The sequence below is a fragment of the Malaya genurostris genome, chromosome 3, assembly GCF_030247185.1.
Source record: "Malaya genurostris strain Urasoe2022 chromosome 3, Malgen_1.1, whole genome shotgun sequence".
Lineage (NCBI taxonomy): Eukaryota > Metazoa > Arthropoda > Insecta > Diptera > Culicidae > Malaya > Malaya genurostris.
The window spans coordinates 178,059,003-178,198,334 of record NC_080572.1 but is presented as its reverse complement, the minus strand read 5'-3'; the positions used below and the strand labels follow the sequence as shown (position 1 = coordinate 178,198,334).

At 36.3% G+C, this 139,332-nt stretch overlaps 4 protein-coding genes across 4 annotated transcripts; 2 read left to right on the top strand and 2 right to left on the bottom strand.

The window, feature by feature from the left end:
* Positions 1–613: 613 nt before the first annotated feature.
* Positions 614–8,679, bottom strand: LOC131438066 (uncharacterized). The gene is made up of 5 exons (XM_058607860.1): positions 8,521–8,679; positions 2,010–2,212; positions 1,710–1,944; positions 1,172–1,645; positions 614–1,112 (listed from the first exon to the last, which is right to left on the bottom strand). The coding sequence occupies exons 1-5, from the start codon at positions 8,588–8,590 to the stop codon at positions 688–690; spliced, it is 1,407 nt and encodes a 468-aa protein (XP_058463843.1). The 5' UTR covers positions 8,591–8,679; the 3' UTR covers positions 614–687.
* Positions 8,680–20,864: 12,185 nt separating this feature from the next.
* Positions 20,865–22,350, top strand: LOC131437786 (uncharacterized). The gene is made up of 4 exons (XM_058607359.1): positions 20,865–20,979; positions 21,216–21,415; positions 21,538–21,772; positions 21,843–22,350. Exons 1-4 carry the CDS (start codon positions 20,970–20,972, stop codon positions 22,268–22,270), a joined length of 873 nt encoding a protein of 290 aa, XP_058463342.1. The 5' UTR covers positions 20,865–20,969; the 3' UTR covers positions 22,271–22,350.
* On the bottom strand, positions 22,333–32,489 carry LOC131434118 (gustatory receptor for sugar taste 64a-like). The gene is made up of 4 exons (XM_058600762.1): positions 32,183–32,489; positions 31,497–32,133; positions 22,482–22,734; positions 22,333–22,419 (listed from the first exon to the last, which is right to left on the bottom strand). The coding sequence occupies exons 1-4, from the start codon at positions 32,487–32,489 to the stop codon at positions 22,333–22,335; spliced, it is 1,284 nt and encodes a 427-aa protein (XP_058456745.1).
* Positions 32,490–60,007: 27,518 nt separating this feature from the next.
* Positions 60,008–115,156, top strand: LOC131437655 (membrane-bound alkaline phosphatase-like). The gene is made up of 7 exons (XM_058607143.1): positions 60,008–60,223; positions 69,170–69,304; positions 70,397–70,589; positions 89,775–89,947; positions 90,073–90,219; positions 103,332–103,697; positions 114,599–115,156. Exons 1-7 carry the CDS (start codon positions 60,071–60,073, stop codon positions 114,998–115,000), a joined length of 1,569 nt encoding a protein of 522 aa, XP_058463126.1. The 5' UTR covers positions 60,008–60,070; the 3' UTR covers positions 115,001–115,156.
* Positions 115,157–139,332: the final 24,176 nt, after the last annotated feature.

Sequence of the window (139,332 nt, the reverse complement as noted above, 5' to 3'; positions counted from 1 at the left end):
TAAAAAATCTAAGTAATGATAAACTTGCTTACCATCAGAAAGTTGCCAAAATTGGATAAAATTAACCCTTTCACGTACAATTTTCTAGATGCAAGATAAATTTATTACTTTATTACTTTCGAAAATAAATCAATTAGACAGATATGATTCTCACCGAAGATATCAGTAATGTTTACCGAAGTTCTTGATTATAATTACTAGATTCACTGAAAATTTACCAATCTTTTACTGAATTGGGAAAAGCAAATCATGCCGGTAAAATAAAGCGAATGTTCCGTAATATTTTATGGTGTTTACCGAAATCAGGTAATATATTGACAAATCACTGTGAACTGGATCGATTTTACATTTCATCTAGGGAAAATAATGTTGAACAATTCATAACCCTTAAAAATAATTACTGCACATCGAAAGAGAAATTTGGTGTGTAGGTGGATTAAAACAGGTTTTCTAGAGAAACTAACTGTGAACCGAAAGATAACCTTCCTAAATTGTTGTCCAGGATTCTCTTCGGAATCATTATTGTAACTAAGAACTTCTTTAGAGTGTCTAGATTTTCAATCTCGCCCACATACTTAGAGACTGGTAAAAGTTAATAACAAAATGGAACAACTTTCAACGACGAATCAAATAAGTGTTTTTATTGTTCTACACAAACCTTGAAAACAACGACAGTAAAAACTATGTTCAAATTTCCACCAAGATCTCCGCATCTCTGATGGCAATCTCGTTCCACTCGTATGGGATCTTCAGTACCTTTTCGTTTTCCAATATCCTACCGGGAGTCAAGCTGCCTTTGTATGATCCTCGTCCTACGTAGACCGTTTCGCCCCACTGGGTACGACCGCAAACGATTGCCCTGGACGGTATGACGCCTCGGAAGGGTACCCAGGTGACTCTGGCGTTGCATAAAGCTTCGTAAGATGTCATGTCATATTCTTTGCCCCGGTAACCGGTACGGCATAGACCTTTGCGAGGAATCACTTTCGCCGGTAGCTGGTTTCCTTCGAACTTCACTCGTCCCAAGTAAATCGGAGACTGATCGCTGTCATAGCCAACGAGCAAAGCTTTTCCCGCAATCGGTGATTTGTTAGTACAGGGCTGCCAATTCACTGTTGAGATGAATAAATGATTACTGTCATGAGTAAAAGTGTTATCCAGTTAATTTTACGTGTTTGACTGCATTGATTCTTCGGATCACTGTTGTCTACTAGGATGTCGAATTCCCGAAGTGGAATTTCCTTAAAATTGAACGGAATTTTCAAGATTTTACTGCATTCTAGAATCTTTCCCGGTGTTAAACTTCCATTGTAGTGACCACGACCGAAGTATAACTTTTCTCCGTTTCGATCCAGACCGCACTCGATGGCGTTTATCGGGTATACACCCCGGAACGGTACCCAGGCAACATTGGCATGACAGAGGGCTTCGTATTCGGTCATTTCGAACTCCAGTCCTTCGTCACCGACGTGACACATTTGTTTGCGTGGAATCACCTTAGCCGGCAGTACCAAACCATGACGATAGACTCGTCCTAGATAGATTTGGGTACCGTCACTGTCGTTTCCTGCCACGAGCGCTCCTATCGGAACGGGACCTTTGCTTTCAGCGGAAACCCATTTACCTCCAACGCTTTGTTTCTGAGCTATTGAAAATTTTTATTGATTAATTACTTTGCGATTATTTGATGTATCATTATATTTACTTACATTTCCTAGCATCAACTAGCACATCGTACTCTGGGTGGGCATGCTCGTAGCCACCGTATGGAATATACACGGAACCATGTTTCGGTATAATTTTTCCTGGTGTTACACTGCCATCGTGATGTGCGCGGCCGATGTAAATAGGCTCACCAGAGGCCATGCTTCCACACAGAACTGCTCCCTTCGGAATATGACCTCTTCCACTAGGCACCCATGTAAATCCAAGTCCACACAATACCTTTGAAAGTTCAGATAGGGTTTCATTAGATCAATTGTATTTCCTATCTAACAGAAAAGTTTCACCTCGACATTTGGTTTGAAAATTTCAATTCCATCATAGGACACGTACGCAACTCTACGTATAGGAATTACTTTGGCGGGAAGCGTAGTTCCATAGTGAGTGGCTCGTCCAACAAATATCGGAGATCCGTCCGTATCGGTACCAGCTTGAACTGCCGTCGCAGGAGGAACACCACTTGTTACCGACCATTGAACCCAACTGTATACTGTAAATTGCAAGAAAACACTATTATATTATAATATCAACATCGGTGTGGTAAAATTTCAAATCATTTAATTGAAATTTAATTTATATTGTTGATCTGTCTTCAATGATGAGCTTCAACTCTCAGCTTTGAAGCTATATTTTCGTTTATTTTCGTTGCCTGCCGATGATACCGTGGTGTCGCATACAATGATTCCTGTCTTCTTTTTTTTGCAAATTACTCGCAACATGTTTCCATTCAAAGAAGATAAAAAGTGATAAAAAGATTCAATTTTTGTAGACTGAGCGAAAAAACAGATTGAAAAGTTTAGTTAACGAAAAGTCACAGAAATGAGGATTATTTTTTGCTTGTAAACTGAATGAGCAAAACAATGTTCTTTATTCACTCCTCTAATCTGTTAGCTATTTAGGTTTTCACGCGAATCTAACATAATCTCGTAAAATTAGCTAATTTTATCAATTGAACCTATAACTAAATAAACAAATAACTGATGGATGCCACGCATATGATTTTAGTATGCACTCGTATCTCATCTAAACAGGTTGAGCTATCAACTTTCGATCGAGTCGACAGAAACGAAGACAATACAGTTTAGTGAACCTTTTGACCACTACCGAAATGCGCAAATCCGATAAACAAAAGTCGGGATTTTCATCTTTGGGACCAAATTCAGTCTGTATTGATTCCATGCGCTGTGAAATTTGACCTATAGCAAATGGAATTGAAAATTTGCCAAAGAAACAAATGATCCTTAGTGTAGAAGTGTTTTGGAGATAAAATTAAATAAACTTGTAGTTTAGTGTATATCCAATTTCAACGTAAAAATGACGCAGTAACATCGGTTTTTCATTGGGGTGATAATTGTGAAGATTTTTCAGGCAAAAACGACGATGAAAAGTCTCAGTCTTATAATACAATGGAATTGTATGGACGTTTCGGCTTTTGGTGTTGGCCTTTTTCAAAGGAAACTGAAAAATTTAATTGTGTTATATCGACCAAAATATAAAGCATTGAAAATATTTTGCAATGTGAATCTTACTAAAGTCAAAATATCTGGTCTGGTCAATTTTAGAACATGCTTGAGGATATATTGACTACATAACAGGCATTTTGTTCGCATGACATTACGTACAGAGTCACAGATACCAAATTAAACGAATATTCTGACGCTTTTATCATGGTAATTTATATATGATAAGCGTTTAACGTTTTCGTTAAAAAATCTCAACAAAAAGATGTGTAAAGTTAAGAACTATTAGATATCATGACAATGGTAAATACAAACTCTTTGTGGACGTAACAAACGGCGCCGCAGATTTAAGTGTACATTACCATCTCTCAGAGATCACTTAGGTTCACACTCGAAAAAAAAACGTGTCGCAGTACGAAGGGATTCTTTACGTGGAAAGAACATCATGGCGTAATTTTTTTCCTGGTATCCGAAATGGCGTATGTATAATACATATGCGATTACGTAAGGCAATTCTTTCTTAAGTGACTTTGGTTCATAATACAAGGTGTCCTTGTAAATCGTAGGGAACTTACAAGAATCAGCTGATTACTTATCAATTCTGTGACCTGTTTACTATGGTAAATTCTGCGCTGAGACTATGAACAATAATCTTTAGTAACTACAGTACTGCTGATTCAACAATCGAAAACAATGCTGTTATGTTCTAGTGAAAAATAAGATTGAAAATAATACACACAAAAAATGGTTTAAAAATCGTCTCTGTTTAATTTTTAGGATCTTGGCCGAATAGAAAAAAAATTATAAATAAAAACGTGCTTAATCTACCTAGCAGTGAGATAATACCTTTTTTATCTTCGGTTTCATGAATATTCTTCGGTTGTTTTCATGACATTATTCTATTGTCCGTCGTTTTAGGTGGCAATTTGAGATTTTAATCACTCATTACTCTGTAATGTCGAAACTGCAAATCGGACCGAATTTGAATCTAAAAGTGTAACAATCGATTAAACATTCCTTGACATGTCGAAGTAATTTCCACTTTAGAGTTTATGGTAATTTAAGGTACTTCCAGAGCTGGTATTCAGGAACCAGCATAACCCAAACCGATTCGTATGGCCATATGACGAATAAATTGCAATATTTTTGAGTCCAACTTTAAAGCTATTCGGGATTGTCATCTTCTATATCGCTTTGAATCTTAAAAATTCATCATCCTACAATTCCAGAATCGGAAGTCAGAATTGGATAAAACTGGATTTATTTTAATTTGAACTTTTGTTTCTGAAATTCGATTTGGCTTTTTTTGAGAAAACGATTGAGCTTTGAGAAACGATTCGATACTGGAACCGGAATTCGAAATTCGGTGTACCCGAAGTCAGACAAATTCACCTGAGTAGCTGTATAGTTTACATTTGTTTCAAAATGTTAGACATCTTTGAGGAATCGTAGTGCGAATTAAATTTATGGGTGCCTTCCGAAACGAAAACTGAATACAACCAAAAATGAAATAAGTTTATTTGGTTATCGACTATAAAAATCTGCTAACCCGATAAACCTGATTAATTTTTGTGAAATAGACATTTTTATACTAATCACCCTGTATCTCCGAAACCGGAAGTTGGATCTGATTGAAAAACAAAATGTTTTCTAGAATATTAAAACTTTGCATTTGAATTTTAGATGATTCTTAGATTTCATTTTAATCTTAGATCGGTTCAGCCATCTACGAGAAAAATGAGTTACACAGTTTTAATTTCGTTTCACATATCATCCCGTAGTTCCGGAACCAGGGGTCGGAACCAAACATAATTCAGGAACCTTGTATAGTACACGACATTGCATATGAATCTGAATTTGTAGGAAACGGTTGAGTCATCTCCGAAAAAAAAATTGAGTGAAATTATTTGTCACACACGCAATTGCTGGTCTCGACGAACTGATTCGAATGGTATATGGCTGTTATGTTCTTCCAGCATTTATTGCTGTAAGTAGTTTACATCAATATAATTATGGAATTTCTTTCAACTCGAAAATTCTGTCATCATCTGGTTTACATATGGCATATTCGAACGATTATGTTGCCAAAAACGAACCGTGCTAAAATCGGTCCGTGGCAAAATATCATGCTGTACACATTCTTTTTGGTACTTAGAAACAAATGTATGTAACAGTATAAAAAATCGTGTTTTATGTTGCTTCCAAGCATTTCTTTGCCAGACAGCGCTCAAAACTTCTACTGCTGGAATAGGGGAAAAAGTCGCTTACACAAAAATTTTGATATCTCCGTTAAAAATGGACGGATTTTAACAATCTATGGCTTGTTGGATAGGTATTACCGTGCGGAATCTAAGTCTGAAAATATATTCTGTTTTCAAGGTCAATTTTGACAGATACTGTCAAAAAACATTTGAAAATTTTGACATAAAACTTCGTATAACTCAAAAAGTAAACATCCGATCTCAAAACTATTCAATAGCGTTCTGGGTGACGGGGAGACCTTTCATTTGCGACTAGATTGATCAAAATCGGTCCAGCCATCTCTGAGATCTCGACCTCTTAGTTGACAACACACATACAGACACACACACATACACACACACACACACACACACACACACGGACATTTGCTCAGTTCGTCGAGCTGAATCGATTGGTACCCTCCGGGCCTCGGAAAATTTTTCTAAAGTTTGAGCGAATTCTATACCTATTTTTTATATTTATAAAAAAAGGTAAAAAGATGGATGGGTAATGTTAGAGACATAATTGGATGACGTGAATACGAATAAAATTGGTACACTTCCATCGTACTAACAAATACGGCAGTCAACCCGGCCATGTTATTAACAAATACGGCAGTCAACCCGGCCATAAAAAATTACTCGTCCGCAGAACTGCACACTGTGCCAATTAAATCAATACAGATGCCAATGTTTCAACGGAAAAAAATATCAAACACGGTTCTTCGGGATTTGCTTTAGGTTTTTAAAAAGGAATTAAAATGAATAAAAAGCTTCTTCTGGTGAATATTGCTGGAAATAATTACCACTTTTTCGATGCACAACATACACACATAGCAAATCTTCCAACTGATTTTCTCGATAGTATATGAAAAAAGCAATACAATAAAGTTACTCATCCGAAGAACTGCACACGATGCGAATTAAATCAATAAGACGGAGTTTGAGAGGAAAAATTCCGATTTGCCTATTTCAATGAAAGGAAATATCGAAGTTAGTTCTTTGAGATAAATTTACTGGCTCTTAAAAGAACCGAATAATTAAAGCATATCACAATTTTGAATGAATTTTTCTCTACTGCGCATTCTTATATTCTGTTGAGTTCTAGAATAGGATTCTGGATGTGAATTCTGAACCGGGACTGACGAAATGATGTGTTTAAGCTGCACTAACTAAACTGCACTGGCAAGAATAAATGGACCAGATTGAAACGTAAACTCGTGTCATGTGCCTTTTCTTCTCTCTTTAATGCTCGTTGTAATTTTATAATAAATTGCTGATTTCAATATCGATGGCATGGAGCAAAAATTATGTTGTTACATAAAGTATAATAAGAGGCATCCAAGATCAAAAATTTATTACTTTGCCAGAGGGTAAATTTTGAATAGAAAAGCAAGAATTATTCATGTCAAAAAAAAAACTCTCGGAAAAATTATGACGCTATTTTACTATTGATTTAACACATGTTTCATGCATTCTAAAATATTTCCAAGGGTTGAAATCGTTCATTAACAACCTGCGCAACCCTCATTTTAAGCATTTGTTTGCATGCACCATCATCCCTACAATTTGATTTTGTCATATGTGAACTGAAGCTTTAATGCAAGAGAAACGACGAGACAAAATTTTGCTCGCGCATCGCAGAAATCCGAACTGCTCACACGCCAAGTTCACGAAATTGTTAAACATGGCCATCGACTATCATCAGCGTAAGAAAGGGTTTCAGAGAACGCTTAGCCAGGCAGACTGGATTGAGGGAGAATCGGAAGCCGGAGGCAAAAGCATCGGAAACAGTAGCCTGCTGCTTCAAGCGGAACCTGTCGTCTAACATGTAGGAAACAAGCTGGAAGTGTTGTTTACAACTGTGCATCGAACAAAACAAAAAAAGACTATCGACTTAAAAAAACAGTTGACTCCAAATGGCGATGATTCGCGAATCAAACTGATTAGAACACGATCATGGAAGCTGTAAGTAAACGTGCTGACGTAGTAGTACAGGATGATGAAAAATTAAATCCAGATGGACTTCAAATCGCCTTCTGATCAAGAAAATTGTAAAAGGAAGGGCAGCAAAGATTTAAAAAATAATTAAGCTGCTGATGTTCTCAACGAAATTTCTCGTGTGACAGTTCACCGGTTTCTGTGGATTGAAGAGACCATCAACTTAAAAATTTATATACAGGAGTGCATGAAAAACCATGGTATGTTGCCTTTCCTCAAACAACACTGTTTCGTTCTGTTTTGGTAGAATTTGTCTACCTGCCATTACGAGTTAAAGGCCATGGAATAGTGTGCCAAAAGTTAAGTTCAATTGAATGGATCATGAAATGCTTATATCGAAATTTTTAATGTATAGCTAATCGGGTTTACACACATTCGTATTTGACCAAGTTTTGAAGGTAACATGCTTTATTGGATTTTACATCGACTTGCATTTCACTTTATTGGACTTTACATCGACTTGTATTTTCGTTGAAAAAATAGTCGCGATGTGAAGGATTGTATTATCTAAAACCGTAGTACTATTCGTTAGTGCGTTCTTGACTTAAAAATGGGTGTTTTGTTTTGAGTCCTCGCCAACTCGTTAGGAATAATCGGAAAGAACGTGTGGATTAGCAATATGTCCAGTTCGCGTTGCCAACATTTAGAACTTTCGCAACCGATCAAATTTTAACTATGTTCTGCGACGACATTTTATTAACTCTAATCACTGTACGGCAGATTAGGTCACACTATGTGTAGTAATTATTGCAATTATAGCGTCAGTGAAATTCACGTTCGACAGCAGAGAAACTTAGTTGCGCGCATACCGAAACATCTCTCATTATCTCTTCCTTCTGTTTGCAAGGAAAATAACATACGCTCAGAGAATTCTGTTTTATAGAACGCTCTCACGTTCGTGAATTCAAGTGGCACTAGATTACAAGGTACAAGGTCACACATTTTTCGTTTTTCGATTTTTTAACGTCACTTTGAAACAGAACATTTTTAACTCAATTGAAATGTTGCAATCAATCATTCAATAATCCGTATTAGCATGGGTTAAATTTGGTTTTGGATCGTCAAAATCTTAGAATGTGAAGCAAACACTAAGTCACCTGGTGAATCTGACAGCTCGTGATCGCGGAATGCATTCCACGGTTCGTGCCGATGTCCTGGACGAATCATATTTATTCTTTGAGCAGTATCTACAAATTAGTGATCAACTGACGATGTTGAAGCGCGAAACGAAACAATTGACTGAGCTGAGGGCCGAGTTCGTTATGCCATTTATATCACAGAAATGAAAATTTCCTGTTGTATGATCACTTTTCTGCTCTCTGTCTCCCGAAAAAATCACACGAAATAAGACGCCGAAGTTAGGCGTGGGTTCTAATTATATACAACCAGATGATGGTCCATTTGTTGATTGCGTTTGTTTTGGTTTGACTTCTTTCGTGCGGTGATCTTCGTAATATTGGACTTTTCCGAAGATTTCCGGTGATAGTTCTGACAAGCCAAACGAGTAGCAATTATGAGATAGTGAGTTGTATTTGGTTTTATAAAAAAAACAGTTTTTTGCACATTATTTATAATTTTTCTTTTTTGAGAACAACTGATTCCGGGGATTAGTTCTATGTAAGGTCTTAATTATTAAATTTTTGAGTACATAATCACGGGAGCGGGTCATATCGCCGAAAGCCATTTCGCCGAAAGTTTTTTCGCTGAATGCCATTTCGCCGAAAGTCGTTACGCCGAATAGGTCATTTCACCGAAAGTCGTTTCGCCGAAAGGGTCATATCTCCTGCATGTTATGTCTCCTGTATAACTGATGTGGCGCAGCCACAAAACCGAAGCCAGGATGGCTCGGCGGCACAACAAACCTGGAACCGCCTCGTTTGCCAGGTCTACTCAAAGCTAGGTCTTTTTGCTTTAGTTAGGTCCGAACGAGCGGTAGCGAGGTCGGACAGCACATGAACCAAAAAGATGTAGCATAGCCGCATTAGATATTTTTTCATACTCACTTAATAAACGGAAAATACCACCTACATTTGCCTGGTAGGTACATCTACGCAATTGCTTTGATGCTTAGTAGCTAATAGTCAACAAGTTTTCTTGAGAACTACTTTCTGAGGTTCATGAATCAATAAGTACAATGGATTCTGCGAAATGACCCTTTCGGCGAAATGGCTTTCGGCGAAATGACCCTAATCCCATTATCACTTGATAATCTAATTTAATTTTAACGAATAGCCTATCAATATAGGCTTTTACGAATGTAGTTATTGAAAGGAAAAAAAATCATTAGGTAATAAAAACTGGTTGTGACAATTATATAAGACAATCGTAATTTTCACTGGGTTATCGTCCGGCATTCTAATAACATGTCCATCCAATCGAAGTCGTCTCACTGTTGCTGTTCGTACGATAGGTGGTTCTCCAAGAAACCGTTGCAGTTTGTGGTACATACACCGTCTCCACGTTCCGCCTTTCATTTGCACTTCACCATATCTGGCACAATTACATTGCTGGCTTCCATCGGTTCACATAAAAAACGATGTTTCGTTAAACTCGGTTTGTACATACACGGAACGACCGAAATTAGCTCTGCGCCTAATTCGTATTACTGTTTTTGAATTAGTTGATTTTAACAACAAAATTTCCAAAATAACTATAAAATTAGTTAAAATTTAGAATTTACTGTGCTGAAAAAAACTCTTATTTTTAGAGAATGTGTTTAGTTGGCGAATATTCTGGACACAAACCAGCAATATTTCGATCCAACACGAAATTCTCATTGACAACTAATTTCGTTATTAAAATCAGAAACTTTGATTCTATTTATCTATCACCGTCATTACTGAAGGACAGTAGTGTCAAAGCAAAACAATCCATTAAAAAGCTAAAAGGGACAGTCTTGTTGAAACTGCTCGCAAATTGTTTAGATGTTTTTCGCATGTGTTACGATATATCCCTATATAAATTAGAAATTTATATGTAAAAATGACGTAAACTGTTAGTGGAAAGTGTATTTATTCAGAATTTGTGCGCAGTTGAAGCGATTGTGGGTAATAATGTTTTTACGGGAAACAGTGAAGTGAGTTTCGAATGTTGCACTCTAATTGTATACGTCAAATGATGTTTTTTTGTATCTTCTCATTCCGGGCTACGCCGTCCGGTGTACTACTTGTATTCGGTTTTTGTTTTCCGAGTGCTCAAAGTTTTCAGTGAGAGAGTCGATTTCGCGAAGTCGAATGAAGAAAACAGCGATTTAGAAGTAAAATTTTTCAAAAAGAAGTTTATGTTTCGCTTATGTCTTTTTCTCCAATACAACATCGTATTTATACCTGCAAATATAGAAAAGATAACCGCGACTGAATTTTTTATCGGTGGTGGTGTGCCATCTAGTGGCTAGTAGTCATTACGGTGTTAACGAGCGCCATATAGCTGCTAATTGCAAAAACCAATTCAACCATTTATGTTGGTTGAAAACAACGTTTTATTTCTCTAATTCAACTAAAAAATTAGTTGAATGGATATGAAGCGTGCCTTAGCTAAGAAATGACAGCACGTTTAATTGGTGAATTCAAAATTTCAAAATAGCCATTTCAACAAATATTTTATTATTATTAAGAGAATCAGAATTAAAAAATCTAAATTAGCAAAAGTAAGATTTTTTTAGTTGTCTCAATAACTAACTAAAATCAGAAAATCAACTAATTTTTTCGCCAAAATGCTAATTTCGGTCTTTCCGTGTAAAAATAACTAAATTGGGGCCGAAGCAACAAATTTTATGTTACGCTACCGCTACTGCAAAGTTTCCGGCCACAGGCAAATCTCATCGAAATTTGCACCCGCCAATAGCTCAGAGGGCGATAACACGCTGTGCGATTCATCCAATGTCATTATAGATACGAAGAGGCATGAGATAGGTACTTGTGAGCGCTTATTTATCTGACCTTCGACCACCGGAGGTATTCATATGAATTTATGCTTTTAATAATATTTCATCTTTTTCGTTTCGGGAGGGGAGGTTTCAGATAAAAAAAAAATCATGTTACTGAAGATTACTTATGTACCTCATTTTCGGTGTGCTTTTAACAGACACTTTAAACTTTTCCACTGGAACTGTCACTGCCCAAGGTTATTGAAGGTTATTGTATTACATTTCTTTACGTTTACTGTCATGTTATTTCGGTTACACATGTCTACGACTTTCTATATATTTCTATAGCACAACAATTCACAAAACTTGTGATAATGCCATATATTCTGAGATAATTTACATTCATACTTTAAATGACGACAATTCACTGCATAGATTAGCACAACCGATTCATGGAGAACGGAAAACATCTTCTAAATTTATAGGTTACATTAGTAGATGGTCATACAAATTTGCTTTGGTTGTATTGGTTTCGGATTCAGGTTCCGGAAGTAGTGGTCTGAAATTCCAAAACGAAACTCACGAAAATTTTCCAGAGATAAATTAACGTTTGAGTACAGCTAATAGTACGAGAAAGCCAAATCAGGTGAACGAGGGTGATGGCCAACTAATTGGAACCTAAACCGTTGATTTTAACCATGGTAGCGATGCTCATGTGCTTCATGTAAGGCTATTTCACAGTGATTTCGGTGTTCAATCGCTTCATTAATGCACGCTAATACTGTAGTTCTCCAAAAGTATACTATGCCGATCCCAGAAAACCGACATTGTAATCTTCCCGTTCCGTTGAGATGCCCTTCAAGGCACTCGTGCCGCTTCGGAACACTGGTGCTGACTTCATTCTATTGTCGGGTAATAATTCTGTTCTCTGGCGTATAAAAATGGATTCAGCCAAACATGTACTAGAAGTGCGCTTGCGTTCGACTTTCTAGCCCTAAATAAGTATGTGCGGAATCCAGTGGCAGGATATCTGCAGAATCTTGCTTAACTAAGGCATGCTCGTGCACTTTCTTTTTCCGGTCGTCCAGCACAATTTTATGTATTATTATTATTGTCATTTATTTTATCTCGGTTTCATCCTCCATTTTATGTGGTTTTGACTCTGTTCTGCTTCGTTGGACCTACCGCTGCGTACTTTATCGGCAGTGGAGTTTTGATCATCACGTAACTCTCAAAACCTCTGCCTACAAAAAGTAACACATATAACGCTTCCTAACACACAAAAAGAGTAACGAATGTAACGCCTTGTAACGCTTGTACCTTTTAAAAATGCAACACATGTAACGTTTTGTAACAACTAAAACTTCCAAAATAGTTGCGCATGTAACGATTTGTAACGCCTAAAACTTATATAAAATAATGAACTCTAATTTACAAAAAAGTAACGCGTGTAACACTTCGTAACGCTTGTAATTCACAAAAAAAGTAACCCACATAACGCACAAAACTAACGCTTGCCACGTTTCTTAACGGCTGTAACTTGCAAAAAGTAATGCTTCGTAACACCTGCAACTTACAGAGGGTAACTCTTTGTAACAGCTAAACCATACTAAAACGAAATGCATGTAACGCATCGTAACGCTTATAACTTACAAACGAGTAACGCCATAACTTGTAAAAAGTAACATATGTTACGCTTCGTAACGCCTAAAACTTATAAAAAGTAACGCATGCAACGCTTGTAACTTACAAACGAGTAACGTTTGTAACGCTTCGTAACGCCTGTAGCTCACAAAAAAGGAACGCATGTCACGCTTCATAAAGCTCAAATAATAATCTATGCATGTAACCGCATGATTCTGTACACTATGAATCGGCGGCGGAGTCTGTTAAAACAGAAAGGTCAAATTCCATGGAAGGAATGTATTGCCAGGACTTTGCTATGTAACGCTTGTAACTTACAAACGAGTAACACTTGTAACGCTTCGTAACGTCATGACTCACAAAAAAGTAACGCACGAAATGCTTCGTAACGCCTATAATTTACAAAAAAGTAACGATTCGTAACGACTATGACCTACAAAAAGTAACACATGTAACGTTTCGTAACACCTATAACTTACTAAAAAGTAACATATGTAACGCTTCGTAACACCTATAACTTACTAAAAAGTAACACATGTAACGCTTCGTAATGCCTATGGCTCGCAAAAGAATATGTCACACCTATAATTTACGAAAAAGAAACGCAAGTAACGACTATAACTTACTAAAAAATAACGCATGTAACGCTTCATAACGCCTATAACTTACAAAACAGTAACGTTTGTAACGCTTCGTAACGCCTGTAATTTACTAAAAACTAACGCATGTAACGCTTTGTAACGTTTATAACTTACAAAAAAACTTCTTTAAAATAACGCGTCGTAACTCGTTTACCGCAAGAACCCTTATAACGGTTTTTAACATTCATTATTTTTCACAAAATAACTCATGATTTGTAACCCTCAATTTAAGAAAATTATCGTTTGCAACGCCTTCTAGCTTCTTTAACTTAACGCTTCCCCTTCTCACGATAAAATCGAGTGAAACACTTCGTCAACTGGAACATTTTTCCATATTGGGCACGGGTATCGTGTGATCGGTAAGTCGATGCCTTTCACGCAACCCGCCTGGGTCTTTTACTGTGAGTATAAAAACATTACAAAGGAGAAAATTTATAATTGTTTTGCAAGATTGTTTTACAATGTCGGCAAATAATTATAGAACTGCCAAAAATAATCATGCTCCGGAGCAGAGTTATTTTCTATAACGACAAACTGCTAACTGCTCAACTTTAACTAAAAGTTAAAATAATTCTCGAGATGGTCCACAGTCAAGATGATACTGAAAGCCCCAAAGCGAGCGCAGGGATGTGCCATTTGTGTTAGTTCAATTATATCTTCAACTTTGTCGTTCACCGGAACGGGAGGTGTTATCAATTCTCAGTTATTACAGATACACAAGCGGCAACGAGACACAATGATTCTCAAGCGTCTTTACCGGATGAACGATAGGGAAGAGATATTTTTCGGAAATTTGCACTTAAGCAATGGTATACATTTTCTTTATATTGAATCTGACTGATCATATATCCGTATTTTTTTTGTGAATAAAAAAATGAGACTACGTAGACTTTGCACAAAAGCCCCCCTCCCCCCTCGTAGACAAACGTAGACTTTCATGAACACCCCGTTCTCCAGAGACTCTACATGGTTTATGCATAGCGAAATGCTTTCTTCTGCAAAGTTACAATATTGTCGAAGACAAAAACTCTATATCTGTCTCCAGTAAAAAGTTATTTTTTATCTGTCTTTACACACGTGCTGGAACATGGTCGTTCATGTTCATAAAACCGCATCAATACCCGTTACAACTTTGCAGAAGACACCAACAAGGAAAAGTTTACGATGAGGCCGCCAAAAAATTAAAGGCATAAAATTGCAGCTTTGAACCACTGTGAGATGGTTTAACTGATTTTCATATAATTATATTCGACTAAATGGTGTTATATTCCCATAGATAAGTATCTCATCCAGATCCAACTTCCGGTTTAGGTATTATGAGGCAGTGCAGTAAAACTTCATTCAATTCAATTGAAACTGAATGTGAAACACACTGACGATCTCTCTACTGCAGTAAACTTCATTCTCTGACACACACAATGTTTGCTGACGGCCCGAACGGGCAGCATTCAGTTCATCAATCGTTTCTCTTCAATCGAGGCTCAGTTTAACCACCGTCAGTTGATCTCTTGAAGTAACGAAATATCTCTTTCAATAGTGTGAGAGCGGTCTTCAAATGAGGTTCATGTAAACATTCGAATTGGTTCAAGATAATCGATGAAAGATAAACTGCCCATGCTCGCATATCAGTTCCATATCGATTTTCACCATTTTGAGGTAGCTTGAGAAATGAAATCTATCCTCAACATACTCTCAGAAATTGCAATAAAAGTTGAGGGTTTGTTCAGTAAAATGTGGAAAAAATATCAACTCATGTCTGTCCCATATGCAAAATACCCGCATATCAGTCTCATTCAGTGCAAATTTCAATAATTTTATTTGCTGAAATGTTGGAATAGTAAAGGTGTATTACCGATATTTCATGTAATACCATGATTTAGCATTACGTAGCACAGTATATCAAATAATTCGGAAATAATATTTTAATCGTCTTTTTCTCGACTTGCCGATTTTCCATATGGGACTGATATGCAAGTATGGGCAGTTAACCAGATAGCTGAAATATCAATCACAGAATACACATAAATTAATTGTTTCCTCCTTCAGTTTTCATTTTTAATACTTTACTCAATTCATAATTCTGTTCGTTCGAACTTGCTTACTACCAAGAGCGAAGGCAATGAAGGAGCTACACTACTTGGTACTCGAAACTGAGCAATCAAAACGTCAAATGACTAGGTACGATTATTCAACTGACGAAGAATTCCAGGAGCTTCACTTGAAAATGGCAGCAAAATTCTAATCAATAAGTCACTTTCGGTGAAACCCTCAACGAGTGAACACGTCGTATCGTGTTAGTGCGGTGAAAATTCGAGTATTTCGCGAGAAAGAAAGGATTTTCATCCGTACTTCGGTGACTCCACGTTGTCACATAGCGAGGGTTTCACTTGTAGTTTAGTGAAAAGAAAGTCAATTGGACTATAAACGAAAACTAACTTACAATATAGCTAAATCGCTGTACCATCAATCTGCGTCATCTCAAGTGAGGTAACGCCACCAGAAATGAAGAAGAAGAAGAAGAAATGAATAAGTAGGGATATGCTGACGATCAGTGGTCATAAATTTCATTTTCGTCTTACATTATTCGATCGAAAATGAAATTTTACCGCACTGTTATGAGGTGGTATGTGAATTGAGTTGGATGTTGAATGCGCTTGCTTGACCATAAAGAAGAGTTAGAATGGAAGCAGTTATGAGTATTAAAAATTACAAATCGTCGTTCGAGGTGAATGTTCAAGACAATGTGAAAAATCTTCAAAACTTTGCTTAAAACTATTTCAATTTTAAGAACTCGTTAGTTGAACCTAGGAATCATCGTATGGACAACCAAAATCGGACGTCTACGGTGCGCTGGGCATGTCATTAGGATGTCGGACGACAGCCCCGTGAAAATGGTTCTTGAATCTAATTCGATTGGGATAAGAAGAAAAGGAGCGCAGCGAGCAAGGTGGATCGATCAAGTGGAGGGCGATCTACGAAGCATCCGTGTCCGGAGACGTATGCTTGATACAGCAAAGGACACCCCAGGACTATGGCTGTTAGTAGTTGAATGTCAAACAAACCGTATTTGGATATATCAGTTCCCAGTTTCTACTTCCGAAAGTATCAGAATCTATTGTCAAAAACGTCAAACCGAAAGACGCTACGATTTCAAATAGATACATTAACAGATTTTCACAAACTCCATCCGGATTCAATTTCCGGCACTAGTATTGTAGAATGAAGAGTATTAAAAATGTCAAACTTTCATTTAATGTGCCGACGCATTAACTCAAACTCTTTAAACCCGTCTTCATACATATGGTTTGTTAGTAGAAATCTATAAAAAGAAGTGGTCAAATTTCTAAAATAGATTTTGTGTTTATTTCTCCTCCTCTTTTTTTATCAGGACAACGCCAGTTCATACACGTTTATATTGACTCGTTAGAAACTCCGGGAGCTTGGAAAAAACGATTACCATATTTTGCTTTATTAAGAAATTTTTTCACCAGAAGTAGACCGTGATAAACAATTACTAGAGTTTTCCGACAATAGGGCTCAACACTGCTATGAGAAAGGCATTGGAGACAATTCCAGAAATGCTTAGGATTGGATGAAACTTTGTACATGGCTTCAGTATGGCAAACCATGAGCCGATGGAGAGGTCAATCCGATTCACGACTGATTTTTAAAAGGGTTGTTTTTTTTGCATTTCACAAAAATTGCATTTTTCAAATCGTTGTAACTCGGAAACCGTTAATTGTACAACAATGGTGTTCAGGAAGAAGTTGTAGGGAATCAATAGGTAACTTTAAAACTAATATACACAGAAAAAAAAGTTTGATTTTTTTCTCAATAATTTCAAAATGAACTAAATTAAAAAAATCAGGGTTGCAAGTGTGCAAAGGTTAAATTGAATACAACGTTAAGCATTTGTGATCGCTGTCGTAGGCGGGTTTATAAGGAAAGTCATACGTCGGAAACAGAAGGGCAGTCAACAACGGAACCACAACCATCCACATCGCAATACGATTTAGAGGAAGTACCTTCAGCAGCTTCAATCAATTAAGCATTTTCTGAAGCATCAGTCGCGGCGGAATATTCAAGAGCACACAACATTGAACTCTTCAACAAGGGCATCGCAGGAATCAACGTGTCTCTGATATCAACGAAGAAAACCCGGAATGTTAATTATCCTCGACAAAAATATTTGGATATTTCAAGAGGTATAAAAAAGCAAATATTCGGGTTCCCGGCGGATGAAGAAGATCCAGAATTACTCAAAACGAAAGCAGCAGAATTGGATGAAGTGATTACTAAAATGATAGAGCAGTTTGCTAAGCCTGATTGCACTAGGAATGAAAAAGGGCGTTTGTTGTCTGTCTTGTCAAACTCGTGGTCAAAGGAGAAAATAGCCACCCAATTCAAGGCGAACAAATACATTGTGTCGGAGGCAAGAGAATCAACGGACGAAAAAAAAGCCAAGAAACAAACGGGACGCAGCAGGAACGAAACGATAGAAAACGAGGTGCTTCAATATTTCAACAGCGATGACGTCAGCAGAGTAATGCCGGGATCAAGAGATTGCGTCACAGTCAAAATGAATGGTAAGTGTGAACGCAAACAAAAACGATTGCTTTATTCATCATTGAAAGAAATTTATTTGGGTTATAAAGAGGAATTTCCAGATCGAAATATTGGATTTAGTACATTTGCAGCATTAAGACCAAATCACTGCAAGTTGCTTGGAACATCTGGTTCACATAACATATGTGTTTGCACAATCCATGACAATGTTTCATTAATGATTCATGCTGTTGAAAAATATTTCAAGTATGATGATAAGAATTATTATTTGAAAAAGCTATTATGTGACTCATCAAAAAGATGCAACAGTTGTCCAGCGAAAAAAAGATCCGGAGAGAAGCGTTTTAGACAATAAGATTTGAACAATGGGCTTCTACTGACAGATGTGATCTAGCGAAATTTGTCAAACCAGTAGAAGAATTTGCAGCAGATTTTTGTGAAAGATTAGAAAAACTTGTGACTCATGATTTTATAAAAAATCAGCAATCTGATTTTCTTAAAAAGGCAAAATGTAATTTAAAGACAGGAGAAATTGTAATTATTTGTAATTTTTCAGAAAATTGTTCATTTTTGCTTCAGGATGCTGCTCAAAGCCACTATTGGAGTAATGATCAAGCATCCATTCATCCGTTTGAAATTTATTATAGAGAATCAGAAGAGCTTAAACATTTAAGTTTCATTGTGATTTCAGAAGTGCTTAAACATGATACCATCGCGGTTCAAGTGTTTATTTTACACTTAATGTCATTTTTGAAAGGCAAAATTCAAATTAAAAAAGCAATATTTATGTCTGATGGAGCTGCCTCGCAGTACAAAAATAGAAAACAATTTGCAAGTCTCTGTAAATTAAAATCAATGTATACCATTGATGCTGAGTGGCCTTTTTTTACAACTTCTCATGGTGATGCACTCGGGGGTAATTTAAAGCGAATGGCACGACTTGAAAGCTTGGCTAAACTACATGAACACCCAATCATAACTGCAAAAAAATTATATGAATGGGCAGAGCAGAGACGTCGAGATGCATTCACGACCATGTCTTTTTGTTACGTGTCACAAGAAGAATATGAACGGGGTGTGACCGAGTGGAGTAGTGTTTATAAGGATACCAAAATGATTCCAGGGACACAGAAATACCATTCTTTCGTTCCGATTTCAGAAACCACAATCGTCTCAAGACTGTATTCGAATGACGATGCACGTAGTACTCATACAATTTTCAAAAACTTAAAACCTTGAAATTGATTAAGAATTATTCATGTACATGTAATAATTGTAGATATAGCAAGCAAATAAACAATTCATGGAAATATAAAAAATGGTGTTATAATGAAATATCCAAGTATCTCAAGAACAGCTACTCTTAGAAGAATGGATATCATGAACAAATTTATTGCCTTCAGCCTGTAGAATAATATTCTACTGTTTAAATGATTATCTTTCAACGAGAACTTCAAATTTCGAATATATCTGTAAATTGTTTTAGTTGTAACTTTTTCATTTTTCAAAAGGCAAGGATGGGATACCCATCAATCTGTAGGTTTTAATAAGAGCTTTAAAATAAAAATTATCACAAAAATAAAAGCCCAGATTTTTTTTCATTTAACTTTTTCGGATTATTTTGTAATTATTGAGAAAAAAATGAAAAATTTTTTTCAGTGAGTGCCCAATCGATTCCCTACAACTTCTTCCTGAACACCGTTTGTGCAATCAACGATTTCCGAGTTACAACAATTTGAAAAAGGTAATTTTCGTGAAATGCAAAAATACATATGCCCTTGTTAAAAATCAGTCGTGAGTCGGATTGACCTCTCCATCGGTTCAAATCTTATGGTTTGCCATATTGAAGCCATGTGCAAAGTTTCATTCAAATCGGAGAAGGTCGATTCTGATTTTGTCACTTTTTCGTCTACTTATTCCTGGAATTGTTTATTTCGAAGAAACCTCTAAAATGATCAAATAGAGAACTAAACGATGAAAGTTTGGACGAAACCGGTCAATCCGAAACATGCAAAATAAAATCTTCGCGCATGTGCACGTAAAAATAATGGAATTCTTTTTCCTCAAGGTGATTTTTCGCCGCATGAATTCCAAGAAGAAAACGATGGATTTCTATCACATTCTTATGTTAAAGACTAGAAGCACTCTTCGCGAATGACACTTAATTGATTCAAAACAGGTCATGATTTCCTTCGAACAAAATCTGATATTCATGGTGTATGAATATGAGTAGTCAGATAAGAATTTGCACCCCGTATTTGTTTGAGGGATCGATTCGATACGGGAAATATTTACAGTTGTTATCAACAGGGCTGTTTAAATTATTCGATTAATGTTAAAGTGTTTGTTCGAATTTTATGAAAAACAGTGTCTGGATATAAGTGGACTTTCTGATCTTTTCGGCGATTGACGATTGTTTGTATCTAGATCCGTTTCGTTGAATATTGTACGAATAATGAGATTCGGAAGAGTGGCATCTAGTTATAGTTAATACTTCTCATATCTTTAAACCGAGCCATAAATGCAAATATTCTAACTCTGGTTCATGATGAAGCAAGCGCACCCAGCTACTAACTCATTCCTCATACTAAGTTTCAACGGCGTTTTCTGTAATCTCAGTGAAATGCTCTTATCAATCGGCGACGTTTATCTTTTTCGTTCAGTATTTTAGTATGCTGTGTTACCCTGTATTTCGGAAACGGATGATAACAAAAGGTTTATATTGTGGAGAATCGTACTTCAGTCATCGTCGAACCGGCAAAACGCGAGTACGCCTTGAATTCTATTGATCGTTTGTGGTGCGCTAGCGAGTTTGATTCTTTTTAGCAACATGAACGCAGGTGAGTCATAGGTTTTCAAATTTGAACTAGTGTATTTGGACAGGTGATGCATGAATAGTAACAGTTACTTGTGGTACGTGAGTCAATCTAGTAATCTGGATTGTTAGTTTTTGTTAGGAAATTTTGTTTTGAACTACAAACACCATGCTTTGTCAGAGTAATCAGTAGGTTTATCAACATTTCCGATACGCAACAAAACGCCCACAACGATTTCTTATTATGAAATTTGCTTCTAGGATACAATTGGATGCCATGGTCCACTCATCAGGGAATTCCACCGGCCGCTGTTTATGCCGGAAATGATCAGGATGGATCACCGATTTATATCGGTCGAGCGTTTCACGACGGAGATCAGCTACCGGCGAAAGTAATACCCAGTAAGCAGGCAGCTTATGTGTCACACAATGGACTAGAAATTTTCAAATCACATTTCGAGGTGCGCCACTGATAACACAGTCGATGAAAAATCCCCTTTTTTCTGTATCTTTGCCTTCAATTTGTTCGATTATGACATAATGTCTTGTTTTGCAACTTATAACTGATATCGTTATCGCACAGGTACTAAGCGGCCAGGGATTTACTTGGGTGCAGAGCAGTAATGGACACGTACCCAGCGGAGCTGTACTTTGTGGAAATACGATCTCCGGGGAGCCTCTCTACATCGGCCGATCCCATCATGAAGGAAGTTTGACTCCGGGTAAGATCCATCGTACCCATGGTTGTCTGTACATTCCATTCGGTGGGGCTGAGCAGAGTTTTTTGCATTACGAAGTACTAGTCGGCCAACAGCGAGGTAATGGCACTTCAGATAAATGGTTTCGAAATCAATAGCTAACATCGTTATCTGTTTATTCTTTCAACAGCTAATTGGTCACACTGCTCTGCAGGTGCACCGCTACCACCGGGTGCCATCTTGGCAGGCCATGACAGTGACGGTGCTCCGATCTACGTAGGCCGAGCATACCACGAAGGGGATCAGCTTCCGGCCAAGGTGCTCCCCAGCAAACAGATATCCTATGTTTGCCACAACGGCCAGGAAATTCCGAAACATTCATTTGAGGTACTTTGCAACGGTAACGTAACTTGGGTCCCATCCGGATTCGGTAGCGTCCCACCGAATGCTGTATTGGGAGGACGTACTTCGACTGGAGAAACTCTGTACGTTGGTCGGGCGCATCACATGGGAAGTTTGACTCCGGGCAAGGTGCATCCCAGTCACCAGACATTGTACATTCCTTACGGTGGAAGCGAGGTGCCGATTAAAAGCTACGAAGTGCTGATTGAGAATTAGACTTGGATTTTTTCACAGTTACTTCTATGTAAAATGCTGAATTCAATAAACCTTTTGTCTGTTTAATAGTTACAATCTAATGTGTTGTCTTTATCTTTTGCCACTTGGTCCAACAGAACTAGTTCGTAGGTGATTATTGTTCCTGCCATCTGAAAAAAAAAAAGATTCGCTTAAAAACGGAAGATAATTGTTTCTTAGAAAAGTTTCTTACTGCTAGTATTAGTGACCGTGTAATGTAGAAGAATCGTTTGCCGGAGAAAGCACTATTTTTCAACGAAACATGGTTAACTAAGCGTTGCAAATCTAAGTTCCAGTTTTGCGTGGGAATAGCTCTCAGCAGTCGCAGTGGTTTGAGTGATTCCTCGTAGATTGAAGAAGTAATGTACAACATGAGGACACATCGGCCCATGAGAAAGAGTAATGAATACCAGTAGTAAAATGTGGTGAATAGAGTTGGTTTAACACTGTAAATAAATGAGTTCAATCGATAAATATGAATACAGTTTTTATTTTGTAATCAGTGCTGGAAACTTCCAATGTTTTTATCAATGTCGTTTCCTAGTAAACTTTTACGTTGCATTAAATCGTTCGAAATAGTGGGTAGCTTCCGCCAGTACACAAAGTTACCTACAATAGCGCTCAAAAGTCTTTTGTAGGTACATCATTTTCTATATTTTCTGGAAAATGTCCAACTAAATTGATTTCTTACCTTTCAGGGAAGTTAGAAAATATATAATAACCTTAAATTACGAAATTTAACAACTCATGATTAGATAATATGGCCTTCTACTACATTATAAAACCGATAACAGTAGAAATGTCTTTATTTACATTCATGTAATATTATTGTCTATCTAAATTAAAGTTCATAGGTGAAATTGCAGATAATAAAAATCAGAAACACGGTTTTTGCTCTTGGCATGATAAAGCTGATTGCATTGTGCCTTAAGAAATATATAAATTTTATCATCCACGTGCTCACAACTTGAGAAAGGTTTATCTCCTTAACAAAAAATGGCTGATTTCAAGTTTAATGAGAGTTCTTCGCGTGTAGTCATAGTCAAATATCAGCAAGTAACCATAATTTTGAATGAAACGATTTTAGTAAAAAACTATGACCTGAATTGCAAAACAACGATGTTACCGTTCAACAAGAATAAGTGACAACTTGAAAAATCCTATAAAAAACTACAAGGATCAGCCCCATGGGGTTGTTCGAGCCAAGGAACAAGGCAACCAAAATTCCTAATGAACTATAATTAAACAGTTTAATCAATCGTCACACTTTTGAATCCGCAATTGCACGACAGTCTGCTTAGATTGATCTTGATTAGGAACCAACACCGAACTTTGTTTGTTTTATAGCCGACGAAATTACACCAATATCCCAAATGTATGCAATTATATCTTTGTACATACATGCGATATGATTTTGATATTTAAGCTTCTCTTCGTCAAGCTTGTGTTCAAGTTTTGTATGCAAGCAGTTATTTTTATAGCGTTAATTTTCTCTACCATTCTACGATTTCGGTTGAAGTGATAAACTTTTTCTCATTATCAATCGAGTTCATTTCAATTCCTCAGGAGAAACGAAATAACATGCAATTTCATCCGAGCTTGCATGACACAAGATCAGAGCATTCCAATTAGAGCTTCAAATCGTTTTATGTCACTTTTTGTCTTACTGTCTAGCAACAACCTCTAGCATGCTACACGTAGGACTCAAACGTTAGCTATAATTTCGTTTCTATTTATAGATTCGCGTGTTTCTAACAGCTTTGAATTTGCATCGATTGACCAATTAGAGCGATGCTTTCACTTTAATATATCGCTTACTCCTTCAAAACCGTCGTCTATGGCAGGGAAATCCGATATGTCGGAGATTTTTAGCAGACAAAATAGGACACTGCTCGCTACTAATCAAAATTTCAATCATTTAGAATTGAAAATACATTGCTTGATACATTCAAATCGAATCTTAGAAATATTTTCAATTAAATAATGAAATAATATTATTAATTGATACACAATATACTGAGCTGTAAGTGTTTAAAACCTGACCACATTTCTACGTGTAGTTTTCCTTGAGTGCACCCCTATATAGAAAATAAAGATGTGTTCCACATCAAAACTTATGACCCACCTGTTTTAAGACGATTGAAAATTTATTTTTTCAAAACTTACCACTTGTTTCACGCTTTTTTCGCTAAAAATTTAGACTTTGATGCACTTTGTCCTTTGTCGATAACAGGGATGCCAACATTACCGACGAAATATCACCTACGAAAGACTTTTGAGCGCTACTGTACCTGGGTTTGACACGTTCCGCCGGAGCTGATCCGGGCATATATGAATGTCACGCATGCTACACAGATGAATATCACTTATGACAATCATGAGTCAGCGACTGGTATGAATGTAGCGGCGACTCCTATTGGACGATGAATGTAACGAGACTGTACTGTTGATCGTCATCAACAGGAAAAGCTGCATTTTGTTTTCGGTGCGAGTTTATTTGCTGGTGATAACCTTTTGTGAAGGAACTCATAACGGCGTCATTAGTGATTGTTTTTTTGTCGTGAATACGACTTACTTTACTATGGGGTGCCTTTACAAAATTTACCCTCTGAGAGAGTGATAAGTTTTTGATCGTGAATATCTCTAGTTGTATCTAACGAATCAACATAATTTTTGCTACACGCCATCGGAAATATGAACACAATTTTATGATAAAATTAACAGTTGTGTGAGATAATCCCAAATAATTCAAAACTAAACTTTTCTGAAATGTTTGGTTTAAACGAGTATCAAAAGGGATAATTCATAAGGCGCGTTTGCCTTGCTCGTATTTTTAAAGCTCATAGCTCAGTGATCTGTGAAAGGATTTATATAATCTAGCTACCAATAGAATCGAAATTTTTCAACTTAAACGTGTATAGCAAAAGCATTGAAGTATTTCAATAGTACAATTGTACTTCAATAGTACTATTGAAAAACCTGTCTCATTTGACCCATGTCTACACCAGCCAATCAGAACGCGTTCTGAGGAAGAGAACAAAATATTTGCTGCTGTACAACAAATCGTTCGAGAAAAATGTTCCGAACAGTGCTCAATATCGAAGTGAGTTCCACAATTTGGTCCTTCAGAAAGGCAGGAATGACCCGTACAGTATTCTGATAGTTTCTTTGAATGAAATGCAAATCCGAAATGAAATAATCGACATTAAAATTCTGTATACAGCTAATTTTATAGCCGTTAGGACCGCCCATTAGTGAAAAAGCTACAAACGAAATCACGTAAAAAGAAACTTCCCAGCAAAAATTAGATCAGTTTGGATTCTATCGCCACTGCGAGCAGATGTATTTTGTGTCGTTTGTAAAGTCAGTTTCGTCTCCGACAAGAGCGATTACGTCACAGCTGCCAGTCATTTGCATTGATGAAAAACCAACGGTGGAGAGCATTACAGAAAATCAGCCGTTCTAATGGCTAAAAAGTTTTCTAAAGAACTATTAGGATTTGTTGTTCGCAAATCGAAGGTAAATATCTTCAGTTTAGTGCAAATCTAGAACAGCTTGGTTAGATTTGTGCACTTTTCGCTGTGTGAAATTCACAGTAATCGTAATCAAGTGAAGCCTTCTTTGTTTTTGCGAAAAATGTTCCAGAGTTTAATGTCGTAGAGAATTACGCAATTTGACCCTTCTGAATGCTAGAAACGAATCGCTATAGCATATTGATAGTTTCTTTCAATAAATCAGGCCTATTGTATCACTGATCAACCCAGCGAATTAAGGTTTTCTTTATTGGAAGATTATAATCGGTTGTAAACGCTACACCTACACCAACCTTATAAGTATCGCACCCACGTACAACAGTTCGGCCTGGAATTGGATGACGGAAGTCAGCGGCATCCATCGGAATTCGAATTCAACTCATCACTCTCCATCACAAACGCTTTCATAAAAGGTTCTTTTCAGAGCCACCATTATTTTATTATAAAGAACTATACTGGTTATTTCATAATATTTGTATTTCAGAATGTTAAATGTAACTAATCTGTACTTTAGTTTAGGTGCATCGTTTAAAATTCTACATACAATTTCATACAATTGATCAACTAATTGATATTCGGAAGTGTTAAGGAACATGTCAGTTGTTTTCGTATTCACGACAACCAGTTATGTCTCTGACATTATCCACCCTTTTTTTTAAATATTCATTTTGCAGTAAATATATGTATAGTAGGGTGCCAATATTTTGGGGTCATTTTTCATTTCGTAAAGCAGTAGTGATCAAAAGTTTAATGAAATGTCAAGATCTTGTGTTATCCCGAACAAAAAATTTTTGAAAAAAATCGACCGGGATACAAAATTTTTAAGATTTCCGTAATCGCACATTTATTTCTATTGCCATATATCTTAGAATTGGCTAAACGTCGAGATAACGCCAGATCTCTACGTTTCATGAAATTTAAGACATTTGGCATCAAAAAAATATTTTCCGAAATCTGAAAAATCTAAAAAGTCCCAGAATTTTCTGTTTTGGAAATTACCTTGTGCACACCAAGAACATAAACTCCGTTTCGACTTGATTCCTTTGTTAGTATCTGACGAATTTATATCAATAGGCCAAATGTATAGCACATGCTAGTGTGCAAACTTTGCAAACCTATTGGCATATTGTCGCAAAACTGAAATGTAGAGGCGCTGCTTGTTTAGAGATGATACTTTCAGGAAGAGCTGTCAAATCGGTAGGAAAATTTATAAATACTCCACCTTTTCAACGATTTCATATGAAAACGGGCAAATTCATTTGAGAAATCATAGTAGAAGTTGAAGAAAAAGTTTTTACTCTGAGGCGGTAATGTTGATCTTAGTTCATTGTGCGAAATTTACCGTTTATTCAGAACAGAGCATTAAACTTGATTTGATACCATTTTTCAAATGTCTGGAAATAACAAATAAAGTATCCGATATAAATAGTACTCGATCGCTATACATTCTAGTACTCGAGAAATCAACGTTACACTGGTTTCTCTTTAAAAAAAAACTACAAGGATCAGCCCCTGGGGTTGTTCGAGCCATTGATGTGGAACAAGGCAACCAAAATTTCTAATGATCGATATTTTTAATTAATCGTCACACTTTTGAATCCGCAAATACACGAGAGTCTGCTTAGATTGATCTTTTTTAGGAACCAACACCGAACATGCGAACCCAGAATATAGACTCTAAGGCTGTTCGCAACGCGGTGATGGATATCTGTTCTTAAATGACATACTGTTGTATAATTTAAAATTGTCAAAAATAAAACTCGAGCTTGACGATCTCAACGGAAAGATTTAAAATCTGTTCTATATATTTCTGTAAATGTATTGGTGTTGTGTCTATTCACTTCACCGTTTCAAATCAGAAACAAACAAACTAAATTAATGATTTCGAAAACGATATGAATATTTTTACAAATCATAGTGAGCTGGAGTGCTTCTAAATGAAACTGTATTATTCAGTGCAAAACATTTAACGCTTATATTGATAATTTCTAAAATGTCATTCGACGCTTTGACATCTCGTCTCTCAGATTTCGTAACAGACGCTCACGCAAAAAAAAAATTAAAACAGTGTTCTATTCGTGTTTCAAATATTCATTAGTTTAAAACAATTTCGTCGAGCAGTTTTAAATCTGTTTTAAATTTGTACTCGAAAAATAGAACTAAATCTCAGCATCGTGATTGACATGTTTCAGTTGTAGATCTAAAGTAGATCAGTCCATATGAAATAAAACAGCGTTGCGAACAACCTAATAGTCGTGATTTGTATTTGTTTTATAGCCGACGAAATTACATCAATAGCCCAAATGTATGCAATTATATGTTTGTACATGCGTATCGCAAGATATCGATATTTAAGCTTCTCTTCGCCAAGCTTGTGTTCAAGTTTTGTACGCAAGCAGTTATTTTTATAGCGTTTCTCTACCATTACTATCCTTCTGCGATTTTGGTTGAAGCGATAAACTTTATCTCATCATCAATCGAGTTCATCTTATATAAATTAGAAATTATTCTTATGCACTCAAAATTTACCCTGGGGTAGTTGTCAATTTCTCAGGCGAAACGACATAACATGGAATTTCATCCGATCTTGCATGACACAAGATCAGAGCATACCAGTTAAAGCTTCAAATCGTTTTATGGCACTTTTTGTCTTGCTGTCTAGCAACAACCTACCTCTAGCATACTACTCGTAGGACTGAAACGTTAGCTATAATTTTGCTTCTATTTATAGATTCGCGTGCTTCCAACAGCTTCGCTTTTGATTCGATTAACCAATCAGAGCGATGCTTTCCCTTTGATATATCGCTTACTCCTTCAAAACCGTCGACTATGGCAGGGAAATCCGGTATGCCGGCGATTTTTTGCAGACAAAATAGGACACTGCTAGCTATTAATCAACATTTCAATGATATACAATTAAAAATACATGGCTATGTACATTCAAATCAATACGTAGAAATATTTCCAATCAAATGGTAACATAATATTGAAAATTGTTACAAAATTGACTGAGCTGTAATTGTTCAAAACCTGACCACATTTCTACGTGTATTTTTCTTGAGTTTCTAGTTTGCACCCGTATATAGGAAACAAAAATGTGTTCCACATTAAAATGTTGATCCGAAAAAACCTAACCTTACCCAATTTCACACATTTCTGAAGATTTTCCATGTTTAATCGTAGTTTACACTAAAAAAAGTAGTAGTAATCACTTTGAAATCGATTTTCTTCTACTCCGAGTGTAGTTTTATTGCTAATATATATATATATATATATATATATATATATATATATATATATATATATATATATATATATATATATATATATATATATATATATATATATATATATATATATATATATATATATATATATATATATATATATATATATATATATATATATATATATATATATATATATATATATATATATATATATATATATATATATATATATATATATATATATATATATATATATATATATATATATATATATATATATATATATATATATATATATATATATATATATATATATATATATATATATATATATATATATATATATATATATATATATATATATATATATATATATATATATATATATATATATATATATATATATATATATATATATATATATATATATATATATATATATATATATATATATATATATATATATATATATATATATATATATATATATATATATATATATATATATATATATATATATATATATATACATATATATTTGTACTCTTGAATAAATGATAAAAATATTGCAAATCACTACTGCCGATATGAAAATTTCCGAAAGAATCCTCCTTTTCTTGGTTCCATTTTTCATTGGCAGGTGTCGCTACCGGTAAATCAGCTTTGAGGCAATTTGCCAATTCCTAGTTTGCTTTTGGCAGGTTAAATTTTTTTAAAAGACGGTAATTGTCGCAAGGTGATAGCATTTAAAATGCATAAATCTTACAATTTTAGTAACATTTATCGGTCAATACGAACGTGACAGTCGTCGCTACATTCAAACTGGTATACGCTGTCGTTCTATTTTTTCGGTTGATTTTTCGGAAGGCCGTAAGAGCAAGTGACATTTTTTCTTTGTTTACTTTCTCTTCTATCAATTACCAAGAGGTTTCCACGTTTATCACTCAACCCTTTGGATAAAATGATACCCAAAGCTTTCGACTTTCAAACAGAACTGTGAAATACAATAAAAGCTTTGTAATCACACAACAATAATCGAAAGAGAAAGCAAACAAAGAGAAACTGTCACTTGCTCTTACGGCCTTCTGAAAAATCAACCGAGATATTTGAAACACAGATAAAACGCTGCTAATGCTGCCAGTTTATTTTGTTTTAAATTCTAGATTTAAATTTTTAAACTGTCATAAATTATGCATCTAGAACTAGAACACTCCTAAACATGCCCTAATGATGTGTTTACTACTCTGCTCCTAGTTTCATCTCAATGGATTTTTATTCATCCTTTATATATCGTTGGTTTTATATTCGTTCTATTAGTTAGCAATGGCGATAGCAACCAAAAGAAAATATTGCGCTATTACACTCTCAGGTTCAAAATTGTCAATATTCTTCTTGAAATGACCTAATGCCAACTGTGGGACAACACACAATATTTTTAGAGCTAGTTTGGAATCATTTCGACTGTTTTTGGGTCGTTTCCGTTTTCTTTCGTTTTCGTTTACAATTTTACTGTAAGGTTAATCTAGAATGGCCCTTTTAAAAATATGAAAATATCAGATGGATAGTTGATGAAACACACACACTTAGCGTTATGTTGACATATATCAGAATGAAACCAGTGCTACTAGATTTACCACAATGGTTATTTGATTAGTATTTATCACGCTCTTTCTGGTAATATTTGAATCCGAAACAGTTTTATTGATATATAGATATCAATAATATAATTAAACTAATGTCACAGATACCCAAAAAAAAACTTTTTGATGACAATTTAAAGAGAAAAAAAATTCAGTTTTATAACATTATGAGAAAACTTGGCAACTTTGCGATACAAAATGAGATGGAAACAAAGTGCAATCAAAAGAATTGAGTGCGCAATTTCCATCTCGTATTTTTGAAGATTTTAATTGCTTGTCGGGTAATTTTAATTTTTTAATCGTTAATAAAACAAGTGGCAATTGAACATTACTATTTATGAAGTCATCCAAAATTCAATAGTAGTGTAATTATGTGAAATAGCGATCGTTTTTTTTAGACGAATCGATTGGTAAATATTCAGAAACTTGACGAACTGTAGAATTTGAGTTTTCGTCTCAAATCTCTCCTAAATTGAAAAGTGAGTTTGTTTAAACTGGATAAAAAACGATCACTGAAGGAATTAAAACCATTTTTTTTTTCAATGGAAAAGTATGACATTAGCTTAAATAAACATTTCATAATTTGAGTTCAGGTACGTTAAAAAATATGATTCATGTTCAAAGTTATGAGAAATAGGAACTCAGATGAAATAGGAAGCCGTTACCCTATATGACTGTCCAGGTTTCCAAGCATTCAAAAAGAATAATATCTGCAGTTTTAGATAACAACTTAGGATTTGTACTTAAAACTGTCACGAGATGGGACCGTTTCCAACGCCGCTTGTGATTCGTTAGCAATACTCACTCGAAAATATTGTACAGCTGTACCGAAATGAAGAACATGTCATTAGCACACGACATCAGAATGATTCGCGACAGTTTCTCATCTAGCATTCGTATCAATTCGTTCAACCGCAGGAAGTCCAGTCGAACCTGCCGCCAACGCACCTGCGATTGTTCGGTTCCTGCCAAACGTTCCAATCCGTCATTAAACTGCTGTAACCGCCGCTGCAGTGTCAAACACACGCTCATAATAAACATGTCCCCGTAATTCCAAGTGAACTTTGCGACCCTCATCGTAGCTTCGATTACCACCCCTACGGCCGGATGGTAAGGAATAAGCCGCACGATGTGTGGGTGTTCGCGGTGGTAAAAGCTGTACCAAAAATCGCTCGCGTGCGGACACTGTTTGATGTGCAGTTTATTCAACTTGTAGGCCGATAGGAAGTTCATTGTGTCTTCGAGGAATGCAAACAACGTCACGGTAAATGCCACGCGTCTGACCAACGATTCTAGCGGTACACCCTTTCCCGTTGCATAAGGACCATAAAGGAACGGCGCTTCTGCCTCTGTCCATTGTATCATAATCGAGCGCCAGTTGTAGGCGAGTAACACAAACTCTATCATTGTGGTAAGGATTACAATGTAGTAAATAAGAGTTCCTGTAAGCAGAGAAATTAATGACGCTTCTAAACGCTTAATTGCACTCACCTGCACTGTTCAGACCAATTTTTTCTCGTTGAATGGAATGTATCAGGAACATGATTACAATCGATAAAACGGAGGTCATAGTCAAACTCGAATATATCAGTTGAATACTTTTCATTTTAAATTTTAACCCCAATGGACCGTGACTATGGAAATACCCTGTTATGGGCATTATAGAAAATATCTGACCCAAAAGGATAACGGGTGCTAAGGCTTGGTGTGCAGTACATCCGTTGGGCAAGATTTTCCGGAAACCATTATGAGTAAAGAATTCAATTTTTTTAGTTGATACTGGGAACTGGTTTATCATCATTGCCTACCGAAACGTGATTGAATGCATGAGTTTCAAAATGAAATTTTTATATTAGTGTTTCTCAACATTGCTTTTTGTTCTAATTTGACACCAATTATCTTCCTAAACAAGGTGACGGTAAACGATTTGGTTGCTCTAAAACAGTGATTCCTAAACTGGTCCCTACAGCTCACTATCGCACGACAACACATTTGTATGGCAGGGAGAGTTTGGGAACCGCTGCTACGATCCTAGAGCTAGCACCTGTCGTGCTGTATAGATATTAAGCTGTGATTGCCACGGAATACGAAATGATTTTGCAGGAAACAGTATGGTGGTTGGAATGGTAAAACTCAAGCATTAGTTGAAGAAAAAAAACTGCTATTGAATCCGCCTAGTGTTGTGATAATTTCATTCTGTTGTCATTCAAACAGAATAATTACAACATTATTCGAGTAATTCAAAATAGTGTGTTTTAATGTTGTTTATTCGATAACATTTTCGGAGCCGAACGTATAAACAGCAAACCATTCAAGTCTGATAATTGATTCCCTTCTGAGAAAAAAAAATGCGAATAGAAAAGGTAAAGGTATCTTCGAACACCGATGTGTTCCCCATGAGCAGTTCACGAATTTCCGTGGGTTACGTCACTTTTAAGATTCCGAATCAGAAATGTTCTCCATAACTCTTTCGAACTTGATCAATGTCTTCATAGGCAGCTTGAATAAGCCTAAGATTGTTGAAATCCGTGAGAATTGAGCGGCTTGTCGGTTACGGCACTTAAACGATTATATCTTATGCTAAAAAAAGAACCGGAATTTTCATTTTAAAATTCCCGCGCTTGTCCAATCGGTAAACTTTTGTTCTCTCAACGTTGGCAACACTTTTATACATATTCTGTCAAATTTTGACGCATATCGTACGATTAGTTTTTGATTGCCGTCTATACAAAGAAGTTGAAAATTTTTCGTGTGGCGATTTTTATAATGGATGAAAATTTAGAACAATGTGCGTGCATCAAATTTTGTGTTGCAAATGGATTTAAAAAACGTTGGAAATGTTAGAAAAGGCCTTTGGTGAATCGTGTCTAGGAAAAACACAGGCATACGAGTGGTATAAACGCTTCAAAGGTGGTCGTATAAGCTTGGATCATGATGAGATCCCTGGCCGCCCAACAACATCTGTTACTCAAGAAAACATTGAATCGGCGAAGCAAATCGTGTTACAAAATCATTCTGTACCGATTAGAGAGATTGCTGTGTTGTTGGGAATCTCTTATGGATCAGCCGAACACATTTTAACTGATGTTTTGGGTTTAACACGCGTCGCTTCTCGGCTGGGGCCAAAAAATCTGAATTTCATTAAAAAACAGCGTAGTGTTGATGTTGGTTGTGTCGCAGTTTTTGGTCAAAAACTCAACCAATATCATCAACCAAACACCGTACTCTCCAGATATGGCCCCGTGTGACTTTTTCCTCTCCCCAGACTCAAATTGCCATTGCGGGGAACGCGTTTTGAGACCATAGAGACCATAAAAAAGACTTCGCTGCGTGAACTAAAGGCCATACCTTCGGCGGCCTATAAAACTTGTATGTAAAATTAGATCAAGCGTTGACATGCATGTATTGCCGCAGGAGGAGAGTACTTTGAAGGCGATAATAAAGAAATTTATTAAAAATTGAAATGTTGCGTTTTACCTTTTTTGCCTTTCTCATATAGAAAGGTTATGCAATCACTGTGAAAACCGACTTTTGAACTGAGGCCCGGAGGGCCGAGTTTCATATACCATTCGACTCAGTTCGTCGAGTACGCAAAATGTCTGTGTGTGTGTGTGTGTGTGTGTGTGTGTGTGCGTATGTGTGTATGTAACGTTTTTTTGCACTAACTTTTCTCGGAGATGGCTGCACCGAATTTTAACAAACTTAAATTCAAATGAAAGGTCTTGTGGTCCCATACAAAATTCCTGAATATTATTTGGATCCGACTTCCGGTTCGGGAGTTATGGGGTAAAATGTGCAACAAAATAAAAAATATTTTTTCTAACTTTTCTCATAGATGGCGCGACCGATTTTCACAAACTTAGGTTCAAATGAAAGGTTCTGTAGTCCCATACGTAGCTCCTGAATTCCATGTGGATCCAACTTCCGGATCCGGAAATATAGGGTAAAGAGTGTAAAAAGTTGTATACCATCACTGAAAATGGGGAAAAACCTTAAATTTTTTCTAAATCGACCTCAAATGTTATCCAAATGATAGTTTTTATCAGTAGACGGTCTTCGGTTATTCTTTTAAGAATCGAAGAAAATTATTTTGAGGAATACCACAGTATTATATATGATAGTTTGATTGATATGAGAAAGGCATCATTACACCACTAGGTGGATTTAAACAGGTTTTTATACATATAAAAAATAGGTATAGAATTCGCTCAAAATTTAGAAAAATTTTCCGAGGCCCGGAGGGCCGAATGTCATATACCAATCGATTCAGCTCGACGAACTGAGCAAATGTCCGTGTGTGTATGTGTGTGTCAACTAAGAGGTCGAGATCTCAGAGATGGCTGGACCGATTTTGATCAAACTAGTCGCAAATGAAAGGTCTCCCCGTCACTCAGAACGCTATTGACTGGTTTTGAGATCGGATGTTTACTTTTTGAGTTATACGAAGTTTTATGTCAAAATCTTTTTTAAGGTATCTGTCACAACCGACCTTGAAAACAGAATATATTTTCAGACTTAGATTCCGCACGGTAATAGCTATCCCACAAGCCATAGATTGTTAAAATCCATCCATTTTTAACGGAGATATCGAAATTTTTGTGTAAGCGACTTTTTCATCTATTTCAGCAGTAGAAGTTTTGAGCGCTGTCTGGCAAAGAAATGCTTCGGAGCAACATAAAACACGATTTTTCATACTGTTACATACATTTGTTTCTAAGTACCCAAAAGACTGTGTACAGCATGATATTTTGCCTCGGACCGATTTTAGCACGGTTCGTTTTTGGCAACATATTGATTTAAACTATTTACAGCAATAAATAATGGAAAAACATAACAGCCATATACCATTCGAATCAGTTCGTCGAGATCAGCAAATGGGTGTGTGACAAATAATTTCACTCAATTTTTTTCGGAGATGACTCAACCGTTTTCTACAAACTCAGATTCATATGAAAAGTCGTATACTCCCAAACAAGGTTCCTGAATTATTTTTGGTTCCGATTCCTGTGTAACTCAATCTGAACCGATCTAAGATTTTAATGAAATTTAAGAACCATCTAAGATTCAAATGAAAAGTCTTTAGATTATATAAGACATCTTTGTTTTTCAGTCAAATCCAACTTCCGGTTTTGGAGATACAGGATGATTAGTATAAAAATGTCTATTTCACATAAATTAAACAGGTTTATCGAGTTAGCAGATTTGGATAGTCGATAACCAAATAAACTTTCACTTTCATTTTTGATTGTGTTCAGTTTCCATTTCGGAAGGCACCCAAAAATTTAATTCGCACTACGATTCCTCAAAGATGTCTACATTGATTTTCAAACAGTTTGAAACAAATGTAAACTATACAGCTACTCAGGTGAATTTATCTGACTTCGGCCATACCGATTTTAGAATTCCGTTTCTCAAAGCTCAGTTGTTTTCTCAAAAAATGCCTAATCGAATTTCAGAAACAAAAGTTCAAATTAAAATAAATACAATTTTATCCAATTCTGACTTCCGATTCTCGAATTGTAGGATGATGAATTTTTAAAATTCAAAGCGATATAGAAGATGACAATCCCGAAAAGCTTCAAAGTTGGACTCAAAAATATTGCAATTTATTCGTCATATGGCCATACGAATCGGTTTGGGTTATGTTGGATTCTGAATACCGGCTCTGGAAGTACCTTAAATTACACTAAACTCTAAAGTGAAAATTACTTCGACTTATCATGGAATGTTTAATCGATTGTTACACTTTTAGATTCAAATTCGATCCGATTGGAAGTTTCGATATTACAGAATAATGAGTATTCAAAATCTCAAATTGCCACTTAAAACGACTGACATTAGAATAATGTCATGAAAACTGGAACACCGAAAAATCTTCATGCAAAAAACATGCGAATTGATAAAAAAAGGTATCATCTCACTGCTAGGTGGATTAAGCACGTTTTTTAATAAAATTCCGGTTTTTTTTATCATAAGGTATCTCCAAAAACTGAACTGTTCATCAATAGACTCAGGACCGCCGAGATGACAGGATGAAAAGGAGGAATCCTCTCGGACCCGGACTAAAAAAGTGGGCCCGGAAGTTTGAAAATGTGAAACGTTTTTTTTTATTGTTCATAATAAAAAACGTTCTTAATCCACGTAACAGTTTCCACGAAATTATTTTAATGACTGTCATTTTAAATGACAGTTTTTAATTTCAATCACTCATTACCTCGTAATTTTGGAACTGCAAGACGAATCGGATATAGAAATTGTATAAAACCTTAAATTTATTCCTTTTAATTTAATATTTTAAATGTGACAATCGATTAAGCACATTCTTTATACACAATATATTTAAACAAAACGTATCGGTTATGAACAATGAAGTTAAACTCGAGCTGGGTAAAAGGAAACTATAGCATTTGCTATTATCAATTGAATTAAAAAACTGATAGTTCTAGAACAAATCAATCTTATTCTAGAATTCATATTTAGTTTTTAAACTTATCACTTAGCTTTGTACATATATGTAAGTAGACCATAATCTACGTAGAACCCGTTTCAAAAGTCCTCAGTAAGGAAACAAATTGTATAAGGGTTTTCTTGTTACTGTTGCCAATTGACATTAGAATATACGTAGCTTGTAGAAGTTACCAATAATCACGAACTAAACTATGTGTATGTGCAGTCACTATTTTTTCAACTTTATTTGAAATTTTATTCAAAGCGCACCAACTGATATCGGCGATCAAAAAATTTTTTTATTCATCAACATAATCACCTTTTAGGGTGATACAATGGTTCCAACGTTTTTCTAATTTTTAATACAATGTTTATAAAAAAAATTATCTTTCGCTTCAAAATAAGCTTCAGTTTCAGCGATGACCTCCTCCTCATTTGAGCCAAATCTTTTTCCCTGGAGCATTTTTTTAAGATCAGCAAAGAGCCAGTAGTCACTGGGGGCTAAATCTGGCGAGTATGGGGTGTGGGGAAGCAGATCAAAGCCCAATTCGTTCAATTTCGCCATTGTTTTCATCGACTTGTGGCAGGGTGCATTGCAGCAATCGCGGCACCAGATTAGAAAAAACCTATTTCATGCTCAATTTTTCATGAATGATAGTAAATACACTTCCATATGATATATGTGTCATCTCAGCAATCTCACGGAGCTTCACTTTACGATCTTTCATTATAATTTTTTTCACTTCGCTCACATTTTCCGGTGTAACGGCTTCCACAGGTCTACCCGAACGTTCCGCGTCATTTGTGTCGGTACGACCACGTTTAAACTCGGCGAACCACCGACAAATCGTTGCTTTTGATGGACAAGAGTCCGGATAACAATTTTCAATCCATTGTTTCGCTTGCACGGTGTTTTTACCCATTAAAAAAACAATGTTTTATCAAAACACGAAACACGGTTTTTTTCCATTTTTTAAACAAACTACAAAACGACTCCTTTACTCCAACCTCGATAACTCAGCTGTTTCTGGTCGGATCGACTTAAAATTTTGACCCGTTTCAAGCAAAGGTTAGTACTCTAGAAAGACGTGGTTACTGGTTTACTACGAGCGCCATCTCTGCTTTAGATCTCTTATTGATCCATGTATTAAGTAAGGAAACGATATGTAACATAAAGATACTTGGGATATAGAAACAATGAACAAACACAAATGGGTTTCAAGGCCATCATCTCGTAGCCTCTTGTATTCCATATATTCTATTGTCACGGTGCATTTTTCATTATTACAATGTATTTGTAAGGTACAAGCAATTTCCGATGTCGAAATTGTGGTTTGGTATCATGTGCCATAAGAGTGATCTACAAAAGCTATAAGTTAATCTTATAAAACCGATACACTGAAGAGGAATATACAAAGCATTCCGAAATACGTGTCTGTATTCTAATGTTAATTATACTTCCGTGAAAGTTTAGTGAGTTTTGTGAATGTGTAGTAACGTTAAATTAATATAGTAGAATCCAATGTTACAAAAAAGTTAAAGTGTACATTTTTTAACCTCGGATAAACCATGCTTCATATCTCGACCCCAATCTTTTTTAAAGAGTTCAAGTGTTCGGCGTATTTCTTGTTATAATATAGCCTACAATTCCTCCGAAGGAATGAATTCTCTATCACACAATGTAGGCAAATTATAACTTTAGTTTTACTTCTAGGTGCATTAATGATAACTTTAATTATATAAAGAGAAGGGGACAATTCCAATCGAAAATTCTTCGGAAGGCATTTAGGCTCCAAAATCAACTTTTGAAGCGCAAACAGAAAACGCGTTTTGGAGCAATTGTGACCACTGTGCACTGGAATAGGAAGAAAAGTAGCTTACAAAATATCTCCGTTGAAAATGGACGAATTTTAACAATAAACACACAAAAAAATGCCGAGATTCGCACTGCCGAGTAATCAGCAATCATCTCGGCAAAAATAAAATAACTGAGCGTCTCGGCACCCTCAAATTTGACAAACGTCAAATATTGCCGAAATCGCCAGCATAAGATTTACTGTTTGCTCAGTGAAACGTTCGCTGAATATTCGGCAATAAAATAAAACGAAAAAATGAAAAAAACAAATTACCGAATCATCAGTAATTAAAAATCTAGTTAAATAATTTTGTTTGTAATTTCTAAACATTATAAACACACCATTCAGGATCAAAAATTCATTTTATTAACACTTAAAGGAGGCTTACAAATTTGTTGCCAGTAGTGCTTAAAGCCTCTACCTTAAAACATGTAGCATAATAAAAAGCGGCGTTTCCGGATGCGGCCACCTGGAAATATGAAAATAAAAATAAATATACAAAAATTTTCAATATTTAATTATGCATATACGGTATTGTTCAAAAAATAAACTTACTTCGATCTATTGAATTTGTCCATGCATTGGGTTATTTTTTCGCATATCCCCCAAAGTTTTGCCTCGAGGACTCTTTGAGCCCCGTGTTGGGTGTTTTTCCCTTATAATGTGATCTGATAAATCTGATTTGTAAAAATCATTCATTTTGTTTTGTTTTTAACAGTAAAATGATTACTTTCGAAGTAAGTTGAAGGCATGTTTTTGGTACATTCTTTCAGTCAGGTCAAGACAGAGATAACCTGCATCAAATATTTGTTGTGAAGAATGTAGTTTCTTATATTATTGATTATCAATACTTACGTTTGGATTGTTAAAAAGCTCCCAGAAAAAGATATAAGCAGATAAACTTCCACTTTAGAAACGCGTCGAAAGCTTTTCTGTTCATTCATGGTTGAAAAAACAGTTTTGTTTTTGTCGTGAATACGACTTACTTTACTATGGGGTGCCTTTTCAAAATTTACCATCTACCCTAAGTTTTTGATCGTGAATATCTCTTGTTGTATCTAACGAATCAACGCAATTTTTGCTACATGCCATCGGAAATATGATCACAATTTTATGATAAAATTTTCAGTTGCGTGACATAATCTCTAATAATTCAAAATTAAACTTTTCTGAAATGTTTGGTATAAACGAGTGTCAAAGAAGATAATTCATAAGGCGCGTTTGCCTTTCTCGTATTTTTAAAGCTCATAGCTCAGTGATCTGTGAAAGGATTTATATAATTTAACTAGAAATAGAATCGAAATTTTTCAACTTAAACGTGTATAGCAACAGCATTGAAGTATTTCAATAGTACACTATCGAAAAAACCTGTCTCATTTGACCCATGTCAACACCAGCCAATCAGAACGCGTTGTGAGGAAGAGAACAAAATATTTGCTGCTGTACAACAAATCGTTCTAGAAAAATGTTCCGAACAGTGTTTAATATCGTAGTGAGTTCCACAATTTGGTCCTTCTGAAAGGCAGGAATGAATGCCGTATAGCATCCTGATAGTTTCTTTCAATAAATTATGCAAATCCGAAATGAAATAATTGACATTAAAATTCGGTGAAAAAGCTACAAACGAAATCAGTAAAAAGAAACCTCTTAACAAAAATTGGATCAGTTTGGATTCTATCGCCACTGTGAGCAGATGCATTGTGTGTCGTTCGCAAAGCTTCCGCTTCCGACAAGAGCGATTACGTCACAGCTGCCAGTCGTTTGCATTGGTGAAAAAATAACGAAAAGAGGACAACGGTGGGGAGTATCACACAAAATCAGCCGTTCTAATGGCTCTAAAAGTTTTCTAAAGAACTATTAGGATTTCTTCTTCGCAAATCGAAGGTAAATATCCTCAGTTTAGTGTAAATCTAGAACAGTTTGATTAGATTTGTGCACTTTTCGCTGTGTGAAATTAACAGTAATCGAGATCAAGTGAAGCCTTCTTTATTTTTACGAAAAATGTGAAAAAGGGAAATGCTTGCATAATTCATACAATTGATCAACTAATTGATATTCGGAAGTGTTAAGGAACATGTCAGTTGTTTTCGTATTCACGACATCCAGTTATGTCTCTGACATTACCCACCCGCCTTTTTTAAGAAATAAAACTAATACGGTTTATTCGAACAATAAGTTTTGTGGTATCATTATCAAATAGTGGATTTATTTCAGCAATGAAATCAGCTAGAACAATTATATTTTTTTTTAGCAAGACCAAAATTTTTATTCACATTAAACAGAGACCATTGTTGATGTTGACGGCAGAAAATATTTTGAAACAATCATATTCTAGCTTGAAATTAACATTATAATCAGATTTGACACTCTACTAACTGATTTGTTATTTAAAAAAAGTTCAATTTCTCTGCGTGTAGTTTGATCAAAATCGGTCCAGTTATCTCTGAGATCTCGACCTCTTTGTTGACAACACAAATTTTTCTAAAGTTTGAACTAATTGTATATCTATATTTGATATGTATAAAAAACCTTTTTCAATCATCTAGAGGTGTAATTATGCCTTTCTCATATTACTTATATTTTCAAAAATATCACTAGAAGATTCTGTGAAGAACTTTTTTTTTTAAATCTTGAATAAAATAAAAAAATTTTTTTGGGTATAAACTAACATAACCTTTTCAATTTGTAAACAGTTATGTCAAGTTAATAAGAATTCTGGCTAGGTCTTTATTTTGCATCGTCGCACTAAATGATTAAACACACTTTAGTTTTGGAACCGGAAGTCGGATTCGGAAGAAATTAAATAGCAACCTATGAGACTATAGGAACTTTTATTTGAGCCTGTTTGTGGAAATCGAACCAATCATCTCTGAGAAAACTCAGTGAGTCTCGTTTTAAACTTTTTGACCTCTATTTCCGGTATTTCTGGAACCAGGAACTTGAAATCAGTATAGCCGAGGTCGGTCAGTTTAGTAAGTAACTAATATAGCCTACAAATTGAATCAGTTTTAAGCTAAACCTTGATGAATTTTACCCTTTTTTGCATTGTCGCACTAAATGACGGTGTGAAATTCAATGGCAACCTAACACGCACAGACACATACATTGCTCAGCTTGATGAACTGTGTCGAATGATATAGAACACTTAGCCCTCTGGGTCAATTTCATAGAAAAGCATCGTTATCATGCCTTTTTAATAACCCTAACAAGTACGTACAAATTGAATAAAAGAATTAGAAATTTACATTTTGTTCACCTGAAAAATATAAATTTTAATGTGACAACCCTGCACAAAGCACGCTGCGAATGGAGCAAAGCCGCACGTACCGACAAGTGCCAGTTTTGCATCGACATTTTGAATGGCGATTTGAATGTTTTGACACTCATCGCCTATAATACCGGAACCGAAAGTCGAAACAGGATGAAATTGAGCAGTATATTTAAAGACAATGAGAGCTTTAATTTGAATCATGATTCGTGAAAATCGGCTTAACCGTTGCTGAGAAATCGAAGTGAGTTCCGTTTTTGGAGATTTTTCTCACTATTATCGGTGCTTTCGAAAGCGGAAACCGAGGACTAGTAGTCCCAAAGTAGCTTTTTATATTCACTAACTAACAAGATCTGCCAACTAGATGAATTTAGCAGTGAGTTTTATAAAATGGACAACTTTTCGAGGATTTGTTTTTAAAGAATTTGAGGACTTTTAATTTGCTTCTTAGTTTGTGAAAATCGGTTAAGAAATTTCCGAGAAAATTGAGTGCGCATTTTTTAATACGTTTGCCCATATTTCCTTGTAATTCCGGAACCGGAAGTCGGATTCAAATGAAATTCAAGAAGATTGTATAAGGCTATAAAACCTTTCTTTTGAATCTAAGTTAGTAAAAATAGGTTTTAAGCCATTTTGGAGAAACGTGTGTGACTATTTTTTTTCCTTTTTTTGGTGCATATCACCCTCTAATTCCGGAACCGGAAGTCGGATCCAAATAAAACTCAGGAGCTTTGTATGGGACCTTAGGACCTTTCATTTGAATATAAGGTTGTGAAAATCGGATAAGCCATTTCTGAGAAAATTGAGTGACATTATTTGACACACACACAGACATTTTGTGATCTTGACGAACTTAGTCGAATGGTATATGACACTCGGTTGTAAAGTTGGTTTTCACAGCAATTGCATAGCTTTTCTATATGAGAAAGGCAAAAAGGTAAAATATTAAAAATAAAAGCACTTTTGACAAGAGAACTATTTAGTTGAGTTAATGTATCAAAAAATCTGTTAATTCGACGTTATTCCTATGCCAATAATTTTTTTGGATACTTCTCTCCCGACAGCCCTGATAAGCCTTAAAAATTTGATGAATGGCCTGCTGCCTATTTTGGTCGAAATCGTTTATGTCGAAATCGAGAATATTGAGTACAGTTATTCGTCAGCCATTAGATCGTCGAACTTCATCCATGACCCGACTGTAGCTTTCCACTAAGCCTTAATTTGTTGAAATCGAATTTATCATTTCCGAGAAAGTTAAGCGAATAGTAAAATGTTTAAAAGGAACAACAATATTTTCCGTTCTTGTCGAACTGAATGTATAGGTAGAGGGGTCTCCGGGGCTTTGATTATATATCCTTTTTATAGAGGAAGGTAGGAATGCTTTATCTTAGTTATCAAGCAATTATTCAAACCATGTTAATAGCAGTGCAATATTATTTATCATCAAACCATGAGAAATTACTTCCAAACGGTTTTCGGCACTAAAGATTTTTTTGCATCTTTTCCAATGTCATTTATAAGATCTTACAAAAATTCAGTCCCGATGGTTTTAGAGACATGTTCAGACTCCTAAAACATTATCCTACTAAATCTGATGTTAAATAATTTTCTCGAAAGTGTATTTCCAACAATATTCAAAGAAACAACAGCCTCAACACTTCCACAGCCTAGTTTTGAAACAAACCACTTTATTTGACACCTAACAACCAGTTTTTATCCATCTACTAGTGTGATAATGCCAATTTTATATTATTTATATAAATTCCCTTTATATGGTAAATCTCGTACAAATAGAAATTTTGATGTGGTATTTTAAAAAAAAAACTTTTTATTGGATCTTTAAACACGTCGCTCTAAATGACAATTTAAAATTTTAAACATGCGTTTTTATTTTTCACGAAATACTCAACGAAACCACGTGCTTGCTCATTACGAACATTACTATTTCAGTACATAGATCAATTTCTTGAGTTCCATTATTACTATAGAATTCTTCGAAACGGAAAAGCTCTCGCGTTTCGAGTACGGCATTTATAATTCCCTCAACTGCTTGTGCTGACACACTCTTGTCGTGAAATAACGAGCTTCTGTACAAGCGTTGCAAGTCGATGCTGGCAGATGTCGTTATGATCGATAGAAAGAAACGTTAACCTTTTTGCAACAGATGTCGCATGAAGTATCGATCGCGGGATTTAGAATGCCTAAACATTTTTTTCCTGTCCCGGTGGGATTATTTTATGATAAATTAGTTTTGTAATTTTTATTTAAATATTTTAAACCATTAAATTTTATTTGGGAGTAAACTAACTGATTGATAAGTTTTATGACCAATATGAATTTTAATTTCGATCACCCAAAATATCGCAACAAAACTAGTTACAATTTAACAAGAGATGAAAGCTAAAATTGATTCTAGCTAACTACGAGCAAACTATATATTTGAAAAATAAACGTAGCTCCCTACTTCTATTGTTATTTTAAAAATGGATGAGACTTGCGCACACAATTTTTTGTTGGCAAATGAAAATGAGCTATCAGAATAGACATGGGGTGAAACTGAGGGTAGCTATCCTCACTGAGAGCGTGTCGAATCCTGTCTGCGTGTGTATGGGTTGGCGTAGCACAGCGAAGCATACATATCACTATATCCTTGAGAAGGCAATCATTTGATTATCGATCGGCCTCAGCTTTCGATGAATAAGTGATGAGCATTTGAGTATATCGGTGGAAAATGTGGCCACGCTCGGGAGTGGAAGGGATGAAATTGGTAACTCATCGGAGTGGTATCATGCGACATTTTTGCTACCGGTGATGGATCATGTAACGTACCAGAAGGAATAATAATCCTTCATTTTATTTTTGGCTTACGATTGACTTTATGCTCAATCAATTTGGTACGAGATCTGCCATAACAAGGGAATTGATGTGGGGTGATTACGTAGCGTTCGTTCTAGTGTCATGAAAACACCTAATCGTAATTAAATATTGTCTGGTAAAAGTCTACTAAACATTCGTAAAAGCTAGCTAAACAATATGGTTCATGTGAATCTATATATATAAAATAATAGCGAAAAAAGTGTTGTTGCTAATGTTCTCTGGTATGCGTAGGCCGATCTTCAAATGATTTTTTTTTGTTCGAAAGGTGACGTTTATGCGGAGGTTTTAGGCTATAGTACATAAGGAAAATCCTTCGGGAAAGTAGCAAAAACTAGAAAATTGGTTCGTTTAGAATTGGAAATTTTCCATTCAATGCATGCTAGATCTCCGATGATTGTTTGGCGCGTATCGAGTTATGCAATGCTGCTGCCCGCTGGAGAACAAAATACGAATACTAGATTATTAATAAAACCGTTTGGCGCCAAACGAGCTGATTTGTGTAAAAATTTCATTGAGCCTACTTGATTCACGTGTTTCTTTATTTCGAATCACATGTTCAATTAATGTCGTTTTCGCTTGAAAAACTGAAACTGACCCAGGGTAGTTTCATCAAACACTTTTCACGAAACTGTGTTGATTTCGCACTTAGCAACGAGGGTTTGAGCAAACCTGATATAAATACCAGGTTCGAAACTGGCTCGATTTTCAGTTCAACAACGTTGAAACTAGGTTCGAAACTGGCTTCAAACAAACGGTTCGACAGCAGTTAGAGTGAAAACTGGGTTAGGTTTGGCATCAAGCGAACACGACATAAGTAAGAGCGCCAAATGAACAGCATACAGGTTTCTATTTTCTGATATATAAATTTGGCTTCAATACCGTGAAGTCAAATTATAAAACGACTATAAGAAAAGAAAGTGATTATCGTTTTTTTTATGATTCGTTGTTTTCCTAAAATTCCAGAAATGTGAATTGTATCTTTTTTATAGATATAATTATTGCTTTCACAATGCACCGAGACAACAGGATCAGCACACCTCATCTACCACTTTAAATTAAGACCGTTAACTCGAACACCAAAACTGTTCGGTTCTCTACTTTTTGGAACGATTCCATTCGAATTAGAAGGATGTTTTCTGTTTTTTTTTCGGTTTAAATTTTTCATAAGCATTTCCCGTTCTATACCTTTGAAGGATTTTTGAACGAGATTTTGTGTAAATTTTTCTTGAAAATTTCGTCAATTGCTTCAAACTGCAAGTTCAGTTATTTATTTGAGTCCAAACGTCTTGAATTGGCCCAAACGCGATTCGAATTATATCAACCCAGAGTATTCCGAAATTTCAAATTATTTGCATTTAAGTAACTATGAACAGATTCGTTCAATGCACTCGAACCATCCCGTTTGCCTTCTGTTCTTAAATTTCATCGATTTAACCGAGATTTTGGAACTCATTGACATGTTTTACCTATTCTAATGATTCACTCTCTTGCTCATAAACCGTCAAACTGATTTTGTTGTATTTTACTTGAATCATTCGGGTGTGTGTGTACCTGAATTGGGGAAAAATGTTGAGATCGAATCAAAAACAATTGTCAGATGATTCATTTTTACAGAACACTCTACCATTCTACTTCACTAATCTCGAGCAATCATGAGGGTCGTTCGATTATTCTAATTTAAGAGTATTCGAAATAATTTCCATCCAAAGATAATTGTTGAGCTGTGAGAAATTCACAGGGACAGCTACAGGTACAAAAATGAAAGGAACAAGTACAGAAGTTCAAGTTCAGGAAAAAATAAAGAAGGTACAGTCACAAGTGCAGAAAGTACAAAACCAAGTACAGAAATGAGGGAAACAAGTAAAGGAAGTACTGGCACAATTGAGAGCAGAAAAAGGTACAGAATGAGCAGATGGTACAGATATAAGTACAAAAGTTACAGAACCAAATACAGAAAATACTGGAGCAAGTATAGAACGTACAGGAGCAAATTCTGAAACAAGCACAGAAAGTACAGGAAAAACACACACAAATTACCGAAACAAGCACACAAAGTACAAAATAAAGTGCAGACAATAGAGGAACAAGTACAGAAAAAAATTAATAGTTCAAAAGTTAATCGCAAATGTTGTCGAGACAACAATTTTGAATGGCAAATTAGAAGGAAAAAAGTTTTCATTCCACACATTCCAACGATGCTCACTGCTATGCCATTTCAATTTGAACGTCATTTTCTCTTTCGTTCAACTTTTCTATTACTGTCAATAATCGTTATGAGTCTGTAGCGTGAATTTAGAGTTTTTTTTCGGATGGTACGGTGTCTGTTTGCGTAAACCATCGGTTTTATATATTTTGTCCTATTGTCCGCGATATAAAAAGGTTGGGGCCACTATCATAGAGCATTATAATGATATTTTTCTTCAATAATCATTAGAATTGATAAGTAGTTTTGATTTTCTACATCTAATCTAATATTATTGCGCTACGAAGTGTGCAGGGGTCCGCTAGTTTACTATAAAAAAAACTACTATTAAAAATTGGAAATCGCCTACTCCGGGCTCCTTTGGTCGTGTTAAATTTTGTAGTTATGACGAGATAAAAACCAACACAAAGCCTAACAGAATTTCGAAAGTCTGTAAATTGGACGATTGCCTTAAAAACCTTCGAAAACCTCTAAAAAAATCAGCAAAATTGCATAGTCTGTTTACAAAAGAAATCGGCTCATTATTTCGCAATTCTGCGGCGATTCCGCAGCAAACCTCAATAATATATCAATAATAATAACAAAGATTTTTTTTTTAACTCGGGATAATAAATAGTATCGTTCAAAAACTATATTATGTCGTGTTTCACCGGCCCTGATTGATGGCACAGAAACTTAGGCTTATAAGTCCAGTTGATTATCGTTTATAGTCCAATTGACTTTCTTTTCACTGGACTGCCAACAAAGACCTCGCTGTGCTGTAACATCGAGGGGCCAAAGTACGGATGAAAATTGCTTCTTTCTTGAAATACTCGAACTTTCACCACAAGAAAGTATTATGTCCCGCCAGAAACAATTGACACGTAACTGTTTATTAGGAATAAGATATATTATTATTCGTTCTGGGCCTCACAAGAAAACAAGCTGTAGAATTTTGTAATCAGACCATTGTTGACGGAGATGAACATTTCATACAGATTTCTTCCATTTTCACCTCTTTTACTGGATACCTTTGCCTGTCCCTCAGCTTTGTCAAAATCACTGCTTTGAATTTGTTCAGTATTTCTCTATGTAATATATGGCAATTTTCAGATAGTCTTTTGGTTCAGTGTAACATAAATTCCAAAATGTAGAGAGTAGTGAAATAAACGCCGAGAAGCTGGTATTCTTGATCAGACAGTTGAAACGTGCTAACATAAAACTTGTGAGCTATTTTTTGTATAAAACTCCGAAGATTCCTTTATCCTTCTGGCTGGTGATTGAGAGATTTCTCGTTAGTTGGTTCTGGATAGCTGAAGCATTGGAGATAATCTTTAGGTAAGATAATGTTTGGAGGATAGTCTACTCTCGCATTCCTCTGACATTACAGTGGCGAGGTTAAATGCCTTTTGTTGATTTTCAACGAAATATTAGCCTAGAAGGCATTAGGTGTTATAAAATTTTTCTACCGTGTTTAGCTTTTTTCTACAGCTAAACAAAGTGTTGCGGAAAAAGTTGATAAATGGAAATATGTCATCTCTCGGGGCAACTGAGCGATTTTTGACAACTGGGGAGATGGCAGATACAAATGCTAAAACTTTCGCGGTCAATTTACCGACTGAACACGATCATATTGCATCTCATAATACAGCATGTAAGGGTGGATCTCAATTAAATAAACTCATGTATGTATACGAGCTGGCAATGAAATACAATAACCCCACCAGTGAACATAAATATGAGTCTCCAGTTTGGAATATAATCATAAAAAAAAAATTTCAATATAATAAAGAAAGCCGATTCACACCAGCGGAGTGGCACGATAGGACAAAAAGTGTTCTGTAAGTAGCAGAAACTTTACGTCTGCTTAGCGGTTCAAATTGAACTGCCGAGTTTAGCACTAAGCAGTTCAATTTGAACTGCTCTGCACTTATGAGTCAAAGACGAAACGTAAAAATAATGAAAACGGTTATGTGCCCTAGCACAAAATTTGGCTAACCCCTAAATGACCATACCTGCATTGGCCAGAATAGTCGAAAACACGTTTTCGTTCGGCACGTCAGAAAAGACATTGCACTCCGTTGCAAAACAAAAAGTGTTCTGTAAGTAGCAGAAACTTTACGTCTGCTTAGCGGTTCAAATTGAACTGCCGAGTTTAGCACTAAGCAGTTCAATTTGAACTGCTCTGCACTGATGAGTCAAAGACGAAACGTAAAAATAACGATAGGAAGGATTATTTCCAGATGATATGCGATTTCTGTGGTGTCAAAGGACACATAAAGCGGAATTCACAGCGCGGTACGGTAAGATTTGTCGACGGATATGAACAAGCCGGACCCAGTAAAATATCTAATTTGGACGAGAGTTTTAGCAGGATGCGAGCAGGTGATACAGAAAGCGATGAGGAAGATCGCGACACAGGTGATATTTATTGCATGCATTTTTCTTCTATTAATAGCATAATTAATCCATGTATAATAAATGTTGGTATTGAACAGAATATAGTACAGATGGAGATAGACTGTGGTTCGTCGGTTTCGGTTATGAGCAAAGCTCAATATTATTTCCTTATTTGAAAGGTCGTGGTTGGATGTATTTTTCTCTAATTATAGGAGTTTTTTTTCAAACAATGAAAATGTCAACAATATAATTAATAAAGATGCAGGTGAAATCATCATACAATTAAAAGAAAAATTTTGGGATGTATTTATGAAAGACTTTTCGCACCTATTAACCCTTTCACGACCATAAGATGTGCAGGACGAAATATGTCAGTACAAGACAATATTTTAGCTATTGGAAAGCAAAGCTTAGTCTTGGCATAACATTTTTTTCGTGGAATTTGGCCTTCCTGTTTCAACAGACTTCGCAGCCGATTCTTAGCGTACAGAATCATTGCATGGCTAGTACTATGGATCCTACTGACACTCAGAATATTTCCAAGTTGGGGCTCGAACATACGACAGGAAAACAAAACAGGGTGCATAAGTTTCCTATAATTTTATGAGAAAAATTTTTTCTCTATTCTTAGAAATAAATAAAAGAAGAGTTATGTTTACTATACCGTAATTTAAGTTATTGCTTTAATTACTTTAATTATCAGAATAGTAAAATAAATAGTTAGTTATGGCATTCTACGAAACGATTTCATGTATTTGTGGACGTTACACATAACACATCTATTATGTGTTCTATTTTATATACATCATTTTGCAGAAATTCGTTTAGTGCAATAAAGATTGATAGTTCTTTTTACTTATTCGTTCAGAAACACAGTTGTCGCCTTGGAAATAAGTTTTCTTAAACATTTAGTAAGAAAACCATCGATTTAATAGTAATTGAAGAATCTATAACGATTTTTATAGAAGGGAAACAAATTTCCCTTGAGCGTTAGGGGTTAAAGGTTTTGAGGCAGATCTAATTTTAAAAGAAGAAACCCTAATTTTTAAATATCCTACAAGTCCCATACAGGTTGAGAGACAAAGTTGTGGAATATTTGAACAAATTAGAGAAGGAAAATGTCATTACGCCATTGGAGACTAGTGAATGGGCATCCTCTGTAGTTGTAATAAAAAAAGAACAATGAAATACAACTGTCATCGATTGCAAAGTATCTATAAATAAATTAATCACTCCATTAGTGATTTAAGTAAGCCGCTTCTGTTATAAGCATTATGAGCGGGCCAACAACACCGTTTTTATACCGTGTTTCAATTAAAGATTATGGAAAAACTCAACGTATATAAAACAAGTGAATGTTTTTAAAGAGGTAATCTACTGCTACTAGTTTTGAAATTGTGTACTGAATTCTCATTTACATTCCCTTTTCTAGTAGATATGAGAAAACTCTGTTTTCAAAAAACAGTATTCGAAAAACACCCATCGTTCAACGATGACCAAATACACGGATAACGGACGAATCTGTCCAAAGGGTCACATACACGTTTAGTCCGGCAAACTGAACGTACATGAAACCGTTAAGAGTATACGCACTTAAGCCACAAGTACTGATTAGAGTAAAAATAAATCCCAAGAAGAATCGGACTTCTACATGCGATTCATAACTAGAACCAAAACAGCGAACATCTGTAAGTATAGGGTAAGGGCTTCCTATTTCATCTCAGTTCAAATTTCCATCTCATTACTTCACCTCATAACTTTGAACATTAATCATATCTGTAAACGTACCTGAACAAAACTGTGGAACGTTTCAAAACATTTTTCTAGGTTTTGCCACACATTCCAATTGAAAAAATAGTTAAAAAAAACCTTCAACTATCGCTTTTTTCATTTAAAATAAACTCACTTTTTGATTTAGGAACCACTTTCGTCTGAAGTTTTACAATTCATCATGATTCTGAATATTTACTAATCGATTCGTCTCAAAACATGATCACTATTTCACATAATTACACCACTTTTCAATGTTGGATGACTTTAGGGTTAGTAATGTTCACTTTCCACTTGATTATTCGACGATTAAAGGCTTCTGAAATTACCTGATAAGCAATAAAAGCAATGAAAAATATGAGATGAAAATTTGCACTTAATTCACTTGATTGCGCTTTGTTTTCGTCTCATTTCGTATCGCAAGGTTGCCAAGTTTTCTCATAATGTTAAATAAAAAAAATATTTTTTCTTCTTTAAATTATCATCAACAAGTATTTTTTTGTATCCGTGACATTAGTTTAATTATATCATTGATATTTATATATAAATAAAACTGTTTCGGATTCTAATATTACCAAATAGAGCGTGTTAAATACTAATCAAATAACCATTGTGGCAAATCTAGTAGCACTGGTTTCTTTCCACTATAGTCCAATCCACGTGCGAATGTGTTGGTGTGGCTATTCTCAGCAGTCCATGGAATCGTCCATGGAACTCTATATCACGTAATGGAACTGTCTTCTACTTGGTTCATTAGTCCATAGCTTACGAAATTCTATATGCATTTTTCGCAGTGTATGATTATGAGTCAAAAATGTTTTACCTCAGTGTAAAATTGAACCCACAACAAACTTTGACTTCGGCTCGCACACATTCTAATTTCGTATATGAATAGATCTGCTCACTTTGCATCGGTGTGAGTAACAGAGACGTCAAATTGCTCAATACGTCACCATAACACAGTTAAATGTGTGTGTTACATCGGCTGTGCACAGAGATGCCAGATATTTTCATAGATAATATGTATCTGCTCTATCTGTTTTCACTAATAAAATGAATCAAATTCAAATCAAATTCAAATTGGTTTTAAATTTTAATATAAATATTTATCAGTGTACATCATCAAACATTTGCACAAAAGATTTCCATTTTAACATGTGATTTGTCCGTTGATTAATCAACTCTTAAGGAAGTACTGTAATCAAATACTAATAGATACTCAGAGAGAAAAGTCTAACGTTTTACTTCTCACTTTACAAATCTGTATTAAATTCAGAAAATCTGTAATCTGATTTAACGAACGCGAACGCAAAAATCTATACAATACAGATAAATCTGTATGAATGGCATCTCTGGTTCTACATTTTGTTTTTAGAAGGGCTAATGCCTAAATAGTAACAATTCTTTTTTTGTTTTTTTTTTTAGTTTTCCGAATTGATTGCAGAGTAAAATTTTCAATTTGAAACGAAAAGTAATAAAAACGATCCAAAACATTTTAAACGTCGAAAAGATTTCAAACTGTTTTTTTAAATATCGTGTGTTGTGTCATAGTTGGTGTTAGGCCTTTTTTAAGGAAAATTCTGACATTTTGAACCTGAGAGTTTATTAGTGCAATATTTTGGTTTTGACTGCTGTCGCCATTGCTAATTTATGGGATGAATAAAGGACCAATGATAGGATGAATACAAAACCTTTAAGATGAAATTAGGAGCACAGTAGTGAACATATCAGAAGTGTTTTTAGATGATTTTTTAATTATTATTTTAATTTCCAAGGAATGTGAATCAATTCCCAATGTGGAGCAAGGCGAATTAAGCAGAAATATGAAAAAATCGTAGTGATTTTGATGACTAAACCAGATTTTTAAGGTAACGTCCTTACAAATGAGATGAAATAGGGATGCATACATTTGAGATATTGGTGTAATTTCTTCGGCTATAAAACAAACAATGTTAGGTGTTGGTTCCTAATCAAGATCAATCTAAACAGATATTTGATTGTAGATCATTAGAAATTTGTTTTGCCTAGTTCCACGTCAATGTCTCAAACAACCCCATGGGGTGATCCTTGTAGTTTTTTTGGGAGATTACATCAGATCTCGACGTTTTATGCATTTCCAAGACAAAACAAGGAAACCGCTTAAATTTAAAAATTCGCAAAAAGTCCAATTTTTTTTCAACTTTTTTTTTCAAAATGGCATTAGATTTCGACGTTCTAAGGCTGTGAAACATTTCGCGGTTAATTTTAACTTTTGTTGAAACCTGACACTAGAGAGGTTATTTTGATGTTGTCATAAATAACCCTGCTCGAAAGCATGGTTATTTTTGACAGACCGATGGTTATTTTCCGACACTGAAAAAAATCTTGCAAAGGAAATTATACTAATATCAACTCTTTAGTTAAAATTATTTCCATTTCCAATTTGGTAATAACAAAAATTTTTTCGATTTCAGAAAGTCCCAAAGTCGTTTTTTTTTTTCAAAAACAAATTTAGATCTCGATGTGTCAAGAATTTTTGAAGATGTTTGGTAACCATTTTTTTCTGCAGTTTTGCGATTTTTCAACGCGGATTTCCGAAGTTACGCGTTTTTTTGCGGTACGCATTCCACGCGTAAAAAAATACCCTATGTAATAAGAAATAAAATTTTAGCGAAAATCCTGATCCACGTGAACATTTAGAGGTTTTGTCGTGAATACGACTTACTTTACTATGAGGCGCCTTTTCAGAGTTTACCCTGTGAGAGAGTGATAAGTTTTTGATCATGAATATCTCCTGTGGTATCTAACTTATCAACATAATTTTTGCTACATTCCTTTGCAAATATGATCAGCAATTTTATGATAAAATTTTCAGTTATACGACTTAATTTCAAATAATTCAAAACTAAACTTTTCTGAATTGTTTGGTATCAACGAGGATCAAAGAGGAAAACTTTGCCTTTCTCGTATTTTGAAAGCTCATAGCTCAGAAATCTGTAGAAGGATTTATATAATCTAACTATGAATAGATTCGAAAATTTATACTTGAACGTGTTTTGCAACAACATTGAAGTGTTTCAATAGTATATTATTGAAAAACCTGTCTGATTTGACCCATGTCAACATCAGCCAAACAGAAGGCGTTCTGAGGAAGAGAACAAAATATCTGTTGCTGTACAACTGTATTGATATAAAAGATGAACATTCCACTTTTTCCCATCATTTTCTGAGCAACGGTTTTCGAAACAAGACATACGAAAGGCCTAACAATTTTGTTATGAAGCGAGTGCCGAACAGCAGAATTGTGCCGAAGAATAGTCGCAGCCGGGTACACACCAAAATCTTACCATTGGAAGTCGTCAGTCGTCATGGAAGCGTTGTTTAGTTTTGAGTTGGAATTCATTTTCTCTGGAATCCAATTGGAAATCACAATGAATTCCGAGTCAAATTTCGAACGAGTTTACCGAGTTTTTGAGATGGCTCTTGATCTCAAATCTAAATGCAGATCCTGTTGGTCGTGACAATTTCAAGGCACTTTTGAGTCCCACAGATCGTCATTAAGAAATAATTGAATTTTCTCTATTTCTTACCAAAAGCATCGGTTCTGAATATATTTCATGTTTCTATGCGGATCAAGAAATAAAGTACGCCCCATTTTTTATGGCCTTTGGGACTGCCAATTTGTGAAAAAGCTTCAAATGAAATCACGTAAAAAGAAAGCTCTCAATCAAAATTTGTTCAATTTGAAATCAATTGACACTTGAGCAGCTTAGTTGCGGGACGTTCGCAAAGCCAGCTTCGCTTCAAGCAAGAGCGATTGCGTCATCCTGCTGCTGGTCGTTTGCAGTGCAGCAAAATACAATGAAACAACCGTACAAATAAATGTATAATTGTCTATCAAACCGTTCGTTTATTATTGCATTTTTAAATTCGAAACATTTCGTGGAACACTCTGTGCAACGAAAACTGAACAATTTTAAGCAATATTATGCAGACATCTAGGTCCAGAATCCAATTCTAGAAATCAGTTCTGAAATTCAGTTTTAGGATCCAAGACCAGTTTTTTTTCACTTTTAGAATCCAGATCTAAATTTCAGTTCCTTATCCAGAGTCCAAGGTCAGAATCGAGTAACAGAACTCTGGAGCTGAAACCGAACTGCAGAATTTGATTTTAAGCCTAGATCTGGACTAAGTTTCGGAAACTGAAATTGACGCTCAGACCAGAACTCAGTTCCCAATTCAGATTTTAATTTCAAAAACTCAGTTCTTAACATGGAGTTATGGTACTTTGGACCTAAATCCGGGATGAGAACTCAGATTCAATATTTAGTTGTATTTCCAGAATTCGGTTCAAAAATGCAATAAAAAATCGGAAATTCAGGTGCAGCCCATTTCAATTTCTATTGATTCCAAAACTCAGTTCCAAAATTACAGAAGTGTAAATGGAATCATTAACTAAACTCTATAGATTTTTGATCGAAATTCAGGATCTGGTTTCTAGGACTGAATTTCTGAGCTGAATTCTAGATCCAAATTTGAAAATTGAATTTTGGATCGGAATTCTATAACTAAAATTTAGCTGCAGAGCACAATCCAAGTCATCAGCTCAGTGCTAGGATTCAGTTCCCGAGTTCAGGCTCAGAATTCAGTTCCAGATTCTAGCATTGAAATTGAGTTTCAGAGTTTAGGTTTCAGTTCTAGCATTCGGCTTCAAAATTCGGTTCCAGAAATACAGTCTCAGGACTCAGAATTCAGAATGAGGAATTCCGTCAGGACGTCAGATTAGACAGTCAGACGCTTCGGTGCAATATAAAAAAGTATTTAACAAATAGCGTAAACTTTACGTCTGCTTGAACTGCCGAGTTTAACTTTAAGAAGTTCAAACGTAAAGAAATATTGAACCTTTCATTTTATTCGTATTCACGTCATCCGGTTATGTCTCTGACACTACCCACTCGCCTTTTTTGGCTACAAAGTAACCAGTTTGTGTGAAAAGCACATATTTAATTTCATTTTCTTCGCGTTTCGCCTTCCGCTCATCAATGCATAAAACAGTTCAAATTGAACTGCCATCTCCGCCAAGCAGTTCACAGCAAAGCACACGCAAAATTTACACTACTTATGTAACACTTTTCGGATATTACACCGCGGTGCAATATACTTTCTGATGACCTTGAACTGCTAAGCGGAGATGGCAGTTCAATTTGAACTGCATTAAGCACTGATGAGCCGAAGACAGATTCACGTGTCAGCTAAATTTATAAAATGCAAAAAAAATAGATGAGATTTAAAAATTCGAAAATTTTTTTTTTCGAGATCTGTTCCATATTTATGATCAACATGCTATGTCTGTTACATTGACCACTCACCTTTTAAATTTGCGCCCATATATAGAAAACATCGACGTAGTTCTAGGTAAAATCAACGAGGATTTGATAAAATAATTAATGAAAGTGTGTAAGAAAGATGGTGCGAATGTTGCATAGCTGTTGATTGATAGCGTTTTGTACAAGCTGCTGGTATTGAGTCTAGGAAAGGAGGTTAAATAAACCCACTTTTCAAAAACCTAGCTAATATATGTTTATTTATTCCGTGAGATTCAATAAAATGTTTGATGATCATTTTTGTCGGTTACATTTTTTTCTATTACAGTCTTTATAAGTCTGGACCTATGTTTTGTCAGTTATGAATTATCGGATAAATGTTCCATAACCGTTGCACCTTTTCCACTAGTTAAAACTTGTCGCCATCACCCTCCCCTTTAAATTACTATACCAGAAGATACCTCCGTTGTTTTCAATACTATTTCCGAAGCGGCAAACTACGATTTCAAAAATGGAAATTTTGATGCTATGAACCAGTTTCTGCTGTCGTTGAACTGGGAAAACTTATTTTCTAGTGGCGACTGCAACTCTGCTGCTATGTTATGGTCTCATGTAATCTCGTACTCCATCGATCAATTTATACCAAAAAAAAATCGTCGTGAACCGATACATCCCCCATGGGCAAATCTGACCTTGAAACGTTGTAAATGCGCTAAACGGTCTGCATTAAGGAAATTATCTAAACGGCATTCGCTTCAACTGCGATCTTACTATATCTACCTTGACAACCGCTTTAAACGACTAAACATAATGTCATACGATGCTCACCTCCTACGAGTACCAAATAATCTAAAAATCAACCCTAAAAGATTTTGGAACCACGTGAACAAACAAAGGAAAGAATCAGGACTTCCCGATCAGATGTTTCTTGATGACGTTGAATCATCGACGATATCTGATATTTGCTACTTATTTCAACGACATTTCAGCAGTGTATTCTCCAAAGAAATTCTTTCGAGTGATCAGATCTCCAAAGCTATCATCAATGTTCCTAGCCGCTCTCCAACTAGTTCTCACCCTTTCATAACAACTGCTATGATTGAAAAAGCGTGTATTAAGATGAAATCATTTTCCAAAGCTGGACCGGATGGTATTCCTTCGTTAGTATTAAAAAAGTGCTCAAAGAGTCTTCTTATTCCACTGTCGATGTTGTTCAATATTTCTCTTAGGTCAGGAACATTTCCAAATATTTGGAAAAAATCATTTATTTTCCCAGTTTTCAAGAAGGAAAATAAAGCCGATGTATCCAATTATCGTGGTATAGCTGCACTATGTGCCGTATCTAAATTATTTGAGACTATAGTTCTGAATTTCTAGAAACACAACAGCAAAAACTACATTTCAGAAACTCAACACGGATTCATGCCGAAACGATCAACTGCAACAAACTTACTCTGCTACACTTCTTTTATAGTTCGATCTCTACAAGCACGCCCACAGGTTGATCCAATCTACACTGATTTCTCTGCAGCCATTGACAAAATAAACCACCAAATAGCAGTAGCAAAACTCAATAGACTTGGTTTCTAATTCTAATTGGTCGCGAAATGTCTGTGAAGATCGGAGACTTCATTACAGTGCCTTTCGCTGTCCACTCTGGAGTCTCTCAAGGCAGTCACTTAGGTCCATTTTTATTTTTACTCTACCTCAATGATCTCACCTTCATATTGAAATGCACAAACTATCCTTCACAGACGACCACCATCTTTTCGATCACTAATTAGATCTACATGCCAATTCTAACCCCTTTGTTCGCCCACGCTTACTTTCCACCCCTTCCACCTACCTTCATCATCCATTTACCTATCCATTTTTCTCTTCTCTCTCTGACCGTTTAAGCAAGAACACTATTGCTGCCCTGTAGTGCTTGGTATCATCAACTAGATATAGGGTTATAGGTTTAGTTTTAATTATTAGTTTTTATTGTTAGTGTTAAGCCTTATTGTATCTGTTGGATCATTGTAATCTGTTGATACGAAAGATGAGGAGGTTTTATGCCTACTGGAGAGAGATTGCCAAATTTCATCTCCACTGGGCTTTTCCCTGCTCCCAAAATAAACAAAAATAAAATAAGGAATTGTATGAATTTTCATTACTCAGCATGACTGGCTTTATCTAATTTATTTTGCTGTTCGAAGATTCCCAACTTCATTCATAAATTCTTTAATGCATTTAAGTAATCGTAAACAATAATCATGATAAGCCATCAATCATTGATCGTGAAATTCATCGATATGGAACAATCCGAATGCACTGAAGCACCCGCCAAACAAGTGTCGTATGTTGCGATATCTCCACTTGCCACTTGGCGATTATTGACTCGATCAAAGTGCGTTTGCCCGGTTTGTGCAACAGTCCGTTAAATGAAGCCTATCACTAGGCTGTGATCCAAATAAAAGTTCCATTTGAAATGCCAAGCCCGACTGATTGTACCGTCGTTGAGGGTATCAGTTCTGAATTGCCAATTTATTGGTTCCGTGTGAATATAAGAAAGGCAGTTTTGCACACGGCACTGTCGAAGGCTCCGCTGTTTGCTATAAATTCATCGCATTCATCGGTTGCCTATAGGAAAGTAGGTTCGAATGACGGCTAGATCCAATCAATCAGAGATTATTTAGTCGCGAAGAACAAAAAACCGCTGGTTGAATAATATGAATCAATTAATCCTTGGAGAGTTTGAAATAATTCATCAAGATAGACATCTCAATTTCATTTTCGTTCGACTTCATAATGTGGCACCAATTTGAGAATAATGCTTCACGATGTTCTCGAAGCAGAGCATTTTGCTCCACGAAGAAATCATCACGACCGGTTTTGGGGTCATTATTATTCCGTTCCTCTTCCAATGCTTACCTTTCTCAGTTTATCTGAGCTTTGCATCTCATCTTAAATCGCTCTCGCATCTACGTGTGAAATTTTGCGCGATCATTTATCACGGGATACATTCTACGTGGGTGTATGAAGCTTGTATTCCGGGAGGTTTTTGACGTAACAACTGTAGAACAAATCATCCCATCACCCACCGGCAATATCGGCAGAATCATAGGTATGTTTTCTTATCGATAAACTGCTTAAGCATTGTGCCTAAGATTCATTATCAGCAGTCTATAAAATCAATGACCACCAATCCATGCTGTTCAGTCAGTTCGGAAATCGGATTCGGTTTGCGTTCCTCCTCGTTTAGCTTTCTCGGGCACAGCAAGTTACGGACTTGAAATGCGGTTAGCGGTTGTGATATCGATTCTGGCTGCCGGTTGTGGTTTCGCCACAATGAAAGTTGCGGCCCACGAGGACCACGATCCGCACTACTGGAAGGAGCAGGCCCATGATCTGCTGTTAGAGAAAAAAGATTATACCATGCAGAAAATTGTAATTTAAATGAATAAATTGAGGTTTTGTTGTTGAAACTTGATAATCGGATGTGATAGCCGTGGTAACTAGTTGAAAGTGGTTTCATTTGACAGATACCAAAAGTGTTGCACCCGCCCGCTAGATAAGACAAAGTGGAATGTGTATCGAACGAGTCAATTGTTATATGATTGGATTGGCAGAGAATTTTTTTCCGCAAAATCATCGCAAAAGATTCATGCATTTATGGTTGACAGTAGTACTACAGAAAACAGAAAAATCAAACAAGAGTAATACGCGTTTAAATAATTATTAACTGTGAGTGTGCGAATATTTATTAACTGACCAATTAATTAAATAGAACAGAAAACCTTCAATGACCTTCTCTAATGTGACAACGTTGTGCTTTTAGTTTCCACCTTAACTGCTGTCAGAGTGTTTGTTTAAAGCTAGTCTCGAACTTAGTTTCAAAGTTTTTGAACTGAAAATCGAGTCAGTTTCGAACCTGATTCTTATGTCCGTTGCTAAGTGCGAACCCAAAATAGTTTCGTGAAAGGTGTTGACATTTGATTAAACTACTCTGGATCAGTTTCGGGTTCCAGGCTGGTTTCTGAAGCCAACGTATTTTGTTTTGGTGGCGTTGTTGTCAACAATATGTTAAGCAACGTTCATATAATAATTTTTTAGGGCTTAAATATTTCAAAAACAATTAAATTACCCATTTCTTCCTTGCTTCGAGAAGATTATCAATTTTCAATCAGTTTTATTACATATGCATAGTAGTCATCTAATTAGTGTGTTATTTTGGGTATTACTCGACTTTCAATCAACGAATTGTGATGGAATCTAATAAAGTATCTTTCCTTCGGCACTAAGAAGCAATACCACAGAAAAAATAGTTCGACAATTGTGCAATACTACTGTTATAGCATTGCAAAAACTTGAATCGAACGCATCTATTTTCATCCTTCTCTTGGCTCCAATGGATTGAACAGAGACAGATGAGATGGTAAGCGAAGCTGAGATTGTGTTGTTGTTGCTCAGAACGGTTCAAGAGATTCAAGAGCTTAAATATTAGTGAAATAGTTACGATCGGTGTTGGGAAAAAATCAAATTTTTTGCAAGTGACTTTCAGATAAAAAAAATTATCGATCAAAAAACTCACTTAAGAAAAATTCACTACTGATTTTTTGCAAACTGATTTTTTTGCAACTGATTTTTTTGATTTTAATTTCAAACAATACATTACAAAATATGTGAACTATTTGAAGCATTGAGACCCGGTGTTGGAGCTATCACCGTAGCTAAGGAATAAAAGCTCGAGTTGTTCTCTGTAAATGTTTTCTAACGATTAGCAAGTGCCTTATGTTAATATCGACTAAAACATATGTTTCACAAGGATTCGTTTTAGAAAAAAAAAAACTGGTATGGAACCATGACCAAACGTAGTTGATTTTCAACTACATTTATTTCTCCCGAACTGAAGTGACTCTTACAAATCCTTCGTTTTGAAACATTTTGTATTGTTTGACCCGTAAATATTTGACTGGCGATTAACCGTTTTTTCAACTCGCTTTGCTAACACATTTCAATTTAGAAATTAGGTATTCAATACCCTAATTATTTTAAACTCAGTTTTACCACACTTTCACTGACAATTCAAGCAAGAGGAAAAAAAAAATCAAAGTATATCGTGTGCATCCCATATTAGACTGTATACAAAGGTAATACAATCAAACCACACTGGTGTCAAACGTTCATTTCGTTAAGTCCCAATATAAATATAACTCTAGTCTTGATTTTTCTATGAAACCAGTAATTTGAATTCTTTTTTAATAAGAAAAGAAATTTATGGTTTATTAAAGTTTGATTATATTCCTTCGAAATCGTTTCCTGATGTTTGTGCAACCGTATGAAAAAAGATGTGAACACTGCTTAAACACAGCATTTGGCAGCGAACTAGAACCAAAAATTTCGGCTTCAAGCCAATTGTATGCATATGACAATCTTGTCACCGGGGTGGTTCTAGTAAACAGTGTCTAGAAACATTACTATCTACTAAATGTCTACGAAGAAAACAATCGAACCAAGTTATCTGTTCTAAAGGCACTCAATTGATGATTCTTAAGAAGACATTTGTGTGCTGATCTCTTTGAACAGTAAAGTGTGAATTATTTGATGTGATGTGGCCGAATGAATTCGTGATCGATGTTGGAGTTTTATATTATTCAATTTCCAAAATCGTGAAAACTAATTCCGTATTTTTTATGCTTTACCCGTTCGGACCAAGAACATACCTTATCTTTAAAGCACAAGAAGCAATCAGTTTTTGATTCCATCTACTGAAGTGAAGCGTATTCTGTTACGGATCCGCGGCAACTGGAAAAAAATATATAAGTAAAATAGTTCTGTGTCTGGATGAGAGGTCGGGTAAGGTAGAATTTCACATCCATTACTGTCGATATCATTACATCTATTACTTTAAAATGTTTCTATGCAAAGACTGAATGGAATGGTCCATGATTTCTCCCATACCTTTCAAATAGAATTTTTTCTGCCTACTGAGACCTTTTTTACGCGTTTTTATGCGTTTTTTTACGCGGATTTCCGATGTTACGATGTTTTTTTCAAAAAAAAAAAAAAACAAATTATGCCTTAGAAATTCATGAAACGTCGAGTCGGGAGGTGAAATGTATCCCGAATTTTTTTCAATCATCTCAATTCAATCTATTTTAGATTACATCTGATCTCGACATGTTAAGCATTTCTATGATATTTGGGATAAAAAAAATTGATTTCGATTTTTTTCGAAATTTCAAATTTTTTCAAGTTCCTAAGTCAATTAAAAAAAATTGTTTCAAGGCTAGAGCAGATCTGGACGCTCATGTATTTCTAAGACATTCGGCCCAAAACAAGATTTCTTCAATTTTGCGGTTTTTTTCTAAGCGAATTTCCAAAGTTACGCGATCTCTAATTCACAAAGTCCCATAGTCGATTTTTTCAAAAAATTAAACTAGGACCCTTCGATGTATTTGGAATCTCTTATTCTGCGTATGGAAAGACAAAAACCAAATCTCTATATTGTATACAACATTTTCAATCTGGCATAAGATGCTACAAGAACTCATTGCCTTTCAATGCATGAACTGTGAGAGAATTTTTCTACATTTCTTTGCTCCACTTCATACTCTGAGTATTTCACAGCCCCTTTACAAAATACATACAGTCTGAAAATGATTGGCGCTGTATGGAATTTACCAAGAGAGAATAACAAGTTGCCAATTATCGTAGAAATCGAATCGATGATTCGACTTTATGATTCTCATACTATATTTCAAAACCTTGGTGTGATGTAGAGATGGGCAATTTGTTCGCGAACGGTTCAAAAGAACTAGTTCTTTTGAAAGAATTAATGATCAATAGTTCTTTTTTTTTTGAGAACGGTAGTTCTTCAGTTCAATGTCGTGGACCTTTTTTTTTGCTCGCTCAATCTTTTTCGAAAACAAAACAGTTTACATAACAGTTTAATGAAGAAAATTACGAAATCTCAGTTGTAATTGGGATATCGGTTAGTCATTCAACAAGTAAACTAACTATAAAAAGAACGAACGAGCGAATGGCTCTCGAGAACTAATTCTTTTAGTAGAGCTCTGCATCACTGAACGGTTCTTTCAAATGAACTGTTTTGCCCATCTCTAGTGTGAAGCATTCACAGACATTGTTATAGACACAGGTTCTATGTACATAGTTAGAATAAGCGGCAATAGTAAAATGATCGCAATTATCCACTGCCTGTATAGAATCGGATCGCAAAACGAGAATAAGCGAACGTTTGTTGCTTCAGAGAGAATCCCCACAGCAGCGTACTAACCCGTGATGCTCAGACGGGTCATAGAGAGAAATTTCGCTCTCGCACTGGTGTCCATTCCATGTTAAAAGAACCATGCCGGTTTTTTGTTGCTACGATGATATCCGTCTCTCTTTGATGGCACTGATTGATTCGTGTGAAGAGTTGGTAGAGAGCGTTCTTTGATACGACAAAAGCCATCCTTGCGAAGAATAGACATCTCAATGTGTGTAAGAAATTTAACGGTTGTTTAGCAAAGTGATCGCCAAGTAGTAATTTGCCTATAGAGACGGTTTGAGCTGCTCAGTAATCGCTTATGGGCTCTTGTGTTCTAGCTTGCATATCGTGCGTATTCTTCGGGTATGTAGTGTTTATTTGAAAAAACTAGGTAATTAGAACCTTCCCAAATTCTCCAGTAAAACTAGTCCAACGGGGCTCCAACTACTCATATTGAAAATGCCTCATCATTGATTATTCATCAAAATCGATATTGTCTCAAAGCACTTCCCATCGACTCCAACACACTTATGCCAGCGCTTGATCCAATCCTCGAAACATTTTTTTATATTTAGTTTTCGGTATGGCCATCAGAGCCATCAGCGATTTTTCTATAATCTCATTTCGGTTGCTGAAACGCGTTCTACGGAGCGGTTTCTTGAGTCGACCGAATAGGAAAAAAATGCAGAGGGCCTATTAGGGTGAGTTCAGTGGTTAGTGAATGGTATTCTTTTCGTTTTTAGCCAAATCTTCACGGATAACATTGTGTGGCATTGTGTCATGGTGCGTTATCGTAGTGCAAGATCCAAGAGTTGTTTGCCCACAAATCTGTCATAACGTCATCGTCTCATAACGTCCAAATTATACTCCTGGTGGACGGTCTAGCCTTGTGAAAGGAATTCATGATACACAACACCCTTGTAATCAATGAAAACTGTGAGCATCGCCTTCTTTTTCGACTGAAAACGACGTGGTTTCTTCGGGGCTCTTTCGATGTACGCCATTTACTCGCTTGATGTCTGGATTGCGTGTCAAACTCTTAAAGCCACGTCTCGTCTCCAGTAATAATCTATTTTATGAATGTTGGGTCAGATTCGGCCTTGAAAATCATGTCTTTTGCGACGTCAACGCAGTCTATTTTTTGCATGAAATTCAGGTCTTTCGGCACCAGCTTTGCAACGACACATCTGAGGCCCAAATCATTAACCAAAATGTCTTGAACGGATCCAAATGCAATATCCAACTCCTCTGCCGTCTCTCTAATAGTCAATTTGCTTTCTACGGTCATCCATTCTTTGATTTTGTTGAAGTTTTCGTCGTTTTTCGATGTCGATGGTCTACAGCTTCTCTCGTCATCATTCACAGACTCACGGCCTTTTCTGAAACGTCCGAGCTACTGATAAACTGCTATAAAGGCAGCAATCTCTTCTGGAGACAATCAGATCGATAGATTTTTGCATTTTTAGTTCCGGTAGTGTAAAAATGGTTGACCTCAAACCACAGTAACATATTGCTTGCCATACCAGTAGTTTTCGACCGAATTTCTCCACCTGAACCGACCTGTCCGCATCGCTCCCCAACGATGACGAAGTATTATGGACCTGGAAGGGTTTTTGAGTCCTTCTTTACATAAGTCTCATCGTCCATCAAAATACGAATACAAAGACGCGAATACAATTTCCGGGACCTTGTTGCTGCTCGCTTCTTCTGTTCAACTTTTTGTTTCGAGATTTTCTGCTTCTTGTAGGTCTTCCGGTGATTTCGCCTCTTGATACGCTGGATCATTCACACACTCGTACCTGCTCTTTTGGCCAAATCACATATTGACATTGATTTGTTCTTCATGATTAGAGATACCACTTTCTGGTCCAGTTTTGGGTTGAAAAAACCGGGTTCTCTGCCTCTTCCTGGTAGCTCATCCAAAGAATAGTGTTCCGCAAACTTGTTAATGATGGTTTTACCGCTGGCATGATGAATTCCAAACCACGCCAATTTTCGCATAGTAATACCTTTCTCACTTAGCCATAAGTTCAGAACCTTAATTTTCACTTCCTTTTCAATACGCGACATTTTGAAAATGCAGAGCTTCAACCGCACAAACAAGTAAACAAACGAAAGCCGACAGCCAGATGCACAGCATGCTGTGATCTTAGCATAAAAAGCCATCACAAATGTATGTGGATAGCTTATACACCCCTTATATTTTTTTGTGCACTATAATTAGCTTGACAACTCTTTCGATGTACGCCATTTACTCGCTTGATGTCTGGATTGTGTGTCATACTCTTAAAGCCACGTCTCGTCTCCAGTAATAATCTATTTTATGAATGTTGGGTCAGATTCGGCCTTGAAAATCATGTCTTTTGCGACGTCAACGCAGTCTATTTTTTGCATGAAATTCAGGTCTTTCGGCACCAGCTTTGCAACGACACATCTGAGGCCCAAATCATTAACCAAAATGTCTTGAACGGATCCAAATGCAATATCCAACTCCTCTGCCGTCTCTCTAATAGTCAATTTGCTTTCTACGGTCATCCATTCTTTGATTTTGTTGAAGTTTTCGTCGTTTTTCGATGTCGATGGTCTACAGCTTCTCTCGTCATCATTCACAGACTCACGGCCTTTTCTGAAACGTCCGAGCTACTGATAAACTGCTATAAAGGCAGCAATCTCTTCTGGAGACAATCAGATCGATAGATTTTTGCATTTTTAGTTCCGGTAGTGTAAAAATGGTTGACCTCAAACCACAGTAACATATTGCTTGCCATACCAGTAGTTTTCGACCGAATTTCTCCACTTGAACCGACCTGTCCGCATCGCTCCCCAACGATGACGAAGTATTATGGACCTGGAAGGGTTTTTGAGTCCTTCTTTACATAAGTCTCATCGTCCATCAAAATACGAATACAAAGACGCGAATACAATTTCCGGGACCTTGTTGCTGCTCGCTTCTTCTGTTCAACTTTTTGTTTCGAGATTTTCTGCTTCTTGTAGGTCTTCCGGTGATTTCGCCTCTTGATACGCTGGATCATTCACACACTCGTACCTGCTCTTTTGGCCAAATCACATATTGACATTGATTTGTTCTTCATGATTAGAGATACCACTTTCTGGTCCAGTTTTGGGTTGAAAAAACCGGGTTCTCTGCCTCTTCCTGGTAGCTCATCCAAAGAATAGTGTTCCGCAAACTTGTTAATGATGGTTTTACCGCTGGCATGATGAATTCCAAACCACGCCAATTTTCGCATAGTAATACCTTTCTCACTTAGCCATAAGTTCAGAACCTTAATTTTCACTTCCTTTTCAATACGCGACATTTTGAAAATGCAGAGCTTCAACCGCACAAACAAGTAAACAAACGAAAGCTGACAGCCAGATGCACAGCATGCTGTGATCTTAGCATAAAAAGCCATCACAAATACATGCGTACAACACAAATGTATGTGGATAGCTTATACACCCCTTATATTTTTTTGTGCACTATAATTAGCTTGACAACTCTTCGGAGGACAATTTGGTCGTAAAACTGTTCACAAAAAAGTAAGAATAGAAAAAGTGATTTTTCAAGAGCCATTCTACTGATACTCCAAAAAATTTATGTAATTCGATCAAATGAAGAGCTGAGAAAGTGGCTTCTTCAGCAAAATTGTTAAAACGAAATTTCCTGCAACTTTGCTGTAAAATGCAAAAATTTTTAATTTCAATTAAAAAGGTTAGATTCCAGATTTCAATCCAAGTTTGGACTACTCTAATGACCTCTTACTTCAAAAGACGCGCCAGTTGGTGAAGACACCAACTAAAAAAATAAACTAATATTTTATAGTGAAAATGTTTTTGTCACGATAATTTTCCGTTTCGGACCACTGTGCAATGTTTTGTCTTTCTCATATAGAAAGGGTATGCAATCACTTGAAAATCGACTTTTAAAAATTGTCCCGGAGGGCTATGTGTCATATACCATTCGACTCAGTTCGTCGAGCTGAGCAATGTCTGTGTATGTATGTATCAAATAATCTCACTGGGTTTTCTTGGAGATGGCAGAACCGATTTTGACAAACTAGGATTCAAATAAAAGGTCTCGTAGTTTCATACGTAATTCATTGATTTCCACCGGATCCATGGTCTCAAAATTACACAAATGGATAGAAATTATCAGTAGGCAACTAAACAAACCGATTTCAGCTATCTTGGTTCTCGGTTTCCGGTTCCGGAAGCACCGGAAATAGTGGTTATATATTTAAAAATGGATCTTACTCACTTTGCTGGTTTGATCGATTTTCACAAACTTAGGTTCAAATGAAAGGTCTTATGGTTCTACCAAAAAATGCTGCATGTTTTCGGATTCAATAGAAAAATTACCCCGTCGTTTAGATTCGACGTCAAAAGTGTATAAAATCTTCAAAATTTGTATAAACACTAGTAGGGTTAGTACGTCATGCTAGTTGACGGCCGTACGAACAAACATCGATTCTGAAGGTTATTCTTTCATGAAACGAAGAGAAACATTTTGAATAGAATTATATATGATAATATGATTGACATGACAAAGGCATCATTACAACACTAGGTGGATTAAAATATCATCATTATCATCATTATCATTTTAAATCGATGCCCAGAGATGTGTCAATGCATTTGGGGAGAAAATTCAAAACCTGACCTCCATTCTATGAGGTTTCATACTCGAAGTTTTAGAGTGCTTTACTAAAGGGAAAACAAAAATTAATTCCACATCGGAATATAAGATTCAAACCATCGGTAAGCATAAGCATCCTTTATTCACTGGTGAACTTGATACAACTTTTAAAGTTGGCTCTGTTACCATAGACAACAAACCGGTAAGTGATTTGGCAAATACTACTAAATGTTCAAGAATCTTTATGTCAATGAAGAAGAGCTTATTCGAGCACCCTGTCTTACTATTCCATATATTGTTTTGGTAATATATTTTGTGAATAATATTATATGACCGAATCGATGTATGGCCTAGTCTTACAGAACACTTCAACGGAAATGCAACAATGTGAAAAAAGTTGTCTTTTTAAAGCACCGATTATCAAGTTTCAACCGACTGGAGCCAAGAGTTGACATTTCAAAGTTTATTTTTATGTTTCCATTTTCAGAACGTCGCCAAAAATATAGTGATTTTCGTAGGCGCCGGGATGTCGCAGGCAACCATCACCGCCGCTCGGACCGTCAACGGAGGCGAAAACGCTACGTTCGCTTTCGAAAAGCTCAAATGGAGTGGTAATGCAAGGGTAAGCTGTTTTATGTCATCGTGATACGCGCAAATGAGCTGTGTGTTGGAAAAAGAGGAAAAAATACAAAAAAAAACCGCAGAGCATGACTATTCAGACTGATGATGATCTGACTCGACCGCTTTTCGGAAATGCCCATTTTCTCCTCACTGCCTGCCTGGTTGTACTGATTCGGCATCACAGTGAGATAGAGAGAGTGAGAAAAAGTACGGATGTGCTGGAGGGAACGGGAAGGAAAGGGGGATATTTTATGTGGTTATTGACACAAATCGTTTCCCGAGTTCTCCCTTGGTTTCGCTGTTCGAGTTGGTCAAGCGGCACTGAAGTGATTTCCAACTCATCCAGAAAAGTAGATATCAAGCAATGCCACGTGGAAAATAGTGTGACACGCAGGGGTTGAACGGTGCCGTTGTAGTGTGGAAAACGAAGGGAAACTTTTTCTGTGGGTTGGGTGAAAGTGGTGTCAGATCTAGTAGCACAAAGTTATAAAATTTACTCATTCACGTTCACGTTGTTAATTAACCTTATAATGGTGTCCAATTGGGACTGTCTGAAAAAAATAATCACTTCTGCTAACGACAAAAGAAGCTTTCAATTTATTGACATGAAATTCACAAAGCTATTACGTGATTCTTTTTAACGCAGCTCTTAATTTGGTAGAGTCATTCGAAAACACTGGAAACAACTTTGTTATGTTGTTTGTCGAATTTCATCCACTCTAGCAACATTGCCTCCACTCGAGATTGATCGATTGAATTAAATTGGGGTTTACAAGTGCCGCTTCAGGCATGTTGAAACGAGCCGGTTCTGAAATGGAAAGGCACCGAGTGAACGAGGAGAAAAATGGAACGAAACAAAAATCCCACACCGGGACTGTAACGATGGACGATGGACTGTGGATTGGGTGGAAAATGTTTTATGATTTGTCAGTTTTTATTGATTGGGAACACATTTTCGGTGAAAGGTCGGAATGAATTATTGGGGATGTGCCGGATGTGAACGATGGGATTCTGGGCTAGCGGAAATTTTATTTTCTCGATGCCGAAACAACGTGTGCGGCAAGTACAGGTTTTTTGTGTTCTCTTTTTTCAGACTTATTGCGTTGACAGTCGTGTTCCGGATAGTGCCTGTGCTAGCACAGCATTTTTGACTGGTATAAAAGGAAACCTGGGGACGGTGGCTGTCCATCCGACGGTGGAACAAGGAACGTGCGTTAGTACTGCTGATAAGACGAAACAGCTTGAATCCATTGCCAAATGGGCTTTGGATTCCGGGAAAGTTGTCGGTAAGTACACGATTGGTTTGCCTATGTAAGTTTTACTTATCTCATCCATTTAAGATGAACGCAGTTGGTCAGAAAACATTCATAAATGGCAAACTCATATTTCAGTCAACAGTAAAAAAATTATACCCAAGATGAAACGACGAACATCTTTTAAAAATTTATCCTAAGCGAGAGCAATATGGGTAAAATCGTGAATATATTCTTTATCATAAAGTGTGACAACCTCAATCTTGTACAGGCATGTACCTCCCGGGGGCGAAACTCCACTGCCACTGATAGTGTCAAAACTACATAAAATGAAGATTAAAACCGGGGTAAAATAAATGACAATAATATAAAACATACGTAAAATTGTACTGTATTACCGGCAAAGGAAGGTGCGCTAGCATGCCGTAATTGGGCAAGATTCTACAGATGAGAAAGATATCTTGGCGCTGGATCCCGCACATACTTATTCAGGACTAAAAATACGAAATTAACGAGAACTTGAACGCGACTTATTTTACGCGTTTCATTTAAATTAACGCGACTTATTCTACGCGTTTTATTTGAGATAACGCGATTTTTTATTTAATTTACGCGATGATCGCGTAAAAAAAGGTTTTTGCATAATGAAGGATATTTCAATTTATATACATATACAAAACAATCTAACATGCTTCAGGGAGTTGAATATTGTGGAATGTACATTAATGAAGTGTTTAGTTTCAAAGAATCTAAAAAACGGAAAGCAAATGTTGTATATAATCACTTTTACATGACTGTTGAGTACGGTATGTACTCGTAATACTATTAACAGAAAATTAACATACTGCGATAAGATCTGTAGCAGAACTTGCACATCCAAAAACTCCTCGGAAAAGACCTTAAGGTGTACCAACGTAACGATGATCTATCCAAAAACTATCTGAAGTTCAGGCCTTAAGATTTACCAGTGTAACAAAGTGCATTAACGAACTTATCGTTCTCGGTTCATATTCGTGATGCCACATGCGATCAATAGGACAATTGTGATTGATCTAGGCCATCCAAAAACTACCTGGAGTTGTAGCTCTACGACAATGAACAGCATTGAAAAACTATACATAAACTGCTGAATGTTCGTGTAGAAATTGTTCTCACTTAAGCTTTTGGACGATTGGGAAGGTTCCGAAAAAAGATCAGAACATACCAGTAAGCACTACGACTATGAGCAGCATTGAAAAACTATACTCGAATGCTCAAGTAGATCTTAAGACCTGTTTTCACCGAAGTTCTTGGACGACTGATAACCTACCTGGAACAGTTAGTCGTCGTCAAGTTCGGACGTGTTTTTCATTCGCTCCCAGTGCCGCGCGCGAAATATTATTTATTGTTTATTTTAACTGTTAGTTGTGTAATCAACATGAGTTGTGAAATTTGTGCACTGGATACCTCCGTCGACACAATCATGTGGACATGCGTTGGCTGCCCTCGAAAATTTCACGCGGCTTGCATCGGTGTTACCATTCAGCGCGGTTCTCTCAGGAAGAGAGACAAAAAAGCAGATATTAATTCTTATGTGCTGCCATGTTGCGAGGTATGTCAAGAATTACTACAAGTAAAGATGCATTATAGCAGCCTTGTTGAACAACAAAAACTGCTGGAGAAGCAACTTCAGGCCAACACGGAAGTGCTGCATAAGTTTGCTTTCCAACAGGAGAAGCCAACTGTAATACATGAGGCGATTGACGGACTAGAAGTCTTACTCACTACCATAAAAAATGAGTTGATCGCACTAAATAAAAATAGCAGTTTGCCGAGAAGTGTGACAAGTATTAAAAATCACATGACTGCACTGCTAGATACAGCTTTAAAGTCGACAAAGGAAAGTATGTTCTCGACACTGCAAACCGTGACGTCAGAATTTTCTACAAATTTGCGAGACCTGAGTAACGAAATAAGTCAACTCAGCCAGCTATCACTTGACACAGCAACCTGTTTACCTAACAATCCGAATTCTATGGTCGAGTTGGACATTCTAGAGGAGTTGAAGTCTTTATCAACAAATATTGCTGGAATCCAAATTGCTGTATCATCATCATCGACACCTGACTCATGCCCCAGTTTGGATGACGAATTGAACTGTAAAAAACCCGACTATTCTGGATGGCGTTTATTAGGAAGCAAAAAAGTATGGAAAGCAGGTTGGAGTGAGTACGACGCACGCCAATCTAGGTTCCGACGTCAGCAAAATGAGGCTGACAAGTCAAGAAGGCGCAAAAAGCGAAATTCAAGAAAAAATTACTATAACAGATCCAATATTCTTTCAACGCATCATTCATCTACAAAACGATATTGTAATAACATTATTAGTCACAACATGAATAATAATAGCAATAACAATAATAACAACAACTATAATAACAACAACTACAACAACAGCCGGAATAATCTTCCACCTGATAGAATACTTCTTGCTGCAGCTAAGGATCGATTTTCGGGACCACCAACAAATTACAGACCTACAATTAATTTTCAAAGAGGACCGACGATTAATCCTTATCGAGAGCACAACCTGCAACTAACGATGCCGAATCAAATGACTGCTGAATGTTCGTCAACTGATACGTGCGTGGCGTGTCGTGCTCAACATTCGTGTTTTCGACAATTTTGACGCATTACCCAGAAGAAGAGAATAATGACCATATTATCACAAGTCAACAATCATGTTCAATAAGATCTCCTCATCTAGCGTCGTCGACAGAAATCGTAGCATATTGTCAAAATTTTAACCGTATGAAGAGTGCACTTAAGATTAATGAAATCCATAAAAATATTTTAGGGTGTTCGTATGGAATTATTCTAGCAACCGAAACTAGTTGGGATGATAGCGTTAACAGCACGGAAGTCTTCGGAAACATTTACAACGTTTTTAGAAACGATCGTGAGCTCCATACATCTGATAAAAAATCGGGGGGAGGTGTTCTCATTGCTGTTTTAGCAGAATTTGACGCCGAAATGATAACCACTACGAAATTTAAAGAATTTGAACACGTATGGGTAAGAATTCATTTAGCAGGTGAAACACATATTTTTGTTTCAGTATATTTTCCTCCTAACAATGCCCAAAAAGCCACATATGAAAAGTTTTTGCATGTTGCTGATGAAATAATTACTAAGCTTCCATCGGAAGTTAAAGTTCACATATATGGAGACTTTAATCAGCGCAATATCGACTTTATTCAAGACGCTGAAAATGATAGCATTTTACTACCTCTCGTTGGGGAGAATGAAACACTTCATTACTTATTCGACAAAATATCTGGTTTAGGTCTTAATCAAATTAATCATGTAAAAAATCAGCAAAACTGTTATTTAGATTTTTTATTTACTAATATTCACGATGATTTTTGTGTAATAGAATCACCAACTCCATTGTGGAAAAATGAAGTTTTTCATACAGCAATCGAATTCTCAATATTTATACATCAGATTAATAGACCCGACGACTACGAGTATGAGGAGATTTTCGATTACCACTCAGCAAATTATGATAGTATTAGTCGTAAGCTACGAGAAATAGATTGGCAAGAACTCCTTAGAAACGAAGGAAATGTCGAAATTTCAGTCGATATTTTCTACGCACGGCTGTACGACATAATAAATGAACATGTCCCATTTAAGAAAATTAGGCGACAAAATAATTCAAAGTATCCTGTTTGGTATAACGAGCATATTAGAAATTTAAGAAAACGAAAACAAAAAGCTCATAAAAAGTACAAAAGAGAAAATAATAGTGACAATTTATCGAATTACATACACATCTGTGACCAACTAAGTTTAGCAATTGATACTGCATTCAAAGAGTATAACTCAAGAACTGAACAGGAAATAAAGTCTTGCCCAAAAAAATTCTTTAGTTATGTTAGAAACAAATTGAAATCAGAAAACTTTCCGTCAAGAATGTAGTTACAGGAAAACATTGGTAATAACTCACAAGAAATTTGTAATCTTTTCGCTAAATTTTTTCAACAAATCTATACGAAGTTTTCTGAAGATGACCGCGATCGTGAATATTTTAATTTCTTTCCAGAGTTTACTGAAGATATTAATGTAAATCAAATCGAAGTGCTAGACATAATAGATGCCCTAAACAAATTGGATGTCTCTAAAAGTGCCGGACCTGATGGGATTCCACCCATATTTATGAAAAAATTAGCATTAGATCTTGCAACCCCTTTGTGCTGGCTTTTTAATAATTCGCTTCAGTCTGGAGTTTTTCCAGATACGTGGAAAAACTCTTTCCTTATACCAATTTTCAAAAATGGGAAAAAAGCAGACATATGCAACTATCGCGGGATTGCTATTCTTTCTTGCATTCCGAAGCTCTTTGAAGCGATCGTTAATGACAAACTGTTTAGTCAAATAAAAAATAGAATTACTCACATGCAACATGGATTTTTCAAAGGACGTTCCACTACTACTAATTTGCTTGAATTCGTCCACTATACCCTGACCGCTATGGACAAGGGAAATTACATTGAAGCTCTTTATACAGATTTCAGCAAAGCATTCGATCGTGTTGACATAGCCATGCTTATGTTCAAATTACAGAAATTGGGAATCTTACCAGGTCTTCTTAAATGGTTGGAATCTTATCTAATAAATCGTCAACAAATTGTAAAATTTAAGGGTAAAAAGTCGAGCCCCATTCACGTCAGTTCTGGGGTCCCCCAGGGATCTCATTTAGGTCCTCTTTTATTTATCTTGTTTGTAAACGACATTTCCTTTCTTTTAAAAAAAATAAAAATTCTAATATACGCAGACGATATAAAACTATTTTTAGAAATAGAGAGAAATGAGGATGCCAAGGTTTATCAAGAAGAAATTCTTTCTTTTTATACATGGTGTAACAAAAGTCTTCTTCAACTAAATGTGAAAAAATGCAGTAGAATAACATTCAGTAAAAAACGAAATACACCTGACTTGATACTTACTCTTGGAAGTCAAACAGTTCAAAAATGCGAAAGAATTAGGGACTTAGGAATAATACTAGATTCTAAAATGACTTTTGTTGACCATTATAATACAATCATAAACAGAGCCAATAACATGCTAGGATTCATAAAACGATTTTGTTACTGTTTTCACGATCCGTATACAATTAAAACATTATACATTGCCTATGTTCGGTCAGTACTAGAATACTGTAGCTTAGTTTGGTCACCTTGCTTAATCACATGGGAAGATCGAATTGAATCAGTTCAAAAACAATTTTTGTTATTTGCACTTCGTAAATTAGGTTGGACAAGACTTCCTCTTCCATCCTATAAAGCTCGCTGTATGCTGATCAGTATTCAAACATTAAAAGAACGCAGAGAATTTTCAATGGTCTCATTTGTAAATGACATTGTCTCGAATCGCGTAGATTCCAGTCAACTCCTGTCCAAACTAAATTTTTACATACCATCTCGGCCTTTAAGAAATCGAAATATTTTTATTACAAACCACCAGCGAACAAACTATGCAAAAAATGGGCCAATAAATCAATTGATGGCTGTATACAACAAGCATTCAGAAGCAGTCGATTTCACTATGTCAAAAAACAAACTAAAGCAATATTTCAGTTCTATTCGGTAAGCCAATTATAATTATTTAACTCATAATAAATTATACATTATTTAGTGATCTATTTAGAATAGTTTACTAATTTAAGACGATTATTGTAATTATCCTTATGGTCTATTTTTGATTGACGACAAATAAATAAATAACACAGATCTAAATAGACAAGTAAGCAATATGTAGCTCTAAAAGTATGAACTACAAACAAAAAAGACATTAGCCGTTGTAGTTCTTGCTGTGACACAGTGTAGTCCCTGAGGACAATACTCCAAATAGTTCTTGGATATTGGAACATCTCTTAAGCATTTCCATAGTCTCCGAACATACTCAGAGGGTCCTCAAGCGCTACAGCATCGGACGTAGTAGGATTGTTCATGTTATTCACACTAAAATCAAATTAGAAAAATCTTTTTTTTCGCGAAAAAATTGAAATAACGCGATGTTTTATTTAATTGAGATGTTTTAGTGTACTGATCAAATTTAAAACTAGCTTTTGACGGCTCCACGTCTTAACAAGACTAAAACAAATCATTGAGAAATGCAACTATTAGCGTGCATTGATGTTTGTATAGTTAATAATTGATAACTAAAAATCTATATAGAATAATGGCGGAAAAAGTGTGTGTGCTAATGTTTCCTGGTATGCGTCGAACTATCTACAAATGGTTTTTTTTTTTGATCGAAAGGTGACATTTATGCGGAGGTTTTAGGCTAAAATACATAAGGAAAATCTTTCGGGAAACTAGAGAAAAACTAGAAAATTGGTTTGTTTGGAATTGAAAATTTTTCACTCAATGCATGCTAGATCTTCGATGATTGTTTGGTGTTTATGAAGTTGTGAAATGCTAGCTGACTGTAGAGCAAAATATGAATACTAGATTATTATAGTGCGGATTGGAACTTCGACTGAAGAGGATAGACGGAGATATAATCCACTTTTTCGCTTTAAAATCAAATCTGAAATATAACCAAAAGATTATTATCTGACATAAAAGTTAGCTATATCTGTATTATTCCAACACTTTATACTGTAGTGGTTTATTTTTTTGCAAATTACCCTGAACAAGAAGAAGCGAAAGCACACCACGCGGTACAAACATAACCTCAAAAATGGGGGACCCCCCGGAAAATCCGGGAGAAGAACAATCAAAGGTTGACAAAGGACAAAGAACCTATCAAATATATGAATATGATCAACAGGATACAGCTCCATATCGTGTCATCGTACAACTGCAGAACAACAAAGACGACAAAGAACGCATAAATAAATTGTCCCTGGGCAAACTACTTTCAAAAGACATTTTTTTTTGCACAAAACATCACGAATATGCGTGCCTTTGGAAGGAATAAGATTTTGGTATTTCTCAAAACACATCAAGCAGCCAATAAACTGCAAAATTACAACAATCTAATAACGAACAACTACAAGGCATACATCCCTCGGAACTTTATCTCAGTCACGGGAGTTATCACAGGAGTACCAATAGATATGACAATAGACGAAATTGAGGAAAACATCTCAAGTGAACTGAAAATCTTAAACATTTCCCGTCTACACTGATACGAAAACAATCAAAAACTAGAGACACATCGAATCAGCATAACTTTTCGTTCCAGTAAGCTTCCACCAGAAGTACGGCTGTTCTGCTGTATAAACAAAGTAAGACCGTTCATCAATAAGCCAGTTTTATGCTCAAACTGTCTTCGATATAATCACCGAGCTGACAATTGTCGGTCAAAAAAACGCTGCCTAAATTGCACACAACAACACGAAGAAACGGAAAACTATGAATGTCCAAATAAACTCAAGTGTCTATATTGCAAGTCTGAATCGGAGCACCGTACATTGGATACAATGTGCCCAGAATGGATCAGACAACGGAATATAAAAACAATTATGGCCAAAACGACACTAACATACATGGAAGCACGAGAGCAAAATCCGATATTGACCCAAAATCGCTACGATATGCTCGAACAGGTCTCGGAATTTCCAACACTCCCGGAAAGCTATGCAAACATGGCCGCCGGAAAATTTTCAGTCAAAAATGATCACCAGTATAAAACACAAACAATCAAACGAGGGCTACAAGATAGTAATATTGCTGACCGCCTCGTGGTATTTGCGGATAAGAAAAAGAAAACGGAGAAAGATGAAAATGGGGTTGCACTTTTTAATAAGTTTAGAGTATCAGACTACGAGCGCTGGGCACAACGTGTCGAAGAACAACGATCAGAGGAATTGCAACAAGAGTTTGGAAAAAAACCCAGTTTCTCTAACACTGGAGCACTGAATAAGAGATCCGGTAATATGTACAAAATGAGAAATGGTTCAATAAACGGGTTACAGTCACGAACACCAAAAGAGTACAACAAAACAAATCAAACGCCGATAGAACGTCGTATGATGGACGGCGAAATGGAGTTATAAATAACGGAAATATGCTACTAGAACACAACATAAAGATATATCAAAACAACATACAGAGCTTAGAAAAGCATAAAGACGAACTTTCTAAGGTGTTAATAACACAAAAATATGATCTAGCATTAGTATCAGAAACTTGGAGTAAGCCACATCTAGAACATACAAAATATAAAATAGCTGGATTCTTCACTTTCCTGGCATCGAGGGCCGACGGGTATGGCGGTGCAGGAATCATAATCTCTAAAAACATTAAAACACGAGCAATAGAATTACCATGCACCGATAAAATCCAAGCAATAGCTCGACATATGGTGTTAGCAAACATCATAGTAGTTTCCCTATATATAGCACCAAACATATCACATTATGAACTAAAAAGCAGTTTAAAAGCCATACTCACTAAAACGACTGGATTTAAAAAAAATATTATTGGTGGCGATTTTAATGCGCACCACATTGGCCGAGGAAACATCTCCATGAAGAATTTTCAGGAAACAGCGAAAAATCTAAATTTATCGATCAATACACAAAAAACGAAGGCGATTCTTTTTCGAAATAGCTCAAAACACATGGACATCCGCGTCGATAATATTCCAATAGAAAATGTAAACGTTCATCCGTATCTGGGAATTCTATTTGACCGATCACTAAAATTTGGTGCACATATCAGGAATCTTACACGAAAATTGGCAGATCGCCTTAACATGCTGAAGGTTATCAGTGGAACACAACATGGAAGCCATCCACAGACGCTAAGAATGGCATATAATGCATTCTTTAGAGGTTTTGTAGAATATGGCTGCAGTGTATACGGTTCTGCAAATAAAACTAATCTTGAAAAAATCAACGTCATAAATAACGAATGTCTGAGAAGAATAACGGGCTGTACGAAAACAACGCCAAAAAACACTCTCCATGCAATAGCTGCTCAACTTCCATTAAATTTTCGAAGAACACAAACAGTGGGAAAACAAATAGTGAAACACCATTACTACAACACGCCGGTGAAAGAGCAAATCAACATAAAGTACCTGGATGATAATAAACAATACACGATCCTTGAGAGAACCGCTCACCAACATAGTGATATTCTACAACGCATGTCAACAATAGAAACAACTGAACATCTATGGAAAGAAGTAGTAATAGAGACGGAACTTACCGAAGGAGATTGGAAAAAGAAAGCGACGAATGAAAAAGTGCTTAAACAGCTGACTTTATCTCTAATCCACGGTAAATACAAACGACGTCCAATCATATATACAGATGCATCTAGCGATCTGATCTCATCATGTGGAGTAGGCATTTTTCACGAAGCTTGTAACACCAGAATGAGCATGAAGCTGGAGGCTCACGTATGTATTATGTCCGCAGAAATCGAAGCCATTTATGTGGCCCTACAGTATCTCACTCGCAACAACATTACCAACGCGGTAATAATGACAGACTCAAAGTCAGGATGTAAATACATCAAAAGCTTTATTGGAAAAAAAGAGAAAGACGGCGTAATAAACACGATTTTAAAATTAGCAGCAGATTCACAAACATCAATCCAATGGATTCCGGGCCACGTCAATATATCCGGCAATGATGTAGCTGACCAATTGGCGAAGGCCGCTCTTACACAAACGGTCATGTGCAGCAACAAAGTTATTATTCCATGATGCAATGAACTACTTCAAATCCGTCAGCGAAGAAACGGCTCAACAGTGGTATCTCGAGTATTCAGCAGTGTTTGGAAAGGGTCGGAAATTCTTCCAAATTCAAAACGCAATACCGCAAATGGCGTGGTACCATAATCTGAAACTAAATAACAGAGAAGTAAGAACGTTGAACCGTCTTTTAGCGGGGCATGATTACTCTCGATACTGGCTACACAAAATGAAGATATGCAATGACTGCATATGTGATATTTGCGACACGATAGAAAATTCTGAACATATACTATTCTATTGTTTAAAATACATACAAGAACGAAAAAAACACAAGTTGGATAGTTTTTCAAACATATACGAACTATTTGGAAAAAAAGACGTCGCCATACTAAGGAGTGTTGTAAGATTTTTGGAGGAAATCGAAATACAAATTTAAAAGGTTCCTTGCATATAATATCATAATGAAAAAAAAAGTCTAAAAGACTTTAAACAGTTATCGCTGGCAATATAGCAACACTGCTGTGCCATTTTGACATTTTATCGGCTGATACGCAGCTGATAAACGAAGAAAAAAAAAAAAAAAAAGAATACTAGATTATTCATAAAATCGTTTGGTGCCAAACGAGCTGATTTGTGCAAAAATTTCAATGAGCCCACTTGATTCACGTGTTTCTTTATTTCAAATCACATGTTCAATAAATGTCGTTTTCGCTTGAGAACACTGAAACTGACTCAGGGTAGTTTCATCAAACAAACACTTTTCACGAAACTGTTAGTTTCGCACTTAGAAACGACGGTTTGAGCAAACATGATATAAAAATCAAGTTCGAAACTGATTCGATTTTCAGTTCCACAACTTTGAAACTAGGTTCGAAACTAGCTTCAAACAAACGATTTGACAGTAGTTAGGGTGGAAACTGGGTTAGGTTTGGTATCAAGCAAAAACGACATAAGTAAGAGCGCCAAATGAACAGCATACAGGTGTCCATTTTCCGATAAATAAATTTGAGGTCAGTGCCGTGAAGTCAAATTATACAACGATGAACGGATGACGTTTTTTATGATTCGCTGTTTTCCTAAAACTCCAGAAATGTGAATCTTTTCTTCACGATAGATGCAATTATTGCTGTCATAATTCACTGAAATTGACAGGATTGATGTGTGCTGCCACTTCAAATTAACACCGTTATCACCAACACCAGAACTGTTCGACTCTCTACTTTTTGAAACAATTCCATTCGAATAAAAAGGATGTTTTCTGTTTTTTTTTCGGCTTAAAGTTTTCACAAGCATTTCCCATATACCTTTGAAGGATTATTTGGACGAGATTTTGTGTAAAATTTTCTCGAAAAGCAAAGTCTTGGCATTACATTCCTTTAGTGGAATTTGGCCTTTCTGTTTCAACAGACTTCGCAGCCGATTCTTAGTGTACAGAATCATTGCATGGCTAGTACAGTAATGGTAAAATACTTCATAATCAACTCTCAGCTGGTTACTTCACAGTTCTTCATCCCAGTAATCCTACTTGTTTCTCTTCCGTGAAAAACCCGTCTACAATTGATCTGGTTCTAACAGATCAAAGTCACATTTGTAGTGAACCGGTTACTCATGCTGATTTTGACTCAGATCATCTTCCTGTAACATTCAGACTTTCCAACGAAGCTATAATTAATCCAATTAGTTCTATTTTCAACTATCATAGAGCTAATTGGTTGGATTACAGATCTCACATTGAAAATCATGTGGATCATGAAACTATTTTAGAAAATTCTGCGGACATCGACACAGCAATTGATAATTTGAATCATTATATTATCGAAGCTAGAAATCTTTCAGTTCCCAAAGCTCAAACTAAATTAAATTCTCCTATCATCGATGACAATCTTCAACTGCTCATTCGGTTGAAGAATGTTCGTCGACGACAATATCAACGTTCTCGTGATCCTGCTATGAAAAACATAGTTAAGGATTTACAAAAAGAAATTAAACATAGATTTACTCTTTTGCGAAATGAAAATTTCGCTAAAGAAGTTGAACAAATTAAACCATATTCTAAACCTTTCTGGAAACTTTCTAAGGTTCTTAAGAAACCTCAGAAACCAATTCCTGCTCTCAAGGAAGGAAATCAAATACTTCTTACAAATGGTGAAAAAGCTCAAAAACTAGCTCAGCAGTTCGAGAGTGTCCACAATTTTAATTTAAACGTTGTGAGTCCTATTGAAAATGAAGTCTCACTGAAGTATGATCATATTTCAACCCAAGTGTTATCACACGATGACATTATTGAGACGAATTTTGATGAAATTAAATCAATTATTAGGAAACTCAAAAACATGAAGGCTCCTGGTAATGATGGAATTTTTAATATTCTTATTAAAAATCTTCCCGATGTTGCCTTGAGACTCCTGGTTAAAATTTTCAACAAGTGTTTTTCATTAGCTTACTTCCCAAAAAGATGGAAAAACGCTAAAGTAATTCCTATCCTGAAACCTGATAAAAACCCAGCAGAAACATCAAGTTATCGACCAATTAGCTTACTTTCTTCTATCAGTAAACTTTTTGAAAAAATTATCTTGTTGAGAATGATGACTCATATAAATGAGAATTCAATTTTTTTACCAGAGCAGTTTGGATTTCGTCATGAACATTCAACTACTCATCAACTTGTCAGAGTAACGAACATGATAAAAGCAAATAAATCTTCTGGGTTATCCACTGGAGTTGCTTTTCTAGACATAGAAAAAGCATTCGACAGTGTTTGGCACAAAGGTTTAATAGCAAAAATGTCTGATTTCCAGTTTCCTATTTATTTGATCAAAATGATTCAAAATTATTTAACTGATCGTACTCTTCAGGTTAGCTATCAGAATTGTAAATCTGAATTGCTACCCGTACGAGCCGGTGTTCCGCAGGGTTCGAGTGTAGCTCCAATCTTGTATAATATTTTCACTTCTGATCTTCCAAATCTACCCGTTGGTTGTCAGAAATCGCTATTCTGTGACGACACAAGTCTGTTAGCCACAGGTAGAAATCTAAGAGTGATCTGCAGTCGCCTACAAAGAAGTTTAAATATTTTCAGTGATTATCTGTCAAAATGGAAAATTAAACCAAATGCAGCAAAAACGCAATTAATTATCTTTCCTCACAAGCCAAGAGCTTCTTTTCTAAAACCAAACAATAATCACATTCTCAAATTGAATGGCTTGGAATTGACATGGTCTGATCAAGCTAAATACTTAGGTTTAACGTATGACAAAAAACTCACTTTCAAGGATCACATTGAAGGAATCCAGGCAAAGTGTAATAAATATATTAAATGTTTATATCCTCTTATAAACAGAAATTCTAAGCTCTGTCTAAAAAACAAATTGTTAATTTATAAACAAATTTTCAGACCAGCCATGCTTTATGCGGTACCAATTTGGTCAAGCTGTTGTTCCACCAGGAAGAAAACGCTTCAAAGGATTCAGAATAAAATTCTGAAAATGATTCTGAAGCGTCCTCCCTGGTTTAGTACAAATGAGTTACACAGACTCACAAATATAGAACCATTAGATGTAATGTCACATAATATTATAAGCAAATTCCGACAAAAATCGATGCAATCTTCAATTGAATCGATTCGCTCTCTGTATTAGTTAGTAAGTTAGTATATAAGTTCCTTTTCCCCATTACACAATACAAGTAGGTTTAGATTTTTCCCTACACAAAAATCTCAGAATTGCGGAAGCAAATGATGTCTTCATGGTAATAACCAAATCATATATATATAACAGGGCTGAAAAGTCACCACTTGTGGCTGAACACCCAATTTAAATCTTAATAATTTAATTTTAACTCATATTCCAATAAATAGTTATTAAAAAAAAAAAAAAAAAAAAAAAAAAAAAAAAAAATTGCATGGCTAGTACTATGGATCCTACTGACACTAAGAATCTTTCCAGGTCGGGGCTCGAACATACGACAACTGGCTTGTAAGACCAGCATCCTATGCATTGAACCGCAAAATTTTTCTCGAAACGACCTCCAAATTTAGTCAATTGCTATGAACAGTTTCGTCCAATGTACTCGAACCATCCCGTTTGCCTCCTGTTATTAAATTACATCGATGGAACCGGAAAATTAGGAAAATTTGGAAACACATCGACATGTTTTACCTATTCGAACGATTCACTTTCTTGCTTATAAACTGTCAAACTGATTTTTGTTGTATTTTGCTTGGGTCATTTGGGACCTTTAAGAACAGGTAAAAAACTGCTTTGAAGTGAGAAGTGTACGTGTGTACCTATTTTTGGGGAAAAAATGTTGAGATCGAATCAAAACAATTGTCAGATGATTAATTTCTACGGAGCATGAAGGATAATACTTCTCACTGTGCGAGAAAAATACTATTCAACAGTTTCACTTTTTCTGTACCATTTAATTCCACTATTTCACTGTCACGTTATTACACTTTCACAAAGTCACTATACTTTAATGAAGCATAACAAACGTTACAATACAGATACGCGTATTTCGGAATGTTACTTACATCCTTCTTCAGTGTATCGGTTTTATAAGTTTTATACTATTCTACTTCACTGATCGCGAGCAATCATGAGGATCGTTCGATTATTCTGACTTTAAAGTATTCGAAATAATTTCCATCCAAAGATAATATTTGGGCTATGGAAAGTTCACCGGGTCAGCTACAGGTACAGAAATAAGAAGAACAAGTGCAAAAGGTAAGTTCAGGAAAAAATAAAGAAAATACAGGAACAGGTGCAGAAAGTACCAAACCAAGTTCAGAAATGAGAGAAGCAAGTACAGAAAGTACTGGCACAATTGCAGAGAGTGCAGAACACGGTACATAATAATATAATATGTACAGAATTACAGATATAAGTACAGAAGTTACAGGACCAAATGCAGAAAATACTGGAGCAGGTACAGAAAGTACAGGAACAAATTCTGAAACAAGCACAGATAGTACAGGAACAAGCACACAACTTACAGAAACAAGCACACAAAGTACAAAATAAAGTGCAGAAAATAGAGGAACAAGTACGAAAAAAAAAGTTTAATATTCAAAAGTTAATCGCAATTTAGTCGAGGCAACAATTTTGAATGGCAAATTAGAAGAAGAAAAAGTTTTCATTCCAATGATGTCCACTAATATTTCATTTCAATTTGAACGTCATTTTCTCATCCTCATTTCTGTTACCGTCAATAATCGTTATGAGCCTGAAGCGTGAATTTACAGTTTTTTTCAGATGGAACATTGTACGCTGCCTGTTCGCGTTTCGACAAACCATCGGGTATAATATATTTTGTCCTGTTGTCCGCGATATAAAAAATTTGGGGCCACTATCATAGAGTATTATAATGATAATTTTCTTCAATAATTATTGAAATTGATAAGTAGTTTTGATTTTCTACATCTAATCTAATATTATTGTGCTAAAAATATAAATGGTGTTTTTCGTTCCCCACTAATCAGAGTAAGGGAGCTATCTCGGACCCCCTCTGAAAATCTATCACCATAAGTCTTGTGGAATGTTGTGCTCTATAATTGTTCATTTAGAAGGTCTTAGACATGTGTGACAAAAATTGCATTACAGTAAACGTTAAGAAATGGAATTTTTGGCAGCTACTTCCAGAACCGAAAACCGGAAAACTGGTAAGGCCTAGTTAGTATAAAAACCAACTTACACAACTTTCAAATTGAAATTTTTTTTGTTATACGGAATAATAACAACTTTCATTTGGCCAAGCAATATCCAAGAAATCGGTGCGAGTTCCATTCCGACGTTTTTGACCGCTTTTTCCGATACTTTAGGAACTGGTGAAATCATCTGGCCCATCTCGAAACGAAATCCTGGGTACCGGCCTGATCTTGTACCATTCCATCAGAAATATTTCTGATAAAATTTTCACCATTGATATCTCATACCATCAATTAATAATTCGAAATTTTCGGTCCTAAAATTTTGAAATTCAAAGAACATCACGAAATGAAACTAATGACGTATGTTTTTCTTCTTCATTCTTGGCCAACGGTTTTGCTGTAAACGCAGTATATCAGTACCCGAACTCGAACCAGACGGGTATTGGCTGGGTTCGTGTTTAGAAAAAAAATGTTTATCGGGTTCGGGTCTGGTACTGGTGACGATTTTTCATTGATCATTTTTTCCGATTAACAAATTTGGTCGAGTTTCGGGTGTTCAAACTTGTTTTCTGCTGATTCGGATCGGGTACCGGTAAAGCATTTTATTTTTTATCGGATACGGGTCGGGTTCGGGCTTGGAAGCAAAATTATTCTCGGATTCGGGTCGGGTACGGGTAAAAGTGTTTGAATATGAATCGGGTACGTGTCGGGTTCGGTTTTAAGAAATTGCTTACCCGTCTATCTCTATCACAAACACATTAACCCAAAACTGCGCATCGTAAATGAACACAATTTTGCGGTACAAAAGCAAATCTTCGGTTAACTTATCCAATGCCCGCCGAGCGAGTGTTCGATGTTTACCTTTGTCAAGCGGCGTCAATTTCTGAACCAACTACGTCGTCGCAAAATTTTCCACGTGGTCAACGGGCTGAGATTTAATTGTGATGCGCGCCGGCAAATCGATAAACTCGGGTTTTCCGAATTACTCCCATATTAACAGCAGTACTAGTGGCTAAATTACGCACAGCTTTATCACGTGACGATAATTTAAAGTCTGTCCGTGAACGTCAAAAACATGAAGCCTTTCTCATATTACGTATATTTCCGAAAAAATCACCAGAAGATTTTGTCAAGAAATATTCTTTTCAATCTTGAATAAAATAAGAAACTTTCTTTGAATATGATCTAATATAACCTTTTCAATTCGTAAACAGTTATGTCAAATTAATAAGAATTTTTCTTCATTTTGCATCGTCGCAGTAAATGATTAAACACACTTTGCCCTATACTTCTGGAACCGGAAGTCTGACCCGGGTGAAATTAAACAGCAGCCTATGAGACTATGGGAACTTTTATTTGAGCCAGTTTGTGGAAATCGATCCAATCATCTCTGAGAAAATTGAGTGAGTCTCGTTTTAGAGTTTTTGACCACTATTTCCGGTACTTACGGAACCGGGATCTAGAAACCGTTTTAGTCGAAGTTTGTTTGATTATCATTCAACTATCATATCCTATGAACTGACATAGTTTTGAGCCGATTTTAGAAGAATTTTTCCTACTTTTGCATCGTCACTCCAAATGACGGTGTGCAATTTTAAACACACTTTACCCTATGAAAGCATGATGAAATTCAATAGCAACCTATGGGACTATGAACTATTGTACACATACTCGTACACATACATACACACACAGACATTGCTCAGCTCGATGAAACGTTGAATAATATAGAACACTTACACCAATTTTCACTAGTCAATTTATCAAGTGATTGTATAAACTTTCTATATGGGTACTTTTATAGAATAGCATTGTTATCATGGTTTTGTAATAACACTAACAAGTAGGTACAAATTGAATAAAGGAATTAGAAATTAACATATTTTTCGCCTGAAAAATATTGAACAAAGCACGCTGCGAACGGAGCAAAACCGCACGTACCGACGCGTACCAGTTTTATATTGTCATTTTGAATGACGATTTGAATGTTTTGACACTCATCGCCCCATAATTTCGGAACCGGAAATCGGATCAGGATGAAATTGCACAGTATATTTAAAGACTATGAAAGCTTTAATTTGAATCATGATTCGTGAAAATCGGCTTAACCGTTGCTGAGAAATCGAAGTGAGTTCCGTTTTTGGAGCTTTTCTTCACTAACATCGGTGCTATCGGAAGCGGAAACAAGGCAGTAGTAGTCCCAAAGTAGTTTTATATACTCATTTACTAACAAGATCTGCCAACTAGATGCAGTAAGTTTTATAAAAATGTGCACTTCGTTTCGCCATCGCTTGTGAAAAAATACTCATGAAATTGAAAATTTTTGCTAATCGCACTGTAATACCGGAACCTGAAGTCGGATCGGGATCAACTTTTGGGGGACTTTTTGAAAAATTTCAAGACCTTTTATTTGCTTCTTAGTTTGTGAAAATCGATTAAGAAATTTCCGAGAAAATTTAGCACGATTTTTTTTTATAAATTTGCACATATTTCCTTGCAATGTTGCAAATATTCTTCGTGTAACTAATTCATTCACGCATCCTTGCTGTGATTATACTGCCTTCGAATATGCCAGTCTCGAACAACGTTGAACTATTCACTGCTCGAACGAGAGAAGGGTGCAAAAGGAATAAGCAATAATCGTAGAGAACCCGAATATACTAATCCATTCTTCGCTGCTGGTATACATCGTGCATGTTCGTTTTATACATTCGTTTGTCATTCGTTCATTTAATTTATTCTTCGAATTGGTTCGAATATCGTCACGGCGAAGATCGTTGGTTTCCATTCTTCGCGGAGCATTCTTCATCTAATAAATTCATCATATCTCGTAGGGTAGCAGTAATGGGAGAATGCTGGAATATGGTTCATCACATACACATAAGACTATGGTAATAGTGCGGGGGGAAACATCTTAATTTGCATGTTTCAAAGACAGCACGAACGATCATCGCGAATTAGGTTTGGCGATGATCGCTGTATGAATATTCGTTCGATATTCGCGTTAAGTCATTCGGGGGTATGTCCAATGCGAATAACAACTGCAAGGAATAGATATTCGTGCAAGTAACGAAGTAGCGTCGGCTTCGTTCGCGCCCGAATATACGGACAAGTCCGAATACCAGAACGATTATCGAACAAAGGCGAAGGAAAGCGAGCGATGATCATAGACATTCGTTGTATTTTTGATATTCGAGCAACATTGTTTCCTTGTAATTTCGAAACCTGAAGTCGGATCCAAATGAAATTTAAGAAAATTGTATGACGTTTCATTTGAATCTCTTAGGATTCTTAGTATCAGTAGGATCCATAGTACTAGCCATGCAATGATTCTGTACACTAAGAATCGGCTGCAAAGTCTGTTGAAACAGAAATGTCAAATTCCACAAAATTTTTATGAAAATTCATTGAAATTGCAAATGCAGTGAAAGAAAATAGTTGGAAATGAGGAGGGTTTTCGCACGACGTGAGAGAAAATACCAGTCGCTTGTTTTTAGTCTAAAATACCCCGGCCGCTTTTTGTTATCACATTTCTAAGCGAAACTCAAAGTTTCAAAATGCATCCAAGAAATAGCAAACAAAACTTGGAACTAGCTCATTAGTATTTTACATTCATGCGAAAAGTACTTAATCGAATACAATAACATGCAAAACTTAGATATCACAAAATTGCAAATTACTCCGAATGTAGGATGCTGTAAGCGCTCAGTAATGTATTTAGGAGCTAATCAAGTAAAAGCCGCCCGTTAAATAATCGTCACATTTATATTAAATCTTGCCGATGGTGCTGACTGTTCAAAATCATTCTCATACTTTTTATATTTGATTAGCGCTGCCCTTTCCATAACCCGACTTTTTGCTTTGAACAGGTTTCGCTACAACATCTCGAGTTACCGCCGGCTCGAACGCTGCTTTGTATGCAAACTCCGGTGACAAGGACTGGGAAAATGATGCGGCCGTCACGGCAGCTGGATGCAACCCGACCGAAGTCAAAGATATCGCTTATCAACTGGTCCATGGTGACATTGGTAAGCAGTTTAAGGTAAGCCGTTGAAGCTGTGTCTGAAGTATAATTGCCGGTATGATCATCAGAAAAAATCAAGCATTCGTCGAAATTTGGAATGATGAAACTTAATTTGTTCAATGACATACTTTTCTCCCGAATAGGTAATTATGGGAGGCGGAAGAAAGAACCTTATTCCAACGAACGAAACCGACACAAGTGGAGCTGCAGGGTTGCGAACCGACGGCAAAAATCTCATTAAAGAATGGAAAGAGTCCAAGACCGGAAATCCAGTTTACATAACAACAGCGGTAAGTTAGAGCATGTTTCGTTGCGGTTGGTGGTTAGTTTTTCATTGAGTTTCGCTGAGCCAAGTCGTCCGTCAGCTATGTTTTGACCCGTTCAAGTACATTCCGGTCGCTTGTTAACGTTGCTCGTTGAGTCGGAGTTATGTACGATGAAAAATTGATCTGTCATGTTAAAATTTTTTTAGATGAAGTATCGCTCTTCACTGTTTTAAATTTCTCGTTTCTTAATATATGGATTACATTTCGTTCAATTGTCGATATCATCATTTGATGGCGATTTGTTCTCATATTGATATATGACTTTGCTCGGAAAGCGGATGACGCAGTTAAAAACCAATTTATTGCAGGATTGTCGGGTTGTATGTGTCATAATAAATTTTTATCAGTCTCGTCTTCTTTGGATGTTTACACCCGAACAACTGAATAAAATATGGTTGACGAATTTCAAGGATAACAACAGTTAAATCTATTGTCAAAATTTAACAGGTAATAATGTTTTTAAACGAAGAAAGTCGCTTTTCAAAACTATGACGGCAACCCAAACTATTTGATCTAGATTTCAAACACTGTTCATTAATTCTGCCACACCAAGCAAAAACACCCAATCCATTGCTATAGCATTCCGTTCGTTGATCAAATGTCGTCATAGAAATTATGGGAAGACTAGTTTCCCTATTTTTTTATGTCCTCGGAGATCATGACAGAAATTCATTAAAATTAGGTTCACTCGACACATTTTTTTATGCGGATACGTACCGTATAAAAATCGCCTAAAAACGAAAAATCCGCATTGAATATACCGCATATCTTAGAAAATTCGTATAAGAAAAACATAACTTTGAAAATTCGCAAAAAAAACGCAAAACTAAGAATAACAATTTTTGACAACAATGATCTAGTGTAATCTCGAAAAAAAAGTTTTTAGAAAAATATCGGCTTTGTAACTTTTAAGATTTCCGAAATCGAAGTGTTTTTTATGCCAAATGTTTTAGAAATGCATGAAACGTCCCAGAGATTTGATCTTATTGTTTTTTTTATGACAACACTACATCTCGACGATTCGTATCGTTCGTATCGCATCGAAATAACACAACACATAATTTTTAAAATTTGCATAAAAATTGCATAGCGTTGAAAAATTGCATCAAAATAGTCGCATTCAAGAACCAAGTAAAAAATCGCATGAAAAGAGACTTGAGTGTATTTCAATGAAATTTGTTGGAATTTTTTGTAGTCTCATGTACTAACTTTGTAGCTTCTCTGTATCATTAATTTGTTACCATCGAAGGAAATAATGACAAGCTTTATTTTGTTAAATGAATGTCTAAGCATGGCTTTATGCCCAGTCGATCTAGGGTAACGATGGGTGCGTTTCTTCTTCATCCGTACCAGCACGTACCGATGCGCGCCGATTTTGCATCATTTTGTATGACAGTTTGAAAGTTTTGATACTCATTGCCCTATAATTTCGGAACCGGATCTAGATGAAATTGCACAGTGTCTTTAAAGACGCTAAGAGCTTCAACTTGAATAATGATTTGTGAAAATTGGTTTAACCGTTTCTGAGAAATCGAAGTGAGTTCCGTTTTTGGAGGTTTTTTTTACTATTACCGGTGCGTTCGAAAGCGAAAAACCGGGCACTAGTAGTCCCAAAGTAGATTTATATATCCACCAACTAATAAGATCTGTAAGCCAGTTGAATTTACCAGTAAATTAAAAAAAATGTGCACCACGTATCGCCATCGCTTGTGAAAAAATACTCACGAAATTGAAAATTTTTACTAATCGCACTGTAATACCGGAACCGGAAGTCGGATCTAGATAAACTTTTCGGAGACTTTTCAAAGAATTTCAAGACCTTTCATTTGCATCTTATTTTGTAAAAATCGATTAAGAAATTTCCGAGAAAATCGAATGCGCATTTTCTCATAGATAGTCGGATCGAGATAAAATTCAATAGAAATCTATGAGATCCAAAGACCTTTCGTTTGAATCTAAGTTTGTGAAAATCAGCCACGCCATTTCTCAAAAAAAGTGAGTGACATTTCCTTTAATTTTTTTGGTGCATATATCCCTGTAATTTCTGAACCGGAGGTCGGATCAAGATAAAATTCAATATCGATCAATGGAATTTGAATCCGATGTGAAAATCGGTTCAGCAGTCTCTGAGAAAATCGACTCTCTCTCTCTCTCCGCCGACACCGCCGAGTGTCTGGTAATCGTCTCGGCTAAATGTATAATTGCTGAGAAGAATTAGTTCGGAAGCTATCAGGATTGAATCATGAATTACCGAGAGTCAGTAATCAAGCGTAGGCAGGATTTATCTTTATGTATTATATGCATGAAATAATTCTCACAATTTCTAAGGTTGGTGAATGGGAGTGTTATATTAATGGTCATATGAATTTAGAACTCAAAAAAGAAAAGCGAACTTCAAAAGAAAACATCACGACAAAAAATAAGTTTTTCTAGTGCTCCTAAACGCCTTTACCTGAAAAGAAGCTGAACATTTCCAGAAATGATTAGCAAGTCAGATTTCACATATTCCGATTCGGATGAAACTTTGCACACGTTTTCAGTATGACAAAACATTTGTATTGCACGAATGCAGAGACCAATATGACTCAAGACTGATGTTCAAAAAAGGCGTATGTATATTTTTGTGCACTTTCTTTGAATCGTGGTAAATCGGGAACAATGAGTTGTACAAAAACGGTGTCTAAAAAGAAGTTGTAGGAAATCGGTAGGGCACTCTTAAAAAATTATAAACTTAAAAAAAAGTTGTATACTTTTTCAAAAATAAGAAAACCAACCAAGAAGCTAAAATTGAGAAAAAAATGTCTCTTTAATATTTTTTAGATAGTTTCATTTTAAATCCTAACCATAATCCCACATTTTGAGGTAAATTTGATTAGTACGAATTGAAAAATAACAAAGTTACAGCTGAAACAATTTACCATTGTTTAGAAAACCTAAAGTTTTTGATAGAAAATAGTCATTTAAACACTAGAATATAGTTCTACAAATTTAAGGAAAATTAATTTTCTCATAACGGAATTTCTTGTAGAAGCAATCGTTCTCGAGAGCCCTTGGCACCTTAGAGCTTAAGCAGTGTGCCTTAAAAATTATATTATTGAATAAAAAAAAATCGTTCTCGAGATATTTAGGCATGAAAGTCAAATAACCCAAGTTTATTTTTGTTTTACGCAATTTAAACAAGTGAAACGTAATTCTAGACTTATGAAAACAGTATTCCTAAATGAAATATACAATTTCAAATGCCTTGTTGTTAGTTATTAAAAAATGATATGTATTATTAGTGTTAGTAGGATCTTAGCACCTTAGTTCGATTCATGATGGCCGTTCTTCGCCAGTCACACAAGGTCCGGATACTTCGTAAATCGATTCACCTTGCCCGCTGTACTCCTCTTTGTCTTGTGCATACCGGATCAGATTTAAGAACCATTGCCACTGGGCTGCCAACAGGGGCGCATGGTCCATGAAATATTGGAGGGCACAAAAAATTATCACTACAGATCATTAAACCAAAGAAACAAGTTTGAAAGGAAGTAATCATACCGCACAAAATATGTTGTAACATCCGTTCACTTTAATGCTTCGTTAGATAATAATATTGTAAATTGAAAAGATTCTTAGCAAAAATTTCAATTGATTTTTGTTTTCCTGTTTCAAAATTCTCGATATGCAACAAAAAACCACGATTTCTATCATATTGCAACTTAAGATTAATTCTACATAAACAAAAATTGTCATAGTTACGTAGGGGAGCTGATCATTTCGCCGAGAGTGGTTTCACCGAATAGGTCGTTTCGCCGAAAGGGTCATTTCGCCGAAAAGGTCATGTCTCCTGTATGTTATGTCTCCGGTATAACTGATGTGGCGCAGCCACATAACCGAAGCCAAGGAAGCGGCGGCCGCTTGCATACAAACCTGTAACCGCCTCGTTTGCCCGGTCTACTCAAAGCTAGGTTTCTTTGCATTAGTTAGGTCCGAACGAGCGGTAGCGAGGTCGGACAGCACATGAACCCAAACGATGTGGCGTAGCCGCATTAGATATTTTTTCATTTTCACTTCATAAACGGAAAATACCACACACATTTGCCGGTAAATACACCTATGCAATTGCTTTGATGCTTAGTACCTAATAGTCAACAAGTTTTCTTGGGAACTTCGTTCTGAGGTTAATCACAAAGCACAACAAGAAAAACCGACACATAGAAACTACAACTTTTTTTCAGTGGTTGAGCGCAGTGGGCTTACCTCTAGTTATGTTGGCTTGTAAAAAAGACTGGACGTAAAGGATTTTTGAATCCTTCACACTTTGGATATATGCTAATTCAATCGTTATTGTTAGTGATTACTCTTACACTACAGCTATGAAGCATTAGTAATTATGAATGACTTACATGAGGTTATATGTATATGAATTGACTAACTTGCTAACCATGTATATGCCTGAGATTAGTAGCAAGCATGGATTCTTCTTCAAAAGAACGATGTAAGACAAGAAAACATTCAAGTATTTTCGATATCTTTGCCAGTAGTTCACCAGGCCACATTGTTTGTATCACAGGTTATATAAAAGTTATATTTTCAAATATTCTACATGAACGGTAATACTTGACTTGTGTTTATTTCATTCAATAGCTTGTCAGGGTTGAAGTTTTAGTTTTGCTATAAAAATTGCTACAATCTAAAATTATACCTATTATATGATATTTCCAGCCAAGCATTATTGCTTCAGCAACATCAATGCATTGAGCTCAACAGAGTTGGACATTTTTAGCATTATAAATGATAGGTACTTATAAAATAAACAATTTCTTACAATTTTAATGCATTTAACTCGTTTTCATTTCAACACAAAACCCAATGCTGCATAAATTCGCGTCATTATTTGATATGTAATTTTGCTCACGATATAATGCCACCGAGTTCACCGTGCATTTCTCACACCACCTCAATACGAAACAGCAGCGCGCAAGCAATAAAAAAAAGGCGGAAAGGTTTATGTAAACTATTACAAATTTCGGTTGTTTTAACTAAAATTTTATAATTTTGAGTTGCATTTTCCGATTTTTTGTGAAATTCTGCTACAAACACTACTCACTCTCAGTTCTAAAACCATCCCCGTAGAACGGAACAGTAACCGTTTATACATTTCAAAAACCAATTACGGCTCGGCAAAGTAAAATTTCTAAATTCTAAGAATACTTAGTTGTGATAAATTTGATTTCGAAAACTTAAGAGTTTTTGGTCTTTCGAAAATTGGTCTAGTTTTTGAATAATTCATCAAAAACGCGATTTGCGCATTCCGCTACATTTCACCTCATCTTTCATTTGTTTTTATTTTAAATCAACACCAATTAAGATTTTAGGACGATTTCAGGATTCGGCGAAATGACTTTTGGCGAAATAACCCTTTCGGCGAAACGGCTTTCGGCGAAATGGCTTTTGGCGATCCAGTTACGAAGCATGTAGCGATTCGACGCTTTTTGTTTTGTTTCAAATAATAATTGAACTACAACTGACGGTGAACCGAAATCATCGAGGGGTCCTATATGAAAGATATATAAGGCATGGCTCCTCCAATAAATTTTTGGAGGGGCAAAAAGTCTTTGCCTCCCCATAGTTGCCGTTCCTGGTTGCCGACATGCACAGCCCATCATAGCCGCTCAATTTCGGTTGTTCGTACGAAAGGTGGTTCTCCATAGATGGTCCGCGGCATCTTTCGTTCGAAAACGCTTTCCTCATGCGATTGACACTTATTTATTCAAATTGTGTAAGAATGCAAAAGCTAGTAACTGTTCTGTCAGTATTCCAAATGGTTTGTTGTCGTAACACAACTTGCATAGTATATTTTAAGTTGTAGAGAATAATTTGAGATAATTGACAGCGGTTGACTCTTAGCGTACAGAATCATTGCAGGGCTGGTACTACGATCCTACTGACACTAAGAATTCTTCCAGGTTGAGGCTCAAACATTCGTCAACCTTCCAACCCGGGCAGTTTTCTTCTCAATTGTTTGACTTGACTTCATTTTATGTAGAAAAATTAATCAAATGAAATGATGTTTAGTTTTTTTTTTTTAAATTTCCGCCTAACGACCGCGAAGAAAACTGCGTTTTGCAACAATGGCTGTTTTCCCAAGATTATAAATTGTCCCTTAAGTTCAAAACTTTTCAAAGGGGAATACCACGGTACCGGTTCATTATCGAACGTAAATAATTAATTAAATCACAGCCGCCTTCAAATGACACCTTGGTCGGCAACAAGACTATATAGATATGAATGCAGCGTCTCGCCGCCGGTATGCTAAGGCGGCCGCCCGAGACGATCGACGCCCGACAATTGTATCGTTTCGTGCCGTGCATGCACAAATCGAACGATTTGAGTTTGATTTATCGTACATTGCCTCGATGTAAAATGGCTGATATAAATCATTCACGTCAATTGCATTCTTCGGTGTGTATTTTTTCATCATTTTATTCACTTCGCATTCTCGGCATCGCCGTCCCCTTCTACAGGAGTGCGGTTGCGTTCCTTTTGCCGCATTGTCGGCTTTTGTGCACTCACATGTTCCGACCAGAGCGCTTGTTGGCCCTATCCCGACATGCAGAACGGGCCGACCGGCCGACTGGCCGGCCGATCCGTTCGAGTGAGGTGTTATTTTTCCCTCTTTGTCTTTTATGTTGGGCAGCATAATGATTACATGCAAAAAAAAAATGATGCAAATGCCTTTAGGGAAACATCTACGTCGGCATTCTCCCGCACAGATCTCTTATCGTGTTTTTGTTGCTACCCTGTCATTAGTGAATACGGTCTGGTAACTGGAATTTTTATATTTATGTGTTCGTGTTTTGAGCACGACATCGAATGGTGTTGAATGCAGTGAAAATAGATCATAATCTTTGTGAGCAAATAACAATATACGGCTATAAAGTATAGGAAAGGTTGTTCAGGGTTCCATGTAGCAGAGAGACTTTTCTTTTTGGAAGAATATGATTAACGAAATATGTCATTATGCTTTTAGCACACATTTTCCAATCATTCAGTATTCTGTTGTTTTGACAACGGTGCGTATTTTACGCCGCATTAATTTTTTTCAATTCAGGGTGTAACTAGAAATTACGTCGTGTATATATTCCTGATTTTTACACATCCTCATTAATTATCACGCTTACGAACACCGCTAGCTCACCACATCCGTAGAAATGTTATTTCAAGCTTTAAAATAACGCCCTAGAAGATTAGTTTATACAATTTCTGTTCAATTGAATTTGAATTCAAGGGCAATATTCAATAATCTAGAGAAGTCTAGAAAGACGGCCATTGATTTTGAGATTAGAAAAATTATATAATTACTAAATGTAAAAGAGATAGAGATAATCTAAGGGACATTACAATATTGTCGGGAAAAATATTCCATAAATTTCATTAAAAATTGCAATTTCAAACTTCAGTATCATATCAAATCAAAAATATTCAGTTCCGGAAAGACGATTTTTTGCAGATTTTTTTTATATAATACAAAATCTTGACGATTCATGCATTTCTAAGAAGAAGGCACCAAAAGAAAAGTTTCAAACTTTGACCGTGAATATGGCTGTACTTTTGCTTGTCTGACTGGGCTTAACTTTGGAATAGAGACTTTTTTGGTGGTGCAAAATCTTTTAGTTATCACCGCTTTGTGAAATTCACCTCACCTCGCTTAGTTCGCATACAAACCATTGACACCATTAATGTTCATCTATGCATAGGCCCTACGCAGCTCCATTATCAATTATGCTCAAGTGGAGATAATATAGTACTGGTGACGAGCAATAAGAATGCTTGTGTGTATTAAAACTACAATCACTTTGTTTTTCTTGGTATTGTTTGATTTTTTCTTAAATGTTACCTCACCTAGCCTCGTGATGGGGCTGTCAGCTTTGTTGTAGCTGGAGAGACTTATTATCTTCAGCCGTTCACTCTGGGTCAGATGTTGTTTTGAGCCGTCCTAACTTAGGAACAGTCACTCGTTTTCCCCTTTTCTGCCAACATACGATCATAGCTTCCACCGGGGTTGGTTACTCAATCTTCACTAAAGTTGCTCGCACTTACAACATTCACAAGTGACATAGACGAATTGGGAGACTGACTTCAACGATCCATTGCGTCTTTTCATCGATTCTAAAATCTATGGCAAAAATTCCGAAGCACTCTGCCCTCTGTACTTCTTTTTCCACCGTAGCGCTGAAAATGTCTTCGAAATTCGGTGGATCCGTTGTGGAGTTCGGCATAAAATCGATATTCGAATTCGTTGCTCTAAAGTCCGATTTATATCCGTGGCACCAACTTCTTATGCACAGTATTCATGCGAATAAAATTGTTTGTCGAGTGCTGTTCAAAAGGGAACGAAGACACTGACATCCGAACGCTGTAGTTAGTGGGAACAGTCGGGAGGGAAGGAAACGACATTAATCTCATTAGCGCGGTAGAAATCGAAAAACTGACAATTCGCAATGAGTTTCATGGTTGTCAGAAGTAGCAGAATAGGGTCACTGCATACGAAAAAGAATACTTGAAAATGCATACGTTATTTGTCAACAGTGAACCCAAATACATTAACTCGTCAACCACCTCGAAATCATCTATCAATATTCGTGGTGGGAGGCGTAATGTTTCTTCTCTAGAGCCTCTTCCTCAAATGTATGCTTCCATCATCTTCTCAAGGTCACCATAGAATAATATCACTCACGTTGATTCTCGATCTTGTGAGATGTAGTGGGGTCATATCCGTCATATAAATACATGCATAAATTGCACGCTCAGTCAAAGCCGAAGAAAAAAAATCGCTCCTGATGGGCCTCACCGGCCGAGTGCGGATGGGCCTTAAGGGGCGGATAGGGTTTAACACTTTAAAAAAAATCATTTATTTTTTTCTTCATATTTTCTTATAGTAAAACATTTCAAGAATATTCTGTGAAATTTTCATGCCTATCGGAACAAAACTCAGCAAGTTATGGGCCTTTATCTTCGTTTACCTCATACTGCGAAGAAATAAGATCTTCTGCTTTGATTGACTTAAAAACTTGACAAAATATTCTTGAAATGTTTCATTATAACAAATTATAAGAGGAAAAATATGCTTTTTTGAAAATATTAGACCTTACGGGCTTCCTTGAGTAGTAAATTTTTTCCCATTGATTTTATAGATAAAAAACTTTAAACGCGTGTTTCTTGAAATCAGGTTTTGAAAGTCCGTGTCCATCGTCATTCAAAAGCTACTGCACCAATTTTGTTCAAATTTTGCACACACTTTCTAGATATAAAAAAACCAGACCCCAACGTTTTTCTTTTCGTTGTTTGTTACTTTCGGGAGGTTTTACAGCAAAGCAGCGAATTTTTTCGTGAAAAATCGTAGTTTTCACTGTGAACAACCACCAAAAATTCAAAAAATTAGAAAAAAATTCAAACAGAAACGTTGGGGTCTAGAAAAACTTCTACTCTAACTATGCTGCTTTGATTTGTTCACTTCTGATTAGTCTGTGCTGGGATACAGTGGACATCGCAAATCATGATTTTTAAGAAGCGTCCTCGAGAATACTTCTTCACCGACTTATTTCTCAATAATTTTCCACGAAAAAATTACAAAATGTTGTTTGAATGATGCTTTTCGTCATGTAAAACTATCTATCTATCAACAATAAATAGACAGTATAGTATTTGAAATTACGAATTTGATACAAGGTACAAATTTCACAACGATTTTAAAACTATCGAGCGGAATTAAATTTTAATTCACTGTTTTTTTTTCTCATTATTTTAAATTCATATGTCAGGATAATTGTAATATCACAATCGATGTTTAATCCCTACATTGTTTTCTTCGAGTTTATAATAGTGCATAGAACAAAAAGGACTATTCTGCCTCTCATTATTTTCGTCAAAAAGTAGCTAAAAAAAGAAATATCCTGGTTTTATTTATGTTTTATACACTTCTTTCGACTCTATAGTGTGATTGCCATATTCAAGACAACAAAAGTTTTTCAGGTTGCATTTCCGTTATCATTACATTGGGAAAACTTACCGATAGCTATCTGAATCAATGCAGAAATTGTATGTTATAATCTTATAATATCTAAGTTTTTGCAACATCAATTAACCGTAACGATTTACATATACGCTTACGTATTTATAACGGTTTCGCACCCTTTTTTAAACTAGTAGCTAAAACCATAGCTGTGATTGAAGATATGTTACAATCAAGTAACGATAACTTACAAATGATAGCTAGTTCAATGTCTCTTGTTGCAACATACTTGGGCTGAGTGGCATCAGAGCTAGTTACGGGTTGCTAATATTGCAGTCAAATAAACTTATTTTCAACTAGTAGCTAGAAGCATAGTTGTTATTAAAGACATGTTTGGATTAAGTAACGATAGCTTATAATTTATTATTAATTCAATATGACAAGAAGATGTGGTGATTTGAAACCTAAATAACTATTTCGTAACTAGTTATGTTATGAAGAAACATTGCTGTTACCTTGTTTTAAACAGTATAACATAGAAAACATATTCGTGCTCTTGTTGCAACACAGTTTGGACTTAGTCGCATCAGAACTAGTTGCGGATTGCTACTTGGGTCATCAAACTCGTTTGCACTGAGTAGTTCAATTTGAACTACTCTGCACTGAAGAGTCGAAGACGAAACGCAAAGAATGGTGATATCTAATATATTTACACATCTTCAGCAAACTCGCAGAAAATTAAATCTCTGATACAGCTATGTTGCACTGATGTTATCAAACGGAAACCCTTATGATAATTGCTAGGTCCACATAGGCAAGCTAGAACTTTCAAGCTACCTATGTGTGAAAATTTCATGAATAGTCGATTCGATGTTGGGCTAAAAGTGACCGCGATTTAAGTGAATCTATGTTTGTCTTTTTCAAAACAATGGAACCAAAACCATTTCGTGTGTTAACTTATCATTGCTTCTTGATGAAAAAAAAAAATACTGTAAAAACTAAGCAAATATGACTTCAAACGTGCTATCCGGACTTTGTTCCATCGAAAAGAACAATTTGTTGCTAATATACTAAATTAAAATGCGGTCTTTCAGATACCGGTAATGGAGAACGTTCTGGTCGTCCAATTGAGTTGGTTACTCCAAAAAAACACCAAAAAGGTCCACAAATTTGTTACGTCTAATCGTAAATTGAAATTTCGTGAGATAGCTAAAGCCGTAAAGAAGGCAATGTGATTACAACTTTCATGAACATTTGACTATGAGCCGCATTTACTCACAGTCGATCAAAAACAACAACGTGTTGATGATTCAGAACAATGTTCGACCATGATTGCATATATAAATAAGCTTTTTTAAGTCGATATGTGGCAATGGATGAAACATGGATCCATTACTTCACTCAGAAATCAAAACTATAATCATCTGAGTGGACTACAGCCGGTGAATCACGTCCATAAGCACAACAGTCAGCTGGGAAGATTACGATTTCACTATCTTGGGATACACATGGTACAATCTTCATTAATTATGTTTTTGCCTTTCTCATATAGAAAGGTTATGCAATCACTTGAAAAACCGACCAGTGAAAATTGGCCCGGAGGGCCAAGTGTCATATACCATTCGACTCAGTTAATCGAGCTGAGCAATGTCTGTGTGTGTATTGTGTGTGTGTGTGTGTGTGTGTGTGTGTGTGTGTGTGTGTGTGTGTGTGTGTGTGTGTGTGTGTGTGTGTGTGTGTGTGTGTGTGTGTGTGTGTGTGTGTGTGTGTGTGTGTATGTGTGTGTGTGTGTGTATGTGTCAAATAATCTCACTAGGTTTTCTCGGAGATGGCTAAACCGATTTTAACAAACTAGGATTCAAATGAAAGGTCTCGTGGTCCCATACGGAATTCCTGAATTTCATCCGGATCCGACTTCCGGTTCCGGAGTTATAGGGTAAAGTGTGTTCAATATTGTACACCGTCACTTAAACCGGCGAAACAAAAAACGTAAAAAAATTTCTAAACTGGTCTCAAAACTACACAAATCGATAGTCATTATCAGTAGGCAACTAAACAAAGGATGGCTTACGCAATCAAAGCACTCTTTTATTCTGTATGTTATGCATAAACAATCTCTTGGTTTCTTTCAAAACTCGAAGAGAATTTTTTTGAATAGAATACCACAATATTATATGTACATGAGAAAGCCATCATTATACCACTAGGTGGATTAAAACAGGTTTTTGCCTTGTTAGAACGGTTGAATACAAAAATCAAAGAAAAACGACCTCATCATATGTTGAAGAAAAAAATTACGGTTTTCACTGTTGTAAATATAATTTTACAATAAAGCTTTTGTTTTTCGCATTTTTGTAGCATCGCTGTAGAGCGGAAAAGGATACCTTTCATTACATTAGCAGTCAAGTGAGTGTAATCGGTGTTACACCTGTGCACTGTAGCATATTAATCGAACACGAAATTATCCAGTTCGACGTGTCGATTCATTTATTGCATGATAAATTGAGCAAAGGCAATCAAAATGTATCAACGCCTAATAACGGTACACCAACGTGTCCTGCGAATGATATCAAGCACCGTCGCTTCCCAAATCGTAATTTGATTTTCATTCCATCCCATTTAAATCCCCTCGTGCAGAATTCCCCCTTTCAAATTTGTTGATATTCAACATTCTGAAATTCATTACTGGAACAACCCAAACCCAAGGAGTATGAACGAGTACAAAACGAAGGACGATTCTCCTGAGGGGACCAACTTTATAGAGTGTGCTCAACTTTAAAAGGCACCAAATAACGAGCAAAATACGACGACTGCTATAACGAAAGAACCCTCCTTTGGAAAGCGTACTCTCGTTCGTCCGTCATCCGTCTGCTGACTGTTGAACCCCACTTTGCTATTGCCGTTCGTAGGCATGGAAATGACTGATGCGGAAAGATAATGAGGATGTTATTATTACTTATGCTTCTTCTTTGTCTGCTTTGTTTCCTGCTTGCTACAGTTCTTTTTTCCATTACGGGCATCCTTCCGGTGGCAGTGTTCTAATGCGTGTTTTGTTATTTTTTCCTAATTTCTGAATCAGGCTGAGCTGGGAGCACTGAATACATCCAACATCGACTATCTCCTGGGTCTGTTTGACTACGACCGGTTGCCGTATGCTGCCGACATTGGCGATGGAAACAACGAGAACACTCCACCGCTGGTCAAAATGGTGCACTATTCACTGGAAATGCTGCAGAAGAAGGAACACAGCAAGGGGTTCCTGCTGTTCGTCGAGGACGGCAACATCCAGGCGGCTCACCGGGAAAATAAACCATACAAAGCATTCGAGCAGGTGAAGCACTATGCCAGTGCTTTCAACATGGGCAACATGATGGTGTCGGAGACGAACACACTTGTCATTTCGATGAACGACGTTGGAAGCACACTTTCGATTCCCGGATATTCCGTAAGTAGATAATGTTTTGGGAGAATTTTCTGTATGTACTAGTGTCACATTTGGGATCCGGGAGCTTAGACTTTAAGTAACGAAAAGTACTTTTTCAAAATTGCAGCAAATACGCTTTGGGGATTTGTTTTACTATTGAAAATAAAAGTTATGTTTCAAAAATATTTTTAGGAACATGTATACGTTTCTAGATACCCTTTAATAAGTGTGTGTGTGTGTTTGTTGATCACAGGGAAAACGTTTGAAATACATTCTCAAAATCCATTTTTGAATTACTTGAAGAGATAAAATATTGTGCGACAGCACAATTTTCATGAAATCCACAACACTCTTCGAATGATCAATTTTACATAACTGCTATAGCGAAATTCTTGCTAATGTTTTTTAAAAATGTTACTTTATTTCTAATTATCCATTATTCAAAGTACCGCCTTCGTTAGATAAAATTTTTCTACTACTTCCTGACAAAACTCGAATATATCTTCAGAAAAAAACATTCGTGTTTCAAGACTATCCATGAAATAAGTCTTTTTATGATATTTTCATAGGCCAGACTATCGAACGACTCAAATAAAAATCAGACGGTGCGATATATGGAGAATATGAGCGGTAGGGTAAAGTATAACTTTGCCTTCCATCTTTGTCGATGGAACATTTTCTCAAACTCGGGTGTGAAATAATAAAAATCTCAAGCTCCTTTTTTCAATCATTCCCGATGATAACTCCTCATACTGCACCAATATCTTCTGGATTTTGGAGCGAACACTCATTGTGAACTACCTCCAACTCTCTGTTTTTGTTGGTTTTGGGCCATCGGGTCAGTAGGATTGCAGTACTGTCCATGTAATTGTTCATGTAAATTCATGGATCAGCTGAGGAGTCAGTTAGAGTAGACACACTAAACAATTTCCGGTAATTTTTACATCTTTTGACGATTTTTTTATATTCTACTGATATATCGGCACAAATAAACATTTGTTGACATTTTTCTGGAAAAAACAGCTGCACTGAGGTCTTTTTTAAGCGTTTTTTTACGCGACTCTCGGAAGTTACGCGGTTTTTTCTACGCGGATTTTTTGTTTTTTTAGAAATGCATGGTACGTTAAGATCTGGTGTTATCTGGGTTTAGTCATCTCTCAAATTTTCAATTAAAAAAACTTTTTTTAGCTTACACCAGACCTGGATGCATGCATTTCTAAGACATTTGGCATTAATTTTTTTTTCGATTTGGCAATTTTTTTCTGCGCGGGTTTCTGAAATTACTCGGTCTGGAATTCTTTGTCCCAGAGTCGATCTAAAAAAAAACAATTTTTTGAGATTACACCGAATCTGTACTCATGCATTTCTAAGTCGATTTTTCAAAAATATTTTTTTATTTTTTGTGATTACACCAGATCTAGACGTTTCATATATTTCCAAGATATTTGGCATCGAAAAAAAATTCTTTAGTTTTGCGGGTTTTTTTTAACGCGGATTTCCGAAGTTACGCGTTATTTTTAGCGTTTTTTTTACGCGGAACGTATCCCCCGCGTAAAAAGAGACCTCAGTGTACCGAGCTTTGAACAGCTGAGATCGGTAATCCAATTTAAGTGGTTAGAACCTTGACTTTACTCAACAGTAAATAATGCTGTTGTCAATGTGTCAAAACGATTTGTTTACCATATGTCTAAATGACGATTCAGAATCAAAATGTCAAAATTGATCAGCCTTCACTGCTAGCGCCATCTTTTGACTAAGAGCGGAATTTAACTTGCGCACCTTCTGTTCGATGCTTACAAAACACTTAATGAACTTAGTGATGATTTTAGATATGCTATTACATTGGTTAATGAAATGTTCAACAAGTTAAATTCTGTCGATAGAAATATGGTTTGGAAATTTGAAAATTTGCCGACTATTTCCATTTAAGGGGGGGGGGGGGGGTCTAAAGGATTGAAAAAACATCATTTTTGCAATTTTTTTCAGATCAATCGTTCTACTAAATGAATTCCAGCGTTTTGCATCATACAAAGCATCATTCAAACATCATTTTGTCATGTTTTCGTGAAAACAAATAAGTCGGTGAAGAGGTATTCTCGAGGACGCTTCATAAAAATCATGGTTTGCGGTGTCCACTGTATCTCAGCGCAGACTAATCAGAAGTCAACAAATCAAAGTAACAAAGTTAGAGTAGAAGTTTTTCTAAACCCAACGATTCTGTTTTATTTTTTAATTGTTTTTTTTTATTTCGTTATAGTTGTTTAAAATCAAAAATACGTTATTTCACGAAAAACCCGCCATTTTGTAGCTGTGAAACCTACCCAATGTAACGAACAACAAAAAGATATTTTACATGTAGAAAGTATATGCAAAATTTGAAAGAAATTGGTGCAGTAGTTTTTGGATGACGATGGACACATAATTTCAAAACCAGCTTTCAAGAGAAACTCGTTTAAAGCCTTTTGTCTATAAAATCGAACGAACCAATTTATTACTCTAGGGAACCCGTAGGGTCTAACATTTTCAAAAAATCATATTTTTTCTTTTGTATTTTGCTATAATGAAACATTTCAATAAGGTTTCGTTTTCAAGTCAATTGAAGCAAAAATCTTGGGCCTGTGCGCCGAGCTCTTACTTCTTCGCACTATGAGATCAGCTAAGGTAAAGACCCATAACTTCCAGAGTTTCACTCCAATAGGCTGATAGAAAATACAAAGAAAAAAATAAATGATTTTTCAAAAGTGTTAGACCCTGCCCGCTCTTTAAAAGATAATAAGTACTAGAATACCCCGTTTTATATTCATACTTTTCTAATTTATTTTTGTACTGCCAAAAAATAATTTTGCATTTCAAAATTTTGTGAACTGTTTAGAATCAAGTTTCAATAAGCATCTTTTAATGAAAACAACAATAAATTGCTTATTCCGGGTCGAGTGTAAGATTAATTGTAATTGTAATTTTCTAGAATTATCATTAATCTTTTGAACGATTTACACAGTTCTATATTTAGATGATATCTTTAAAATTAAATGCAAAAGATTAAATTTGGTATTTGATTATTTATTTTTGTCAAATCGATGAAGAAAATTTCCTACTTTCTGGTCAGAGTTAAGCAGAAGCATTTGTATCACGATAAATGAAGTTTATTGTTAAATGTACGACTGAATGCAAAAATCGGATAAGTGCAACTTAGCAAAACCCAGATAAAACATTGAGTGCTGCAATCGAAAAACTGTTTAAGGCTTGTTCGCGACAAAATCTGGACAGATTAATTTTGGTATAAAACAAATTGGCTATTAGCTCAATTCAATACAACATGCAATTTTTATTGATTCAATTAGTCATTACTTCAGTTACTTAATTACATAAAGAACTCTGAACGCAAACTACTCTGCAACCGATTTAGCTGCTTTTGTCCAAGGCAAAAATCTTTACGAGAGCCCAAAACCACTCGATAGGTTGCAACACCGGGCAGTTATGTGGATTCGCCTCCTTCGGTCTAACATGGACTCTATTCGTTTTATGCCATTCCAAAACATCGTTGGCGTTGTGACAAGATGCCCAATCAGGCCAGAATTGCGAGAGAGCGTCATGGTTGCATAGGAATGGTAGCAATCGTTTCTTTAGGTACTCTTCACGGTATATATTTTTGTTTACCGTCCCGGTAGTGACAAAGGTTTGGCTTGCTCGACCATAACTGCATATTGCCTGCCAAAGCAAATATTTTTTGGAAAATTTGGCCTTTCTCTTCGTTCAGAAATTCTCTACTACGCCGGTCCATTTCATGACAGTATAAAAAGACATTCCGGGAAGCTGCCTAAACTCTTCAATCGTCCATTTCACGTCAAATTTCGATAAATAATCGCGATACAACTTGCGAGCCCGGGTTTTAGACGTTACATTCTGTTTATCATTGCGTCACGGCACTGTTCTTACCTTGCATGACTTGATACCTTGCCGGTGCTTGAAAGTATGCACGAAAGTTGGAGATATTTGTTCTTTTTGTTTAGTCACAGTACGTACCAAAGATTTGGTTCCTTCTGCAATATTTGCTTCATCCTCGCGTTCATCTGATGGTTTTTGAGACCTGTTTTTGTTCCGCTCTCAGCCTACCTGGTTGTTGTCAAAAGTATATCGAAACATTCACGCATAAGGTTTTGGATACCTGTGCAGCCACGGCTACCAAAATTGATTCAGTGACGGTTGTCAAATCTAATTTGTCAAAACCACCCATCTGACACCGGTATGTGAGCACCAGCCATTTGAAAGTATACCGATTATTACGTCGAGCCCCTCACGTTTCGAGCCCCAAACATTGCGATGTTTTGATACTCATCGCGACTCTCAAATTGTGAAAATTATCTCCACTTGATGTCCCAAAACACTGTCTGCTGTATTTTATGTAAACCGACCAGTTATTGTGAGAGAGTCGACTCAAAATTTACTAATTTTCGTGCACTAAACAAGGTAAACGCGTAAAACAAAAGTATTACTGTTTGTTTGTTTACGTTGCAATCAGCTGATTTTGAAGTTCCGATTTTGATCTCATCAAGATGGCGTCGTGACAGGGAGCCGGTCAAAACAAAGTCGCCTGTATCTAAGTTAGCCGAGCGTTTTCATCTTCTCACCTTCGCTGAAAATGTCTAAGATTTCAATGTGGAAAAATCCTGGTGGATACGGTTGTATCGTTTGAGTTGTATATCTGGCAGCGGTGAGGCAGTCGGTCACCAGAATGTCTGCCAGCCATATTTTTCCAGCTGGCAGCGTTTAGTCAGCCATCTGGCAGCCATGCGTATGCGGGTTTAAGCACGTTATGGCCAGTGCTTGTAGCTTTTTTAAATTTTTAACTGCATAGGTCTGCATTTCCATTGCAATTGATTTTACACAATGATCAGACATATATTCATCAGCTTACGAAATTTCCAGAGATATACTCAATCAATTCTTGTATTCAGAATTTTTCCGCCGTCTGTCGCTGTGAGACGCAATATGGATCTGGTCGCTCGTAACAGTCAAGCAAATCATGCTTCATCCGCATCGGCTGTCGGTAAAATACTTTAAATGCAAGCACCGAACCGGCTAAGCTTTTTGTTTTTGCTTTCAAATTTGTTTGTGCTGTCCTATATTTTCACTCAAAGTTTTTATTCGGTTGCATTCCAAATTACTTAAACCAATTTCAGCCGTTAAAATGAGACTATAAAGTTAGGAAACTTTAATGTAAAATTCTTAGCAAAATATTCGGATGTACAGAAGCAGTGCCTTAACTTAGTCTAATCAGCTCAGGGAATTACAGGAAATAGGAAAATAATTTTACCATATCAACAAATAGGTAGAAAGTTTTAAGGTCCTTTCATTATAATGAAAGGTTGATTAAAAGTAAACTGTTGTGCACAAAAAGACCTGTTCATTAGAGGTTTCTTTACAAAACTTTTAAGTTGCAGCATTAGATGATTACATTTTTCCAGTTCGAACAAAATCTCGCACCTTCCTCATGATGGAGTCCGTTAGTGCTCCCACAGAAGAAACGGACACAGATTCAGTGCATTTTTACCTTTTTTATATTTATAAAAAATAGGTATAGAATTCGCTCAAACTTTCGAAAAATTTTCCGAGGCCCGGAGGGCCGAATGTCATATACCAATCGATTCAGCTCGACGAACTGAGCAAATGTCCGTGTGGTCGAGATCTCAGAGATGGCTGGACCGATTTTGATCAAATTAGTCACAAATTAAAGGTCTCCCGTCACCCAGAACGCTATTGAATGGTTTTAAGATCGGATGTTTACTTTTTGAGTTATACGAAGTTTTATGTCAAAATTTTCAGTTTTTTGACAGTATCTGTCATATTTGACCTTCAAAACAGAATATATTTCCTGACGGTTCGTTTTTGGCAACATAATCGTTCGAATATGTAAACCAGATGATGGCATCATTTTCGAGTTGAAAGCAATTCAATAATTATATTGTTTTAAACTACTTAGAGCAATAAATGCTGAAAGAACATAACACCCATATACCATTCGAATCAGTACGTCGAGATCGGAAAATGTGTGTGTGATAATAATTTAAAAAAAAAAATTACACTCAATTTTTTTGGAGATGACTCAACCATTTGCTACAAACTCAGATCCATATGAAAAGTCGTATGCTTCCAAACAAGGTTCCTGAATTATGTTTGGATCCAACCTCTGGTTCCGGAACTACAGGATTAAAATTGTGTAACTCATTTTTCTCGTAGATGGCTAAACCGATCTAAGATTCAAATGAAATCTAAGAATTATCTAAGATTTAAATGAAAAGTTTTAATATTCTATGAAACATCTTGCTTTTCAGTCAGATCCAACTTGCGGTTTCGGGGATACTGGGTGATTAGTATAAAAATGTCTATTTGACATAAATTAATCAGGTTTATCGAGTTAGCAAATTTGGATAGTCGATAACCAAATAAACTTATTTCAGTTTTAGTGTTTTTCAATTTTCGATTCGGAAGGCACTAATTCGTACTACGATTTCTCAAAGATGTTTACACTGATTTTCAAACATTTTGAAACAAATGTAAACTGTACAGCTACTCATATGAATTTATCTGACTTCGGCTACACCGATTCTCGAACTCCGGTTTCAGTATCGAATCGTTTTTAAAAGTTCAATCGTTTTCTAAAAAAAACCAAATCTAATTTCAGAAAGAAAAATAAATTTAAAATAAACTTTTAGTTTCATACAAAATTAATGAATTTTATCCAATTCTGACTTCCGATTGTATAATTGCAGGATGATGAATTTTCAAAATTCGTACCGATATGGAAGATGACAATCCCGAAAAGCTTCAGAGTTGGACTCAAAATTATTGCAATTTACTCGTCAAGTCAATTCATGGCCATATGAATCGGTTTGGGTTATGCTGGTTCTTGAATACCGGCTCTGGAAGTACCTTAAATTACCGTAAATTCTAAAGTGGAACTTACTTCGACATATCATGGAATGTTTAATCGATTGTTACACTTTTAGATTCAAATTCGATCCGATTTGCAGTTTCGACATTACAGAGTAAAGAGTGATTAAAATCTCAAATTGTCGCTTAAAACGACGGTCATTAAAATAATGTCACGAAAACTGAAAAACCGAAGAATATTCATGCAAACAACACATGCGGATTTATAAAAAAATGTATCATCTCACTGCTAGGTGGATTAATCACGTTTTTTTTTTCATTTCGCCCGCATTTGCTAGATGTCTTTAACAGCTTCGCCGCGTCGTCAAAACCGCTGCTTTGAAATTGCGCAGCATTTTTCGATTGGTATTACAAGTGCTTCGGATTATTCATTAGCAAGGGGACAAAATCGATGTTCTTGAGAGCAGACAACTACAGAACCACCTTGAAGTAGTGGTAGGTGGCCAAATCGACCCAAATAATGACTTTGTCACAATGCTTGCGAATGAACGGCAGTATCCGGATGTGACGAATGGTCCCGTTTTCATGTCGTAACTGCAAATCGTTTGCCAAATCATGACCGACAAACACGAATTTGAATCTGTCCGGCACATCCCAACTTCAATTTGCAATGTAAAATTATCAACCGGAAAGTTACTTAAAATCGAGTTTGACGTACGTGTCATCATCGATCAATGTACAGCCTTAGTGCTTCTTAAAAACATGGTCGCTCAAAAGCCAGGCCCGCTTTTTGCCTCAGGCAATTCTGCTTCGTGTGCTGGCTAGGATGTTTGTTGGCTTTGCGTGTATTCTTCCCTAGCAAGGATATTAAGCACCGTTTGACAATTGACGTTGTATCTTCTGATCACATCTCGGATCGAAAAGCTGGGGTTTGCTTCAACGCACCTCGACACGTTACTGCTCAGTTGGCGATCTCTGGATGTAGTTCTTCGTAAGTCTACTGAGTCCTTTCCATACTCAGGGTTTACCAATTTACCAAATAATTCATTATTTTCACAATTTGGTTTCAATTTTTCTTTTATTTGATTATTGTTTTTGGCATATTACCGTGGCCAAAAATAGTAAGACTTTTTTCATAATTTCAATATTCTTTATTCATTCTTCCAAATCTATCCAAATCCCTCAAAGTAATTTCCCCCGGCCGCAAAACACTTGTGCTAACGTTTTTCGCAATCCTCGAAACAGTTGTTAAGGTCTGAGGCCAGTGCGTTTTAGGGTGATATAGAAGGCTATTTTCACATTTCAATTTTGATTTTCTCAGGAACGGTGACGAATATCAAAAAACCCAACTGACAATCTCTTAGAAAACAAGATTAGATTATTCTGTGAAAATTTCAGAATGATTCATTGACTTGGCGATCGGGAAAGTTTCTTTTCTGAAGGAAGAATTGCATAGCTGCAAACGGCAACTTTCAACCTGTTCATTGAAATTCTCGCCTACAAAGGCATACATAAAAAATCTATTCTGACAATGTCTAGATAATTGAATTTACATGCGATTAGTGCATAAAAACATATATGTTGTCGCGATAAAAATGAAGTGAATGTTATTTTTGTGAAGGTAAGTCGATTTCTATGGCGGCGCCATTTTTTCTGCTTCAGTTGCCTGGTAATGTAACGAAACATGAGAGAGAAATGAAATCGGCTCAGCAATACTGCCAAACAAACGGTAGCTTTATTGGATTTTATGTGATGTAGTCCAATTTGTAACTTGTAACGCTCTGCGAATTACATTTCTCTCCATGCTCTCTCGCATATGGCCTGGGTGGTCAAGAAAGTTTTGATATTTTCGAATATAAGTTTGACTACATCACATAAAATCCAATAAAGCTACCGCTTGTAGCTTGCTGAGCCGATTTTATTTCTCTCTCATGTTTCGTTGCGTTACCAGGAAACTGGAATGGCGTTTGCATAGAAATCGACTTACCTTCACAAAAATAACATTCAACATTGTTTATCGCGACAACATATATGTTTTTATGCACTAATCGTATCTAAATTAAATTATCTAGACATTGTCAGAATAGATTTTTGATCCATGCTTTTGAAGGCGACATATTCAATGAACAAGGTAAATGTTGCCGTTTTTAGTTATGCAATTATTTCTTCAGAAAAAAGACTTTCCCGACCGCTAAAGTCAATGAATCATTCTGAAATTTTCACGGAATAATCTAAATTATTTTCTAAGAGATTGTCAGTTGGGTTTTTCGATATTCGTCACCGTTTCTGAGAAAATCAGATTTGAAGTGTCAACATTACCTGTTGATGGCCGTCCTGGACGTGGTTCGTATTCAACGCGTTCCTCTTTGAAGAACTTGAACACTTGTTCGCAGCATACAATTGTCACCGAAGGCCTTGTGCAATATTCAGAACGTTTCAGCGCCAGATATTTAATTCCGTACCTATACAAAATTTTATGGCAATTCTTTGTTAAATATCTTCACTGATTGTACTTTTAATACTCCAGAAAGACTAAACACTAATGAATATTTTGACGTGACACTTGGCACAGATGTCACTGACAGTCCTACCAACCTGACAAAAAATATTTCGACGGATAAGGTTTCCGCGCGAAATATAATTAAAATTTTTTACTACGTTTTGCCCACAGTAGTCATTAGTCTATTTTTTTCGAGAATATTTGACAGCGATCGACTACTTTGATCAAACTTGAGCTAGTTGTTCTCTATAGATGTGTCAGTCAGTTCTTATCTTCAATTTAGAACAAATACATGTATTGCTACCTACTTGTAGGTTTATTCAGTATCTGAACTCCGGGTTCTGAGAACTGACGCTATCACAGAATTCGGACTCAGAAACTGAAGAATCTTACAAGTAGAAGACGTGAAAAAATCGGTAGCTAAATAAAAAATAAAAATCCATAACTCAGGCTCTGAAGAAGCCTATAACCTACCTAACTATACTAAACGTCGTTCAACGTTCAAGAAGTGCCTTTTAAATTTTCTTACTGACAGATCTGGATTTTCATTGCTACCGCACGCATTTTCGACGCCATCTACGATTTAAAAGTTAGTAGCTGATTTTACACAATGGACAGACATACATTCATGAGTCTGCAAAATATTTCACGAGTTTATAAAGTATTTCCTGAGATATACTTAGTCGGCTCTTGCATTCAGAGTTTTCCCCCGTTTGTCGCTGTGGAACGCAGTATGGATCTGGCCGCACGTATCAAGCAAGCAAACCATGCTTCATCCGCATCGGCTGTCGGTTGCGTAATGTCCTTGCGTGTCTGTCTGTATGTATGTATGTGTCATAACAATTTCTCTCTTTTTTCTCAGAGTTGTCTACTTCAATTATCACAAAGTTAGCCTCAATTGAAAGGTTGTATGGTCCCATAGGTTGCCTTTGACTTTCGTCCGAATCCTACTTCTGGTTCCGAAGCTACAGGGTGAAGTGCTGCAGAAATGGAGAATAATCCTCTGAATGTTTCAATTTCTAGTTTATGCTAGTTGCTGGTCAAACGATGGATTTTAGATACATCTGTTTCTTGTTTCAGGTTCCGGAAGAACCCCGAAATAGTGGTAAAAAATTAAAAAAAATGGAGTTAGTTAGTTTTTAGTCAAGTATCGAAAATGCCTCCAGTGACATTTATGAAACTATGACTTATATGAGAAAGACATCATAACACCACTAGGTGGATTAAAACAGATGTTTTAATTTGATTCTTTAGGTTATTTTTGATTTCTTGAAAAAGAGTTTGATTGTTTTTAAGTGTATATGTTTAGAGAGCTTCTTATTTAACGACATCTTTTATAATTAACAGTTTTCAATCGCACTTTTGAAAAAGGAATTTTGAGTCGGATTGATCTCCATCCATTTCATGTGTAAAGTTTAATTTTCATCCGAGTATGTTGAAGTCTGGTGACCTGTTTCACATTTTTGGAATAGCTCAGCGGTTAGTGAAAATACAATGACAATTAATTCTTACTTTTTTTTCTCTCCGTCAGAAACGAGGAACCGATATTCTTTCCGGCGCCGGTACTAGCGATAAAGACTCAAAACCGTACCTCAGCCTTGTCTACGCCACCGGTCCTGCACATGAGTCGTACTATCAGAATTCCGAGGGTCGCCTCAATCCACTGGAGGTACTACAGGGAATGAATATACAGAAGGAACAAACGTGCAGTGCAGCCGTCCCTCTGAGTGAGGGAGCAAATGGCGGGGAGGATGCTTCCGTCTATGCCAGTGGGCCGTGGGCGTTTATGTTGTCGGGAGGGTACGAGCAGAACTTTATTGCCCACGCTATCTCGTTTGCGTCATGCATCACCGATGTGTGCGGTGGGGTATCGAGCGTCATCGTGTCTAGTTTTGTACTGATTCTGGCCTTACTGGTGACGAAACTTGTGTGATCCAACATTGGGATGCTAGTATTGTTGCTGTTATGTAGATCCGAAACCACGAAAACTTACTCCACTTATATGTTAAAAGTACAGTTGTTAGTCTACTGATTTTTCATTACTGATTAATAAAAATGATAATAAATATACTTCATCGTTTGAAACCAATTCCGCATGGCCTAAGGTAACACAGTCAACAACAACAACAACAACAACAACAAACACAATTTCCGCTAAGTTCATTCAAGAGTGAACGGCACAGGAAAACGGAATATTGCCAAAAACCTGTTCCCCAAAACTCGAAACTGATACGTGGTCCCACTCTCAACGTTCGTAATCCCTTTTTATCTGCATTCGCCAGCCCGGACCGGGCAGGCCAGGCAACAGGCAATGAAAGCCAGACTCGTATATTGGCTGCAGTTAACATCATAGCTCCGCCCTACCTCCGTGTGCATGACACACCAACGGCAGGCAGACAGAAAGCCAGCCAAACCAAACAGCTGCCAAAGACAAATGAGCTCGGGCTCTGCAGGAAGAAGTAAACGATGGAAAATGAAAACAAAAAAAAGTTAAATAAACCAGCAGGCAATCCAGGTAATATTAATCGTGATGAAGCGTTGCCCCGACAGAAACGGAATGATCTTTCGGGTCTGATTGCCGTCGAAATAGGAAACATGGGATACAGAAATAAGGTCGATGGAATCGTTGACGACGGTGCAAGTTGATCACTAATCCTATAATTTATTTTCCTCGAATCCCACTTCAGATACTTTTGTTGTAGGTATGTAAAGAATATTTCACCATGTTGTGTTTTTTTTATTTTGAGCTCAATTCTCTGTAGCAGACCAGTCTCAAAAGATTTAGTTTTTGGATGTATATTCAAGCAAATTCTTCAACCCGAACCGGATTTGTACCCGAATAAAAACTAAAAATCTTCAAAAACCCGAAACCCGACCATCTCTATTGCACACATTATGAGTTCAGTAAAGTTTAATTGGATTACATGGCAATTGCGAAGAACTGGTGTTGGCAAATTTGCGCCTTTCCTGCAGTCACGTACCCAGAAGAGGTGCCCGAGGGACCCTGGCCCCTCCCGAAATAAGAAACAGAACCGGAAACTTGATAAGTTATAAGTTTGAGAAATATGATGGGATTGTTGATCTTGTAGAGATCAACCGTGAGGTAGAGGTTTTGAGAGTTATGTGATGGTCAAAACTCCACTGCTGATAAAACACGCAGCGCAGGCCCTACAGGCAGAACAGAGTCAAAACCATGTAAAATGGAGGATGAAACCGGGGTAAAATATATGACAATAATAGTAGTGTTACGAAGTTTTTTGAGGCCTATCTGAGTCAACGCATGAGCTAAGGATACTATGAAATTTATTTGTTCCGATTAAAGAGGTTTTAACTTTAAGGTCATTCGTCTCTTCATACTAGAAAAACTTTCTGCCCCTATGAGCGGGGTTGGGAATCGAACCCATGTGGGTTACATGAAAGGCATCGACTTATTCATCACGGAAAAATGTTCCATTTGACGAAGCGTTCCACTAGATATTCGTCCTTATTCTGAATAACGTCGTATCGATTTTACGATCATATTTGATTTGTATTCCTAATAACGCTAGCAAAATCAAAGGTAGCTAAGATTCGACCGAACCATATTCGATCGAAAAACCAATACGAAGTTATTCAGAATAAGGGCGATTATCGTGATTAATTATTGTAATTTTGTGGAAATTATGAATGACAAAAACCGTTATAAGGTTTAGAGTTCCGATGCATTACTTTTAATGAAATTATAGGTGCTGCGAAGTTATATTTACGTCGCTTTTTTGTAAGTTATTGGCGTTACGAAGCGTTGTATGCGTTACTTTTTAGTGATTTATAGGCGTTATGAAGTGTTATATGTGTTACTTTTTTGTGGGTCACAGGCGTTACGAAGCGTTACATGCGTAACATTTTAGTATGTTATAGGTGTTAAGCAGTGTTATTATTTTATGAGTCATAGGCGTTACGAAGCATGATATGCGTTACATTTTAGTGAGTTATAAGCGTTGCGAGGTGCTTCATACGTTACTTTTGCGTAAGTTATAGACGTTACGAGGCGTTATTTACATTTTAGTAAGTTATGGGCGTTACGAAGTGTTACACGTGTTACTTTTTTGTGAGTCATAGGCGTTACGAAGCGTTACATGCTTTAAATTTTAGTGAGATAGGCGTTACGAAGCATTATATGTGTTGCTTTTCGTGAGTCTTAGGCGTTACGAAGCGTTACATGTATTACTTCGTTGTGAGTTATAGGCGTTACGAAGTGTTACATGAATTACAATTTAATAAGTTATGAGCGTTACATGCGTTCCTTTTTTGTACGTTATAAGTGTTACGAAGCGTTACATGTTTAATTTTTCATGAGTTATGGACGTTACGAAGCGTCACATGTGTTATTTTTTTGTAAGTCACAGGCGTTACAAAGCGTGTCATGCGTTACATTTTAGTGAGTTACAAGCGTTACGAAGCGTTACATGCTTTACTTTTTTGTAAATTATAGGCATTACAAAGCGTTACATGCTTTATATTCTATTGAGTATTAGACGTGACGAATGTTACGGAGCGTTGCATGCGTTACTTTTTTGTAAGTTATAGGCATTACGAAGCGTTACATGCGTTATTTTGGGGTAAGTTATAGATGTTACTAAAAGTTACATGTTTTTCTTTTCGTGAGTCACAGGCGTTACGAAGCGTTACAGGCGTTACATTTTACGAAGTGCTAAATTTGTTACGTTTTAGTTCATCATAGGCGTTAAGAAGCATATCATGCGTTACATTTTAGTGAGTTATAGGCGTTACGAAGCGTTACATGTGTTACTTTATTGTGAGTCATAGATATTACGAAGCGTTACATGCGTTGAGTCTCGAAGTGCTCGCGGGCGTCTTACCGTTGAAAAATCGATTCTGGGATCTCTTATATCGATTGCTAATCCGATGCGATCTCTTGAATCCAATGGTGATCGAAAACTTCGAAAGGCTTATCGAGCTCAGACCCGTTTTATGTCCTTGTATTTTGATTACATGGCTCAGAATATTAACTCTTCTTCGTTTGTTCCCAACCGCGCTCATTCCTTGGATACTTCTAATTCTACTGTGTTTTTCGACACATCCATGAGAGAAGAAATTCGTGGAATCCTGGATCACTTACGTCCTCAAGTGGTCCCAAATATTTTTTATAATAAATTAAGAACAGTCAACTGTGAAAAGATGTTTTACACTGATGGATCAAACATCAACAGGTCCACAGGCTTCGGAATCTTCAATCAGAACATCACCGCTTCGTACAAACTCAGTGATCCGGCTTCAGTTTACGTCGCAGAATTAGCTGCTATTCAGTACACCCTTGAGATCATTGAAACCTTGCCCAAAGACCATTACTTCATTGTCACGGACAGTCTAAGTTCAATAGAAGCTCTCCGCGCAGTGAAGCCAGGAAAGTATCCCACATATTTCCTGGGGAAAATACGGGAACACTTGCGAAATTTATCTGAACGGTCTTATTTAATATCGTTAGTCTGGGTCCTTTCGCATTGTTTCATTCCGGGAAATGAAAAGGCAGACTCATTGGCTAAGGTGGGCGCATTAGAAGGTGATATTTATGAAAGACCAATGTTGGCAAACTTCATGGAGCAATGGCGAACTGGGACGATGGCTGCATTCCATTATCCCTAGGGTATCGACGAAACCTTGGTTCAGAGGGATGAACGTGAGTCGTGACTTCATTCGTGTGATGTCTCGGCTCATGTCAAACCATTACACATTCAACGCGCATCTCCGGCGTATTGGAATCGTGGAGAGCGGTCTCTGCGCTTGTGGCGACGGTTATCAGGACATCGAGCATGTCGTATGGACGTGTACGGAGTATCGTGACGCCCGGTCTTTATTAAAGGACTCCCTAAGGGCCCGAGGTAGACCACCTGAAGTTCCGGTCCGAGATGTGTTGGCTAGTCGGGATATCTTTTATATGTTTCTTATATACCAGTACCTCAAACACATTAATATCCAAGTGTAATCTGTTATACCTCGCTCAGAAAGTATAATCTCCACCTACAGGTTCGACACTAACATCCGCCCGATCCTCTCGATCACCGTCCCTGTCCACCATATTCATTGGAACTAACAAGATCTTTTTTTGCCACTAACTTTTCGTTCCCCCTTTCCCCGTCTCTTCACCATCTCGATGGCAACTAATTAGATCTCTGTAGTTTTCAGACATTTTGTTTCCATACCCCCTTTTTACCTCGGTTTCCACAATATTTACTTTTTTTTTCATTCTCTTCCGTAACATCAGCATCATTGCCTACGGTTCTACGCTCCAGTCGATGACCAGCATGCGGGCCACCCGCCGGGCCTTCGTAGCCTGGGGGTGTTTCCCGCGGACCCACACGAACCGAAAGGAAGCGGCCATAGATAGCGCCATCTGGAAGTCATGCAATATTCAATTCACCGACCACTGCCGAACGCCAGCTAAAAGCTTTTTTCGAACATTTTAGACGACATAATCTAATGATACTATTCTAGTTTCAAGTTAGTCGTTAATTAAGATTAGAAAATACCCTTGGCATCTTAGAGCTTAAGCAGTGTGCCTAAAAATATATATCATACTATTGAATAGAAAAAAAGTGTTACGAAGCGTTACATGCGTTACTTTTTAGTGATTTATAAGCGTCACGAAGCGTTACATGCGTTACTCTTATGTGAGTCACAGGCGTTACATTTTAGTATGTTATTGGTGTTACGAAGTGTTAACTGTGTTACTTGGCTAGCTATGCTAGGTCTTAGACATGTGTTACAGAAATAACATGACAGTAAACGTAAAGAAATGTAATAAAATTACCATTTTCTCGAGTGCAGTCACAAAGTTTATTTGAATACTACATAACGACAGAAAAAAATCTGAGAGTCCCTCCCTGCTCCCTGCGACCTGCTTTCCTGTATCTTATTTTGGAGCCGTTCTCCAAAAGGTATTACTAGTATTTAGTTTTCGATGAATTAAATTGCACAGACGCTTAAATAGTAATTCTCAAAATAATTACATTTTTTGGCACATAAAAATCAAAATTGTCATAAACATCGTTGAATAAACTGTAACACACATTCAGTGGATAGTTCTGCCCATATTGGGATTGCAATAATTGTAGGGTTGACAGTCGGAAGAGTTCCACACGCCAAGTTCGTCGCAATGGAGCAACAGATTTCGCGGCAGATTCATAGAGTACAGAAATTTATCAGATGTTTACAAATGTTGACCACTTCTAGATTAGGGATAACAAGCTAAGTGTTTCACTTTACTTACCTTATGATCAAAAAAGAACCGGAATTTTCATTTTAAAATTCCCGCGCTTGTCCAATCGGTAAACTTTTATTCTCTCAACGTTGGCAACACTTTTATACACATTCTGTCAAATTTTGACGCATATCGTACGATTGTGATTTGAATAACGAAATCCTTTAAAATTACAATGTTTATGATGTAGATGAATCTACCTTACTGCTTTCGCGGCATGTTGAATAAATAAAGGGATAATACTAGATATGAGTGATTATCTCCCTCCTGATAACAGATAGTATATCTTGAATTAGGTGTTGTGTCACACTCCAAACTATTACAAGAATATCCGTTTATTTTTTTCTCGATGGCCGACTTGGACCTTTTTAACTTGATATTGAATCGAAAGCGGAGTCTAAAATACTTTTTCGGACCAATTCAAAGTTTGACCGATGGAAAGTTATTCGGATTTATTTTGCACTGTAAATCAAATGATAACAAGTGGTTTATTGATTGCAACACAGATTACGTAAGAACTTCGAGTTTGTGTTGCTTCACTTTGACGAAATTAGGCATAATTGCTTGCTGAATTTATCAGTAAACAACAGATATGCCGACATCAGCAGAGACGTTTGCCGAGATTTCGGAATATGCGCTAGCTGTTGCCGAGATTCAGCACGACAGCTGTCATTTATTGCCGCGTTACACTTTCGCTTCGCATTGCGCGATTATTTTCTGATGAAATTCTCTAGTGAAAAAAAATGGATAATCTTCGAAGAAGCGTGGAACCATGCAAGTAAAAATATTGAATAAATATAGTGACATGTTACGCTTTATAAAAAGCGACTTTATCAGAGCACTCGCGATTATAAGGGAAAAAACACCCAACACGGGGCTCAAAGCGTCCTCGAGACAAAACTTTGGATGATATGCGAAAAAATAACCCAATGCATGGAATAATTCAATAGATCAAAGTAAGTTCATATTGTCAGCTCGACTCAAGGTGGCCGCATCCGGAAACGCCGCTGTTGGTAGTGATGTCTGAGGAATTTGGCGAAGGAGGCTGCTCATTAGTTTGGAGAGATGTAATAATTCCCATAGGACCGGAAATACTGTCAGCATTTAAAACTCTTTGCATGGTTTTTACAGTATTCGGTGTCAAATGTGAGCCTTCCGACAATTTTTTAAAAAATTTTTGTGTATGCTACATGCTGGCAACAAATTTGTAAGCCTCCTTTGAATGTTAATACAATGAATTTTTGATCCTAAATGGCGTGTTTATAATGTTGAGGAATCACAAACAACATTAATCGACTAGATTTTTAATTACTGATGATTCGGTAATTTATTTTTTCATTTTTTCGTTTTATTGGATTGCGAATATTCAGTGAACGTTTCACTGAGCAAACAGTAAATCTTATGCTGACGATTTCGGCAATATTTGACGTTTGTCAAATTTGAGGGTGCCGAGACGCTCAGTAATTTTATTTTTGCCGAGATGATTGCTGATTACTCGGCTGTGCGAATATAAGCTATAAAATTTAAGTGTGTACAAGCTTTACTTGGCCGATTGAGCCGAGTTTTCAGCTAAACATTTTTTTGTAAAGGATCTCATTGTCACCCTTTTTCTAGGGAGAGAGGAGCTTCCATTTCCCTCCAGCGAGGATTGAGGGCAGTTTGTTCGTGGTTCGTCTCGCCATTCATTGCCGTGGCATTGTTGTTGATTTCGTTGCTAGCTGCTGTAGATGCGCCTTGTTGTACATTGTTTGCAGTTGAAGATCATGCACACGCACTTCTATAGCACTATCTTCCATATATACTGGAATGTTGTACTTAATGTTCTCGTTATCCACATAGTGCACAATGTTATTGTCTTTTGAAAATTGAATTGCATCCAACTCTTTATAAAACTGGATGTAAATAACATTATTTGTCTTGTTGCATTGAAGTAAATGCACACGTTTAATGTCAAGATGCATTTGCTCCTTAAGCAAACCTTCAAGCTGTCGTATCGAAGGTCGAATTTTGCACTGCCTGAAGTTAACAACAATTGTATTCTTTCGTGTCGGCGGTAGCTTTTGTTCGTTTGGTTCACTCATTTTCGAGGTCGTTCTATTGAACAATCCAATCAGCGTGGTCACCACGAGATAGCGTTATGGTGATTGTTCTGACATATCCCATGTATTTAGAAAAATTTTTGACGAATTTTTTAATTTAGGAATGTGGATGGCAAAACCCTACAAATATGGGTAACAAAAACGATTATTCACGTGTTGTCATAAAACATATGATTTCAAATTGTCCTATACTCTTGACAATCTCGGATGAAATTTGAAATTTTCAGTTCACATACAGATTTGATTTAGATGATAAAACATGAGTAAAAAGACTAGGCATAAATCTTTTGATCATAAATCATCAATTTATCCCATAATCCAACCCAAAAAACAAAGAATATCCCAGATATGAAAACAGTACCCAACCTCACTTCCTCGAATTTGGTATTTCATGTTACGATTTCTCCATAAATATCAATCAAACATACCATGGAAAGTTACTGAATAATTAATGATCGATTTTGTACCAAATTTTCACACGTTTTTGTATGTTAGTATTCGATTCATAAGAAAAAAAAAATAAAAACCCTGCATATCGTTCGAATCTTCAACCAAAATATGAAAATTATCACCATCGCTTAGTTCAAAGCTCGCCACTCAGGCAGCGCAGTGATCGCAAAAGAGTTGGTTGGATTCTTTAATTGTTGACTACACAATACTGTACTTGGTTTCTTTCGTCCCGAACGTAAGCGGTTTTTTTTATCGACTGACTTGGATGAGATGTGAAAGCGAACTAAGGTCAATTCTCAGTTATTACAGATACACAAACGGCAATCAGAACGTTTTTCACACGGCTTCACGAGATGAACAATAGGAAACAAAATGGGTTTGCTTCGTAAAGAGATTTTTCGAAAATTCGCACTTCCACAATGCTAGACATTTAATTTTTTCGAACCTGTCTTGCCTAAGCTGATGAAACATTATTGTGGCTTGGTTGACTGATTTTTGTAATTTTTTTTGAAAATAAAAAAATATGAGACTGAGTAAACCCCCTCCCCCCACGTAAACAAACGTAGACTTTCATTAAACCTTTCGAAGCTGTTTTGCTCAATCTGGTGCAAAATTTTGTCGTGATGAGTTGTTCTTGAGAAGCAAAGCTTAACTTTCGTGACGAGCACCACCAACACACGTCTACTCAAACGGCCAAACGAAACGTTTACAGGATTGTATACAAGAGGCCGACGTTTCCAACTAGTCATTGGACGATTCGGGTTGCGTCACCTCGATGGCAAGGTTGCCCGGTACTCGGAATAGAATGATTGTTTTAGCCGCGACAGGGTTTCCATCTCAACTAAGTCATAGCAACTAGCTTTGAGTAACCCAGAAAAATGGATAGATTTCACGTTTTCTTGTGAGAGGCCGTCTCGGGTTGGCGGTTCAATGCATAGGACGCTGGTCTTACAAGCCAGCTGTCGTATGTTCGAGCTCCGACCTGGAAGGATTCTTAGTGTCAGTAGGATCCATAGTACTCGCCATGCAATGATTCTGTACGCTAAGAGAATCGGTTGCGAAGTCTGTTGATACAGAAAGGCCAAATTCCACGAAAGGAATGTAATGCCAAGACTTTGCTGCTTTGGGTCACCGAGCTATCTTTGCTTAGGTTACATAACTGCACCGCATTGATAGATACGCGAAGAAAGATTAAAAAACCTGTAACTGTTTCGTATTGTCCGCTCTATCCAAGGCTTAGTTCCATTACTTATTTAGGTACATTCACCTTAGTTAGAAACGTGTAGCAGTGAGATTTGGGTAGCACACGCATAAAAAAGAGGCTGGCTTACCGCATTAGGTGTATTTTCTCTTGCACTCAATAAAGCGAGTAGGTTCCAAATCAATTTCAATTTTCCTAGATTATTCTCGAGACGGAACGTATATAACCCCTTAATAGGAAGCTCAGTTAAGGTGAAAATTTGTGATAATGTCGAAAATTTTATTTTTTTCCGACGTTTCTATGACTAGTCCGACAAAGAGCCCACGTTCCGTGCCGATATGGATAAGTGCTCCACATAGCTCAAGGACACACGAAGGTTGGGCCATTTTCCAGAATCAATAAATCAATATTGAGACATTTTCGCTCCATGTCCAACCGTTCAATGTAGACAACCAAGAAACATTACTTTCCCCATAAATTCAATCCGGGATTTGTTTCCGCTCACGTTTCCGAATGCACAACCGTCCGAACGTCAGGCTGTATCGCACTTTCTCGACGCCGTGATTTTTCGTCACTTGCAATCTGAAATTGCGACGTAGTTTTATGCTTCGGTTTCTGTACAAATAGCACAAGTAAACCCGCTGTTAGCAGTTTCCCTCGGCAAACGAAAAACAAAACGGGGCGAAAAAATCATCGGTAGTCTGCTTTGATCGCTCGCCGGAGTAGTGCCGAGTCGTGCCGAGGCGCATGCGCATGCCGACGCGTACGATTTCTTCGGTGCTGCTTTGCCAGTACCTCTCTCTATGGTGCTGCCGCTGTTCGACAGTACTGTACTTTTGCCTTTTTCAGTAACGCGTTGCCAACCGAAGGCGACGAACGCTGGGAAAATGGTGGATGGTCGAGGAAATTTTTAGTGAGACGGAATAATTTTTCATGATGCTGTCATTGAAATGCGTTCTTTCAGTACCACTAGTTTAGGAAACATCTAGCAGAAGAATGAATATTTGTAGCAGGTCTACTATTTTATTTCTGCTTCAGACTTTTTTCTTGTAAAATGATTACATCAATTTAATTACCATCTTCATTTCGAAGAAAATTACTGAAAATACATTGTGCTTCGGGGCATTTTGTTTCAATTGTAACAATCAAGTAGAGTAAACTTTTGCGTCTGCCTGGTGGTTCAAGTTGAACTGCTAAGTTTCACTAGACGTTAAATATGAATTGTTTTGCACTGGTAAGTTGTGGACGAAATGCTGAAAAGAAAACTTATTCATTTTGTCCCATTTTCCGTACGCCCCAGTAATGATGTTTCTTGGAAAAAAATCTCTTGACTTACGGTAAGGCATGTTTAGAAAAAATTATTTAGGGTGGAAGAAGTGGTTATGTCGGCAACAATTTTTTTCTTCCATGTTCCTTCAATCAACGATAAAATCGGATCAATATCTTTGCTTCGGCTCCAAAAAGCAATACTGTAGAAAAAGTAATTCTAAAAATTGGCTGTTATGGCGAAGCGAAAACTGCAAATGCACCTTTTTCAATCTATCGAACAGAGAAAGCAGATCTTATTCTAACTAATGGTATTCATACACGAGCTGACTACTGGACCTGAGATGAGGTTGCTGTTAGCCTACAACATGTATCGTTGACCATTCTTCATAATCATTTTGAAACATGGCACATGAGTAAGGTTCAATGATCTCTGTAATATTCTCAATCATAGTACTAGATTAAGTCAAATATAATTTAACGCATAATAGTGCCAATTAATCTGCAATTGAATATGTAAACATGCAAATTTCATCATAATTAAAAACGAACTATAAATATTAGAATGAAGCAATTACGACAATCATAAAATTCATAACCCGAAGAATATTTTGGTTGCGCGGGTTTATTAAAGATGCATTAAGCATCAGATTTGTCACTAATTCTCAGGAAACAGACGAGTCGTTAAAAGTCTGCTTTAACAATCTATTCATAATTCCATCTAATGATTTATAAAACACAACCTCCATCTTATAATTTATTGCGAGAACAAAATTTCATATGAAAAAAAAAGATCAAATTTACGATTCTTAGAGTTTTCTTGTGAGCAAATAGTCTTCTTATTTTTTCTCGATATAAGATTTTTAACCACTCATTCAAACTTGTTATGTAATCATTGTAACGAATGGCTTTTCATCAGTGCCATGGTACACGAGTACCGCAGAGTTAATATCGAGTCAAATTAATGGATGCTACGCTGTTGGTTTTCGATTCTTGCAGTGTTCATATACTTTAAGATGTACAATATATTATAATTTTCAGCTTTCGGTTCTGCTGAATGACTTTTGACGACGCAAGTTTGTTAAATGTTTCGAATTCCAAAACAAATAAGTGCAGTTCTGAGCATAAGAACCGCAAAGTACATACGGCTATGTAGATGCGAGAGCAGACTGTGAATTTTGCCTCAGTCAGAGCAATCGTGGTCTTTCTGGCGTTACGAAGTAGGCCAGACCCAAATAAAATTTAATCGTAGTATTTTCATTCAAAAAAAATTCGGAATCCAATTTTTTTTTACTATTTTGACCTAAATACGTCTTCCTTACGTTTTCAAAATTCGCCCTGTGGAAGAAAGGGTAGAACATAATCGTGAATATCTCGAGTTGTACTGAGCGAAACAACATGATTCTTTCTCCATGTCATCAGAAATATGATTAAGGGAGAACCATAAAAAACTAAAAAAAAACTTTTTTCAAACTTTTGGAAACAATGAGGAAAACTAATCACGCTTGCTGGCCCTTACCGTACCCGCGACGACGGTTGTGAGGTGGTCAGGCACATATCAGTCCCGATGTTCAAATGGATGAGTGTAAAATGAAAATCATGGTCCAAAATCTATCATTTCATCTTGTGCTTTACACGGAACTGGACGTTGTGGTGAGGACTGCAGAGTTCAGGAACAAAATTCAGGATATGAATTTTAGATCGACAATCTGGAACTAAATGTTAGATCTGAACTCCAAACCTGAATTTTGGAAATGATTTCTGAAAGAGAATTTGATTCCTGAATTAACCATTATTTAAGTTTATAAATTCATTTTCATCATTCATTTCTAGAATTTGAAACCTGTATGCTGGAACTAAATTCGGAACTCGAATTATGGAACTTGATTCAGTTTCCTAACTCTACAACTAAACTTGTGAACAGAATTCTAAATTCGGCAAATCGGTTCTTTTTCGAACAATTAAAATATTCCCAAAGAATTATGCAAAGTTTTTCGCTACTACTCCTCAAAAAATTACTATGAAATTGTTGTTGCATTTAACTGTGTGAGAAGCATGTCGGTTTTATGTGTATTCACGTCCTTCAGTTATACCCGTGTCATTACCCACCCGCCTTGTTTGCAAGATTCCGACTCTATGTTACTTTATTGTTGGGTGCTATCACAAACGAATTTCCAGACAAGACAGTCACGATCTTTTTTTGGTGCACATCTACGGTCCCCCATGAAACTGGCAACAATGTTGAGTTCTCATCATCACATTTATAACACAAATGTCAAACCGTGAGAACCTTTCGATTCGTTAGCTCATTTGTATATATTGAGATTTTATGGTACACCTAATATTTTGTTTGTTTTGATGTAATCAGCTAACACCATGATCTCTCGTGAATTTAAATTAATAGCGAGGACAGTTTACAGCAAATATGAATTATAGCAGTTAAATGGGAGTTACATTGTATACTTTTCGCGTTGGAAGTAAAGGTAGCTCGGAAAGCTTGGAATTCCAAGTGGTAACACAGTAGATTTCCGACGTTCCATTAATTACTACGAAAAAGTCAGATGTCAGATGTCTTTATTATTTATCTTTGGTGCTATTGCAAATTGCGTTTGATTACTTCGACGCAGTAATCAATTTTAATTTGTTTTAATTCCAAATTTCATTCATTTGAAAATAAATGATTTTAAACTTAAATCCTAAGTCTGTGCCCTTTTTGAACAGTTTCCTAATAATTGAAGGGGCATATCGATGATGTAGGTTCAATCGTGCGCTAGATCATAAATTTGAACATTTTTCGTAGCTTCAATCAATTGAACTTGTTTTAAATGGAAACCTTTTTGTTTGATATTGAACCAAAAATATTTTCCAGAGCAAAAGTAACGTACTTTCCAGTGGCAGCTCGTTCTTTATTGTGAAAGGATTCTAAAATCAGTTTCTCGTATTAGGGAAGCTCAAATCATGAATTTTTTATACCACAGTTTCTCAAATGTAGTTCGAATAGTTTTTTTTCCAAAGCACATGCACATGTTTTGGGTAATGCTGGTATCTGAATACCGTTTCTGGATGTTCCATAAATAATGACCAAAACTTTAAAGAGGAACTCACTTCTACATCTCATGAAATGCTCATTGTCTCACGCTTAGATTGAAAGGAATAGTTTAAAGTCTTCGTACAATTTCTATCTTCGATTTTTCTTGCAGTTCCAAAATTTTGATTACGATTCATTGAAAACGACGGTCATTAATATAATTTCATGAAAACTAAACACAACGAAGAATATTCACGCGAAAAACACATGCTGGTTGATAAAAAAACTGCTAGGTGGATTAAGTACGGTTTTGCCTTTCTCATATAGAAAGATTGTGCAATCACTTGAAAAACCGACTAGTAAAAATTGGAGGGCCAAGTGTCATATACCATTCGACTCAGTTCATCGAGCTGAGCAATCTCTCTCTCTCTCTCTCTCTCTCTCTCTCTCTCTCTCTCTCTCTCTTTCTCGTTCTCTCTCTCACTCACTCTAGCTCTCTCTATGTATATGTGTCAAATAATCTTACTAGGTTCTGTCGGAGAAGACTGAACCGATTTTGACATACTTAAATTCTAATTCAAGGTCTTACGGTCCCATACGGAATTCCTGAATTTCATCCGGATCCGACTTCCCGTTCCGGAGTTATAGGGTAAAGTGTGTTCAATATTGTACAACGTCACTTAAACCGGCGAAACAAAAACCGTAAAAGAATGTCTAAACTGGACTCAAAACCGTTTTTCCCAATTTTAGGGTCAAATGAAAGGTCTTATTGTCCTACCAAAAATTACTGCATATTTTCGAACACAACATAAATTTAAAACGTCTTAAAAAGGAAATAAACTAAGAAAAGCAAAAAAATCAAATGGAAAATATCCCTCACTTTTCTATTGCGTTGAGATATTTCCGAGATTCGAATAGTTTCGAGTTGTATTGAAATTACTTTCAATAAATCGATTAAAATTGGCATGGTGTTGTGAGGCTTATTGGAAAGCCGTCATGAAAATAGTTTAATTTCAATCATTACTTCTCACAGGGCAGACCAGAAAATTATTGATGAATGCAATTGAGAAAATGAAATTTTGTGAACAATGAATTCAGAGATTGGAGTCGAACTTGAAATTTTCTTCAATTCGGAGAAATCCTTCCACCGATTGTGTCAATTGCCATGTTCAATCAAGATGTATTCTAAGTGGTGATGAAATATCCACTCATAGTGATTCAGTTGGAATATAGAGTTCTCTAGATGGGGAAAGATTATCGCAGTATCCTCCATCACAGATTTGCTGGTGGATAATAAAGGTAAATTTTCTTTTTAAAACTAGAAAAGATTTTTTTTATTTTGCATGTATATTCTTTTGAGCTTTTTTAGCTCTTGATTCGACCTCACGAATATTATTTAAAGCTCTTTGGCTAGTCGAAGATGAGGTGGTTAAATTAGGTGATCTGGGTAGCCAGTCAATGTCAATGCGATATTTTTTCCGATATGCACGTTGAGTAAACAGAATGAAACGACTGTTTTCGATGTAAAATGTCACTATTTCAGCGCTTTTAACTATTTCACTTTACACTTTTCATTTTACACTTTACACTTTACACTTTACACTTTACACTTTACACTTTACACTTTACACTTTACACTTTACACTTTACACTTTACACTTTACACTTTACACTTTACACTTTACACTTTACACTTTACACTTTACACTTTATAATTTACACTTTACACTTTACACTTTACACTTTACACTTTACACTTTACACTTTACACTTTACACTTTACACGTTACACGTTACACTTTACACTTTACACTTTACACGTTACACGTTACACGTTACACTTTACACTTTGCACTTTACACTTTACACTTTACACTTTACACTTTACACTTTACACTTTACACTTTACACTTTACACTTTACACTTTACACTTTACACTTTACACTTTACACTTTACACTTTACACTTTACACTTTACACTTTACACTTTACACTTTACACTTTACACTTTACACTTTACATTTTACACTTTACACTTTACACTTTACACTTTACAGTTTACACTTTACACTTTACACTTTACAGTTTACACTTTACACTTTACACTTTACACTTTACAGTTTACACTTTACACTTTACACTTTACACTTTACACTTTACACTTTACACTTTACACTTTACACTTTACACTTTACACCTTACACTTTACACTTTACACTTTACACTTTACACTTTACACTTTACACTTTACACTTTGCACTTTACACTTTACACTTTACACTTTACACTTTACACTTTACACTTTACACTTTACACTTTACACTTTACACTTTACACTTTACACTTTACACTTTACACTTTACACTTTACACTTTACACTTTACACTTTACACTTTACACTTTACACTTTACACTTTACACTTTACACTTTACACTTTACACTTTACACTTTACACTTTACACTTTACACTTTACACTTTACACTTTACACTTTACACTTTACACTTTACACTTTACACTTTACACTTTACACTTTACACTTTACACTTTACACTTTACACTTTACATTTTACATTTTACACTTTACACTTTACACTTTACACTTTACACTTTACACTTTACACTTTACACTTTACACTTTACACTTTACACTTTACACTTTACACTTTACACTTTACACTTTACACTTTACTAATTGATGCGTTTGAGCTCAGCATACACTCATAGACACGACAAAGTAATTTTTCATCATGAAAATGTTCATCCGTAAAATAATATTTGGAAACGCTTAAAAGAGAAGTCCTACCTCACCAACCGTATTGATTCGTGGATTGCCGGCAAGTTTGAAATTTCCGATTTCAAAAATGGGCATGAACATAATTATACCCTTAATAAAAGAATTGAGTTTGCTTGGTTAGTTTTTTTGGCATTTATATATTTCCCGAAATAGGAACGAATAAATTAGTTCCGTACAAAGTCTTGAGTGTATGTTTTTTAGCCTTTCTCATTTAGAAAGGATATGCACCCACTGTGAAAATCTAGGCCCGGCGTCATATATCACTCGACTCAGTTCATCGAATACGCAAAATGTCTGTGCATATGTTTGTGTGCGTGTAACAAAAATGTGTACTTGATTTTTTCAGAGATGGCTGGACCGTTTTTCTTAAACTTACATATGTCGTTTTCGCTTGAAAAAACTGAAACATCCATCAAACAAACACTTTTCACTAAAAAAATAGTTGGGTTCGCACTTAGCATGGGGGTGTGAGCAAACCCGATATAAGAATCAGGTTTGAAACAGACTCAAATTTCAGTTCAATAACGTTTAAATTACACACTTTAAAAAACCCTGTGATTTTACATCTTATTAAATGCACATAAATGGAGCGTCGCAGTTCACGCAAAGTTACATAAAGGAACATTTAATGTTGTCTCTAAAACTCCATCACGTGAAATTCATTGAAATAAAAAAACACTGATAGCAACCGCCGCGACTTGAACCGAGTATTATTGGATCGCAAAGTACGTCTGTTAATCGACTGAGTCACAGAAGCACACATCTGCTTGGCTGGTAAAAGCTGCATTTAAATTCATACAGTCGCACCTGTTAGCATCACGCAACTTACAGTCTAAACCAGTAAAATTAAAGCTAATCTAACATTAAGTCATTACAAATGAAATTTTCTGTCATTTGACAAATTAGGTCATTATGAATTACATCTTATGAGGAATTAAGTCACCTGTAGAATTAAATTTTTTTGTGTGTAGGTTTAAAAACGGCTAGAGTGGATACATCACGTGCAACGGGGTAAAGTGTGCAAAAAAATAAAAAAAACACCAACTTTTCTCATTGACCGCTCATACTATTTAACAAGTTTAGATTCAAATGAAAGGTCTTACAATTCCATAAAACCCTATCAAATTCCATCCGACTTCCGGTTCCGGAATTACAGGCTGATAAGTATAAAAAAATCATCGTGTTTTTATACATGACCATAATGCAAAAGAAGGAATAATTTTTCTAAATCTAGCTAAAGTTTGTTACAATTTGTAGGTTGTGTTAATTACTGGTCAAGCGAGTCGATTTCAGCTCAATCGGTTCCCAGTTCCCGGTTCCGACAGTCTCGGAAATAGTGGTCAAAAACTCGAAAACGGAACTCTCTTCATCTTCTCCGAGACTGCTGAGTCGATTTTCACAAATGAAAGGTTTCATGATTTTATTGACTGATAAGCATTGACCGAATAAGCAGTGTTTAAAATTTATACCGCCATGTAGAACGAAAATGCAAAAGAAAACGAAGAATTCCTAAAAACTTGGTTCAAAACTTTTTGTTAATTGGAAAGCTAATGCTAGTATATTCTCAAACAAACTATTTTATTATTATTCAAGATTCAAATAAAGTTTTTTTGAGTAATTACTTAGTAATAACGGGTGGCAACTAAAATTTTGGAATTTTTTCGAGGCCTGTGTGCTCAACAACAAACGAGCTCAGAGAGAACTAAGAGTGTGTATGTGTTAGCTCTCTTTCTGCTAGTATTTTCTGTTTTGTTCATGCTTGCTCAGTTTTGCTCAAAACGCTGTCGAAACAAAAAGTATTTCACGAGCGCATTGTACAGTTCTACGAACTGCACAGAAATCTCGGGAAATAGTATACGGTACAACATTTTAAAAGCAAAAATGTTGCGACTTCGACAGTTTACAATATCCTAAGATACCCAACAACTGCTCGTAAGGAAGGTAGTGGAAGACCAGCCAAAATTATGGACGCAAAAGGACTTCGTTATCTTTCTCGTGCCTTCAACAACAACGATTCACTGAGTCAAAGGGATGCCGCAAAAAAGTTCAACTGTTCTCACCAGTACATCTGCAAAACATTGAAAAGACTCGGAATAAAGTACCGAAAGAAGATACGAGCCCCTGGATATACTGACGCACAGATTTCAACGCTGGATTCCCAATGCCGCTGGTTGATTAAAAATTTTACGGGAAAAAGTTTAGATTTGGACGACGAAAGTTACTTCCCTCTTTCAAAGACGCAGATTCCCGCAAACGATCGATACTATTTAACGGATAGTTCTACTGTACATCCGAATATAAAATATTAATTTAAACATAAGTTTGAACAGAACGTGATGCTGTACATTGTCATTTCCGAGAAAGGCATTTCTAAGCCATGGTTCAAGCCATCTGGGTTGGCAATCAATCAAGATGTGTACCAGAACGAATGTTTGTAGAAAGTTTTTATTCCGTTTTTTCAAAAACATCATGCTGATGGACAATACGTGTTTTGGCCGGATAGAGCGTCATCGCATTGCGCCAAACAACACAATCGATCCTGAATACCCATTCGATCCCATTTGTACCCAAAAACCACAACCCGATAAATCTACCTCAGTGTCCCCTAATCGAAGATTTCTTCGGGGTTTTGAGCTCCTTGGTGTACAAAAATAACTGGAGAGCCACGAATTGCTAACCGTTGATTGGTAGAATTAAGAGATGCATTCGCAAAGTTGACATGAAGGCCGTACAACGCTCCTGTTCCGACATCAAACGGAAGCTTCGCCGAACATCCGATTACGGACCGTTTTCAAATGTTCACTATTTTTTTTTTTCAACAATGGACAATGTATGTGATTTCAATAAATCAGATCTTCTCCAAGTATGTTTGTCTTTTTTTGACAGCTTGAGAAAGAAATTCCAAAATTTTAGTTGCCACCCGTTATTTATGAAAACATGTGTTGTATGAGAATAACATCATTAAACTATTAGGTGGATTAAAATAAGTTTTATATCTGTTCCTGTTGATCTGTGTAATACCTTCTAACATATACCAAAGTTTTCGTAATATTATTCGAAAAAGATAAGTATACTAATTATTAAGTTTATCGATTGTCTCAAAAAAGGCGGGTGAGTAAAGTCACGGACATAACTGGAGAACTTGAATACGAATAAAAATGATAATCGTTCTATTTAGTTGATTGTGTAAATTTCGCAACTTTTACTGAATCGCTTCTAGGATTGTAACGGTGCATTTTCTAGCACCCAATTAAATAACGTGGAACAAATGAGAGTAAAAAAAAGCTACATACAGAATTTTGATGTCGATTATTTCATTTCGGATTTGCATATTTCTATGAAAGAAACTAGTAAAATGCTGTACGGGATTCATTTCTGCACAGTTCAAAAAATTCTTATGACTTTACATCTTATAAGATGCACATAAATGAAGCGTCGTATTTTACACAAATTTTTATTCAAGAACATGTAAAATTGTGTGATTTGAAAATTAAATGGCTTGAATTCGAACAAAATAAAAAACAAAAGATTGATAGCAGCAGCGCGACTTGAATCGAGAAACATTAGATCACAATCACATCGGTTACTCGACTGAACCACAAAGCTCATATATATTCATTGAATAATTGATACATATTAATCCATACAGTGGCATTTGGTAGCCGAGTACAAATTACACTCGGAGCGTTTAAAATTCTTTGCGAGTGGAATATTGCGTCATTTGCAAAATTAAGTATTGGTGAATTGTATCGTTTGTAGAAATCTGTTACCTGTAAAATTCATAGTTTTTTTCAAAAAGGCCAAATTGTGGAATTCGCTAGGATATTGAACACTGCGAAGAAGCATTTTTTCTCGAACGTGAAGCACTCATACGATGGCTTTATTTGCACTTGTTAGGTGCGAGTTTTGCACTGCGAAAAGTGCACAAAGCTAATCAAATTGTTCTAGATTTGCACTTTGACTGATGATTTTTACAGGGTGGCAAGTGACTGGGAAAATCGGGAAAACCGGGAGAAGGTCGGGAATTTTAGTAAAAATCAGGGAAAATATTACTAGCTCAAATATGAGTAATAGTTGTTAACATCATATTGTTTTAGGTTCGCTGTGCCATCATGCCGTTTATAATTTTACCGCCGTACTGAGAGTTTCACTTGAACTTTTGGAAGGAACGAAATGCATTGAAGTTTCTTATTGATTTATTTGCCTTGTAGGTTTTTCATATTTAGTTATCATATGTATGACAAAAATTAATAAAAACAGTTATATGCGCTTGGAAGAAATCATTACGTGTAGCCAAAACCCCTAGATGACTAGAAATGCTTTTATTATATGCACTAGTAATAATGAATATTTCCTATTTATGCATCGAGATATCCGCAAAGTACTTCAATCCGCAATTAGTGAGTCTATTATAATGCTATTCATTGGACATGGAATATCTGTTCAAGGTTTGAATTTAAGGAATATTTGAAAATGAACTGAAAAGAGGCGGTTTAAGGCTATTTTAAAAACGTGATTAATCCACCTAGCAGTTAGATGATACCTTTTTTTATCAATCTGCATGTGTTTTTTGCATGAATATTCTTCGGTGTTTAAGTTTTCATGACATTATTTTAATGACCGTCGTTTTAAGCGACAATTTGAGATTTTAATCACTCATTACTCTGTAATGTCGAAACTGCAAATAGAATCGAATTTAAATCTAGAAGTGTGATAATCGATTAAACATGCCATGACATGTAAGTTCCACTTTAGAGTTTACGGTAATTTAAGGTACTTCCAGAGCCGGTATTCAGGAACCAGCATAACCCAAACCGATTCGTATGGCCATATGACGAATAAATTACAACAGTTTTGAGTCCAACTTTGAAGCATAATTGGATAAAATTAATTAATTTTTGTATGTATGTATAAAACTAATTATTTTGTATATAAGTTTATTTTAATTTGAATTTTTGTTTCTGAAATTTGATTAGGCTTTTTTTGAGAAAACGATTGAGCTTTGAGAAACGATTTTATACTGGAACCGGAATTCTAAAATCGGTATGGCCGAAGTCAGATAAATTCACCTGAATAGCTGTATAGTTTACATTTGTTTCAAAATATTTGAAAATCAGTGAAGGTATCTTTGAGAAATCATAACACGAATTAAATTTTTAGGTGCCTTCTGAATCGACAACTGAATACCACTAAAACTGAAAAAAAGTTAATTTTTTTATCGACTATCCAAATCTGCTAACCCGATAAACCTGATTAATTTATGTGGAATAGACATTTTTATACCAATCACCCTGTATCCCCTAAACCGGAAGTTGGATCTGACTGAAGAGCAAGATGTTTTATAGCATCTTGCAACTTTTCATTTGAATCTTAGATCGGTTCAGCCATCTACGAGACGAATGAGTTACACAATTTTGATTTCGTTTCACATATCATCCTGTAGTTCCGGAACCAGAGGTCGGAACCAAACATAATTCAGGAACTTTGTTTGGGATCATACGACTTTTCGTATGAATCTGAATTTGTAGAAAAGAAATTTTCAGAGAAAATTGAGTGAAATTATTTGTCACACACGCATTTGCTGATCTCGACGAACTGATTCGAATGGTATATGGATGTTATGTTCTTCCAGCATTTATTGCTGTAAGTAATTTAAAACAATATAATTAAAAAAAATCTGCCATCATCTGGTTTATATATGTCATATTCGAACGATTATGTTGCCAAAAACGAGCCGTGCTAAAATCGGTCCGAGGCAAATTGTCATGAAAAAGGATGCTGTACACAGTCTTTTTGGTACTTAGAAACAATTGAATGTAACAGAATAAAAAATCGTGTTTTCCGTTGCTCCCAAGCATTGCTTTGTCATACAGCGCTCAAAACTCCTACTGCTGGAATAGGGGGAAAAGTCGTTTACACAAAAATTTCGATATCTCCGTTAAAAATGGACGGATTTTAACAATCTATGGCTTGTTGGATAGGTATTATCGTGCGGAATCTAAGTCTAAAAACATATTCTGTTTTCAAGGTCAATTGTGACAGATACTGTCAAAAAACTGAAAATTTTGACATAAAACTTCGAATAACTCAAAAAGTAAACATCCGATCTCAAAACCATTCAATAGCGTTTTGGGTGACGGGGAGACCTTTCATTTGCGACTAGTTTGATCAAAATCGGTCCAGCCATCTCTAAGATCTCGACCTCTTAGTTGACAACACACATACAGATACACACACATACACACACACACAGACATTTGCTCAGTTCGTCGAGCTGAATCGATTGGTATATGTCATTCGGCCCTCCGGGCCTCGGAAAAATTTTCGAAAGTTTGAGCGAATTCTATACCTATTTTTTATATATATAAAAAAAGGTAAAAACCGGGAATTTTCATCTCGCAAACCGGGAAATTGAAATCAGCAATTCACTTGCCACCCTGATTTTTATTTCCGATTTTCAAAAAAGCAATCTTCATAGTTCTTTAGATAACATTTGGACTAATTAAAAGAGCTGATTTTACATAATGTTCCCCTTCGTTATCCACTTTTAGTTCTCCATTGCAAGCGATCAGCAGCAGGATGACGCAATCGCTTTCGTTTGAAGCGAAACGACTCTGCGAACGTCCCGCAATTCACTCAATACTGAACTGAATTCTTGATACTGAAACTGGAACTAAGCTGTGGACAAGTGTTAATCTTTTATATATTTCCAGCAGGTAACGCAAAAAATGAAATGGTGACACAAGTTATCTTCTTTGATACTCGTTGGTATCAAACATATAAGAAAACTGTAATTTTGAATTATTTGTGATTATGTCATACAACTGAAAATGTTATAATAAATTGATGATAAGATTTCCGATGGCAAGTAGCAAAAATTATGTTGATACGTTAGATACAACAAAAGATATTCGCGATCAAAAACTTATCTCTCTTTCAAAGGGTAAATTTTGAGAAGGTGACCCATAGTGAAATAAGTCTTATTCACGACAAAGGACAGCTTCAACTTGACAATCAAGGTATGTAAGAAAGTACCTTGTGGAGAAAAATTAACTATTGAGATCATTGAAATCCTAAATTTTCTTCATCCTCATACTTTGGTCATTATTATCAATTCACGGAATTTCATTTGCAAAAATCACTGGAAATGGTTTTGTTTTTCGTTCATTCTATGCAGCACTCGAACTGTTAAATGCAAATCACAGAATAAGAAGAGCACCAGTTTCAATAGCATAAAATAAACTAGAGCCTCTTTCTTTATCACTGTGTTCGTATCGGTTGCAGCTACAAACACCACTAATTGTGTCTGTTTTAAATTCACCGCGTTGCATACCTGCATACTGTACCAATTTACCATTACAATAAAGCGAGATAGCAGAAACATACCGAAAGGTTCGTCGGAAAGCGCATAAAATATATAAGTGAAACATGTTTCTCTCCGGCCCCGGCATGACTACATCAAAGTGCTATTAAAGTTCATCATCATCGTCATATAAAAGAGCGCAACGGTTTGCCAGGACCAGCTTCTGCTTGCCTAACGAAGCGGTTCTCGCAGCGCTGTTCAGATGCTGGCTGGGATAAACTTTGAAAGTCAGTCAGAAGCTGGTGCCAAACTTCGACCAGCGAAGCATCCGAAGCATCAGCATAGAGAGCGAGTGAATCTCCCTCCTTCAGCCCGGCTACATTCAGTCTCGGCTACCGTCGTCATATCGTTGGGGGTTCTTTACCATCTCCTCGTAGAATCATATCGAAAGCAGCAGCAGAACAGCGGCGGACGTAGCTCGAGCGATTGGTGAGGGGTCGGTCGGTTAGCAGCACTCGGAGTGAGGGAAAACCAACGAGTGCGGAAACGAACTCAATCGAATCAGAGAAGATGCGAGTAATGGAATGAGAACTCGATCACGCAAAGCCTGAGTGGGGTGGACAGGCGGGGTGCCCCCAGCAGCGCGCCACAAAGAAGGGAACATAAAACTTTTATTACAGCAATTTTATTAATAATGATTCCCGATCAATAATGCTTTACTGCAACTGCGCAGAGCTGAACTGTGAGCAGCAGCAAATCGTACGATGTGCTGCTTTACTTTGCTACGGTCAGGCGATGCTATCCCGGTCGGTGAAGTTTCGGTATGCTTTTATGCTACGATGGGAAGCTGCCAGCCGTCAGA

Coding starts and splice junctions, on each gene's coding strand:
- LOC131438066 (XM_058607860.1), bottom strand. CDS start 8,590: ATGATTCGTCCAGGACATCGGCACGAACCGTGGAATGCATTCCGCGAT. Junction 1,646..1,709: donor GCTAGTTGATGCTAGGAAAT/GTAAGTAAATAT, acceptor AATTTTCAATAG/CTCAGAAACAAAGCGTTGGA. Junction 1,113..1,171: donor GAATCAATGCAGTCAAACAC/GTAAAATTAACT, acceptor TCATCTCAACAG/TGAATTGGCAGCCCTGTACT.
- LOC131437786 (XM_058607359.1), top strand. Junction 21,416..21,537: donor TTTTCAAATCACATTTCGAG/GTGCGCCACTGA, acceptor GTTATCGCACAG/GTACTAAGCGGCCAGGGATT. Junction 21,773..21,842: donor ACTAGTCGGCCAACAGCGAG/GTAATGGCACTT, acceptor TTCTTTCAACAG/CTAATTGGTCACACTGCTCT.
- LOC131434118 (XM_058600762.1), bottom strand. CDS start 32,489: ATGATAAACCAGTTCCCAGTATCAACTAAAAAAATTGAATTCTTTACT. Junction 32,134..32,182: donor AATTGGTCTGAACAGTGCAG/GTGAGTGCAATT, acceptor CTCTGCTTACAG/GAACTCTTATTTACTACATT. Junction 22,735..31,496: donor CAGCTGTACAATATTTTCGA/GTGAGTATTGCT, acceptor ATTTATTTACAG/TGTTAAACCAACTCTATTCA.
- LOC131437655 (XM_058607143.1), top strand. CDS start 60,071: ATGCGGTTAGCGGTTGTGATATCGATTCTGGCTGCCGGTTGTGGTTTC. Junction 89,948..90,072: donor ACATTGGTAAGCAGTTTAAG/GTAAGCCGTTGA, acceptor TCTCCCGAATAG/GTAATTATGGGAGGCGGAAG. Junction 90,220..103,331: donor CAGTTTACATAACAACAGCG/GTAAGTTAGAGC, acceptor TTTCTGAATCAG/GCTGAGCTGGGAGCACTGAA.